General features: G+C 44.8%; 2 protein-coding genes across 19 annotated transcripts; one reads left to right on the forward strand and one right to left on the reverse strand.

The window, feature by feature from the left end:
• Positions 1–20,370: 20,370 nt before the first annotated feature.
• hs2st1b (heparan sulfate 2-O-sulfotransferase 1b) lies at positions 20,371–98,014 on the reverse strand. Of its 18 annotated transcripts, none has more exons than XM_029708243.1 (11): positions 97,334–98,014; positions 33,342–33,580; positions 31,766–31,851; positions 28,792–28,930; positions 28,428–28,525; positions 27,910–28,067; positions 23,942–24,210; positions 23,831–23,884; positions 23,549–23,790; positions 22,782–23,012; positions 20,371–22,744 (listed from the first exon to the last, which is right to left on the reverse strand). In XM_029708243.1, exons 1-7 carry the CDS (start codon positions 97,455–97,457, stop codon positions 23,984–23,986), a joined length of 1,071 nt encoding a protein of 356 aa, XP_029564103.1. In that variant the 5' UTR covers positions 97,458–98,014; the 3' UTR covers positions 20,371–22,744; positions 22,782–23,012; positions 23,549–23,790; positions 23,831–23,884; positions 23,942–23,983. The 18 variants fall into 18 exon arrangements, with proteins under 18 accessions (XP_029564103.1, XP_029564100.1, XP_029564109.1 ...); XM_029708240.1 differs by having other exon boundaries at positions 23,831–23,904; XM_029708249.1 differs by having other exon boundaries at positions 20,371–22,707; positions 22,839–22,864; positions 22,939–23,012; positions 23,831–24,210.
• A 23,805-nt stretch (positions 98,015–121,819) lies between these two features.
• On the forward strand, positions 121,820–127,714 carry dzip1l (DAZ interacting zinc finger protein 1-like). The gene is made up of 5 exons (XM_029708423.1): positions 121,820–122,023; positions 123,690–123,973; positions 124,166–124,458; positions 126,415–126,499; positions 127,465–127,714. Exons 2-5 carry the CDS (start codon positions 123,748–123,750, stop codon positions 127,623–127,625), a joined length of 765 nt encoding a protein of 254 aa, XP_029564283.1. The 5' UTR covers positions 121,820–122,023; positions 123,690–123,747; the 3' UTR covers positions 127,626–127,714.
• The last annotated feature ends 14,231 nt before the right edge of the window (positions 127,715–141,945 follow it).

Below are 141,945 nucleotides of genomic sequence, written 5' to 3' on the forward strand. Positions count from 1 at the left end.
GAGAGAGAGTTAGAGAGAGAGAGCTGTAGCTAGCCGTTTTCTTAAAGTTCAAACCCTGCTGCCAAATGTGAAGTAACAGGGTAACTTACAGTAGCCTACTTCAGACCAGTCATTTATGAAAACAGGACAACTTGCTCTACTCCTCTCTTCTCTCATGGTGATGATGACTCTACTTCAGCTGTCCAGACTGAATAAGGCAACAGCGCAACCTAGTGGTAGAAAACAAGAGGTACTTCAATTGAAAATCTTCCTACATCTTCTTATTCATATATTTACATTTTACATTTACGTCATTTAGCAGAGACGCTCTTACCCGGAGCGTGAGTCACTAATCTACTGTACGTACGGATCATTAGTAATAACTGTCCTTCTTTAGTCATCTAAAACATTCAACTTCGGAGGGAAGGTCCGAGTAAGCAATCGAAATAATATGGTATCTATGTTCTCATTCTGTGTGATCTGGTACTGGTCATCCACAGCAATAATATGCAGAGCAGCAGGTAGCCTAGTGGTTAAGAGAGTTGGACTAGTAACCGAAATGTCGCTGTTTCAAATCCCCGAGCTGACTAGGTGAAAAATCTGTCAATGTACCCTTGAGCAAGGCACTTAACCCCTAATTTCTCCAGTAAGTTGCTGTAGATAAGAGCATCTGCTAAATGACTAATATGTCAAAATGTAAAATAAACTGAGTGTATATAAAAGGCATTCAAAGACACTTCAAAGACGTTGTTTTGTCACACATCCTCATTTAACAAGGCCTTGATTGTTATTATCTGTTCATTATGGAATTCAATGAGAGAACAGGAGAGATAAGGAGGAGAGGAGAAGAGGAGGAGAGATGAGGAGGAGAGGAGATAAGGAGAGATGAGGAGGAGAGGAGAAGAGGAGGAGAGGAGAGGAGATAAGGAGAGAGGAGGAAAAGAGGAGAGGAGATAAGGAGAGAGGAGAAGAGGAGGAGAGGAGGAGGGATGGGAGGAGGAGAGGAGAGGAGATAAGGAGAGAGGAGAAGAGGAGGAGAGGAGAAGAGGGGGAGATATGAGGAGGGATGAGGATGGGAGGAGATGAGGAGAGATGAGGAGGGATGAGGATGGGAGGAGATGAGGAGGAGGAGAGGAGATAAGGAGAGATGAGGAGGGATGAGGAGGGATGAGGAGAGGAGGGGAAGGGAAGGGAGGAGATAATGGCGCTGGAGGGGATGGCTGCCGTTTTTACTGAAAATCTGTACTTAAGCAAAAGTACTGTTACTAAGACTGTAATTTATTCAAGTAAAAGTAACCCTCTTAAGAACCTACTCAAGTAAGTGTAAAAAGGTGTCCAGTCAGAAAACTACAGAAAGACAATTTTGTTTTTACACCTTATGGTACATTTTGACAGCAAACAAAAATAACAACTTAGTGCAATTGATTTTACTAATTTATTATTTAAGCCTGCCAGCATCATCTTGCAGATGTCCTCCAGCACAGGTAGGCTGTACAGTTTCAATCAGTCTTATTCAAAGTTGACTTAAAGTGACAACATTTTCACTTCGCAGATATGAAGCAGACAATCATAATATCAGTCAAACATATCAAATTCCCAGTTTATGTTACAAAAACAACTTGAAGGTTTTAAAAATAGGCTATATTTACCTCAACATTCCATGACGTACACTAAGGCGTTGTTGGCAGAATATATGGATGCATTTTAATGCACGACTAATATAATTCACCAGTACATTTCTTGGTAGTCCAAAAAATATTGCTATCAGGTTGTAAATCACAGATGGCCTGGTATATTTGTTTGCTGCCTCCATTCGGGATTCACTGTTTCAGTTCCAATGGCTCAATATTTTGGATAAAAACGGGACAAATATAATTAGGGCTGACAATGTCAATACAATCAAACTAGCAAAGGCAATGATCACAAGTCAGTCATAACGTGGCTAATAGGTTAGCGCATCTATTTATGTAGCAAGCTAATAACACGGAGCCTAACGTTAGCTAGCTAGCTGCTAGGAGGATGTCATGTCATTGGAGGAGTGGGTGACTGACTTTTTCCCCTCATATTGTTTTGATGGTAGCTATACTGTACACAGATAGAGATGCAGGTGGCATTTGGTTAGCTAGCAAGAACTTGAACGACTGTTGTCCAGTTAGCAAATAGCTTGAGTTGGCAAAATTCACTCTGGCTGTCTAAAAATGAATGGTGCTCCTAATCAACTGTGCTATTTAGTTCGTTTTTTTCACGTTGTTTGTAACTTATTTTTGTACATAATGTTGCTGCTACCGGGGCAAGGGGGTGTGTCTATATGTCAATAACAGCTGGTGTGCGATGTCTAAAATTAAAAGAGTCTCGAGGTTTTGCTCGCCTGAGGTAGAGTACCTCATGATAAGCTGTAGACCACACTATTTACCAAGAGAGTTCTCATCTAGGAGGGGAAGGGAGGAGTAGAGGAGGGGAAGGGAGGAAGTCTGTGTACTGCTGGAGCATCACAAAGAGACAACAATGAGTGTTGAGGAGGGGGAATTAATAAATTAATCCATTATCTGCTCTGAAAATCTCATCAGCACTGCTTCACAAGGGACACGGTTAAATTTCTCACTGCATCTCTCTCTGATACAGAGTGATGGGACAATTGATACTGGAGCTCCAATGCGGTTTTCAAAGCACTACTGATTCAACACAATGTTGCAATGCCTGTATTGCAATACAACATGATGACGCCATTGGAATGTTCGGACATCAGACTACTTGTACCATCTGACAGGTGTAGAGCCCTCTGTTGTAGTCTACCATCTGACAGGTGTAGAGCCCTCTGTTGTAGTCTACCATCTGGCAGGTGTAGAGCCCTCTGTTGTAGTCTACCATCTGACAGGTGTAGAGCCCTCTGTTGTAGTCTACCATCTGAGAGGTGTAGAGCCCTCTGGACATCAGTCTACCATCTGACAGATGTAGAGCCCTCTGTTGTAGTCTACCATCTGAGAGGTGTAGAGCCCTCTGTTGTAGTCTACCATCTGAGAGGTGTAGAGCCCTCTGTTGTAGTCTACCATCTGAGAGGTGTAGAGCCCTCTGTTGTAGTCTACCATCTGACAGGTGTAGAGCCCTCTGGACATCAGTCTACCATCTGACAGGTGTAGAGCCCTCTGGCCATCAGTCTACCATCTGAGAGGTGTAGAGGCCTCTGGCCATCAGTCTACCATCTGAGAGGTGTAGAGCCCTCTGGCCATCAGTCTACCATCTGAGAGGTGTAGAGCCCTCTGTTGTAGTCTACCATCTGAGAGGTGTAGAGCCCTCTGTTGTAGTCTACCATCTGAGAGGTGTAGAGCACTCTGGACATCAGTCTACCATCTGACAGGTGTAGAGCCCTCTGTTGTAGTCTACCATCTGACAGGTGTAGAGCCCTCTGTTGTAGTTTACCATCTGAGAGGTGTAGAGCCCTCTGTTGTAGTCTACCATCTGACAGGTGTAGAGCCCTCTGTTGTAGTCTACCATCTGATGACAGGTGTAGAGCCCTCAGGACATCAGTCTACCATCTGACAGGTGTAGAGCCCTCTGCTGTAGACTACCATCTGACAGGTGTAGAGCCCTCTGTTGTAGTCTACCATCTGACAGGTGTAGAGCCCTCTGTTGTAGTCTACCATCTGACAGGTGTAGAGCCCTCTGTTGTAGACTACCATCTGAGAGGTGTAGAGCCCTCTGGCCATCAGTCTACCATCTGACAGGTGTAGAGCCCTCTGTTGTAGTCTACCATCTGAGAGGTGTAGAGCCCTCTGGACATCAGTCTACCATCTGACAGGTGTAGAACCCTCTGGCCATCAGTCTACCATCTGGCAGGTGTAGAGCCCTCTGTTGTAGTCTACCATCTAACAGATGTAGAGCCCTCTGTTGTAGACTACCATCTGATAGGTGTAGAGCCCTCTGCTGTAGACTACCACCTAACAGATGTAGAGCCCTCTGTTGTAGTCTACCATCTGAGAGGTGTAGAGCCCTCTGTTGTAGACTACCATCTGACAGGTGTAGAGAAAAGTGGTCAGATGAAGCAGATGCTAAGCTACAGGACTGTTTTGCTAGCACAGACTGGAATATGTTCCGGGATTACTCCGATGTCATTGAGGAGTACACCACATCAGTCATTGGCTTCATCAATAAGTGCATCAATGACATCATCCCCACAGTGACCGTACGTACATACCCCAACCAGAAGCCATGGATTACAGGCAATATCCGCACAGAGCTAAAGGCTAGAGCTGCCGCTTTCAAGGAGCGGGACTCTAACCCGGAAGCTTATAAGAAATCTCACTATGCCCTCCGACAAACCATCAAACAGGCAAAGCATCAATACAGGACTAAGATCGAATTGTACTACACCGGCTCTGACGCTCGTCGGATGTGGCAGGGCTTGCAAACCATTACAGACTACAAAGGGAAGAACAGCCAAGAGCTGCCCAGTGACACGAGCCTATCAGACGAGCTAAACTACTTCTATGCTCGCTTTAAGGCAAATAACACTGAAACATGCATGAGAGCACCAGCTGTTCTGGAAGACTGTGTGATCACGCTCGCCGCAGCCGATGTGAGTAAGACCTTTGAACAGGTCAACATTCAGAAGGCCAGACGGATTATCAGGACGTGTACTGCAAACATGCTTTGACCAACTGGCAAGTGTCTTCACTGACATTTTCAACCTCTCCCTGTCCGAGTCTGTAATACCAACATGTTTTATGCAGACCACCATAGTGCCTGTGCCCAAGAATACTAAGGTAAACTGCCTAAGCGACTACCGAACCATAGCACTCACGTCTGTAGCCTTGAAGTGCTTTGAAAGGCTGGTCATGGCTCACATCAACACCATTATTCCAGAAACCCTAGACCCACTCCAATTTGCATACTGCCCCAACAGATCCGCAGATGATGCAATCTCTATTGCACTCCACACTGCCCTTTCCTACCTGGACAAAAGGAACACCTATGTGAGAATGCTATTCATTGACTACAGCTCAGCATTCAACACCATAGTGCCCTCAAAGCTCATCAATAAGCTAAGGACCCTGGGACTAAACACCTCCCTCTGCAACTGGATCCTGGACGGGCCGCCCCAAGGTGGTAAGGGTAGGTAACAACACATCCGCCACGCTGATCCTCAACACAGGGGCCCCTCAGGGGTCCGTGCTCAGTCCCCTCCTGTACTCCCTGTTCACTCATGACTGCACGGCCCAGGCACGACTCCAACGCCATCATTAAGTTTGCAGATGACACAACAGTGGTAGGCCTGATCACCGACAACGACGAGACAGCCAATAGGGAGGAGGTCAGAGACCTGTCCATGTGGTACCAGGACAACAACCTCTCCCTCAACGTGATCAAGACAAAGGAGATGATTGTGGACTACAGGAAAAAGACTGAGCACGCCCCCATTCTCATCGACGGGGCTGTAGTGGAGCAGGTTGAGAGCTTCAAGTTCCTTGGTGTCAACATCACCAACAAACTAACATGGTCCAAGCACACCAAGACAGTTGTGAAGAGGGCACGACAAAGCCTATTCCACCTCAGGAGACTGAAAAGATTTGGAATGGGTCCTCAGATCCTCAAAAGGTTCTACAGCTGCACCATCGAGAGCATCCTGACTGGTTGCATCACTGCCTGGTATGGCAACTGCTCGGCCTCCGACAGCAAGGCACTACAGAGGGTAGTGCGTACGGCCCAGTACATCACTGGGGCCAAGCTTCCTGCCATCCAGGACGTCTATACCAGGTGGTGTCAGAGGAAGGCCCTAAAAATTGTCAAAGATGCCAGCCAAAGCAAGAGATAGTGGAGCGCCAAGTCTACGTCCAAGAGGCTTCTAAACAGCTTCTACTCCCAATCCATAAGACTCCTGAACAGCAAATTAAATGGCTACCCAGACTATTTGCTTTGCCCCTCCTCCCACACACACACTTTTACACACACGCTGCTACTCTCTGTTGTTATCATCTATACATAGTCACTTTAATGACTGTACCTACATGTACATATTACCTCGACTAACCGGTGCCCCCGCACATTGACTCTGTTCCGGTACCCCCTGTATATAGCCCCCACATTGACTCTGTTCCGGTACCCCCTGTATATAGTCTCCACATTGACTCTGTTCCGGTACCCCGCTGTATATGGCCTCCACATTGACTCTATACCGGTACCCCCTGTATATAGCCTCCATATTGACTCTGTACCGGTACCCCCTGTATATAGCCTCCACATTGACTCTGTTCCGCTATCCCCTGTATATAGTCCCCACATTGACTCTGTACCGGTACCCCCTGTATATAGTCTCCACATTGACTCTGTTCCGGTACCCCGCTGTATATGGCCTCCACATTGACTCTATACCGGTACCCCCTGTATATAGCCTCCATATTGACTCTGTACCGGTACCCCCTGTATATAGCCTCCACATTGACTCTGTTCCGCTATCCCCTGTATATAGTCCCCACATTGACTCTGTACCGGTACCCCCTGTATATAGCCTCCACATTGACTCTGTACCGGTACCCCCTGTATATAGCCTCCACATTGACTCTGTACCGGTACCCCCTGTATTTAGCCTCCACATTGACTCTGTTCCGGTACCCCCTGTATATAGCCTCCACATTGACTCTGTACCGGTACCCCCTGTATATAGCCTCCACATTGACTCTGTACCGGTACCCCCTGTATATAGCCTCCACATTGACTCTGTACCGGTACCCCCTGTATATAGCCTCCACATTGACTCTGTACCAGTACCCCCTGTATATAGCCTCCACATTGACTCTGTACCGTAACACCCTGTATATAGCCTCCACATTGACTCTGTACCGTAACACCCTGTATATAGCCTCCACATTGACTCTGTACCGTAATACCCTGTATATAGCCTCCACATTGACTCTGTACCGTAATACCCTGTATATAGCCTCCACATTGACTCTGTACCGTAATACCCTGTATATAGCCTCCACATTGACTCTGTACCGTAATACCCTGTATATAGCCTCTACATTGACTCTGTACCGTAATACCCTGTATATAGCCTCCACATTGACTCTATACCGTAATACCCTGTATATAGCCTCCACATTGACTCTATACCGTAATACCCTGTATATAGCCTCACTATTGTTATTTTACTGCTCCTCTTTAATTACTTGTTACTTTTATTTCGTATTCTTAACCGTATTTTTTTTTTAACTGCATTGTTGGTTAGGGGCTCATAAGAAAGCATTTCACTGCAAGGTGTACTGTTGTACACCTGTTGTATTCAGCGCATGTGACTACTACAATTTGGATTTTATTTGATCCCTCAGTCAGCGGATCCCGCTGTGTCTTCCAAAACATCCACCTCTGCTGAACGACTTACAGACTTCGTCTAGCTATTTTTCTCATTTTCTCACCAGACAGGGTAGTTTAGCCTGTGGAGCAGTGGCTACTTTGTATTTATTCATAGCCGCAGGAAGTAGAGGGTACTGAGGGTGCTGCAGCACCCCCTCAAAAGTATTGCATTGGGCCTTTTCTAATCCTGTATTAGTGGACCGATTTAGTCGTCTGTAGTGTGGGCAAAATGTTTAATTAGTTTGAACCCATGTTTTTTTTTTAAACCCATGTGTTGCAAAATGCGAGATCCCTCTGATTTCGCTGTGGTGCCGGTGATTTTTCTTCGATGCTAAGTTTCCTTCATACGCCGACCTCCACTGAAACCTTATTTACCAGTTGACTTAGATTTGATTCAGATATAATCATGCTTATGGTTCAAACATTACTTTGTGAAACCACACCGTCTTCCCTATTGTTGTTCAATTTTATTTTATTGTAACCTATGATTATCTTTTGTCTTCAGCCATCCTACAAAATACCACTGATGCACATTTAAAAAAAATATTATAATTTAAACCTGGGGGCAAAAAAAGGATAGGTAGGATGTGGGATGTGAACCCCACATTCTAACAAAATGTAGCATACCAATGCTCACACCTATCCATTGCTTGACAAAATGTTGATGGATACAATGAGAAAACAAATGTAGTTTACGAAAGTTCAAATCAGGATAACAGGTCTGAATGTAATGGCTCGTCACTTTTTATTAATTTTGTAAACACATAATTCACATCGCTTCCTATCTCACTCATCAGCATAGCTGGTATTTATAGAGTAGCATCATTATGTAACCTCATTAGCATAGCAGGTATTTATAGGGTAGTATCATAATTTGACCTCATTAGCATAGAAGGTATTTATAGGGTAGCATCATAATTTTACCTCATTAGCATAGCAGGTATTTATAGGGTAGTATCATAATGTGACCTCATTAGCATAGTGTCACGTCTCTCCTCCTCTTTTACTGTTATAGCACGTGCTCGGAATGTCATTCGCCTATTAATTAACGATCAGCCTATGAGCATGACAAGCTGGTATTTATTCCTGACCAGCAGATGTCACTAATGTGCACTGGGTAATGAACCGTTTTTTCAGCACAAGTTGGTGAAAGCCCAAAAGGAGAACATGCCCAGGCTGACATTTGGCTATGTGCACTCAGCCCTGCCAGCTGATGGGAGAGAAGAGAGAGAAAGGGGGAGGGAGAGAGAAAGGGAGGGGGAGAGGTTGAGATAAAGAGGGGGAGGAGTGAGAGAAATGGAAAGAGAGAGAGAAAGAGGGGAAAAGAGAGAGGGGGAAAGAGAGAGGGGGAAAGAGAGAGGGGAAAAGAGAGAGGGGAAAAGAGAGAGGGGGAAAGAGAGAGGGGGAAAGAGAGAGGGGGAAAGAGAGAGGGGGAAGAGAAAAGAGAGAGGGGGAAAGAGAGAGGGGGAAAGAGAGAGGGGGAAAGAGAGAGGAGAAGAGAAAAGAGAGAGGGGAAAAGAGAGAGGGGGAAAGAGAGAGGGGGAAAGAGAGAGGAGAAGAGAAAAGAGAGAGGGGAAAAGAGAGAGGGGGAAAGAGAGAGGGGGAAAGAGAGAGGGGAAGAGAAAAGAGAGAGGGGGAAAAGAGAGAGGGGGAAAGAGAGAGGGGGAAGAGAAAAGAGAGAGGGGGAAAGAGAGAGGGGGAAAGAGAGAGGGGGGAAAAGAGAGAGGGGGAAAGAGAGAGGGGGAAAGAGAGAGGGGAAAAGAGAGAGGGGAAAAGAGAGAGGGGGAAAGAGAGAGGGGGAAAGAGAGAGGGGAAAAGAGAGAGGGGAAAAGAGAGAGGGGGAAAGAGAGAGGGGAAAAGAGAGAGGGGAAAAGAGAGAGGGGAAAAGAGAGAGGGGGAAAGAGAGAGGGGAAAAGAGAGAGGGGGAAAGAGAGAGGGGAAAAGAGAGAGGGGGAAAGAGAGAGGGGGAAAGAGAGAGGGGGAAGAGAGAGGAGAAGAGAGAGAGGGGAAAAGAGAGAGGGGAAGAGAGAGGGGGAAAGAGAGAGGGGAAGAGAGAGCTTCCCTTTTGTACTATGTGCACATAATATGACATTTGAAATGTCTTTAACCTTTAGGAACTTTGAGTGTAATGTTAACTTTTAATTTTTCTGTTTATTTCACTTTTGTTTATAATCACTTTAACTCACTTTGGCAATGTAAACATACGTTTCCCATGCCAATGAAGACCATTAAATTGAATTCAAATTGAATTGATAGATAGAGAGGGGGAGAGAGAGAGTGTCTTCTACCAAGGTCAAACTACAATACAGATCTAATTAGTGTCAGAGTGCTTCCTGATCAGGGTTAACCATCCTTTGTGTTGTATTCACAGTGATGTGATGACTATCGTGGTTGGACTATTGCAAGACACTGTACATTGTCATGAAAGCTATTGAAACATTTGGAGAAAAAAAAAAGAGTTTAACTGTGAACGAGTTGCACCTGTTCCTTCAAAATGTACTTCTGCAGTCACTAGACGTCTGTACGTATAAATGGAGATGTCCCGAATAATAACTCATTCCTTAAACAAAACCCTTTATTTTTCTTTCTGTTTTCCTTCCATGTTCATTTTGAATTTCTTGCCGCTATATTTATGCAGGATAGCATTGTTGTCCTGTTATTACAGCAAACGGCCCGATTCAATACCTTCATTCTGTTCGGAGTGTATTATTAGATTTGAACTTCTATTGAAAATAACCTTTTACATTTGTGAATGTATACCTTATGTATTGGGGGTGGACTATTGTACGTCATTGTAGAACGTTCACAATATTCTGCATCCTATCCCCGTCTTTCCCTCAGCTATGCTTTTTACAGTACTTGTAAGGTCCAATGCAGATATTTTTATCTCAATATCGAATACTTTTTTTAGGGGGGAACAATTAACTACATTCCAATTAAAATTGTCAATAAGAAACAAACATAGCTTCTTAGTTAAGAGCTAGAACTGTCTGGGTGTGGTCTGAGTGGGGAGGGGAAAACTGAAAACTAGCTGTTATTGGCAGAGAAGTTTGGAACTCTTTCTTGTTGGTCTATTGCTCAATTTATCACCTGGTGATGTCACCAGGCAGGTTAAAACACCAATCCCACCAAAACTGGTTGAAATTGCAGTCGGTCTTTTCAAACAGCTCTGACACTGAAAGGGCCTCATCATCATTCTCAACATTTCACAGTATTATTCCTCATAGTGTGGAGATATAGATAAAACACAGTTAAACCTCATAGTGTGGAGAAAAAAAAAACACAGTTAAACCTCATAGTTTGGAGATATAGATAAAACACAGTTAAACCTCATAATGTGGAGATATAGGTAAAACACAGTTAAACCTCATAGTGTGGAGATATAGATAAAACACAGTTAAACCTCAGTGTGGAGATATAGATAAAACACAGTTAAACCTCATAGTGTGGAGATAAAGATAAAACACAGTTAAACCTCATAGTTTGGAGATATAGATAAAACACAGTTAAACCTCATAGTTTGGAGATATAGATAAAACACAGTTAAACCTCAGTGTGGAGATCAATATAAAACACAGTTAAACCTCAGTGTGGAGATATAGATAAAACACAGTCAAACCTCATAGTGTGGAGATATAGATAAAACACAGTTAAACCACATTTGACTGCACTGGGCCTTTAATTACTGCCTTATGTGACCAGAATGTGTTCAAGTTCTGATTCCACAAAGGAAAATGTAATCAATCTCTATCAGTGCTGGTCAGAGCTGGTCGGGGAATCTGGGACAGACCTCAGGGCAAAGAGCATGTGGGTTTTCCTTGGCCCACTGCCTCGCTCAGACGTGTGGGCTACAGTTTTAGAGCACCACGTTTACATGACACAGTGTAAGGCAAGAAACAACCTAGACATAATGATCCCCTTTTTATTTTTTATTTCACCTTTATTTAACCAGGTAGGCAAGTTGAGAACAAGTTCTCATTTACAATTGCGACCTGGCCAAGATAAAGCAAAGCAGTTCGACACATTCAACAACACAGAGTTATACATGGAATAAAACAGTCATTAATACAGTAGAAAAATAAGTCTATATACAACGTGCGCAAATGAGGTGAGATAAGGGAGGTAAAGGCAAAATAGGCCATGGTGGCAAAGTAAATACAATATAGCAAGTAAAACACTGGAATGGTAGATTTGCAGTGGAAGAAAGTGCAAAGTAGAAATAGAAATAATGGTGTGCAAAGGAGCAAAATAAATAAATAAATACAGTAGGGGAAGAGGTAGTTGTATGGGCTAAATTATAGATGAGCTATGTACAGGTGCAGTGATCTGTGAGCTGCTCTGACAGCTGGTGCTTAAAGCTAGTGAAGGAGATAAGTGTTTCCAGTTTCAGAGATTTTTGTAGTTCGTTCCAGTCATTGGCAGCAGAGAACTGGAAGGAGAGACGGCCACCCCCGAATTGGCTTTGGGGGTGACCAGAGAGATATACATGCTGGAGCGCGTGCTACAGGTGGGTGCTGCTATGGTGACCAGTGAGCGGAGATAAGGGGGGACTTTACCTAGCAGGGTGTTGTAGATGACCTGGAGCCAGTGGGTTTGGCGACGAGTATGAAGCGAGGGCCAGCCAACGAGAGCGTACAGGTCGCAGTGGTGGGTAGTATATGGGGCTTTGGTGACAAAACGGATGGCACTGTGATAGACTGCATCCAGTTTATTGAGTAGGGTATTGGAGGCTATTTTGTAAATGACATCGCCGAAGTCGAGGATCGGTAGTATAGTCAGTTTTACGAGGGTGTGTTTGGCAGCATGAGTGAAGGATGCTTTGTTGCGAAATAGGAAGCCAATTCTAGATTCAACTTTGGATTGGAGATGTTTGATGTGAGTCTGGAAGGAGAGCTTACAGTCTAACCAGACACCTAGGTATTTGTAGTTGTCCACATATTCTAAGTCAGAACCGTCCAGAGTAGTGATGCTGGACGGGCGGGCAGGTGCAGGCAGTGATCGGTTGAAGAGCATGCATTTAGTTTTACTTGTATTTAAGAGCAGTTGGAGGCCACAGAAAGAGAGTTGTATGGCATTGAAGCTCGTCTGGAGGGTTGTTAACACAGTGTCCAAAGAAGGGCCAGAAGTATACAGAATAGTGTTGTCTGCATAGAGGTGGATCAGAGACTCACCAGCAGCAAGAGGGACATCATTGATGTATACAGAGAAAAGAGCTGGCCCAAGAATTGAACCCTGTGGCACCCCCATTGAGATCACCAGAGGCCCGGACAACAGGCCATCCGATTTGACACATTGAACTCTATCAGAGAAGTAGTTGGTGAACCAGGCGAGGCAATCATTTGAGAAACCAAGGCTATTGAGTCTGCCGATGAGGATGTGGTGATTGACAGAGTCGAAAGCCTTGGCCAGGGCAATGAATACGGCAGCACAGTATTGTTTCTTATCGATGGCGGACCTTAGAAAGGCAGGGTAGGATAGATATAAGTCTGTAGCAGTTTGGGTCAAGAGTGTCCCCTCCTTTGAAGAGGGGGATGACAGCAGCTACTTTCCAATCTTTTGGAATCTCAGACGACACGAAAGAGAGGTTGAACAGGCTAGTAATAGAGGTTGCAACAATTTCGGCAGATCATTTTAGAAAGAAAGGGTCCAGATTGTCTAGCCCGGTTGATTTGTAGGGATCCAGATTTTGCAGCTCTTTCAGAACATCAGCTGACTGGATTTGGGAGAAGGAGAAATGGGGAAGGCTTGGGCGAGTAGCTGTGGGGGGTGCAGTGCTGTTGACCGCGGTAGGGGTAGCCAGGTGGAAAGCATGGCCAGCCGTTGAAAAATGCTTAATGAAATTCTCAATTATATTGGATTTATCAGAGGTGACAGAGTTTCCTATCCTCAGTGCAGTGGGCAGCTGGGAGGAGGTGCTCTTATTCTCCATGGACTTTACAGTGTCCCAGAACTTTTTTGAGTTTGTGTTTAAGGAAGCAAATTTCTGCTTGAAAAAGCTAGCCTTGGCTTTTCTAACTGCCTGTGTATATTGGTTTCTAACTTCCCTGAAACGTTGCATATCACGGGGGCTGTTTGATGCTAATGCAGAACGCCACAGGATATTTTTGTGTTGGTTAAGGGCAGTCAGGTCTGGAGAGAACCAAGGGCTATATCTGTTCCTGGTTCTAAATTTCTTGAATGGGGGATGCTTATTTAAGATGGTGAGGAAGGCATTTAAAAAAAATAACCAGGCATCCTCTACTGACGGGATGAGGTCAATATCCTTCCAGGATACCCGGGCCAGGTCAATTAGAAAGGCTTGCTCACTGAAATGTTTCAGGGAGCGTTTGACAGTGATGAGTGGAGGTCGTTTGACCGCTGACCCATTACGGATGCAGGCAATGAGGCAGTGATCGCTGAGATCTTGGTTGAAAACAGCAGAGGTGTATTTAGAGGGCAAGTTGGTTAGGATGATACTTATGAGGGTGCCCGTGTTTACGGCTTTGGGGTGGTACCTGGTAGGTTCATTGATCATTTGTGTGAGATTGAGGGCATCAAGCTTAGATTGTAGGATGGCTGGGGTGTTAAGCATGTCCCAGTTTAGGTCACCTAGCAGCACAAGCTCTGAAGATAGATGGGGGGCAATCAGTTCACATATGGTGTCCAGAGCACCATATGGGTGGTCTATAGCAGGCGGCAACGGTGAGAGACTTGTTTTTAGAGAGATTAATTTTTAAAAGTAGAAGTTCAAATTGTTTGGGTACAGACCTGGATAGTAGGACAGAACTCTGCAGGCTATCTCTGCAGTAGATTGCAACACCGCCCCCTTTGGCCGTTCTATCTTGTCTGAAAATGTTGTAGTTAGGGATGAAGAATTCAGCTTTTTGGTGGACTTCCTAAGCCAGGATTCAGACACGGCTGGGGCATCCGGGTTGGCAGAGTGTGCTAAAGCAGTGAATAAAACAAACTTAGGGAGGAGGCTTCTAATGTTAACATGCATGAAACCAAGGCTATTACGGTTACAGAAGTCATCAAAAGAGAGCGCATGGGGAATAGGAGTGGAGCTAGGCACTGCAGGGCCTGGATTCACCTCTACATCACCAGAGGAACAGAGGAATAGTAGGATAAGGGTACGGCTAAAAGCTATGAGAATTGGTCGTTTATGACGTCCAGAATAGAGAGTAAAAGGAGCAGGTTACTGGGGACGATAAAATAGCTTCAAGGTATAATGTACAGACAAAGGTATGGTAGGATGTGAATACAGTGGAGGTAAACCTAGGCATTGAGTGATGATGAGAGAGATATTGTCTCTAGAAATATCATTGAAACCAGAAGATGTCATAGCATGTGTGGGTGGTGGAACTGAAAGGTTGGATAAGGTATAATGAGCAGGGCTAGAGGCTCTACAGTGAAATAAGCCAATAAACACTAACCAGAAGAGCAATGGACAAGGCATATTGACATTAAGGAGAGGCATGCTTAGCCGAGTGATCATAAATGTCCAAGTGGGATTCAGACAGCTAGCAGGGCCATAGGTAGCAAGTTGGCAGAAGATGGAGGGAGGTCTGTTTTTAGCCACCTTGTGCGTTTCCGTCTGTAGATTAGTGGGGTTCCGTGTGGTAGGGGGGACCAGTCCAATTGGCAAAATAGTTATAGTTATAGTGGCCCAAGAAAATTGTCCGATAGACCTGTTAAGATAGCAGCCGATAAGACAGATAACGATTAGCGGGCCGCAGATGGGCGTTCAGGTTATGTCGCGACGGAGGGGCCAGTTGGATAACTCCCTCGGGCAGATAACGTCGGTAGTCCAGTCGTGAAGGCCCGATGGTGCTCCGCACCGGCAGTAAAACAGGTCCGGATAGGTGATTGTAGCCCTTTGGCTACAGTGATTGTAGCCCTTTGGCCAAGCACGTTCAGGTCCTGTCCTGTCAGCCCCAGCCGGGAAGGTAGTCAAGTCAGGTCCTGTCCTGTCAGCCCCAGCCGGGAAGGTAGTCAAGTCAGGTCCTGTCCTGTCAGCCCCAGCCGGGAAGGCAGTCAAATCAGGTCCAGTCCTGTCAGCCCCAGCCGGGAAGGTAGTCAAATCAGGTCCTGTCCTGTCAGCCCCAGCCGGGAAGGTAGTCAAGTCAGGTCCTGTCCTGTCAGCCCCAGCCGAGAAGGTAGTCAAGTCAGGTCCTGTCCTGTCAGCCCCAGCCGGGAAGGTAGTCAAGTCAGGTCCTGTCCTGTCAGCCCCAGCCGGGAAGGCAGTCAAATCAGGTCCTGTCCTGTCAGCCCCAGCCGGGAAGGTAGTCAAATCAGGTCCTGTCCTGTCAGCCCCAGCCGGGAAGGTAGCCAATTCAGGTCCTGTCAGCCCCAGCCGAGAAGGTAGTCAAATCAGGTCCTGTCCTGTCAGCCCCAGCCGGGAAGGTAGTCAAATCAGGTCCTGTCCTGTCAGCCCCAGCCGGGAAGGTAGTCAATTCAGGTCCTGTCCTGTCAGCCCCAGCCGGGAAGGCAGTCAAATCAGGTCCTGTCTTGTTAGCTCCAGCCGGGAAGGTAGTCAAATCAGGTCCTGTCCTGTCAGCCCCAGCCGGGAAGGTAGTCAAATCAGGTCCTGTCCTGTCAGCCCCTGCCGGGAAGGTAGTCAAGTCAGGTCCTGTCCTGTCAGCCTCAGCCGGGAAGGTAGTCAATTCAGGTCCTGTCCTGTCAGCCCCAGCCGGGAAGGTAGTCAATTCAGGTCCTGTCAGCCACAGCCGAGAAGGTAGTCAATTCAGGTCCTGTCCTGTCAGCCCCAGCCGGGAAGGCAGTCAAATCAGGTCCTGTCCTGTCAGCCACAGCCGAGAAGGTAGTCAATTCAGGTCCTGTCCTGTCAACCCCAGCCGGGAAGGTAATCAGGTCCTGTCAGCCCCTGCCGGGAAGGTAGCCAAGTCAGGTCCTGTCCTGTCCTGTCAGCCCCAGCCGGGAAGGTAGTCAAATCAGGTCCTGTCCTGTCAGCCCCAGTCGGGAAGGTAGTCAATTCAGGTCCTGTCCTGTCAGCCCCTGCCGGGAAGGCAGTCAAATCAGGTCCTGTCCTGTCAGCCCCAGCCGGGAAGGTAGTCAATTCAGGTCCTGTCAGCCACAGCCGAGAAGGTAGTCAATTCAGGTCCTGTCCTGTCAGCCCCAGCCGGGAAGGCAGTCAATTCAGGTCCTGTCTTGTCAGCCCCAGCCGGGAAGGTAGTCATGTCAGGTCCTGTACTGTCAGCCCCAGCCGGGAAGGTAGTCAAGTCAGGTCCTATCAGCCCCAGCTGGGAAGGAAGTCAAGTAAGGTCCTGTCCTGTCAAATCCAGCCGGGAAGGTAGCCAAGTAAGGTCCTGTCCTGTCAGCCCCAGCCAGGAAGGTAGTCATGTCAGGTCCTGTCAGCCCCAGCCGGGAAGGTAGTCAAGTAAGGTCCTGTCCTGTCAAATCCAGCCGGGAAGGTTGTGATCATTAGCGTTTGTTATGGGATGAATTCAGGTACCTTCTGAACACAACCTGGCCCTGCACTATTTGTTTTATGAAGCACCAGTTAAAATCCCACTGAGGTCATATGAAGCACCAGTTAAAATCCCACTGAGGTCAATTAGCTCAGAGAGCTGGGTGGGTCTCCCTGGTCAAATAGCTGGGTGGGCCCCTCATGGTCAGCTAGCTGGGTGGGTCTCCCCTGGTCAACTAGCTGGGTGGGTCTCCCCTGGTCAGCTAGCTGGGTGGGCCCCTCATGGTCAGCTAGCTGGGTGGGCCCCTCATGGTCAACTAGCTGGGTGGGCCCCTCATGGTCAGCTAGCTGGGTGGGTCTCCCCTGGTCAACTAGCTGGGTGGGTCTCCCCTGGTCAACTAGCTGGGTGGGTCTCCCCTGGTCAACTAGCTGGGTGGGTCTCCCCTGGTCAACTAGGTGGGTGGGCCTCCCCTGGTCAACTAGCTGGGTGGGTCTCCCCTGGTCAGCTAGCTGGATGGGTCTCCCCTGGTCAACTAGCTGGGTGGGCCTCTCATGGTCAACTAGGTGGGTGGGTCTCCCCTGGTCAACTAGCTGGGTGGGTCTCCCCTGGTCAGCTAGCTGGATGGGTCTCCCCTGGTCAACTAGCTGGGTGGGCCCCTCATGGTCAGCTAGCTGGGTGGGTCTCCCCTGGTCAACTAGCCGGGTTGGTCTCCCCTTGTCAACTAGCCGGGTGGGTCTCCCCTGGTCAACTAGCTGGGTGGGCCCCTCATGGTCAACTAGCTGGGTGGGCCCCTCATGGTCAACTAGCTGGGTGGGTCCCTCATGGTCAGCTAGCTGGGTGGGCCCCTCATGGTCAGCTAGCTGGGTGGGCCCCTCATGGTCAGCTAGCTGGGTGGGCACCTCATGGTCAACTAGCTGGGTGGGCACCTCATGGTCAGCTAGCTGGGTGGGTCCCTCATGGTCAACTAGCTGGGTGGGTCCCTCATGGTCAACTAGCTGGGTGGGTCCCTCATGGTCAGCTAGCTGGATGGGCACCTCATGGTCAACTAGCTGGGTGGGCACCTCATGGTCAACTAGCTGGGTGGGCCCCTCATGGTCAAGAGCTTCATATTAAGATCCAAATATAAGGATCTGACACACTCCATTGAAGTCCAAAAATAGTCCAGAGTGTTCTGGCTACATAGCATGTGGCTACCAGTCAGGCCAACTGTCACTAGCTGAATGAGGTCACAGTTTAGGAGCTAATTAACTAAATAGGATCACGTATTCCATTAAGAGCAATGGAAGGTCTTTTCCAATCACAGTAAATCACTGTAATAGCAATCATGGTAGATTTCCCAGAGACGTAGCCTTGTTTTGTACCACTGGTTCAGTAAAGCTGTTTTTGAGAGGTGAGATGCTGCTGCTGCTTTGAGAAGGTCTTTAAAACTTCCTTTTTACAATAAGTAGCGAAATCATGGGAACAACCTATTTATGCCGTAAACCCTGGATTAAAACGGAGCCGTGTCATTACGCAATGCCCTCAGAGTGCAGCAGCACAAATTGTCCAAGACCAAGAAGATAACCTATTTATAGAGGTCTCCATTAGGGCCCAGAACCAATTGAGCTGTAATGGCTCAATCTGTATTCTTAATGGTGATACCCTATTCGCTTGTCCCATTTGGCTCTGCTCTGTACAGGTGCATTAATGAGGTCTGCTGGTTAACAGACCAGTGAACAGTTCCAGGGAAAGCAGACAAGCTTAGAGAATGAACAAGAGTTGTGTAGTGGTTCAGTGGTTTCTTACCGCCCTCTAGTGGCGATAAGACTAAAGTCAATAAAAGGCTGTTTAAAATGGAACAGTGCAAGCATTAAAATCTCAACACACAGAATCAAATCAACTACAATATCAAGTAACCAGAACAAATTGTGGCTATTTGCAGAATTCAGATTGATTAAATAAGAGAAGGCTGTCCAAGAAGGCTCCTACTCCTATTCATCTGTGACCGTTGAAGGGGGGGTTATTTTAGCATTATAGAAAACAAAACAAAGCAGTGTTTCTTATCAAACAAAAAAAAATAGCTAAATCTGGTAGATTAACATCACTATCATTAATTCACACAACAACAAAAAACAATTAGTCGTTAAAAAGGCTGAAATAATAAAAACACCCCAAAGAAAAATAAATCAGCAACGTAAAAAAAAAAAACACATAATGGAAACATTCCACTTGTGTAGTTTTCCGTTTCCTATTACCCTTCAGAGAACTCATCAGCTGACATCAATACACTGGAGAGAGAGAGAGACAGAGAGAGACAGAGAGAGAGAGAGAGAGAGAGAGACAGAGCGAGAGCGCGAGAGAGAGTTTAATTGAGAAGCAGTAATTATCCTACTGGTTCTAGTTAATGAACACAACCAACACTCCATGTTGCCTACAGCTGAACTGGTAATTGAGTTTTTATTTTCTGAGACGGCTGGTCTGCTCTCCTTGTGACTGTTCTACATCTATTCCTGATGTAGTGCACTACTTACCCATAGGGCCGTGGTCAAAAGTAGTGAACTACGTAGGGAAGAGAGAGCCATTTGGGATGCAAGTCTATGTTGCTGGCCACACAGTGAGAGTATCAGATTGGTTGGGGCCACTGTGTTGGACGGGGACTGTTGGATCGTAAAAGGCCTGAGGATTAGGGACCACTGGCATGTTTCCCAAAGCTGGGTGAAGTTAGGTAGTCCCCTAGGTACTGATCTACGATCAGCTTCCCCTCCCACAATCCAAACCTTAACCATTAGTGTGGAAAATGCAAAACTGACCCAAGATCAGTATCTAAGTGACAACTTCACCCTACACCTATCCCCTGGGGGTGGCACAGACGGTGCAAGAGGTGTCACCAATCCCATCTTCAGGAGACCATCTTACCCAGATCATATTAACAATAGCCTTGAATATTGTCAGTAAGAGCCGTATGGTTTGCCTGTTCTATAAACTGTTAAGTTCAGACTTGTTCAGCTTTATTTCCTATGACAATTGGTGTGAATTCATAGGAAGGCTACTGTTTCCATAGTGATCAAGGCTCCTTACGGTTGATGTTCCGTTACATTTCCAGTGCTTCATTCTCTCTTCAAGCCTATGATTTAGAGTTATTTGATTGGACAGCATCACTTCTACAGCACCACAGAGGAAGAGGCACTGACTGTCTTATTTACTAGCTAGCTTGCTGTTGGATTTTTTTTTAATGATGTCAATCTGTTTGAAACAACAGTGGTTTAAAAAAAAAAAGACAATGCCACTGTTTGACCGGGTGTTTTTCTGCACCTGGAGAAAAGCTAAAACAACAAGAATGTCTTACAGCTTTTAGCATATCCTTGTAAATTCAACAGGAAAGAGTCAATGTAAAGACAGTAAACATTTTAAGCAATATAAAGAGAAGTATCTCTCAGGTAAGTGAGCTAAAGTCAAACATGCATTACATATGTAAACATGATGGGAGGCATGCTAGGATGAACTCTTTTTCCAACACAATGGTTACAGCTGCATTTTATTTGTTTTACCCTTGTAGTTTAACATTTTTATTAGTGGGATATCGCTTTTCAACAGGAAAAGTTCAACAAAAAGGGATGTCTTTAAGTTTACACTCAAAACAGAAGACCAGCAGACAATGTGACACAGTTAAGTATTTATTTCAAATGTTTTAGGTTGTTGTTTACAATAAGAAATTCATATGAAAAAATGAAAAAGCGGTATACTGGCAGTTGAACAGATAATTGTGTCTAATGAAGGAGCACAACATTCAGATACAAAGTGAAGGGGAAGATGACATGGGATATCAAGAAGTGCCTTAGGGGGTCTTGTATAGATATACATCCCAAATAGCACCCTATTCCCTATGTAGTGCACTACTTTTGACCAGAGCCCATAGGGGTAGTGGTGAAGAGTAGTGCACTAAACAGGGAATAAGGTGTAATTTGGGAAACAACAAATAACGATATGATGAAGGCACTATCAAGCCTCTTGATGTGTTTCTCTTCTTAGTGCAGCTCGCTCCCTAACGAGCGTGACCCTGTTACTAAAAAACATTCTTAGGCATAAAACATGTGACTAGACAGTCCCGATTGGCACCTTTCCCCACAGGCCAAACACTTCCAGGTCTGTAGATTTGTAAGGTGTATGCAACACGGTGGAAGATATACCATTGCTTATACCTAACCAGACCTTTCTGATCTGCAAAACACTAAAAGGGTTTAGGGTCAAGGGAGAGGGGTAGAGAGCAAATTGGGACTGGCTGGGGTAAATAATAATAATAATAAAATTACCCCAAAAATATGTAATTTCTGGTAAACGTTGATCACACACACCCACTGTTGAGTCATAGCGACACACTGCTGTTGTTTTCACACACATTCGTTATCCAGACAACTCCAAGAAACTGATGAGTGAAACACATTTGGAATGTGTGGTGGTTAAAACGGGAGGAACTTCAGGTCGATAGTACAGAATGGACATTATCTCTAAAAATAAATAATCTGAGAATGTTTTCTCAGTCGGCTACAAATTACTAGATGTTATGTTAGAGACACACAAAAAAGGTACAATGCTCAGAGAAGTTTCCCCAAACATTTGGTCCAGTACATCACAGAAGTCTTCCCAAACATTTGGTCCAGTACATCAGATATGTAGTGTATAAATACACTGTGTACTGTCGTTTTCATGTGTTCACTCTGTAAACTGTTAACAATGGATCTAAATATACAGTCGTGGCCAAAAGTTTGGAGAATGACACAAATATAAAATTTTCACAAAGTTTGCTGCTTCAGTGTCTTTAGAACGCTGAAGTATAATTACAAGCATTTCATAAGTGCTAGCAGCATCACACTGAGCTGAAGCCACTCTGACAGTGCTAGCAGCATCACACTGAGCTGAAGCCACTCTGACAGTGCCAGCAGCATCACACTGAGCTGAAGCCACTCTGACAGTGCTAGCAGCATCACACTGAGCTGAAGCCACCCTGACAGTGCTAGCAGCATCACACTGAGCTGAAGCCACCCTGGCAGTGCTAGCAGCATCACTGAGCTGAAGCCACTCAGCATCACACTGAGCTGAAGCCACCCTGACAGTGCTAGCAGCATCACACTGAGCTGAAACCACCCTGACAGTGCTAGCAGCATCACACTGAGCTGAAACCACCCTTTCCTCCTTGTTAGTACAGTACTTCCCTTTCACAGCCACCCAGCTTAGGCATGAGCCAGCAAACTGTCCTTCTGACACTTTGATCTGAAGTTATTTACTACAGATCAAATGTCCGAATTTCTGACATACTCCTGTTTTCTTCTGAATTGACCTTCTCGTGTTTGATTAAAAAAAAGAAACGTAAAAAAGACAAAAGCTTTTGCTGGACGTCTTCCGATGTGGTTGTGGTTGAGCAGCCATTTTGAGTTGGAGCCTGAAGACCACAAGGCAGGTCCCCAGTGGAGGGGGGGGGGGCTTATTGACCTCTGACCTGCGTGTATATACGGGCCCTGATGAATCTGCCATGCCGGATCTGGTTTCAATAACCTGTAGAAGTGACCAGCTACAGAGAAGTACAGGACACCATGTTGGATCTGGATTAAATAACCTGCAGAAGTGACCAGCTACAGAGAAGTACAGGACACCATGTTAGATCTGGCTTAAATAACCTGTAGAAGTGACCAGCTACAGAGAAGAACAGGACACCATGGTGGATTTGAGACCTGTTCAAATACCTTGTAGAAGTCAACAACTACAGTGAAGAACAAGGAACCAATGAAACCAGCACAGTATCCCCCTTTCCCCCCAGACCCCAGTTACAGTACAGCTACACAGTAGGTCCCCGTTCACACGTCAGACAGAGTTATTGTTATGATGGCATTCTGCAACGTGTGTAACAGGGTGAATATTGGTCAGGCTCTGCCGTCTGAACTAACACAGAGAGTAGAGAGTAGAGTGTATGACCTCATCAACATCCCCCTGGCCTGCTGTTAACCTAGACCTCATCAACATCCCCCTGGCCTGCTGTTAACCTAGACCTAATCCTCATCCCCCTGGCCTGATGTTAACCCAGACCTCATCAACATCCCCCTGACCTCATCAACATCCCCCTGGCCTGATGTTAACCCAGACCTCATCAACATCCCCCAGACCTCATCAACATCCCCCTGACCTGATGTTAACCCAGACCTCGTCAACATCCCCCTGGCCTGCTGTTAACCCAGACCTCATCAACATCCCCCTGGCCTGATGTTAACCCAGACCTCATCAACATCCCCCTGGCCTGCTGTTAACCCAGACCTCATCAACATCCCCCTGACCTCATCAACATCCCCCTGGCCTGCTGTTAACCCAGACCTCATCAACATCCCCCTGGCCTCATCAACATCCCCCTGACCTCATCAACATCCCCCTGGCCTCATCAACATCCCCCTGGCCTGCTGTTAACCCAGACCTCATCAACATCCCCTGGCCTCATCAACATCCCCCTGACCTCATCAACATCCCCCTGGCCTCATCAACATCCCCCTGGCCTCATCAACATCCCCCTGGCCTCATCAACATCCCCCTGGCCTGCTGTTAACCCAGACCTCATCAACATCCCCCTGGCCTGCTGTTAACCGACCTCATCAACATCCCCCTGGCCTGATGTTAACCCAGGCCTCATCAACATCCCCCTGGCCTCATCAACATCCCCCTGGCCTCATCAACATCCCCCTGGCCTCATCAACATCCCCCTGGCCTCATCAACATCCCCCTGGCCTCATCAACATCCCCCTGGCCTGCTGTTAACCCAGACCTCATCAACATCCCCCTGGCCTGCTGTTAACCCAGACCTCATCAACATCCCCCTGGCCTGATGTTAACCCAGACCTCATCAACATACCCCTGGCCTGATGTTAACCCAGACCTCATCAACATCCCCCTGGCCTGCTGTTAACCCAGACCTCATCAACATCCCCCTGGCCTGCTGTTAACCCAGACCTCATCAACATCCCCCTGGCCTGCTGTTAACCCAGACCTCATCAACATCCCCCTGGCCTGCTGTTAACCCAGACCTCATCAACATCCCCCTGACCTCATCAACATCCCCCTGACCTCATCAACATCCCCCTGACCTGCTGTTAACCCAGACCTCATCAACATCCCCCTGGCCTGCTGTTAACCCAGACCTCATCAACATCCCCCTGGCCTGACGTTAACCCAGACCTCATCAACATCCCCCTGACCTCATCAACATCCCCCTGGCCTGATGTTAACCCAGTTCCACCCTAGTTCACTTTGGGGTATATTTTCTCATAGAAGAAGTTCTGGGCTAGCAGGTAGAGTTCCCCGTCCTTCTCCCGGACGGCGTGGGCTCTGACAAACTGGAACTGCTCCAGGGCAAACTCATAGAACTCATTCTCCATCTTCCAGATGTCGGACTGCTGCAGCTTGGCAACGGACTCCTTGGTGGGCGGCTTCTTCTCTGTGGTCTTACGCAGGTGGGACTTCTTACCTGGGAGCACACGGGGACAGGAGAGGATCGGTTAGGGTCTACAGTGGTTCGTCCTTTAAAAGTTGCAGCGTATTGCAGCACAGTACTTGTTTATTTTGATTCAAAGCCATGAATGAGCGAGTCACTCAGCTTTATATTAGGTGCCGGCTATATGACTGTGCAATCAACTTGACAATATATAACGATATTTGGAGATTATTCAGATTACAAATCGCTGACTTTTTTTTTTTTTTTAAAGTAAATAAAGGCCAAAACATTTATTTCTGTTTTTAGAGGGAGAGAAACGTGGGGCCAATTGTTCGCCGCCCTATGGGACTCCCAATCACGGTCAGATGTGATAAATAAACAACTTAGAACCTAACATTTGACGATCGAATTCTCCCCCTAACGTCCATCTAGGTAAGCCTACTGTCCAGCTACCTGCTAGAACAGAGGGAACATTTCCCTAGTCAGTGCCCTTATTTGTGCAATGCCCCTTAAAGTGTTGCTCTGTGCTACCCAGCGTGGCAGGGTTGGGGTCCACCCGCCCTTCCTCCCTTCCCCATGGGCTAGGTCCGTCTTCTGTGCGCAGCTCTGTGGCCCATCCCCGTGCCCCCTGCCCCTGTGCCTTGAACGCTTTCAGTGGATACAGCTGGAGAACGGCAAGGCAATCCCATCGTGCACCACTCCTGAGCCACGACCAATATGACCGATATACACTGGTCAAAAAATAAAGGGAACACTAAAATAACATATCCTAGATCTGAATAAATGAAATTATCGCATTAAATACTTTTTTCTTTACATAGTTGAATGTGCTGACAACAGAATCACCCAAAAATAATCAATGGAAATCCAATTTATCAACCCATGGAGGTCTGGATTTGGAGTCACACTCAAAATGAAAGTGGAAAACCACACTACAGGCTGATCCAACTTTGATGTAATGTCCTTAAAACAAGTAAAAATGAGGCTCAGTAGTGTGTGTGGCCTCCACGTGCCTGTATGACCTCCCTACAACGCCTGGGCATGCTCCTGATGAGGTGGCGGATGGTCTCCTGAGGGATCTCCTCCCAGACTTGGACTAAAGCATCCGCCAACTCCTAGACAGTCTGTGGTGCAACGTGGCGTTGGTGGATGGAGCGAGACGTGATGTCCCAGATGTGCTTAATTGGATTCAGGTCTGGGGAACGGGCGGACCAGTCCATAGCATCAATGCCTTCCTCTTGCAGGAACTGCTGACACACTCCAGCCACATGAGCTCTAGCATTGTCTTGCATTAGGAGGAACCCAGGGCCAACCGCACCAGCATATGGTCTCACAAGGGGTCTGAGGATCTCATCTCGGTACCTAATGGCAGTCTGGCGAGCCCATGGAGGGCTGTGCGGCCCCCCAAAGAAATGCCACCCCACACCATGACTGACCCATCGCCAAACCGGTCATGCTGGAGGATGTTGCAGGCAGCAGAACGTTCTCCACGGCGTCTCCAGACTCTGTCACGTCTGTCACATGTGCTCAGTGTGAACCTGCTTTCATCTGTGAAGAGCACAGGGCGCCAGTGGTGAATTTGCCAATCTTGGTGTTCTCTGGCAAATGCCAAACGTCCTGCACGGTGTTGGGCTGTAAGCACAACCCCCACCTGTGGACGTCGGGCCCTCATACCACCCTCATGGAGTCTGTTTCTGACCGTTTGAGCAGACACATGCACATTTGTGGCCTGCTGGAGGTCATTTTGCAGGGCTCTGGCAGTGCTCCTCCTGCTCCTCCTTGCACAAAGGCAGAGGTAGCAGTCCTGCTGCTGGGTTGTTGCCCTCCTATGGCCTCCTCCACGTCTCCTGATGTACTGGCCTGTCTCCTGGTAGCGCCTTCATGCTCTGGACACTACACTGACAGACACAGCAAACCTTCTTGCCACAGCTCGCATTGATGTGCCATCCTGGATGAGCTGCACTACCTGAGCCACTTGTGTGGGTTGTAGACTCCGTCTCATGCTACCACTAGAGTGAAAGCACCGCCAGCATTCAAAAGTGACCAAAACATCAGCCAGGAAGCATAGGAACTGAGAAGTGGTCTGTGGTCACCACCTGCAGAACCACTCCTTTATTGGGGGTGTCTTGCTAATTGCCTATAATTTCCACCTGTTGTCTATTCCATTTGCACAACAGCATGTGAAATTTATTGCCAATCAGTGTTGCTTCCTAAGTGGACAGTTTGATTTCACAGAAGTGTGATTGACTTGGAGTTACATTGTGTTGTTTATTAAGTGTTCCCTATATTTTTTTGAGCAGTGTATATTGTCCTGCTAATACCAGGGTTAATAATATGTCTGTGAGAATATCCAAGGGGCTTTTAAATGATTCTAAATCAATAATAATAAAACCGCTTTGTTTTAAAAAAATAATAAAAAATATTTTGGAGATTTTGTTTTCAAACAATGTAAAATGAGCGAGAATAAGGCCATTCTTGAACATGGGGTGAGACATTGTTACTAATTTGTAAATAAAGCCAGTTTGTTATTTATAATTATTTATTTCTGTTTTTAAAGGGAGAAAAACCAAAAAAACTACAGTCATCTCATGGGTCTCCCAGTCAAGGTCACCAAGGGTACTGAACCAGCACCTATAGCAACACAGCTACTACTATGCCAGCACCTATAGCAACACAGACACTACTATGCCGTCTCTTGACAGTTCGTCCACTTAGGCGCTGTGCAATGTGACAGGCCACTCCTGGACGACAGTACTACAGTAAGAGCAAAAAATTCCTAACAAAATAAAATAATAAAAACCTTAGTGTAACAACAGTTTTAGTAAGTAATACTGAAGTTCTGCACAATTATCAGTTTCTATTTAGGTTTATGTCACCCATTCATTGTCAGTTAGAGACACAGTAACGCCTTGGGACCCAAAACCATAACCAGTGAGCTAACTCCCCCTTGCGCTGGTCTGGAGCAATGAAGTAGTGATGCAGGGTACCGTTATAAACCACAAATTACCTCTAAGTACCGCAGCATAATCACAAAACTTCTAGTGGAGTAAACACTGTCTATCCAATAGGCTACTCCTTCATTTAGTCTGCCCAAGTGAAGGAGAGGGATGTTTTCACCAAAAGAGCAGGTTAATCTGCCCGAGTGTACTAAATAGTAGCTTAGTCTGCCCAAGTGTACTAAATAGTAGCTTAGTCTGCCCAAGTGTACTAAATAGTAGCTTAGTCTGCCCAAGTGTACTAAATAGTAGCTTAGTCTGCCCAAGTGTACTAAATAGTAGCTTAGTCTGCCCAAGTGTACTAAATAGTAGCTTAGTCTGCCCGAGTGTACTAAATAGTAGCTTAGTCTGCCCAAGTGTACTAAATAGTAGCTTAGTCTGCCCAAGTGTACTAAATAGTAGCTTAGTCTGCCCAAGTGTACTAAATAGTAGCTTAGTCTGCCCAAGTGTACTAAATAGTAGCTTAGTCTGCCCAAGTGTACTAAATAGTAGATTAGTCTGCCCAAGTGTACTAAATAGTAGATTAGTCTGCCCAAGTGTACTAAATAGTAGATTAGTCTGCCCAAGTGTACTAAATGCTGTTACCAGGAAAAGAGCAGAGCGGCAGAGTGGGGCTGCAGACCAGGGTCTGTCAGGAGAACATGGTACCACAGAGACAAGGCTAGAACACTGACAGGGGTTTATCTGCTGAGGTTAAGTGAGAGGAACCAGGATACATGATGTGCCAGTACAGTACCTGTTTTGTAGAGGCCTGTGGCACCCTTGAAGAAGCGTGGCAGGGCTGCCTCCAGCATCATGATAAAGTCCTCCAGCTCCTCTGTCACCCCTACTAGTAGATATTCATTCAGCAGGTTATACTTGGCTTGATCCAGGGCCCACCTGCTGCCCACGTTCCTACAGTACACATACACACACCATGGTAATAACATCTAGAAAACTCATTTAATAGGATACATCTGTGGTTTACACACTGTTTAATGACAACAAATGACTTCATCATTACGTCACCAATGTGTTCTGATTACTAACACATTGACCAAAATCCCCTAGGCTCCAGCCGGTGCAATGGGGATAAGTGGGTCAGCGCTGGCAGCCATGCTGGCACCCAGCCAGCGCTGGCAGCCATGCTGGCAGCCACCCAGCGCTGGCAGCCATGTTGGCACCCACCCAGCGCTGGCAGCCATGTTGGCACCCACCCAGCGCTGGCAGCCATGTTGGCACCCACCCAGCATTGGCAGCCATCTTGGTACCCACCAGCACTCTGAGTAGTGTCCGCAGAAGAATGGGATCTGGAGCCAAAGCTTCTCAGAGGCACAGTCAGAACCACCTGCTGACACACACTCATCAAAGGTCTAACACACACACACACACACACACACACACACACACACACACACACACACACACACACACACACACACACACACACACACACACACACACACACACACACACACACACACACACACACACACACACACACACACACACACACACACACACACACACGTCAGAAATAGAGATTCATATACACTCACTAGGGCGATAAGAAATCTTAAAACACCATTGAAAACCAGTATGTTACTGTGTAACTATGCGTATATGTATACAACAATACCTTTTTGTCGCCTTGTTTTCTCCGTCGAAGGCCAGGCCTGTAGTCATCTCCAAACCTCAGGAAGTAGTAGTATGATACTAGGCGTTGGATAGGGTCCCGGACCACGTTGATGTAAACGGGTTTACCTCTCACCCCATACCTAATCAGAGGGCAAAATATTTAGGAGTATACCTATCCCTAATCACAATATTTAGGAGTCTACCTGTCCCTAATCACAATATTTAGGAGTCTACCTGTCCCTAATCACAATAGTTAGGAATATACCTGTCCCAAACCACAATAGTTAGGAATATACAGTGTATTCGGAAAGTAATAAGATCCCTACACTTTTCCCACATTTTGTTACGTTATAGATTTATTCTAAAAATGATTAAATAGTTTTTCCCCCTCAATCTATACACAATACCCCATAATGACATCACAATACCCCATAATGACATCACAATACCCCATAATGACATCACAATACCCCATAATGACAAAGCAAATTAAATATTTGAAAATGTATTAAAAATAAAAACTGAAATGACATTTCCATAAGTATTCAGACCCTTTACTCAGTACTTTGTTGAAGCACCTTTGGCAGCGATTACAGCCTCAAGTCTTCTTGGGTATGACGCTACAAGCTTGGCACACCTGTATTTGGGGAGTTTCTCCCATTTTTCTCCGCAGATCCTCTCAAGCTCTGTCAGGTTGGATGGGGAGAGTTGCTGCACAGCTATTTTCTCCAGAGATGTTCGATCAGGTTCAAGTCCGGCCTCTGGCTGGGCCACTCAAGGATATTCAGAGACTTGTCACGAAGCCACTCCTGCATCGTCTTGGCTGTGTGCTTAGGGTCGTTGTTCTGTTAGAAGGTGAACCTTCGACCCAGTCTTGAGGACCTGAGCGCCCTGGAGCAGGTTTTCATCAAAGATCTCTCTGTATTTTGCTCCGTTCATCTTTCCCTCGATTGTGACTAGTCTCCCAGGCCCTGCCGCTGAAAAACATGCTGCCACCACCACGCTATACCGTAGAAATGGTGCCAGGTTTCCTCCAGACGTGACGCTTGGCATTCAGGCAAAATAGTTCAATCTTGGTTTCATCAGACCAGAAAATCTTGTTTCTCATGGTCTGAGAGTCTTTAGGTGCCCTTTGGCAAACTCCAAGTGGGCTGTCATGTGCCTTTTACTGAGGAGTGGCTTCCATCTGGCCACTACCATAAAGGCCTGATTGGTGGAGTGCTGCAGAGATGGTTGTCCTTCTGGAAGGTTCTCCCATCTCCACAGAGAAACTCTGGAGCTCTGTTAGAGTGACCATCGGGTTCTTGGTCACCTCTCTGATCAAGGCCACTCTGTAAATAAGGTCTGTTTTTTTAGATTTTATAACTTTGCAAAACATTCTAAAAACCTGTTTTCGCTTTGTCATTATGGGGTAGTGTGTGTAGACTGATGAGGACTTTATTTAATTCATTTTAGAATAAGGCTGTAACAAAATGTGGGAAAAGCCAAGGGGTCTGAATACTTTCCGAATGCACTGTACCTAATCACAACAATTAGGAATAAACACTACCGTTCAAAACTTTGGGGTAACTTAGAAATGTCAATTTTTTGTCCATTAAAATAACATCAAATTGATCAGAAATACAGTGTATACATTGTTAATGTTGTAAATGACCATTGCAGCTGGAAACGGCAGATTTTTTTATGGAATATCTACATAGGCGTACAGAGGCCCATTATCAGCAACCATCACTCCTGTGTTCCAATGGTACGTTGTGTTAGCTAATCCAAGTTTATCATTTTTAAAGGCTGATTGATCATTAGAAAACCCTTTTGCAATTATGTTAGCACAGCTGAAAACTGTGTCCTGATTAAAGAAGCATTAAAACTGGTCTTCTTTAGACTAGTTGAGTATCTGGAGCATCAGCATTTGTGGGTTCGATTTCAGGGTCAAAATGACTAGAATCAAATACTTTCTTCTGAAACTAGTCAGTCTATTCTTGTTCCATGCGAGAAATTGCCAAGAAACTGAAGATCTCGGCAGAGTTGCAAAGAAAAAGCCATATCTCAGATGGGCCAATAAAAATAAAAGATTAAGATGGGCAAAAGAACACAGACACTGGACAGAGGAACTCTGCCTAGAAGGTCAGCATCCCGGAGTCGCCTCTTCACTGTTGACGTTGAGACTGGTGTTTTGCGCGTACTATTTAATGAAGCTGCCAGTTGGGGACTTGAGGCGTCTGTTTCTCAAACTAGACACTAATGTACTTGTCCTCTTGCTCAGTTGTGCACCGGGGCCTCCCACTCCTCTTTCTATTCTGGTTAGAGCCAGTTTGTGCTGTTCTGTGAAGGGAGTAGTACACAGCGTTGTACCAGATCTTCAGTTTCTTGGCAATTTCTCACATGGAATAGCCTTCATTTCTCAGAACAATAATAAACTGACGAGTTTCAGAAGAAAGTCCTTTGTTTCTGGCCATTTTGAGCCTGTAATCGAACCCAGAAATGCTGATGCTCCAGATACTCAACTAGCCTAAAGAAGGCCAGTTTCATTGCTTCTTTAATCAGGACACAGTTTTCAGCTGTGCTAACATAATTGCAGAAGGGTTTTCAATGATCAATCAGCCTTTTAAAATGATAAACTTGGATTAGCTAACACAACGTGTCATTGGAACACAGGAGTGATGGTTGCTGATAATGGGCCTCTGTACGTCTATGTGCTTTGGTGCTTTTGATTCACGCCCAATGCATTTCACAAATACAGGACTAGTTCCACTTTCAGCCACATGGCGGCAGCAGCTGTTTTCATAAAAACGAAGAGCAAAGATAAATCACACAGTAGGAGAAGTATACAAGTGATAAGAACAGTAAAAATCTACATCAGTAATACAATAAATAATAAAACCACCAAGTCAAGACCTTCTTCATGTGTCCTATAAAATGTGTTTGTTACTCATCTGGATATGATTTTAGGTAAAGAATGTTGTGGAGGGTTTTACTTGGAGAAGTCGAGGAAAGCCACATGTCCGTGGTAAAACCCAGGCTTCATCTCTCTCCAGGACGTCACGTTACGGACAAAGCGCACCTGGAAGCACAAATCAAGAGTCCTAATCACACAAGCTGATTAGTTTGTCATCTATGTCGTCTATGCATGTCTGACACAGACATGAGGACAAGTACATTAGAGTGGCAGGTAGCCTAGTGGTTAGAGCATTGGACTTGTAACCGAAAAGGTTGCAAGATCGAATCCCCAAACTGACAAGTTAAAAATCTGTCGTTCTGCCCCTGAACAAGGCAGTTAATAACCCACTGTTCCTAGGCCATCATTGTAAATAAGAATTTGTTCTTAACTGACTTGCCTAGTTAAATAATGGTAAGGTTAAAAATAAAATAAAAAATAACATATACTTCTAAGAACTTCCCTCTTGTCCCCATTAACATCTTCTTCAAACTGAAAAGTTTTGTTAAACGTTCCCATTTTCCTATTCCTTATTTTGGGGTAACACTGTTATCCAAAGAGATAAGTTTAAAAGAACATCAAAGATCGAATTGGATTTATGTGCAATCCACACTACAGTCCCTTGTGGCTACGAGTTTCTCTCATCTATCTAGGTGACATTTACCACTGCTCAGATTCTCCCCACCCATGTCGTATCGTCTGCACAGGGAAGAGACCGCTGTGAGAACAGATAGGTTATTACCTTGGCATAGCAGAGGAGCGAACAGAACTAACACTATCATGGCTCTAGCCAGAGGCTCCAAGGCATTTCTCCTGCTCGCTCTCCCCGTGTTCTCAACAGGAGTCACAGTGACAGTCAGGAATACAAATGCACACAGCCAGACCAGTCTAAACACGTCAGGGCTGCGAGGACACAGCCAGACCAGTCTAAACACGTCAGGGCTGCGAGGACACAGCCAGACCAGTCTAAACACGTCAGGGCTGCGAGGACACAGCCAGACCAGTCTAAACACGACAGGGCTGCGAGGACACAGCCAGACCAGTCTAAACACGTCAGGGCTGCGAGGACACAGCCAGACCAGTCTAAACACGTCAGGGCTGCGAGGACACAGCCAGACCAGTCTAAACACGTCAGGGCTGCGAGGACACAGCCAGACCAGTCTAAACACGTCAGGGCTGCGAGGACACAGCCAGACCGGTCTAAACACGTCAGGGCTGCGAGGACACAGCCAGACCGGTCTAAACACGTCAGGGCTGCGAGGACACAGCCAGACCAGTCTAAACACGTCAGGGCTGCGAGGACACAGCCAGACCAGTCTAAACACGTCAGGGCTGCGAGGACACAGCCAGACCAGTCTAAACACGTCAGGGCTGCGAGGACACAGTCAGACCAGTCTAAACACATCTGGGCTGTGAGGACACAGCCAAAAATTCTCTTTTTGAAATTAATTCAAAAACACGTTTGTGAAGTACATGCCGAATTCCTTACCTTCCAAATCATGCTGACATTCTACTACATACGGCTCTGTTTAATTACCTCCTGTTACTAAATGCTTGTGGATGCTTCTCGTTGGGAGGATTGTTTATAAAGTGGCAGGTGTCAGCTATGTTCTCACCTGGTCTTGTAAGGACATGACAGGATTGTTCTTGGTGGTGTTGATGTGCAACACGTGGAAGTGGTTCTTTCCACAAAGGTCGTAGGCGATGTTGGTGAACGACGTGCTCGCCGTCTTGGGCACTCTATTATATATGATAACCACGTCCTCTGCCTCAGCCAGTGGCGGCGTGTCCCGTACGCCATCTTGGGTGTGGCGCTGCTCCACCTCCCTCACCTCGTGTCTGGCGATGGTACGCTCTTATAGAAGGGAGACAAGAGGAAGGTCAGGTTCACACTCAGAACATATTTATTGTGCCAACATTAGGCAATGGTCATTAGCAATACAATGATCTGGTTTCACAATAAATAGGGGTTTCTGGGGGAATAAATGATGAAGACAGAGCGTACTGCTGGATAGACTGGAGTGTCACAGTGTACCAGCAGAGGGAGCAGGGGGGGGCCTCAGGACGTGTACACAATAGCCTTCCATCTTCTATGACAAGTGCCTCCAGATAAACAGGCTATAGTCAATTACTTGGCCCAGTGTTTTTCGCTGAAGGTGTGATAGAGAGGGGGGGATAGAGAGGGTGAAGGACAGGCATGTTCTAACAACACAGACGGGCCTGTTCACACGTTCCGCTGGTGGCTAGCCCCTGTACAAACTAAACGGTGTAATTACACAAAGCTGGAAAATTGACCCATCCTTCCTCTACAGTAGATAGATACCCACTGGTGCATAAAATAACCAGGTTCCATTATTGATCACAGCTTCCCAAGGCACCATATATCAACCTGGAAGCCTCCTGGATGCGAAGCTAGTCTCTCTGTTAAGAGCTGTCTAAGACCAAGGTCTCCATCATCCTGTAACATAGTTTCAGTTCACACCACAGCCGTCTGAGACCGGAGGGTCTAAACTATTTCTGTATCACTAGCTGGTCATCCTACATCAAAATAACTGCTCTCTCTGTCTCTCTCTCTGTGTGTGTGTGTGTGTGTGTGTGTGTGTGTGTGTGTGTGTGTGTGTGTGTGTGTGTGTGTGTGTGTGTGTGTGTTAAATCATACTGGGTCATGACGCTAGCAGGCAGTCTGAATACACAGCAGAAAGCTCAGAAGTTCAGAAACTGCTACATCAAAACAGGGCTGCTGCTGCTGTCTAGTGTGTCTGTCCTCCACAGTCCCAAGTCCCCAGGCACCGTTCAGGCTCAACTCAGCTCCTGCCTCCCACTCTGCTTGTTTGCATACTCACTGATGCACTACTCAAACTACACCGTCTACACTCTGCACTGCTCTCTCCAAACTGCACTCTCTGCACTGCACTACACTCTGCACTGCTCTCTCCAACCTGCACTACACGATGCAGTGCACTACTCTCCAAACTGCACTACTCGATGCACTGCACTACTCTCTCCAATGCACTGCACCACTCTCGCCAAACTGCACTACTCTCGCCAAACTGCACACGCTGCACTACACGATGCACTGCACTCCAAACTGCACAACGCACTGCACTACTCTCTCCAAACTGCATAATGCACTGCATTACTCTCCAAACTGCACTACACGAATGCACTGCATTACTCTCCAAACTGTGCTACACCGCACCACACACACACACACACACACACCACACTCTGCAGGCAGGCATTTAGAAGACCTGCTCTGTTCTCTGAAAATCAAAAAGGAGGTGGTGGGGGGGTGGTCGTGAGGCTCATCAGGCCAGCGAGCCGAGCACTGCACGTCTTCGCTCGTTAGCGTGGCTTAATTATCTAAAACAACCTGCCCCTTCGCAACGCACAAACCTGTTTCCAGGTGATTAAGCCTTTGATGAAAACATTGAAGAGAGGAGGCGTAATTACAAGTGAAGTTTGTTTCTTTTGTCGCAGTCTGATGGAAGTTAATTACAGGTATGGCCTTGTCAGTGTGTGCACGCAGTGTTTCTACCTAGGATTTTTTTCAGCAGCGTTGGCAAGTGTGTTTGGGGTGCTTCTGTTGCTGCTGCAGTCTCAGAGGACAGGCACCCTGCCGGCATCCTGCCTTCTGCTGGCAGGCCTCTGTCAGGGTCATTTCACTAATTCAGTGCCTTTTTGAGAAGTGTAACTTGCTCCAAAAAATAAAAAAACGTTTGATTTGATCTAATTTTAACATTGTCATATAGAGCACATGTTCAACTTCATAAAAACATGGTTTCCCCATCTCAAGATGTTAAATAAAAATAGCATAGTAAGTGCCTATTAAAATAACCGGGTTAACCGTAACAGGGTGGACAACTTTTACTTAAATCAGCCATGAATGGCCTTGTAACAGGGGGAATGGAAGCTTGTTATGTGCATCAGGGAGTGGAAAGAGAACGCAAGCTGCACTAAAACATTAACAAAATCGTTCAAACATTTCTAGTCCGTCTATTTATGGGTAACACGGTTGATGTGTTATGCTCGACCCACTCTGTTTCCTCCCACCAAACACAGTAGAACCAGAACACCTGATTTTACTGTAGGATTTGACTATTTGGATGTTCAATGTTTCTTTGGAAAAACATATTTAAAAAAAAATATATATATATATAGTTTCACCATATTAAAAACGAGAATTCAGTTCATTTAACAGGGTTGACCTTAAAATGAGGGACAGACATAAAACGAATCGTTAATCTCATTAAATAAATGTATCATTAATGACATGAAAAAAATGAATCATTAAATCACATTAAATAAATAATCATCTTCTGGACGGACTGTCAAAGCAACAAAGATAACTAGGTCTTTACAAATGTTGGGGTTAAGTGGGTTACAATCTTCCAACAAGTCACAGAGGGTGGACGGAGGGAAATGTCAAATTGCTAAATTTTGGCACTTTAGCAAAGTCTTTATTCATATACAAATCTGATTTATTGAATTCTCCATGTGGTCTATATTAAAAAGGGGACATGATTTAATATAACTAGCTTTTAAAATTCTATAATTGGTGCAATTTCTACTTAAAATATAAAAAAATGTCCTCTTTTGTTGAAATGACCAATCTGTTCTACAAGCACCAGTATTCCGGGGACACAAGCACCAGTGCTCCAGGTACACAAGCACCAGTGCTCCAGGGACACAAGCACCAGTGTTCCGGGGACACAAGCACCTGTGTTCCAGGGAAACAATTTTATGCATTGCGCAAGTTAGAGTAGCAGTGGTCGAGGGTATTGCGCATGTTCGTAGCACAATTTATATGCTGGTAGAATTTAGGTAGACTTGTTCTCAAATTTGCTTTGTTAAAATCCCCAGCTACAATAAATGCAGCCTCAGGATGTATGGTTTCCAGTTTCCATATTGTCCAGTGAAGTTCCTTGATGGCCGTCTTGGTGTCTGCTTGAGGGGGAATGTACACAGCTGTGACTATAACTGCCGAGAATTCTCTTGGAATGTAAAAAATGGCCGGCACTTGAACGTAAGGAATTCTAGATCGGGTGTGCAGAAGGACTTGAGTTCCTCTATGCTGTTATGATTACACCATGAGTCGTTAAATCATAACGCATACACCCCCTTCCTTCCTTTTCCCAGAGAGGTGTTTATCTCTGTCGGAGCAATGCATGGAGAAGCCCGGTGGCTGAACCGATTCCGACAACATGTCCTGAGAGAGCCATGTTTCCATGAAACAGAGAATGTTACAATCTCTGATGTCTCTCTGGAAGGCAAGCCTTGCTCGAATTTTGTCTACCTTGTTGTCAAGAGACTGGACATTGGCTAGTAGTATACTCCGGAGCGGTGGGAGATGTGCACGTCTACGGAGCCTGGCCAGGTGGCCGCTTCTTCTGCCCCTCATGCGGCGTCGTTGTTTTGGGTCGGCTACTGGGATCAGATCCATTGTCCTGAGTAGTGTTCCGAACAGAGGATCCGCTTCGGGACAGTCGTAATTCCTGGTCGTAATGTTGACGTTGCTCTTATCTCCAATAGTTCTTCCCGGCTGTATGTAATAAGACTTAAGATTTCAATGTAAGAAATAATACATAAAAAAATACTGCATGTTTAATGTACTAGGGTGTGAGAGTGTGTTTAATCTACTTGGGTGTGAGAGTGTGTTTAATCTACTAGGGTGTGAGAGTGTGTTTAATCTACTAGGGTGTGAGAGCTGCTTTGGAATTAGTCTCTCAGTCTCCACACTAGAGGTCGATCGATTATGATTTTTCAACACCGATACCGATAATTGGAGGACCAAAAAAAAAAGCTGATACCGATTTTTTTTTTTTTTAAACAAACATATATATATATTAAAAAAAATAATCGGCCAATTGTTTTATTTCTTTCTAATAATGACAATTACAACAATACTGAATGAACATTTATTTTAAGTTAATATAATACATCAATTTAGCCTCAAATCAATAATAAAACATGTTCAATTTGGTTTAAATAATGCAAAAACAAAGTGTGAGAGAAGAAAGTAAAAGTGCAATATGTGCCATGTAAGAAAGCTAACGTTTAAGTTCCTTGCTCAGAACATATGAAAGCTGGTGGTTCCTTTTAACATGAGTCTTCAATATTCCCAGGTAAGAAGTTTTAGGTTGTAGTTATTATAGGAATTATAGGACTATTTCTCTCTATACCATTTGTATTTCATATACCTTTGACTATTGGATGTTCTTATAGACACTTTAGTATTGCCAGTGTAACAGTATAGCTTCCGTCCCTCTCCTCGCCACTACCTGGGCTCGAACAAGGGACACATCGAAAACAGCCACCCTCAAAGCATCGTTACCCACTGCGTCACAAAAGCCGCGGTCCTTGCAGAGCAAGGGGAACAACTACTTCAAGGTCTCAGAGCGAGTGCCGTCACCGATTGAAATGCTATTAGCGCGCACCCCGCTAACTAGCTAGCCATTTCACATTGGTTACACCAGCCTAATCTCGGGAGTTGATAGGCTTGAAGTCATAAAAGATTTCAATGCTTGAAGCACAGCGAAGAGCTGCTGGCAAACGCATGAAAGTGCTGTTGGAATGAATGCTTACGAGCCTGCTGCTGCTTACCACCGCTCAGTCAGACTGCTCTATCAAATATCAAATCAGACTTAATTATAATATAATAACACACAGAAATACGAGCCTTAGGTCATTAATATGGTCAAATCCGGAAACGATCATTTCGAAAACAAAATGGTTTATTCTTTCAGTGAAATACGGAACCGTTCCGTATTTTATCTAACGGGTGGCATCCCTAAGTCTAAATATTGCTGTTACATTGTACAACCTTCAATGTTATGTCATAATTATGTACAATTCTGGCAAATTAATTACGGTCTTTGTTAGGAATAAATGGCCTTCACACAGTTTGCAACGAGCCAGGCGGCCCAAACTACTACATATACCCTGACTGCTTGCACGGAACGCAAGAGAAGTGACACAATTTCCCTAGTTCCCAAGAAATTCATGTTAGCAGGCAATATTAACTAAATATTCAGGTTTAAAAATATATACTTGTGTATTGATTTTAAAGAAAGGCATTGGCGTTTATGGTTAGGTACACATTGGTGAAACGACAGCACTTTTTTCGTGAATGCGCTTGTTAATTCATCACCCGTTTGTCAAAGTAGGCTGTGATTCGATGAGAAATTAACAGGCACCACATCGATTATATGCAACGTAGGACACGCTAGATAAACTAGTAATATCATCAACCATGTGTAGTTAACTAGTGATTATGTTAAGATTGATTGTTTTTTTATAAGATAAGTTTAATGCTAACTAGCAACTTACCTTGGCTTCTTACTACACTCGCGTAACAGGTAGTCAGCCTGCTACGCAGGCTCCTCGTGGAGTGCAATGTAAGGCAGGTGGTTATAGCGTTGGACTAGTAACCGGAAGGTTGCAAGATCGAATCCCCGAGCTGACAAGGTAAAACTCTGTCGTTCTGCCCCTGAACAAGGCAGTGTTCCTAGGCCGTCATTGAAAATAAGAATGTGTTCTTAACTGACTTGCCTAGTTAAATAAGGTAAAATACACAAATCGTCTAAAATTGACGATTGTTATGAAAACTTGAAAATCGGCCCTAATTAAATCGGCCATTCCGATTAATCAGTCGACCTCTACTCCACACCACTCCCCCTTTATCTAGGCTGAGACAGTGTAAATGTGCCCCGCCAGGCCGCATGCTTTTGCTCTTAACGTCTAAAGTAAATCAAGAAAGTAGCAAAGCATTCCAGGATCATGAGTGGGGTACATCTGACACTGAGAACAGATGTGAAGGAAGGAACATTGCTTTACTGTTACAGTAATGGAGAATCCTGGTTAAACCAGTCTGAGCTCTAAGTGAAGCCAAATAATAGTGACTATCATGTAGTGCAAATTAGTAAAACATAATCCAAGAACAGTAGGTTTTAGGGGAAGCTTCTCCTCAACCATTCTAAACCCTGTATGAAGACAGTGACAACAAGGTAAGCATCTCAGGCCTACCTAGGGTGGAGCAATAGCATCTAGCCTGACAAACGCTGACACTGATATACGACCACCTATTCCAGAGATGGTTTCTCTTATCATATTGTTACATCATCTCACCTCCGCAGTACAGAGATCCCCCCCCCAGTCCCAAAATGCCGCCATACAGGGCTCTGGTCAACAATAGTGCACTATATAGGAAATAGGGGGTCATTTGTACTGCAGCCCATAGTGATGGCCACACTGTCTGTCACTGTCACTGTCAGTCAGCTTCCCAGCAGACACTGCACACATCTTCCCCTAGGCAAAGCTTGTGGTACCCTGCTGTGGAGTCCAGCTATCGATCCACCTCTTTTTCCACTTATTTAAGTAAAAAGAAAAAAATTCAACTTTATCCACAACACTGGGTTATACAACATCATTTCAGATGTCATACATTTTTCTCTAGCTTTTTGAACATGGAGTATTGTACTTGCAAGTACAGAACAAGTCTCATATCAAAAGTCTAGCCTATATCATCCTGCTTTAAAAAATCAAACTCTAGGAAAACATGAACTGTTACAAGGGAGAAAACATAAGGTAGATGTTCGTATAGGTACTCTGCCTGGGCCTTAGTCACGATGCTGTATAATTCATGTTTCTGTCTTAACTGTGAGCAAAAAGTGGCATACATAAAGCCAAAATATTCCAGTGTCTTCAACGTTGTTGACGGAAGACTATCAAGTGTTCCTCTGCAGTAAGTTACTGAATCTACAGTTAGGGACTTCATTTCAATGTGGCACCCAGGGAGGAAGGGAGGGAAAGGAGAGAGGACAAGAGAGACAGTCCCCTTCATATAGTGTTCCAGTCAGCCTCGGTGAAACACGAAGTCAACCAATTATGTGTGTTTATTCAAGAGGCCTGGGCTACACTTTAACCTGACAAACAACAATCGACCGACCCGGGAGTAGAAGTCTGTGTCAGCAGATATGCAAAGAAACGATGAAAATCTAAATTTGGAAGAGCTGAGCCGGGCTTCTCCTTTATCAAGAATACAGAAGTGGCAAATCTATTGCAGATGAGCTCGTAGAATAGCCTCCATTAGCCTACTCCTTACACGTCAACGCTTACAAAAGGCAAACATTTGAGTTTCAGGGAAATCTGGACCATTCAAATTGTAAAATTGATATTCAAAAATATGATTAAAACAAGCTCTAAAACATCAATTTGTGCCGAAGACAGCGAGAAAGAGAGAGGCAGAGAGAGAGCGAGAGAGAACATCCCAAAGACCACTGTACACCTCCACCATATTCTATGCTAAGTTGAACTGATTTATGAGTATAAACAACCCTGTGGACAGCCGTAATGGACCTGGCCACCTATAAACATTCTGTTGACAGTGTAGAATTTAAAAGAGACTAAGACCAGTCATCATCAGGAAGAGATGAAAGACAGAGCAGGAAGGTCAAACAGCTTCCTCTCTCCCTCTCCTTCTCCTTCTCTGCATGAGTAGCTTCATGTTGCCCTGAACCGTGTCTTGTAATGGCCTCCATGGGGTGTCAGATAAAACATTTCAAAAAAGGTACCCTACGCCCAGAAATACCCGACCTCTGTCGAGCTGGATAAGTCCCAAATGGTACCCCAGTCAAAATCCCTTCTTACATCAGCTGATGTCACAAAGTGCTGTACAGAAACTCAGTTTCTCCCATTCTTCTCTGCAGATCATATCAAGCTCTGTCGGTTAGATGGGGTTCAAGTCTGGGCTCTGGCTGGGCCACTCAAGGACATTCAGAGACACTCCTGCTTTGTCTTGGCTGTGTGCTTAGGGTCGTCGTCCTGTTGGAAGGTGAACCTTCGCCCAGTCTGAGGTCCTAAGCGCTATGGAGCAGGTTTTCATCAAGGCTCTCTGTACTTTGCTCCGTTCATCTTTCCCTCAATCCTGACTAGTCTCCCAGTCCCTGCCACTGAAAAACATCCCCACAGCATGCTGCTGCCACCACCATGCTTCACTGTAGATCTGTGCCTCAACACAATCCTGTCTCGGAGCTCTACGGACAATTCCTTCGACCTCATAGCTTGGTTTCTGCTCTGACATGCACTGTCAACTGTGGGACCTTATATAGACAGGTGTGTGCCTTTCCAAATCATGTCCAATCAATTGAATTTACCACAGGTGGACTCCAATCAAGTTGTAGAGACAGCTCAAGGATGATCAATGGAAACAGGATGCACCTGAGTTCAATTTTGAGTCTTATAGCAAAGGGTCTGAATACTTATGTAAATAAGGTATTTCTGGTTTTTATTTGTAAAAAAACCTGCAAACATTTCTAAAAACCAATTTTTGTCTTTTCATTATGGGCTATTGCGTGTAAATTGATGAGGAAAATGTGGAAAAAGTCAAGGGGTCTGAATACTTTCTGAATGCCCTGTATATGTGTATTAAAATAGTCAAAAGTTTAGTATTTAGTCCCATATTCCTAGCATGCAATGATTAAATCAAAGCTTGTATTATTTCAAATCCAAAGTGCCGGAGTACAGAGCCAAAACAACAGAACATGTGTCACTGTCCCAATAGTGTTGGAGCGCACTATAGCGCACTACCTTTACCAGACCCTTACATTTGGGACACAACCTCTACCCCAGGACACGAAGCATTCTGGGAGGAGGTGGACAGGCAACGATGAATAAACGGTGAAAATCGTTTTGTCCTTTTGATTGACTCGCTGACTGGCGAACACAGTGACTCTAAAGCTGATTTGGGACAGACCACAGCTGCTTAGGAAAATAATAAACTTCAGAACTAACTGCATTTGGACATATTTATTGGTTTATTCAGACTTAATTTGTTTGGTTCCATGGAGAGATATTTTAGCGCTTTTCATTAAGTTAATGTTTCTAGAGCTGGTAAACGGTCACAATTCACCAGTCAAATCCAACATGTCAGCAAGGTGAATTTGGGACAAATTCTGATGAGATTTTGATCCATGGGCCATGTTAGTCCCAAATCTGGAGCTGCTGCACAGTGGGACGCCACCCGTTCTCCCTGTGGTCATCTAGCCACCTGGTCCATCCCTCAGCATGACCTAATCCAGGAGTCCCCAACTAGATTTAGCCACAGGACAATTTTTTTTCTTGGTTGGATGGTCGGGGGGGGGGGGGGGGGGGCAGGAACATAATAATAAATCATTTTTATGCTACAAATTAATGCAAGAAGCCCAAACAGATATTGTATTTGACAAAAACAATCATATCAAATCTTGATTACATTGGGACATCACATTTCTATGAGTGGAAATACATTTCTTATGTTACAATTATTTTGAGCTGAATTCCTAGTGATTTTACATTCTTTGATGATCAAAAAGTTACAACACACAAAAAAATAAATAATCTACCGCCAAATTATACTTTAGTTAATAAAATAAATACATACTGATTTTTTGCTCCGAAAACTTTAGGGGGTCAAATAAAATTGTCCGTGGGCCGCCAGTTGATGATCCCTGACCTAGTCGAACCACAGTCAATGTCACCAACATAAAGACTGGTGAACCACAACCACCGTGCTGAAACAGGAAACCAAAATTGTGCTTTTGGGGAAATTAGGAATTAGGAGTCAGTTTAGCATTTTGAGCCAACAGATCTGTGCATTTGTCAGTTTTCAGTGAAAACATCTCCCTCTCATCACGATATCCAGCTGACTGACTCAAAACACCACCAGCCTGCATGATGACGCACGTTGTTTACGCTTAAAAGCATCTTTAACTAAAGCAGGAACCTCTTCCTGATCCTTCTCCCTCCCAGAGGCAGATCTCAAAAAGAGCCTTAGCGAATGAGTCTTTGACTCAACACTGTCAGAAATCCTCATCCCAATTAAGAAGCTTCCTCTCTGATGAAACCTCATCTCACAGCCCACCGAACACTAGTGTAGGGCTAACCCCCATCTCACCCCCTTCCTCCCTCAACCTCACCCCTTCAACCCCGTACTCACCCCCTCAACCCCTCCTCCCAGTCTCCTCTCCTCACCGCCTCCTCCCTCAACCCCCTCCTCCTAGTCTCCTCTCCTCACCGCCTCCTCCCTCAACCCCCTCCTCCTAGTCTCCTCTCCTCACCGCCTCCTCCCTCAACCCCCTCCTCCTAGTCTCCTCTCCTCACCGCCTCCTCCCTCAACCCCCTCCTCCTAGTCTCCTCTCCTCACCGTCTCCTCCCTCAACCCCCTCCTCCTAGTCTCCTCTCCTCACCGCCTCCTCCCTCAACCCCCTCCTCCTAGTCTCCTCTCCTCACCGTCTCCTCCCTCAACCCCCTCCTCCTAGTCTCCTCACCCCCGTCTTCACCCCATCCTCACCCTCTCCTCCCTCAATCCCTGCCAGCCTGCCCTGAACCCTGTCAAATCACCAGACAAGACAAGCCCTCTCTAATACTTGTTCCCAATTAGAGAGTGTTACACTTCCCATCGTATAGCATGGTGGGGGGAGAACAGACAGCTTAATGAATTTACAGAAGACTACTGGGAGCAGAGAACAAGAGGGAGAGAAAAAAAAATCCCTTACATATTGTGCTCTGGCCTAATTATTCGGTTTCCTGTATCCAGCCGTAGGGGCTCTGTACTTTCCTCCCTTCTGCAATGAGCAAAAGACTAATGATTTGGCAGAAATCTAGGAATCTTCAAAAATGCTTTGATAATGGAGTGAAAACGTGTTCACATATTATCATGGCCTGAAACACATCAGGATGCAGACCAACGTCACTGGTGAAACGTGGGCGTAGCAGTAACAGGAGTCCCAAAATTAACAAAGCTTTGACCAAAACAACTACCCCTTTTCAAAATGGATCAACCTATGGTGACTCATCTTTCCAGAACATTGTCTTGTTTCGCTCTCCTCCCGTTGTGATGTGAAATTGTTCTCAACTTGCCTACCTGGTTAAATAAAGGTGAAATAAATAAAAAAAAGTCCAGTTCTTCGGAGACCAAATCACCGGGGATACAGAGGTAGCCCAAACTTGTCCATTTCACTTAAATGTCACCTTTGGCTGTCTGTAAATGCCTGCCCCAGACGTGAGGCTAACGTGTCCCTGAAGCCTGCAACTGTGGATCAGGTGAGGGGTTGACAGTGTCACTCAGGGGAGGGCTTCGTCCCGACGAGCATCCTACTATAGTGCACTACACTTGACCAGAGACCTATAGGCCCAGCATATAGGGAATAGGGTGCTATTTGGGTCATCGATTCAGATATGAAGAAGAGGAAGATCACAGCTGACAGCTGGAAACAAGGGATGTAAGCAGTTCTCTGAAGACACTTCTTCAGGACTAGACTGAAGATGCTGTTGCAGCAACAGACAGACAGTTCATGGTTTAAAAACAGGGTCTCCGAGAGCCTGAGATCAGAGGGAGAAATCTGGGATTGGTAAATAATTGTTTTTTACTTTTAGTGGCAGGGTGACCGCTTTGTTGTTGTCTGAATCCCAGCTTGCCCCTTTAAAAAAGGAGACATGTTGTTTATCTTGTCCTCTGGGGTAGTCTGACATGATCCATGTCTTACTGAGCCGCGGTGCCACCGACCAGCCGGCCCAATTAACAAGCACCTGGTGGAGGGTGTTAAGACACCAGGCTGGAGTCACAGGGTCAAACACATCGAGGTGTGGTTCTCATGTCCTCAGGCTGTGTTGTGTTAGAAGAGAGTATTCATTCAATACTGCTTGATCAAAACATAATCTGGTTGGAAAATGGTGTTCCTCAGGGTTCTATTGGGGAGCCTATGCTTTTTAAGATATGTTTTAAAATTATAAATGGCAGGGGTTTAAATGTACACTGAACAAAAAAAATATATAAACGCATCATGTAAAGTGTTGGTCCCATGTTTCATGAGCTGAAATAAAAAAGATGCCAGAAATTTCAGGACACAAATAGCTTATTTCTCAAAAAGAAAATTGCACTAATTTGTTTACATCCCTGTTAGAAAGCATTTCTCTTTTGTCAAGATAATCCCTCCACCAAAAAGGTGTGGCATATCAAGAAGTTGATTAAATAGCATGATTACACAGGTGCACCTTGTGCTGGGGACAATAAAAGGCCCCACTCTAAAATGTGCACTTTTTTCACAACACAATGCCATAGATGTCTCAAGTTGAGGGAGCATGCAATTGGCATGCTGACTGCAGGAATGTCCACCAGAGCTGTTGCCAGAGAATTGAATGTTAATTTTTCTACCATAATCTGCCTCCAGCGTTATTTTAGAGAATTTGGCAATACATCCAACGGTGTCTTGTGGGCGAGCGGTTTGCTGTTGTGAACAGAGTGCTGCATGGTGGCTGAGGGGTTATGGTATGGGCAGGCATAAGCTACAGACAACGAATACAGTTGCATTTTATTGATGGCAATTTGAATGCACAGAGATACCGTGACGAGATCTTGAGGCCCATTTATTTTAAAGGTACAGTATCTGTGACTAGGGTTGCAAAGGGTCGGAAACCGGGAAATTTCCGGAAAGTTTCCATGGGGAGTTAAGCCCAGGAATTTGGGAAATTTTGCTTAAATTCATGAAAAAAAAAAGTTTGCTTACAAACAGTGAACCTTTTTTGTGGGATACACAAGGCAATTCTAGGTCTTGTAGCATATTTTGGTTAAACTATCCCCAATTCAATGGAATGACAACCCTCTGCATGCACAGTGCATTCTTCCATCACATGTACAGCTGATTCTCAAGAGCTTGCACACTAATGAGATACTATTGAGCTCACACTACTACACTGTCTTAGCCAAGGACTACATGCTTTCGGGTAAGTTTTGATTACATTACTGGGTGGGGTGAATATATTTTATATGTCATACATTATTTTTTGTTAACTAGTAAACAGTAGCCAACAGCAAAGTGTGTTTAAATCACTTCTAAATTGTTAATTTCTGCTAGTTTGTTTTTGCTACCATGTGGGTTTTAGCTTGCTTGAGCCTGCTAACTGAGTGTTAATTCACCTATTTCCATAAATGTTTGATTTTTAAAACATTTCTTACAAAGGCATTGTTAATCTAACTGCTAAACTATTTATCTGTGCATGGAATAGTATTTTTTATTTTTTTACTCATTTTGTTTCTAATCTTTACAGGAAAATGCCATGGGCATTATCTGATGTGTGGAGACATTTCACTGCAGCTAATGTAGAAGGAAAAGCTGTGTACATTTGCAAATACTGTGTCAAATTATATGTGAAGAATGCAACAAAGATGCAGAATCATCTGGCCAAGTGCATAAAGTTCCCTCAGCGCTCACAACAAGCAACCTCTGACAAAAGTCCCTCTACTTCTATTTGAGGTGAAAATGATGAATCAGACACCTTATCGATAGCAACAGATCATGGTCCTCCTGGAATCAGAAGTTTTTTTTTTTAACTCAATGGAGGAACGTAGTCAGAGAAATGCAGATAAATGTCTCGCTTGAGCTGTGTATGTAACTGGTTCACCTCTGATGCTCACAGGCAATGTGTATTGGAAGAGATTTCTGAATGTTCTTCGCCCAGCATACACCCCTCCAACCAGACATGCTTTATCTACTAATTTGCTGGATGCAGAGTTCAACAGAGTTCAAGTGAAGGTCAAGCAACTCATAGAGAAAGCAGACTGTCTTGCAATTATTTCTGATTTGTGTTTGAATGTTCGTGGGCAAGGAATAATTAACTACATCTCTACCCCCTCAACCAGTATTCTACAAGAGCACAGACAAGGGACAACAGACACACCGGTCTCTACATTGCAGATGAGCTGAAGGCAGTCATCAATGACCTTGGACCACAGAAGGTATTTGCACTGGTGACAGACAATGCTGCGAACATGAAGGCTGCTTGGTGTAAAGTGGAGGAGTCCTACCCTCACATCACACTCATTGGCCGTGCTGCTCATGCATTGAATCTGCTCCTCAAGGACATCATGGCACTGAAAACAATAGATAGACTCTACAAGAGAGCCAAGGAAATGGTTAGGTATGTGGTTAGGGTCATCAAGTTATAGCAGCAATCTACCTCACCAAGCAAAGTGAGAAGAATAAGAGCACCACATTGAAGCTGCACAGCAACACCTGTTGGGGTGGTGTTGTCATCATGTTTGACAGTCTCCTGGAAGGGAAGGAGTCTCTCCAAGAAATGGCCAGATCACAGTCTGCCGATATGGACAGCCCCATCAAGAGGATCTTCCTGGATGATGTATTTTGGGAGAGAGTGGTAAGCAGCCTGCAACTCCTGAAACCTATAGCAGTAGCCATTGCACGGTTTGAGGGAGACAATGCCATCCTGTCTGATGTTAAGACTCTGCTTGCAGATGTAAGAGAATAATTCAGTACTGCCCTTCCCACTTCACTGTTGCTCCAAGCAGAGGAAACTGCAGTTCTGAAATACATCAAAAAGCGTGAAGACTTCTGCCTAAAGCCTGTACACGCCACAGCGTTGGACCATGTTGGACCCCAAGTATGGGATGGAGATGCAATATGGCAGTCGTGCCAACATATCTCATCCGCCACCTGGTGGAAGGGACTTTGTGGATCTGAGGCTCTTTCCCCTGTTGCCTCCATCATCCTCCAAATCCCACCAACATCAGCCGCCTGAGAGCGCAACTGGTTCAACAAGGGTTGAAAAATTGGTTTGCCATCTGGGCAAATTTGAGGCTTTTTGAGCCTGACAACGAGCCGTCCTCAACAAGGTTGGAAAGTGACAGTGACGATGAGGCCTCGGAGTCTGATGTTCAAGAGGTGGACATTGAGGAGGTCCAGGAAGAAGACATGGAAGCCTGAGAGGAAGACAACCAAAGCTTTAGTTTCTAGATTATCATTTTACACATGTATGTTGAAAACGTTTTTTGGGAGATGCGATGGATCATTGAATATTCCCTTTTGTTGTTCTGTGAAATCATCCCATGTGAAAAGTCAAGTTCAATTCGTAACTAAATTGTTTTTTTATTGGAAGGATTTAATAAATTTGCAATTATGTCTACTTATGATAAGGTAAAAGGTTTATGTTTGTCTCCATATGATATGGTAAATATATCTAATGCAAAAAAACATATACATTTAAATGGTATTAATATTAATTCCCATATATTCCCGTTAATTCCCACAGAAAGTTTCCATCTCTTAATATTCCCCAAAATGTGCAACCCTATCTGTGATTTATTCCCAGTCATGTGAAATCCATAGATCAAGGCCTAACGAATTTATTGCAATTGACTGATTTCCTTATATGAACTCAGTAACATTTTTGAAATTGTTGCGTTTATATTTTTGTTCAGTACAATAAAATTGAGCAACACGCAAATCCAGTCTACGTCTGACATACAGGCGAGGTGTATGAGAAGCCATACGAAAGCCCAGACTGAGAATAGGCCTAGGTGTATGAGAAGCCATACGAAAGCCCAGACTGAGAATAGGCCTAGCTGTATGAGAAGCCATAGGAAAGCCCAAACTGCTAATAGGCCTAGGTGTATGAGAAGCCATACGAAAGCCCAGACTGCTAATAGGCCTAGGTGTATGAGAAGCCATAGGAAAGCCCAGACTGAGAATAGGCCTAGGTGTATGAGAAGCCATAGGAAAGTCCAAACTGAGAATAGGCCTAGGTGTATGAGAAGCCATAGGAAAGCCCAGACTGAGAATAGGCCTAGGTGTATGAGAAGCCATAGGAAAGCCCAAACTGAGAATAGGCCTAGGTGTATGAGAAGCCATACGAAAGCCCAGACTGAGAATAGGCCTAGGTGTATGAGAAGCCATAGGAAAGCCCAGACTGAGAATAGGCCTAGGTGTATGAGAAGCCATAGGAAAGCCCAAACTGAGAATATGCCTAGGTGTATGAGAAGCCATAGGAAAGCCCAGACTGAGAATATGCCTAGGTGTATGAGAAGCCATACGAAAGCCCAGACAGAGAATAGGCCTAGGTGTGTGAGAAACCATAGGAAAGCCCAGTCTGAGCATAGGCTTAGAGGCTATTGCATCTGGTGGCTATGTGACTGTGCGTTTCGCTTCAACAACAGCGGATTGAGAGATCAATGGAGGATGAAGGAGAGAAGAGGTTGTCGATGGTAGAAATGGGAGACATGGCCAGTGGACACACGCACGCACTCACAAACACACGCCAGGAGCCTCCTCTCCGCTGAGACTAATTACAGGGCTGGCATTTAGCTCTCGCTCCACTACAATCCCCCTCGGCTCACCCTCTCTCATCCCTTTCCTCTGTTTATTCATCTTTACATCAAATGGCAGAGAGAGGCGCTGCTGCTGATTCAGAAAGCCTTTTTACTCAATTTGTATTTCCTCGATCCTTTGCGTCCTCAAACTTTTGTTTTTAAAACACATTGGAGGAGATGCACACTTCCTGATTTGGGCCTAGCCTATCTTCTAAACCAATCCATCAGGAAGTTATTACTCACATGCACATGGTTGCAAAAAAACAATCCCAGGGTACATTGCAGGTCAAAATATTATAAGTGAATTGTGTGGCTGTTGAACAAGTGGAGGAGACTAAATTACTTGGCGTTACCTTAGATTGTAAACTGTCACGGTTAAAACATATAGATTCAAATAGTTGTAAAGATGGAAGAGAGGTCTGTCTGTAATAAAGAGATTCTCTGCTTTTTTGATACCACACTCCAAAAAGCAAGTTCTGCAGGCTCTAGTTTTGTCTAATCGTGTAGTCCAGTGCTGCAAGGAAAGACCTATTGAAGCTGCAGCTGGCCCAGAACAGAGTGGCACGTCTTGCTCTTCATTGTAATCAGAGGGCTGATATAAATACTATGCATGCCAGTCTCTCTTGGCTAAGAGTCAAGGAGAGGCTGACAGCATAACTTATTTTTATAAGAAACGTTAATGTGTTGAAAATTCCGAATTGTTTACATAGTGAATTTACACAACACACACTTATCCCACCAGACATGCCACCAGGGATCTTTTCACAGTCCCCAAATCCAGAACAAATTCAAGAAAGCGTACAGTATTACATAGAGCCCTTATTGCTTGGAACTTCCATCTCATATTGCTCAAATGAACAGCAAACCTGTTTTCAAAAACCAGATCAAGCAACACCTCATGCCTCTCCCCTATTGGACCTAGATAGTTTGTGTGTATGCATTGATATGTAGGCTGTGTGCCTTTTTTTTTTTAAATGTATGTAGTTCTGTCCTTGAGCTGTTATTGTCTATTGATGTTCTGTATCATGTTTCCTGTTCTGTGTGGACCCCAGGAAGAGTAGCTGCTGCTTTTGCAACAGCTAATGGGGATCCTAATAAAATACCAAATTGGGGGGGGGGGGGTAGTTGTCCATTGGGCAGGAGGGGAAAGGTTTGTTGGGGTCCTGATGGCCTGGGATAGAAGATATTGGTTTTGCCATCATACTCCTACACGGCCCGCGTCTGAGTGATGGAAGCGGGGAGAAAAGGTTGCGGCTCGGGTTGCTGAGGTCCTTGATATAGACCTAACCTACCTTCTCCTCTGAATGGTTTAGGAAAAAAGATAACTTCCTGACATACAATGCATTCGGAAAGCATTCAGACCCCTTGACTTTTTCCACAATTTGTTGTGTGACAGCCTTATTATGAAATGGTTAAAAAAAAAAGTTTGTTTCCCCCATCAATTTACACACAATACCCCGCAACGACAAAGCAAAAAACAGGTTTTTAGAAATGTTTGCAAATGTATTAAAAATTAAAAAACTTAAATATTACATTTACATAGGTATTCAGACCCTTCACTCAGTATTTTTTGAAGTATCTTTGGCAGCGATTACAGCCTAGTATTTTGGGGTATGACGCTACAAGCTTGGCACACCTGTACTTGGAGAGTTTCTCCCATTCTTCTCTGCAGATCCTCTCAAGCTCTGTCAGGTTGGATGGGGAGCGTCACTGCACAGCTATTTTAAGGTCTCTCCAGAGATGTTCGATCAGGTTCAATTCCAGGCTCTGGCTTGGCCACTCAAGGACATTCAGAGACTTGTGCCGAAGCCACTCCTGCATTGTATTGACTGTGTGCTTAGGGTCGTTGTCCTGTTGGAAGGTGAACCTTCGCCCCAGTCTGAGGTCCTGAGTGCTCTGGAGCGGGTTTTTATCAAGGATCTCTTTGTACTTTGCTCTGTTCATCTTTCCCTCGATCCTGACTAGTCTCCCAGTCCCTGCCGCTGAAAAACATCCACACAACATGATGCTGCTGCCACCACCATGCTTTACCGTAGAGATGGTGCAAGGTTTCCTCCAAACGTGACGCTTGGAATTCACGGCAAAGAGCTCAATCTTGGTTTCAACAGACCAGATAATCTTGTTTCTCATGGTCTGAGAGTCCTTTAGGTGCCTTTTGGCAAACTCCAAGCAGGCTGTCATGTGCCTTTTACTGAAGCGTGGTTTCCGTCTGGCCACTGTACCATAAAGGCCTGATTGGTGGAGTGCTGCAGAGATGTTTGTCCTGCTGGAAGGTTCTCCCATCTCCACAGAGGAACTCTGGAACGCTGTCAGAGTGACCACTGGGTTCTTGGTCACCTCCCTGACCAAGGACCTTCTCCCCTGATTGCTCAGTTTGGCTGGGTAGCCAACTCTAGGAAGAGTTGGTGGTTCCAAACTTCTTCCCATTTAATAATGGAGGCCACTGTGTTCTTGGGGACCTTCAATGCTGCAAAAATGTATTGGTACACTTCCCCAGATCTGTGCCTCAACACAATCCTGTCTCGGAGCTCTACGGACAATTCCTTTGACATCATGGCTTGGTTTTTGCTCTGACATGCACTGTCAACTGTGGGACCTTATATAGACAGGTGTGTGCCTTTCCAAATCATGTACAATCAATTGAATTTACCACAGGTGGACTCCAATCAAGTTGTAGAAACATCAAGGATGATCAATGGAAACAGGATGCACTTGAGATCAATTGAGTCTCATCGCAAAGGGTCTGAATACTTATGTCGTCATGATGGGATATTGTTTGTAGATTAAATACATAATCAAAAATCCTCAAATTTCAGAGTAAGGATGTAACGCAAGAAAATGTGGAAAAAGTCAAGGGGTCTGAATACTTTCCGAATGCACTGTATGCCTAGCCTACAGCACAGTACAGCACACCTCCCTGTACAGCAGTACCAAAGACTTGGCTGGTAAAAAAAAGCATCAATACCATTCATGAGCAGATTTACCCAGCCAAGAGAATAATCACAACAAACACCTTTTCAAACTAATTTAGTTCATACAGTTTGCCAGAGAATGACCACTGCCACTCCAACATTGAGTCAATCAACCATCAAACAGTGAGGAAAACTGATCAAACAAGCCCACACTGTGGTCCGTCACCCTACTCACTGTCCGTCCGTCCGTCACCCTACTCACTGTCCGTCCGTCCGTCACCCTACTCACTGTCCGTCCGTCCGTCACCCTACTCACTGTCCGTCCGTCCGTCACCCTACTCACTGTCCGTCCGTCCGTCACCCTACTCACTGTCCGTCCGTCCGTCCCCCTACTCACTGTCCGTCCGTCACCCTACTCACTGTCCGTGTGTCTGTCACCTTACTGTGTCACCTTACTGTCTCCCCATCTGCCAGTCACCCTACTAACTGTGTCTGTCACCTTATTAACTGTCCGTATGTCTGTCTGTCACCCTACTCACCATCTCCCGGTCTGCCAGACTGTCTGTCACCCTACTAACTGCTATAATCAGTGGGCTCTACAGATGAAGGTCCTAACTCTATGTAGTCACAGTGCAGGTCCCAGATGGCACTAAATGCACAACACAATGACATAAAAATCGAGCTGGAATTGGCTGATGACCAATCGGGTTCTCTGAACCTGATCCACTGACAACCCTGCAGTCTAATTGGTCTATTGATTTCCTGAAGTGTGATGAGCTTTCTGTCTCTCTGAAGAGAGTGCCATCATTGCTTGAGTCCCAAATGGCACCCTATTCAGTACACTACTTTAGACACATGGGGCTCTCTGGGTCAACTGTAGTTCACCATGTAGGGAATAGGATGCCATTTGGGATGCACCCTGTACCATGTATCATCAGAAGTGGGCATTAGATGCCCTGTAAAGTGAACAACCTCTTAGTCCCTCAGTGAAGGACAAACGTTAAACAGTGATATGTGATCACAGAGTAACAAATAAAGAGAGAGTGTGGGAGATTATACTGTGTCACTGCCATCAATCAGCTCACTGAGGGTTCTTTTTCCTTACCCCAGTGTTTTCCATTAGCGCCGACTTGTTGGCTAATCAGCCGGTTACAGACTCATTTTCAGCCGGCTACTTTTTCTAATCGAACCATACTACTTTTCATTGAAGTTTCAATCCGCTAGTCTGTCAAGCCCTCTCCCACTAGAATGGACGATATGCATCTTCTAGCGATCTATTGATAGGCGCCTGTCAGTCACAAAGTGAGCGATGACACAGTAAAGCAGCAGAGCGGAAGAGACGAAACGAGCGGTTTCACTCTCGCCAAAATATGCCTACCCTTGGAACAACAAGTCCCATTGTTAGGGTAGAGACATGAGCATCTCATCATTATATACAGATCTGTGGTTGCAGTCAAAATGTCTTTACACGGAAAGAGAGAGAGCATGATGCTCGTGAATTTGCACGTCCCATGTCATGTAAGCGGTAACGATGAGGCAAATTCCACGACTTAGTCTAATTACTATTTTCTGACAAATTCATTTATTTTCTTTTGCGTGTTTCACATAGCCAGCCACACGGAGACCTGGCGCGTAGTGTACTATTTACTGTGCGTTGATTGACAACTGAACAGCAAGTGTTGACTAGTTTATAAAAGGTGTCAAATTGACTGAAATAAAGTCGATATATATCCCTTTGCCATTCATAAATCATGCAACGTGGTTATTTTTTATTTTTTCATTTCACCTTTATTTAACCAGGTAGGCCAGTTGAGAATAAGTTCTTATTTACAACTGCGACCTGGCCAAGATAAAGCAAAGCAGTGCGACACAAACAACAGAGTTACACATGGGATAAACAATCGTACAGTCAATAACGCAATAGAAAAATCGGTATACAGTGTGTGCAAATGAAGTAAGGAGGTAAGGCAATAAATAGGCCATAGTGGCGAAGTAATTACAAGTTAGCAATTAACACTGGAGTGCGATGTGCAAGTTGAAATACTGGTGTGCAAAAGAGCAGAAAAAATAACAAATATGGGGATGCGGTAGGTAGTTGGTTGGATGGGCTGTCTACAGATGGGCTATTTACAGATGGGCTGTGTAGAGCTGCAGCGATCGGTAAGCTGCTCTGACAGCTGACACTTAAAGTTAGTTAGGGAGATTAATTAAGTTAATTGCAGTCATTAGCAGCAGAGAACTGGAAGGAAAGGCGGCCAAAGGAGGTGTTGGCTTTGGGGATGACCAGTGAGATATACCTGTTGGAGCAGGTGCTACGGGTGGGTGTTGTTATCGTGACCAGTGAGCTGAGATAAGGCGGGGCTTTAACTAGCAAAGACTTATAGTTGACCTGGAGACTGTGTTTGGCGACGAATATTGAGCGAGGACCAGCGAACGAGAGCATACAGGTCGCAATGGTGGGTAGTATATGGGGCTTTGGTGACAAAATGGATGGCACTGTGATAGACTGTATCCAATTTTCTGAGTAGAGTGTTGGAGGCTATTTTGTAAATGACATCGCCAAAGTCAAGGATCGGTAGGATAGTCAGTTTTACGAGGGTATGTTTGGCAGCATGAGTGAAGGAGGCTTTGTTGTGAAATAGGAAGCCGATTCTAGATTTAATTTTGGATGGGAGATGTTTAATATGAGTCTGGGAGGAGAGTTTACAGTCTAGCCAGACACCTAGGTATGTATAGTTGTCCACATATTCTAAGTCATAAGCGTTCAGAGTAAGAAGCGTCCAGAGTAGTGATGCTAGGCGGGCGGGCGAGCGGAGAGCGATCGGTTGAAGAGCATGCATTTAGTTTTACTAGCGTTTAAGAGCACTAGGAGTGTTGCATGGCATTGAAGCTCGTTTGGAGGTTATATGTCCATGGTATTGCATCGGGACAAGTAAACCCAATGATTTCCTTGGCTTCCTTTCCTCGGATGTCGGGGCTTGCCAAACAGTGAGTGATTCGTCAGTCAACGTAGCCTACCGAATTGCATCAATGAAATAACAGTTCACTTGGCTCCTTAATTTGCAAAGGCTACTGGTAGGCCTACGCTTTTTGGCAATTATCTGCAGATAAATTACTAAAACAATTTGATGACGATGGTGAATCATCACTGTAGGAACAATAGGTAGCGGAGAGCCTCATTCTGGTTCAAATATGATCATTGGGGCCCTCACGGAATCCAGGCATTAAAACAGGATAACATTTTTTTTTTATGTATTGACCTTAGTAGAATCAACTAAATGTATTTATTATTTGCCAATGTTTATCATAAGACACGAACAGAATGCATCAGTCATTTATATTTCCTGCAACTTTATGTAGATGCAATGAGAATGCCCACTGTTCTGATAGATGGACAGGCTTCCCCAAAAACCTTCTCAATGAAATGTTAACTACAAAGTAACCTATGCTGACCTGGCAGAATAGATTTCATGATTATTTTTTATCAATCCAGTCCTTGTCAGAGGTGGGTAGTAACACGTTACAGTACTTAGGTACATTTCTGGAGGAACTAGGACTGTTCTAGTTACTGTCTGTGGGCTGTACTGTCTGGAGGAACTAGGACTGTTCTAGTTACCGTCTGTGGGCTGTACCGTCTGGAGGAACTAGGACTGTCTGGAGGAACTAGGACTGTTATTGTTACTGTCTGTGGGCTGTACCGTCTGGAGAAACTAGGACCGTCTGGAGGACCTAGGACCGTCTGGAGGAACTAGGACCGTCTGGAGGAACTAGGACCGTCTGGAGGAACTAGGACCGTCTGGAGGAACTAGGACTGTTCTAGATACTGTCTGTGGGCTGTACTGTCTGGAGGAACTAGGACTGTTATAGTTACTGTCTGTGGGCTGTACCGTCTGGAGGAACTAGGACCGTCTGGAGGAACTAGGACTGTTCTAGTTACTGTCTGTGGGCTGTACCGTCTGGAGGAACTAGGACCGTCTGGAGGAACTAGGACTGTTCTAGTTACTGTCTGTGGGCTGTACCGTCTGGAGGAACTAGGACCGTCTGGAGGAACTAGGACCGTCTTAGTTACTGTCTGTGGGCTGTACTGTCTGGAGGAACTAGGACTGTCTGGAGGAACAAGGACTGTTCTAGTTACTGTCTGTGGGCTGTACCGTCTGGAGGAACTAGGACTGTTCTAGTTACTGTCTGTGGGCTGTACCGTCTGGAGGAACTAGTACCGTCTGGAGGAACTAGTACCGTCTGGAGGAACGAGTACCGTCTGGAGGAACGAGTACCGTCTGGAGGAACGAGTACCGTCTGGAGGAACGAGTACCGTTCTAGTTACTGTCTGTGGGCTGTACCGTCTGGAGGAACTAGGAGCGTCTGGAGGAACTAGGACCATCTGGAGGAACTAGTACTGTTCTAGTTACTGTCTGTGTGCTGTACTGTCTGGAGGAACTAGTACTGTTATAGTTACTGTCTATGGGCTGTACTTGTACTCAAGTCATTTCTGAAAGAAGTAACTTCCTTTTTACTCCGTTACATTTGACCAAATCACTTCAGTTATTTTGTTTAAATCATGAAATCGATACTATCGTTTCCCTTTGTTTTTAAGAATATTTAACGACCCCTTGACCAATGAAATGTATTCAAAATAGCTTGTCATCAAAACTCTTAAGCCCACTGGCTTTCAAAGTTGTCTGTCAAACCCTGCATCTCCACCATGGTTCTTGAAGTGAAGCGCACGTCTTCACTCCTAATAAAGATTATTGTCCGTGGGTTCATAACAAGGATTGGAACAGAAATTATTTCCCAAATCGTTTCGTTCTGAACAGAACCATGATTTTTGTTTGTTCCATTCCACTGTTTCGACCAGAAAAATACATTTCTAAACCAAAAAAAGTACCGCTTTATATCATTCCTTACTGTTACTTTTTAAACCTTTTAAATCGAAATGTTTTATAGAGATAGATAAGCTTGCTATGGAGCGAGTAAGCAATTTAAATGTGTGTAGGAAAGACGCTAAGGGCAAATTGTATTTTTCCATAACAGCATAGTTTAATCATAACGAAAGACAACACACACACACACACACACACACACAACTGCTGCCAGTCACAATTGACAGACCAGTGTAGGGCACGAGATGCAATTCAAGTTTTGCGGGTGAGGAGTGAGCAAGAGAGGGTGAAGAAAGCTTGCCTTGAAGCGCTGGGCATCTTGTTATGACATGCATTATCTATATGAATTAGGCCCACAGAATTATACCTACAGAGGAGTGGCTTCAATGAAGGATTTTTGAATGTCTTTTAACTTCCGAGTTGGCTTAATCCCCTAGAATCGATTGACGCAAAAGACTCTCACAAATGGTGTGGTCTCCGTTTTGCTCTACGACCCGCCACAACTGTCTGAAGAAGTCAGTACCGTTGATGTGCCAACATTCTGTTTCTAGCATCCAAACCATTTGGGCTACAAACTAAAGTGAACCTACTGTGGAAAGGGGAGATTCTCACGAACATGATGCTGTTCTGTTTTGCTCTACGACTGGTTTAAAAAAATGAATAGAAGAACGAAGGTAGTGTTGTGCCTACCCCAAAAAAATGGGTTAAATTTGTATAAAAAAAATATACAGTTGAAGTCAGAAGTTTACATACACCTTAGCCAAATACATTTAAACTACATTTTTCACAAATCCTGACATTTAAACCTAGTAAAAATTCCCCGTTTTAGGTCAGTTAGGATCACCACTTTATTTTAAGAATGTGAAATGTCCGAATAGTAGTAGAGATAATGATTTATTTCAGCTTTAATTTCTTTCATCACATTCCCAGTGGGGTCAGCAGTTTACATACACTCACTTAGTATTTGGTAGCATTGCCTTTAAATTGTTTAACTTGGGTCAAACTTTTCAGGTAGCCTTCCACAAGCTTCCCAAAATAAGTTGGGTGAATTTTGGCCCATTCCTCCTGACAGAGCTGGTGTAACGGAGTCAGGTTTGTAGGCCTCCTTGCTCGCACACACTTTCAGTTCTGCCCACAACTTTTCTATAGGATTGAGGTCAGGGCTTTGTGATGTCCACTCCAATACCTTGACTTCGTTGTCCTTAAGCCATTTTGCCACAACTTTGGAAGAGTGCTTGGGGTCATTGTCCAAGACCCATTTGCGACCAAGCTTTAACTTCCTGACTGATGTCTTGAGATGTTGCTTCATTATATCCACATAATTCTCTAAAAAAACAAAACAATCTTTGTCCCCATGTGCAGTTGCAAACCGTAGTCTGGCTTTTTTATGGTGGTTTTGGAGCAGTGGCTTCTTCCTTGGTGAGTGGCCTTTCAGGTTATGTCAATCGAAGACTCATTTTGCTGTGGATATAGATACTTTTGTACCCATTTCCTCCAGCATCTTCACAAGGTCCTTTGCTGTTGTTCTGGGATTGATTTGCACTTTTCGCACCAAAGTACGTTCATCTCTAGGAGACAGAATGAGTCTCCTTCCTGAGCGGTATGACGGCTGCGCGGTCCCATGGCGTTTATACTTGCGTACTATTGTTTGTACAGATGAACGTGGTACCTTCAGGCGTTTGGAAATTGCTCCCAAGGATGAACCAGACTTGGGAGGGCGACAATTTGTTTTCTGAGGTCTTGGCTGATTTCTTTTGATTTTCCCATGATGTCAAGCAAAGAGGCACTGAGTTTGAAGGTAGGCCTTGAAATACATCCACAGGTACACCTCTAATTGACTCAAATTATGTCAATTAGCCTATCAGAAGCTTCTAAAGCCATGAGAATTATGTATACTAAGACATTTGTGAAAATTCTATAGCAATATAGAGTGGGAAAACGACCGTGCGTTTGGACAATTAACTGCAGTAAATAAAACCGAATAAAAATACCTGTCTCGTCCAACACCAGAGTCCACGCAGACCGGTGCGTCATAGCCAATCAGAGCTACAGTAGGACTTTATTTGCCACACGGGCCTGCCATCATTCACTTTGAACTGGACTGTGTGTTTACTGGCAGTTGAAACAGCATGACTTTAGATCATTAGAACACATTAGCCAAAAGCCACAAAATACACCTGAATGGATTTCATGCAAATATCCCTGGAGTCCTCTTACATTTGGGAACTATACAGTCCTATTGATCAAACAACCATGAAAAAAGGTATGCCCTCTCTCCCTTAGTTATGCAACAAAAAGATCAATAACTAATGCTAGCCAAAGAAAGATGAGCTAAAACCTAACGAAGGAACATTAGATAAAATTGCACTGATAAACGATGGGGAATTGTAGCCTACCCATCCTTCCACAGCTTGCCTGACAACAATGCATTCATGTCCCAACTAAGCACCTAAAACTAACTGGCTAAAATTGGCTAGCTTGCCAGAGAGAACACCTTACTCTGACCATTTTACTCACCATAGCAGAGCTGGTTAGGCTTTTTACATGTAATGTCGTTAACTATTACCTTCTTCACCTACGTTTACTGACACCGGTCATATTCAGTGGGTGTGGTGCGTTCGTCAATTCATCAGTTATTCTGTGCTCTGGCACACTCAAAACAGCGTGCTCTGAAATCGGAGTAGATAGCATATAGTTTGCGTTTGCAAATTCACTCTGGCTGACTGGATTAACAGTCATTCAAGTTCTTGTTAGCTAACCAAATTCCACCTGCATCTCTATCTGTGTACAGTATAGCTACCATCAAAACAATATGAGGGGAAAAAGTCAGTCACCCACTCCTCCAATGACATGACATCCTCCTAGCAGCTAGCTAGCTAACGTTAGGCTCCGTGTTATTAGCTTGCTACATAAATAGATGCGCTAACCTATTAGCCACGTTATGACTGACTTGTGATCATTGCCTTTGCTAGTTTGATTGTATTGACATTGCCAGCCCTAATTATATTTGTCCCATTTTTATCCAAAATATTGAGCCATTGGAACTGAAACAGTGAATCCCGAATGGAGGCAGCAAACAAATATACCAGGCCATCTGTGATTTACAACCTGATAGCAATATTTTTTGGACTACCAAGAAATGTACTGGTGAATTATATTAGTCGTGCATTAAAATGCATCCATATATTCTGCCAACAACGCCTTAGTGTACGTCATGGAATGTTGAGGCAAATATAACCTATTTTTAAAACCTTCAAGTTGTTTTTGTAACAAACTGGGAATTTGATATGTTTGACTGATATTATGATTGTCTGTTTCATATCTGCGAAGTGAAAATGTTGTCACTTTAAGTCAACTTTGAATAAGACTGTAATTGAAACTGTACAGCCTACCTGTGCTGGAGGACATCTGCAAGATGGTGCTGGCAGGCTTAAATAATACACATAAATTGCACTAAATTGTTATTGTTTGCTGTCAAAATAATAGCATAAGGTTTAAAAAACAAAATTGGTTCTGTAGTTTTCTGACTGGATACCTTTTTTTTAATTTTTTTTTTTAAATAATACTCTTGAGTAAGAGGGTTACTTCCACAAATCATTCTAAGTAACAGTACTTTTACTTAAGTACAGATTTCACTATTCAGCCCACCTCTGGTATTTGTTATGCAAACTCTACCATCGCATGTTCACTACAAAAACACCCTAGATGCACACTTTAATTAAAAGGGTAAGTACACCCACATTTTTCCCAGACTACAAAGGTGGTCGCCTGATGTGGTTTATTAAGCGTTGTTGTGGACTTAAATGTTTTTTTATTTCTAAATAACAAAAAAAAGGTGATTTTGAGAGTGAAACTCAAAGAAACAGGGAAAACCAAAATCTTCAAATTCATTTTTCAAGATAAATGTGGGCTATTTACCTAATTTCAGTTTTTTTTCATAAAACACATAATTTGAAGAACAAACATTACTGTGGCAATTCATATCCTCGCAGTAAAACAGTAAATAAGACTAATCTCAAGAGAAGAGGTTAAATGTTTAAAAAAAAAAAAAGGTTTCATGTTCTCTTAATTAGAAAATAGTGCTGATCATATTGGCCTAGAGACTTAAACAATACACTGAATTCATACCATTTTTCAGTCATTTCAATTATAAAGTAATGTCTTTCTACACAATACCACAACAAATTGTTCCAATCTGGGAGGTAAACAGAGTGAGTCAAGTCTTTAGAATGTATCAGAGGACACCAAAATAGAGCTGCTTCTTCTGCAAAAGCTATTTGACTGGTTACTCTATGTTCTTGTGGAAAACACTGTTAGCCAACATCAAAAGTTACACTTTACTAGAAATGGTCTTTCTCTACGAACAGCATAAAAGGCAGGTTTGACAGAACGGTCAATAGTTTGTCTAGTTCTGCCAGAACTGTATAGTAAATGCATGCAGGTTTTTTTAACCTTGAAAGGCTTGGGGGTGGGGTATAAGACACGCTATGCAAGCAAGTAACTTTTACAATGATGAAGATACGACTATCAAGGGAGCAGTCATTCAGATCAATTTAAAAACAGCAGGTTATCGTATTACTCTTTTGATATTCTCTTACTGGAATATTGGAGTCTTTTACATAAACCAAAATGAAAGATATTCATTGCTAACAAGTGAGTGTTTTTTTTATTTATTTTTTATTCTGAGACAAGACATAGCAGTCTGCTGGACTGAACACTATCTTCAGGTCCTCACAGCTACTGAAAATACACTGGGCTGTTTCTCATCTGGTCCACTGAGCAACCATAGCCCTCATCAGCACTGACCACAGGGGGGGGGGGGGGTTCGGCCTCATCATGCTTCAACAGCAGCAAGGTTGGAACAGCAATGCTGGTGGGCCCATCCCTCTTAAAAAGTTACCATCACCACTTTGTTGAACGCCTATGCATTTCTGAAAACGTGCAAAAACGCAAACCAATTCAAGTCTGATCACATTTACTTTCATTCATAATATTTCATTGCGTTACTATTGGCCACATTTCACCAAGTCTATTTAACTTTCTCGTTCATGAATTACGCATGAATAAAGCTTTAGCTACACAAGCGCGTCTTTGTCTATTAGTGTGGAAACGGGCCAAAAGTTTCACTTCAACTCACTTGGAAGGGAGAGGTCTGCCACCCATGTGGAGAGAGACACAGAGACCAAGAGAGGAGAGGTTTTTATAAATCTACATTTTATTTTACCTTTATTTAACGAGGCAAGTCAGTTAAGTTCTTATTTACAATGACAGCCTACACAGGTCAAACCCGGACGACACTGGGCCAATTGTGCGCCGCCCTATGGGTACTCCCAATCACGGCCGGTTGTGATACAGCCTGGATTCAAACCAGGGTGTCTGTAGTGACGCCTCTAGCACTGAGATGCAGTTCCTTAGACCGCTGCACCATCATAATAATCATCTCACATGATAATAGTGAGCTAATGTAAACAGCATCTGCACAGATGGCATTTAGACCATTGCGGCCAATGCTTAGCTTACATGACCATTATTCAAGATCATCTTTTGTGTTGCCGATTAAGATTGTCAATATCCGATAAGGCGAGCTAAAAATTTTGTTATTACACTTGAAATGCTCTCCGTTTTATCATAAAATCATTCAGGTGGACTCACCACCCATTCATTCCTCTGATACCCGATAGCGTTCAAGGACAGGCAGGAATCAAAAACAGCAGCAGACATGCAAATTCAGTCAGTGAAAGTGAGAGGTTTGATAATGGAATCTCAGAGAGAATAGCTCAGCAAAGACACCTCCCTCCCTCTCTCTCCTGCAGACAGGGTCTATTTTCACTCGATGAAAAGATCTGTTTCTTGGTCTAAACTCTGTTAGCATTGTATGGCTGTGTTGTGCTACACCACACTGATTCTCTAACAGTCTCATCAACGTGTTCATTAGGTCACACTGCAACCAAATGTTTTAAAACACTTTGCAACTGAAAAAGACAAAGCCCAGGTTATCCCTCCCAGTTTCAGTCCCATTTCAACCAGGATTTTGGAACCACCTATGGACAATTCCAGCGTGATGGATGTTACATTTCGACACAAAATCACAACTTTAATAAAAATTTAACTTGTGTGTGTGTGTGTACATATACACACACATATATATTAGTTCCCATTGAGGGGAGTGCATAGCTAAAAAGGCAGATTTCTAAACATTGGCATCTTGGAAAAATAAAATTATTATTATTTATGAAGGTTACTTGAAATGGACCAGCTGTGTGGGGAGACTGGCTAGCCAGTTAGATATACTTTTGCTAATATGTTCAGTTGGCTGAGTTTGTAAGACTTAGGTCAAAATGAGGCGGCAGGTAGCCTAGTGGTTAGAGCATTAGGCCAGTAACCAAAAGGTTGCTAGATCGAATCCCCGAGCTGACAAGGTAAAAATGTCATTCTGAACAAGGCAGTTAGCCTAGAAACAGTGGGTTGTCATTGTAAATAAGAATTTGTTCTTAACTGACTTGACTAGTTACATAAAAATAAAATATTGTGGATAAAGAGTTAACTGTCTAACAGCACAGGGAGGGTGTTCTTTAATGGAAGACCCTCCAACATAATCCAGGTAGAATCAGGAATTCCCCAGGGTAGCGGTCTAGGCCCCTTACTTTTTTTCAATCTTTACTAACGACATGCCACTGGCTTTGAGTATGCTCAATACTATACAAGTCAGCTGCTACAGCTGTTTCAGAATGGGTGGCAAAGAATAAGTGAGTCCTAAATATTTCAAAAACTAAAAGCATTGTACTTGGGACAAATCGTTCACTAAACCCTAACCCTTAAATAAAAATATGAATGAATAATGTGTAAATTGAGCACGTTGAGGTGTCTAAACTGTTTGGACTAACCCTGGATTGTACACTGTCATGGTCAAAACATACTGATACAACAGTAGCTAAGATGGGGAGAAGTCTGCCCATAATAAAGCGCTGCTCTACCTTCTTAAAAAGGCAGGTCCTACAGGCCCTAGTTTTGTTGCACCTGGACTACTGTTCAGTTGTGTGGTCAGGTGCCACAAAGAGGGACTTTTTGGCTCAGAACAGGGCAGCACAGCTGGCCTTGGATATACACAGAAAGCTAACATTAATAATATGCATGTGAATGTCTCCTGGCTCAAATTGAAGAAGAGATTGACTTCATCACTACTTGTATTTGTGAGACGTATTGACAATTTGAATGCACCAAGCTGTCTGTTTAAACTTCTAGCACACAGTTCAGACACCCATCCATACCCCACAAGACATGCCACAAGAGGTCTGTTTAAACTACTGGCACACAGCTCAGACACCCATCCATACCCCACAAGACATGCCACCAGAGGTCTGTTTAAACTACTGGCACACAGCTCAGACACCCATTCATACCCCACAAGACATGCCACCAGAGGTCTGTTTAAACTACTGGCACACAGCTCAGACACCCATCCATACCCCACAAGACATGCCACAAGAGGTCTCTTCACAGTCCAAGTCCAGAACAGACTATGGGAGGCGCACAGTACTACATAGAGCCATGACTACATGGAACTCTATTCCACATCAGGAAACTGATGCAAGCAGTAGAATCAGATTTAAGGTATACACAAACAATGGTATTGTTGTATGGTGGTATCGTGCATTTTTAATAGTAGATCTGTAGTGGCGTAGCAAAGTTATATGATGTACTGTTTTATTTTTTATGTACAGTAAGTGTCTTGATGTGTTTGGACCCCAGGAAGAGTAACTGCTGGGGATTCCTAATAAAATACAAAAACACACACACCACTGGCTAGCTAGCAAATATGCTAACATTAGCTAGCTAGCTAGCCAAACATTTGGCTATGGGCGATATGGGATTACGGAGAGTGAATTAAATAGATTTTTCGTTATCTTGCTAGGTAGTTATCTAGCTGTGGCCATCTAGCTAGTATCAACCATGGCTTTCTACAAAATAGCAAGAAAGCTAGCATTGGAATCTAGACCAAAAGCTAAACACCACACACGGACATGCATTGCCAAACACTACTACCACCTTCTGGTTTGGGGTATTTTAACAAGGCTGAGGTGGCTGACGACAAGGACTTTACGGTGTGATACACAAAAGAGAATGACTACCAGCACTGTTCAGAGGTGCTAAGTACTGTCGGCAGGCATAAAGTTTGACTATCCTACCGGTGTGTCTGAGCTATTAAAGCTACATTTTAGACAATGTTTTGGTTCTTTGCTAGCTTGTCAGCTGTCTAACTGGCTAGCTAGCTCATAATTACCAGAACATATTCAATTTAACTATAGCCAACTTTCTATTCGCCATATGTGGAAAATGAACACATTACAAGTTAATTATAAGTACAGCGAGCAAAACAATTCTGAATGAAGAAATGAAAGCAGTGCATTCTGTCGGTGGAATTTAAATCTTGATCAACGTCACGGTCAGGTTACCATGACCAAGATCACAACAACGGGGTCAAAGTTGAATGTCTATTCAAGGGGAAAATGGCTCCAGGTGATAATCAGATGGCAGGTTCACCTGGGAGAGATGGAGAGCCATCTTGGGGAGGTACGGAATGTACGGACAGCGAACAGATTGGAGAAATCCTGCATGGAAGGCAGATTTTACTCACCTGCTCCACATTCCACACAGAGACTGAGGGACAGCTGGCGGAAAAGATGCCTTCCATACACTCAAATAGTGTGATTTAAAAAATAAAAAAAACATAGGAGGGTTTTAAATACCTTTTTTTAAGAAAATGTACTGATCTGATCCAGCCTAGTTGAAATTAATAGTATTATTGCAGATATTACAGCCCAAGAGTGTAAACACTTAGCCAAAAAGTGATTGGGGGGGATGATCAATCGTTATTTTTTGACGATATTATATCGATTTCATCTTCTCGCTTGTTCTTCATCATCATCATCTTTTCAGACCTTATTTCCTGGAATGATCAAAGCTCGTTTTGTCATGCTCTCTCGTCTCTCTACAGCAGCCATATATAGGGAGCAATATATAATTGGAACATCAAATAATCCAAATCGCAATACACACAGAATCGTGAAAATCGTAATACATAATCATATTGGCACTGAAGTATCGTGATAATATCGCATCGTGAGGTCCTATAGCCTATACCTCTGCTTACTGTAGGCTACATCAACATAGGGAACTGTATCTTATTGTCAGAGATGAGTTCACTTTTATCAGCGTCCCCATGGACTTCTCCCTGAATTATTTATCACTACAAGGCGCTGCTAAAGAAAGAAAGTATTTGATTTCATTTTCTCCCTCCCTCCTTACCTCGCTCTCTCTCTCCCCCCGTTAAATATCTGCAGCATAGCATATGAATCACAGGCCAACAAGGCATTGGCAAGTGAAACAAGTAGACCTGCATGTATCCCAAATGGCACCCTAATCCCTATATAGTGCACTACTTTTCACCAGAACCCCATGGGCCTCGTGCACTACAACAGGAATAGGGCAAATAGGGTGTCATTTGGGACACTGGCTAGGACACATTGTATTGATATAATGATGATTAATAGGCCTAATCAATTCAAGCCACGTGCTTCAAATTATAAATCAATCGCAGCCAAATCTATAACTAAAACAGGTGTTTTAACTAATGATGTTGTCAGTCTCATAACATTGACCTACAGTTTGATATTTTCCTGGAGCTAGGCTACTGTGTGTGCGTACGCTAATTGAATACACATCTATTGCTGCGGACTGTTGATGCCAATGGGAGATTTGTGCAAAAGATTCGAGGCACACCCACGGATCTTATGTTAATTGTTTAAGAAAAACGCTCATATTTCCCTAGTTCATTGGAGAGTCAGTCTTTGCACCACTCACACAGTGACATTACAATTTGGATAATGTGGTGTATGCAGGCTCCCATGGTGTTCTACAGACAGACAGAGCAGATGGGATAATGTGGTATATGCAGGCTCCCATGCTGTTCTATAGACAGAGCATATGGGATAATGTGGTGTATTTAGGCCATGCTCCCATGCTGTTCTACAGACAGACAGGGCAGATGGCATAAATAGAGGTAAGGCCAATCACAACCTCGTAAATCATTTGAGCAGCTGTCACAGACACATTTTCTGCTGCGTCCCAGATAGAACACTTTCAATAACCACCTCAGTAGTTCCCCATAGCAGATGTGTGTTCAATCCAATAGACTTTGGCTTAGTGGTGCTACTGCCCAAGCTTTAAGAAAGTAGAATCTACTGTACAACTCACTGGCTCACTCAATTGGTAAGAAAAACTGGGATGGTCAACAACAGACATCACTTTCTACGCTAATTTGAGTAACCTAGCCTCAATGACAAAAATCCATTGCGGCTTTGTTCTTCCTAAAAAAAAATTTTTTTTTAAATTAAAAAAGTAAAACATTGTAATTCTTAGTCAAATCAAATCCCCCAAAAAAGGTGTGCATTTTTTAAGTTTAGCAAAGAGTGTATTGGTTCTGTATCACTAGGCCGCCCACCCCAGTAGGAGACAAAGGACAAATCATCCGGCAGCAGCTGATGTTACGCCTGAAACAAAGCGACAGGTACAAACAGTAATATTACAGTGGGTAAAATAAGCATGGAGAGAGAGAGCGCGCGCGCGCGAGGCGAAATGCGTCCTTGGCTTAACAACACGATTTACATTTGGTCTAATCCTTTGCAGGAAAAATCATCAGTTATAGAGAGACGTGCCCGCAATGCAATGCTTTGGGGAAATGGGCTTTGGACAACAACAGGTTGGTGCTACAGCACATGCCCACTACTATGTCTTCAACTGAAAAATTCAAATAGACTTTCCCCTATGAGGCTACATCATGACATGAACCAAGACTTTCCCCTATGAGGCTACATCCCACCATCTGTTTAGTCTAGCACAGTAGGCCCCTAACACAAGAACAGCAGAAGTGAATCAAATCAAGTTGTATTCGTCACATGCTTCATAAACAGGTGTAGACTAACAGTGAGAAAGGCTTATTTTACAGGTCCTTTTACAACAATGCAAAGTTAAAATATAAAACATTTAAATACAAATAGTGCCATGAGGAATAACTACAGTGAAAAACAATTACAATTTAAAAATAACATGTCTATATATACAGGGAGTAGCAGTACCGAGTCGATGTGCAGGGGTACGAGGTAATAACATGTCTATATATACAGGGAGTAGCAGTACCGAGTCGATGTGCAGGGGTACGAGGTAATAACATGTCTATATATACAGGGAGTAGCAGTACCGAGTCGATGTGCAGGGGTACGAGGTAATAACATGTCGTATATATACAGGGAGTAGCAGTACCGAGTCGATGTGCAGGGGTACGAGGTAATAACATGTCTATATATACAGGGAGTAGCAGTACCGAGTCGATGTGCAGGGGTACGAGGTAATAACATGTCTATATATACAGGGAGTAGCAGTACCGAGTCGATGTGCAGGGGTACGAGGTAATAACATGTCTATATATACAGGGAGTAGCAGTACCGAGTCGATGTGCAGGGGTACGAGGTAATAACATGTCGTATATATACAGGGAGTAGCAGTACCGAGTCGATGTGCAGGGGTACGAGGTAATAACATGTCTATATATACAGGGAGTAGCAGTACCGAGTCGATGTGCAGGGGTACGAGGTAATAACATGTCTATATATACAGGGAGTAGCAGTACCGAGTCGATGTGCAGGGGTACGAGGTAATAACATGTCTATATATACAGGGAGTAGCAGTACCGAGTCGATGTGCAGGGGTACGAGGTAATAACATGTCTATATATACAGGGAGTAGCAGTACCGAGTCGATGTGCAGGGGTACGAGGTAATAACATGTCTATATATACAGGGAGTAGCAGTACCGAGTCGATGTGCAGGGGTACGAGGTAATAACATGTCGTATATATACACAGGGAGTAGCAGTACCGAGTCGATGTGCAGGGGTACCAGGTAATAACATGTCTATATATACAGGGAGTAGCAGTACCGAGTCGATGTGCAGGGGTACGAGGTAATAACATGTCTATATATACAGGGAGTAGCAGTACCGAGTCGAGGGGTACCAGGTAATTTAGGTAGCTACAGTATGTTTGTTTATCTGGATCCCCATTAGCTTTTGCAGAAGCTACACTTCTAGGGGTCCACAAAAAAAACATGTACGAAAACATTGATTTATACTAATTTACACTGAACAAAAATATAAAAAACGCAACATGCGAAGATTATACTGAGATACGGCTCATAGGGAAATCAGTCAATTGAAATAAATTCATTAGACCCTAATCTATGGATTTCACATGACAATACAAATATGCATCTGCATCCTGTCGGTCACAAATACCCAAACCCGTTCAGTGTCATTTACTTATTCACAACATTTCTCTAAACAGGGGCTCTAACAGTTCTCACAGTTTCTTAATTAAAACAGGTGCATGCTTGTCAACAATTGGTCTGAATAATTTTACAAATACTTCCAGTGCTGCATCTGGATTCACTTCCTCATACACATCAGACCAACATAAATGTTTTACATCTTCAACAAAAGAGTTGAGAAAACATTTTGTATGGATCTCTTATAAAATTACTTTAGGCCCAAACTGTGCCTCTCCTTGATATTGCCACAATGTTATGGTCACTACAACCAATGGAAACTGATATTGCTTTGGAATAAAGCTCTGCATCAAAGGGTGAAGATATGATCAATACAAGTGGGTGTCACAGATCCAACACTACTGGTATGCACTCTAGTTGGTTGAGTGATAACCTGGATCATGTTACAGGCATTAGTCACAGTTATAAGCTTCCTCTTGAGAGGACAGCTAGTTGCTAACCAGTCAATGTTCAGGTCACCCAGAAAATAGACCTCTTACCATCAGAAACATTATCAAGCATTGCACACATATTATCCAAATACTGACTTAGCACTTGGTTGCCTATAGCAGCACCCCAAACAAAGAGGCTTTAGATGAGGCAGGTGAACTTGCAACCACAACACTTCAACATTTGACATGAGATCCTCTAAGCTTTACAGGAATATGTCTCTGAAAATATACAGCAACACCACCCCCATAGGTATTCCTGTCTTTTCTGTAGATGTTAAATCCCTGTATAGCTAATGCTGTATCAAGTGCGTTTCAGAGATGGCCAGTATATAAATGGTATCCAATGTTAGAAATAAGGTTTATGAAATCAATAACTTTCTAAGGCTACATATATCACTATGGACTACTCTCAGCCCTTTCCTCGGTAACGTATCATAAATATTTATGATATTTCCATCTCCATATTATGACTGTGTGTGTTGGGCTGAAGCTACTGACCCGAAGGCTGGCCCTCTCATTCCTCCCAAGCATTTGGTTAGGAGGATGGAAAATGAGTCTGTCGCAGCAGATGTAAGCAATGTTCCCATACTCTCTGGCAGCTTTCATAGCTGGGATGAGTTCTGTCCGCCTCTTGCGCACAGCTTCAGAGAATTCCCTGTTGAGGAAGATGTTGGTTATTCTCAAGTTCCTGGCTCTCTCCAGAACAGCCATCTTGTCCTTAAACCTCAGGAACTTGATCACTAATCAGCCTGGGTCTGTCACCTGGGCTGGTTACACATTTTCCAGACCTGTGGGCACGCTCCACCTCAAATCTTCGTATGATCCAACTGCAGCTTTTCAGTGATAATTTTTCTTACTTTCTCCTCAGGACTCAGCTCAGTTCTCATGTGAAGACTCTGGTATGCCAGATTTGTGGCATTCCTCTGACACCGCCTGGTATAGAGGTCCTGGATGGCAGGGAGCTCGGCCCCAGTGATGTACTGGGCCGTGCTCACCAACCTCTGTAGCGCCTTGCAGTCGGGTGCCTTGCAGTTGCCGTACCAAGAGGTGATGCAGCCAGTCAAGATGCTCTCATTGGTGCAGCTGTATAACGTTTAATATCTGAGGGCCCATGAATATCTGAAGGAGAAAGAGTCGCTGTCGTCCCCATTTCACAACTGTGTGGGTGTGTGTGGACCCCGTGGTGATGGTCAGCGTGGCGGATATGTTGTTGCCTACCTTCACCGCCTGTGGTAAGCCCGTCAGGAAGTCCAGGATTATCTTATAGTATGAAGAATACAACTGAACAAAGCTGAATAAAATAGAAAGGATATTTTCTCCAAAACGATGGTGTGCGCACATGAGTGCGCACACTATAGAGTGTTGAGCGGTTAACAAAGAAATAGGTCGTCCTATATGCTCCTTTAGCGTTATTAAAGCTGCATGATGCGACTAATGATGATTTGAAAAAAAGTTGCTTGAAAAGGCATGAGCTCTGGTTTATTTTTTTTGCGCAGGCCGTACACACTTTGTCAGACTATCACAATTTGAAAAGCAATCCATACCTTTTGCAGCCCTTCTCCGAGTGCTGCCTGCTCCGAAGCACCTCATCTCATTCACACGGCTCTCCATCATGTAAATCGTGCGTCTTTCTCACATGCTCCAAGTGAAGGCAGACATCAAGGATGCAACTGCGTGTGTCCTTATCCAATTCCCGAGGTACATATTGAAGATATTGGACATTTACTTTGTCAGCCAACAAGAGTAGGCCTAACAAACAGCAAAAGCACTAGTCTATGTCAATCTACTATCCCCCATAGTACAAATGTTGACCTATTCTTTTCTGTGCGAGAAATCAATATTCCAAACATAGTCTGGGACAGTTGTGGGATGCTCTAGATCCCAAATTAATACCACTACTAGCATCAAAAAAGCTTTTTCAAGCAATGCGGCTGATGCAACAGATCAGAACGTTTAGCTTAAAATAAAACTAAATCAGGCTATTTCTTCACATTATAAGCACAGCAATGCACAAACAGCAGTTCAGGAGGCTGAAGAAATTCAGCTTGTCACCAAAAACACAAACTTTTACAGATGCACAAACGAGAGCATCCTGTCGGGCTGTATCACCGCCTGGTACGGCAACTGCTCCGCCCATAACCGGAAGGCTCTCCAGTGGGTAGTGAGGTCTGCCCAACACATCACCGGGTGCAAACTACCTGCCCTCCAGGACACCTACACCACCCGATGTCACAGAAAGGCCAAAAACATCATCAAGGACATCAACCACCCGAGCCACTGCCTGTTCACCCTGCTACCATCCAGAAGGCGAGATCAGTACAGGTGCATCAAAGCTGGAACCGAGAGACTGAAAAACAGCTTCTATCATAAGGCCATCAGACTGTTAAACAGCCATCACTAACATTGAGTGGCTGCTGCCAACATACTGACTCAACTCAAGCCACTTTAATAATGGGAAAATTGATGTAATCAATTTATCACTTGCCACTTTATATTAGATAATGTTTACATAACCTACATTATTCACCTCATATGTATATACTGTACGCTATACCATCTACTGCATCTTGCCATCTTGATGTAATCAGATGTATCACTAGCCACTTTAAACAATGCCACTTTATATAATGTTTTCATAACCTACATTACTCATCTCATATGTATATACTGTACGCTATACCATCTACTGCATCTTGCCATCTTGATGTAATCAGATGTATCACTAGCCACTTTAAACAATGCCACTTTATATAATGTTTTCATACCCTACAATACTCATCTCATATGTATATACTGTACTCTTTACCATCTACTGCATCTTGCCTATGCCGTTCGGCCATCACTCGTTTATATATTTTTATGTACATATTCGTATTCATTCCTTTATACACACAAGTGTAAGGTAGTTGTTGTGGAATTGGTAGATTACTTGTTAGATATTACTGCACGGTCGGAACTAGAAGCACAAGCATTTCGCGACACTTGCATTAACACCTGCTAACCATGTGTATGTGACAAATACATTTGATAATGAGAGCAGTATGTACCGGTATGTTAGCTAGCTACCTAACGTTACTTGGCTACTTGTACATCAAACTTGCCAGTATGTTAACTATAGTCTAAACTAACTACCCAACGTTTATTAACTCGATTATTCCCGTCATTCTTAGCTTAGCTAAATGGTATAGTCGTTGTGTGTTCTCAAATGGACATTCGGTGCTTTCATAAATTCGCTCTGGCTATTTACTCTGATTTCAGAGCACTCTCGTCTGTGTATCCATAGTGCAGAATTATTAATTTACGAGCGCTCAACACCGGTTAAATATGGACGGTGTCAGTTAACGTCGGCAAAAAAAGTGTAATTAAGAAACTGCATAACCAGCTCTGCTAGGGTGAGTAAAATGGTCAGTGGTCACTCGTTTGTGACTGGAAGTAGCTAGCAAGCTAGCCAACGTTAGCTTGGGTGCTTGACTGCCGTTGTAAGGTCAGAACGCTCAAAAATCAACCCTACTCCTCGGCCCAGGCGTCCAGAGTGCGCTCCGAGAGCGAAACGCTCTGAATTTACGAGCGCACTCTGGCACTACAGATTGAATTTAAGAACACACCCAAAGTCGTAAAATGTCTTAACTAGTAATTTGTTATGCTAACTAACTAGCAAGAGGTTGCATAGCAACAGCATCAACTTCCGGTAAACCGGCGAAGAGCTATTACACTCAACTGAAAGGATAGTGTTCAGTTAACAGTATACTAAAATGAAGTAATTCGTATATACACTCATTAACTATGTAGTTTACAGTATGTTAGTATGGGTATTCAAACACAGCTCTGTAGTTCAGCATCCGCTTGAACGGACCAAATATTGAGCGGGTCACTGGTACTTCCTGTTTGAGTTGCTCATAAGTAGGAGGATAGAGTTATGGACTGATTTGCCATAGATAGGGCCTTGTATGCGTTTCTGTGTGTGGAGTAAAGGTGTTCTAAGAGTTGTCGGCTCTAGTTGCACAGGTGCCATGCTGGTAAAAATGAGGTGAAACGGATTTCAGTTTCCCTGCATTAAAATCACCAGCCACGAGAAACACCCCCTGAATGTGCATTTTCTTGTTTGCTTACGACGCTCAGGGATGCAAACTGGTGAGTGCCCAAAAAGGTGATATTTTATTTGGGGGGGGGCCTGAAACATGCAAAAAAAAATATATATATTTTTTTTTCATTAGCTTTAAAATGCTAATTTCTAGTGACTTCAGATAACCTGCATTTCAAGAAGGTTTAACTATGTACTAATTAAACAACAAAGACTAAATCTACATGATCAGTCTGTGTGTAAATAAATAGTGGTTAATGTGAACCTAACTCGTAGCAAAACAATTTAAGGAAAGCAATCTAATGTTATTTGTTGCCAAGACATTACTGCAAATGACAAGTCCACAAAATAAACAATACATTAAATATTGCAGTTAGCCATGACAGCCTTTATAATAGGATGATTGTGACCACACACACACACACACACACACACACACACCTAAATATTGCACTTGGGGAAGAAAAAAAACAAAAAAACAATCTTAAAGTAGAAATGGAATTAAAACAAAAACAGGCATTCTATTTTTTGATCTATTATTAGTGGCCACTATAGTAGACGTCGATCAAGTGCACAAGGTTACATGTGTGCAAAAATAACATGCAGTAACACCTGTGAATGTTAAGTTCAACACAACACCAATATTGTTGGGCTACACTGCACGTTATTACATTGTACACTTTATGCCTGTGGATCTGTTCTACAATGTGCCAGCAGAGCATGATATCAATTTTATGCCCACAAAGGGTCTCTTTCAGGCATAGAATACACCTGGCATAACCCCTTTTTTTATACACCGTATTGAAAAAGTGAGAAAGAGGGAAAGAGTGTTGTTCCTTTCATCTTTAGTGGCATCCAGTTTAAGCCAGGTTCAGCTCCAGCTACACTTAATCCCCGAATCCATTTGTTTAACAAGCAATGCCTCCTTTTCACCTAATTCTCTCATTCTGAAAATTAACCACATAGTGTAGAGGGAAAATATTAGTTCGTTAGCTAGTTAACATTTCACACAGATTGCCAGGGTCCAGTGAGCAACTAACGATATAGCTTGAGGAACGGCAAGGACTTGTATACCGAATGAAAATTTTATTTACGTGTCAAATCGCCAATCAATCCCTTATGGAATTAACTGGCACATTAACAATCATTACAATAATTCACTATGGTAATTAAATGTTCATTCTTCTTCCGGCATTTTCTGTATTGTCCATCACATAAAGAGTGAAAAAAAAATACAAAGATCTGAATGAAATAAATAATCTTATTAAATACTTTTTTCTTTACATAGTTGAATGTGCTGACAACAAAATCACACAAAAATAATCAATGGAAATCCAATTTATCAACCCATGGAGGTCTGGATTTGGAGTCACACTCAACATTAAAGTGGAAAACCACACTACAGGCTGATCCAACTTTGATGTAATGTCCTTAAAACAAGTCAAAATGAGGCTCAGTAGTGTGTGGCCTCCACGTGCCTGTATGACCTCCCTACAACGCCTGGGCATGCTCCTGATGGTGTGGCGGATGGTCTCCTGAGGGATCTCCTCCCAGACCTGGACTAAAGCATCCGCCAACTCCTGGACAGTCTGTGGTGCAACGTGGCATTGGTGGATGGAGCGAGACATGTTCCAAATGTGCTCAATTGGATTCAGGTCTGGGGAACGGGCGGGCCAGTCCATAGCATCAATGCCTTCCTCTTGCAGGAACTGCTGACACACTCCAGCCACATGAGGTCTAGCATTGTCTTGCATTAGGAGGAACCCAGGGCCAACCGCACCAGCATATGGTCTCACAAGGGGTCTGAGGATCTCATCACGGTACCTAATGGCAGTCAGGCTACCTCTGGCGAGCACATGGAGGGCTGTGCGGCCCCCCAAAGAAATGCCACCCCACACCATGACTGACCCACCGCCAAACCGGTCATGCTGGAGGATGTTGCAGGCAGCAGAACGTTCTCCACAGCGTCTCCAGACTCTGTCACATGTGCTCAGTGTGAACCTGCTTTCATCTGTGAAGAGCACAGGGCGCCAGTGGCGAATTTGCCAATCTTGGTGTTCTCTGGCAAATGTCAAACGTCCTGCACGGTGTTGGGCTGTAAGCACAACCCCCACCTGTGGACGTCGGGCCCTCATACCACCCTCATGGAGTCTGTTTCTGACCGTTTGAGCAGACACATGCACAATTGTGGCCTGCTGGAGGTCATTGTGCAGGGCTCTGGCAGTGCTCCTCCTTGCACAAAGGCGGAGGTAGCGGTCCTGCTGCTGGGTTGTTGCCCTCCTACGGCCTCCTCCACGTCTCCTGATGTACTGGCCTGTCTCCTGGTAGCGCCTCCATGCTCTGGACACTACGCTGACAGACACAGCAAACCTTCTTGCCACAGCTCGCATTGATGTGCCATCCTGGATGAGCTGCACTACCTGAGCCACTTGTGTGGGTTGTAGACTCCGTCTCATGCTACCACTAGAGTGAAAGCACCGCCAGCATTCAAAAGTGACCAAAACATCAGCCAGGAAGCATAGGAACTGAGAAGTGGTCTGTGGTCTCCACCTACAGAACCACTCCTTTATTGGGGGTGTCTTGCTTATTGCCTATAATTTCCACCTGTTGTCTATTCCATTTGCACAACAGCATGTGAAAGTTATTGTCAATCAGTGTTGCTTCCTAAGTGGACAGTTTGATTTCACAGAAGTGTGATTGACTTGATTGTGTCGTTTAAGTGTTCCCTTTATTTTTTTGAGCAGTATATTTTTAAGCCTGCATATTTAGTTAATATTGCCTGCTAACATGACTTTCTTTTAACAAGGGGAATTGTGTCACTTCTCTTGCGTTCCGTGCAAGCAGTCAGGGTATATGCAGCAGTTTGGGCCGCCTGTCTCATTGCGAACTGTGTGATTTTCATTTATTTCTGACAAAGACCGTAATTAATTTGCCAGAATTGTACATAATTATGACATAACATTGAAGGTTGTACAATGTAACAGCAATAATTAGACTTAGGGATGCCTCCCGTTAGATAAAATACGGACCGGTTCCGTACTTCACTGAAAGAATAAACGTTGTTTTCGAAATTATAGTTTCCGGATTTGACCAGATTAATGACCTAAGGCTCGTATTTCTGTGTGTTATTATGTTATAATTAAGTCTATAATTTAATAGAACAGTCTGACTGAGCGGTGGTAGGCAGCAGCAGGCTCGTAAGCATTCATTCAAAACAGCACTTTTGTGCATTTGCCAGCAGCTCTTCGTTGTGCTTCAAGCATTGAGACGTTTATGACTTCAAGCCTGTCAAGTCCCAAGATTAGGCTGGTGTAACCGATGTGAAATGGCTAGCTAGTTAGCGGGGTGCGCGCTAATAGCGTTTCAATCGGTGACGGCAGTCGCTCTGAGACCTTGAAGTAGTTGTTCCCCTGCTCCGCGGCATTTGTGGAGCAATGGATAACGATGCTTCGAGGGTGGCTGTTTGAGATGTGTTCCTGTTTCGAGCAGCGGGTAGGAGCGAGTAGAGGGACGGAAGCGGTTACATTACATTACATTTACATTTAAGTCATTTAGCAGAGCGACTTACAAATTGGTGCATTCACCTTATGATATCCAGTGGAACAACCACTTTACAAAAGTGCATCTAAATCTTTTAAGGGGGGGGGTTAGAAGGATTACTTTATCCTATCCCAGGTATTCCTTAAAGAGGTGGGGTTTCAGGTGTCTCCGGAAGGTGGTGATTGACTCCGCTGTCCTGGCGTCGTGAGGGAGCTTGTTCCACCATTGGGGTGCCAGAGCAGCGAACAGTTTTGACTGGGCTGAGCGGGAACTGTGCTTCCTCAGAGGTAGGGAGGCGAGCAGGCCAGAGGTGGATGAACGCAGTGCCCTTGTTTGGGTGTAGGGCCTGATCAGAGCCTGAAGGTACGGAGGTGCCGTTCCCCTCACAGCTCCGTAAGCAAGCACCATGGTCTTGTAGCGGATGCGAGCTTCAACTGGAAGCCAGTGGAGAGAGCGGAGGAGCGGGGTGACGTGAGAGAACTTGGGAAGGTTGAACACCAGACGGGCTGCGGCGTTCTGGATGAGTTGTAGGGGTTTAATGGCACAGGCAGGGAGCCCAGCCAACAGCGAGTTGCAGTAGTCCAGACGGGAGATGACAAGTGCCTGGATTAGGACCTGCGCCGCTTCCTGTGTGAGGCAGGGTCGTACTCTGCGAATGTTGCAATACTAAAGTGTCTATAAGAACATCCAATAGTCAAAGGTATATGAAATACAAATCGTATAGAGAAATAGTCCTATAATTCCTATAATAACTACAACCTAAAACTTCTTACCTGGGAATATTGAAGACTCATGTTAAAAGGAACCACCAGCTTTCATATGTTCTCATGTTCTGAGCAAGGAACTTTAACGTTAGCTTTTTTACATGGCACATATTGCACTTTTACTTTCTTCTCCAACACTTTGTTTTTGCATTATTTAAACCATATTAAACATGTTTCATTCTTTATTTGAGGCCAAATTGATTTTATTGATGTATTATATTAGGTTAAAATGTGTTCATTTAGTATTGTTGTAAATAAAATAAAAATTAAAAGTGAAATAAGAATAAAAAAATATACAAAATATAAAACAAAAAAAGATTAAATTATTCGAAATCTGCTTTTTTGGGCCTCCAATAAAATTGGTACCGGCGTTGAAAAATTATTTAAAAATAAAAAAATTAAATATATAAATTAAATAAAAAAAATTAAAAAAAATTAATTAATTTAAAATCGGTCGACCTCTAGTCTGATATCCACTACAGTATCATATCGTCAGCCATATCGATTTCGCTAAGACCCAGATTTTTCACTTTAATGATGCCAAACAAAAACCATTGATTTCAAAAAGTTAAACAAACCATACAACTCTATGCACAAGGACAACTTAACAATTTTACAAAAAAAAAACATTTACTGGGAGAACTGTGCAGATGCTACGTTTGGTACTTGAGAATTTCTGTAAAATTTCCCCTTTGTGACCATGTTTTCCAAAATATCCATTCCGAATTAAGATTCAAAGACATGACCAGCTAGACATGACCAGTCATGACACCTTGACTTTGAAAAAAAATATTTTACACATGGTGACAGCATGGGTGCCTGATCTGTACTTCACAGAAATACATAATTAAGGATATGAACATTCTCTTCATGGTGATGCATCCTAAAAAGGTACAAAAAATAAAAACTAGGAACATGCAATATCCTTCTTCGCATATTTGGTTATTATTCTGTACATGCTATTTTAAAATAGCAAGACCACATTTGGTTGGTCAGAACTAAATCTGAACCAATCATAAATGTCTATGGTTCACAAGTTTGGACATCAAAGTACAGAACATTAGAGTACAGTACTATATATATATATATGTGTGTGTACGCAACTCATGTGGTACTGTACTGCGCTCTCCTGTAATGTACTGTGCTCTCAAAAATGTCTATGATTTGTTCAGATCTGGACGTCTATGTTTGGGCCAAATTAAGGCCGGTCCGAACCGGACCAAAATGGTTGCCAGGGGTCTTTACTTCAACATGGTGTGTTGATGCATTTCCAATACCTTAAGACTTTTTCTGGTAGATGTTTTCTAAAAAGACCCCTTTTCCAGTAGTTTGACCCAAGAATCAAAGATTTATTACTCACATTTAGGATAGAACATTTTATTTTTAATTTTTTTTATTTTTAAATAGACTCTTTGGTTTCATTTGACACCAGTGTTGACTTCACATGTTGATGTTCATGGGTCTTTTTACATGGATCTGCCCATATCTAAAATACCATCCTCCAAAGCTCAGAAAAGACCTAAGGATTTCTTTGAAGGATTTTCTGAGAGTATTTTAGTGAAGTAAACCGAAATAAAGAATTGAAGCTCAAGGCAGCACAGAAAACTAGGCAGACAGACACAGTAGCTCTGTAGAAGCGATGCAATCAGGTGTCAGCCGGTGAAAGAGAAGGCCACAGTAATCCCTAGGAATCTTCCTCTCCTCTCCCAGTCCTTATCCCCACCATCACTTCCCTCTTCTCTGGATCAATATAGCTGTCCTGGGTTATGTTGGAGCACAAACAGTTTGTCATTCACCACCAGAAGTTGGGTCAGTTTTCCAGTGAACTTGTGTAATAGCAGGAAGTGGAACAAGTTCAGAATTAGAGTCGTGGTGCTCCTAGTAGAATCCTGATCGTGAATTGGACTGTGTGGAATGTGATAGGTCATTAATTCAGTATGGTAGCCTGGCTGCGAGGGCATGACCAATCACGGATAACATTTGACAAATTACTACAAAAAACAAATTTCATCTTTGTTTTTTTTTTTTGAAGGCCCAAACTATAAAGGAATTCACCAGAGGAAATTCTAATCCATTCAGAGAAACATACACTCCGAGATCCAGGCCTAAGCATTATCAAGCAGGACTAAACATGCAGCCTTCCCCGTAGCTCAGTTGGTAGAGCATGGTGTTTGCAACACCAGGGTTGTGGGTTCCAAAAAAAAAAAAAAAAAACAGGTTAGAAGGATATCTTAGATTAAACGCCTGCAGAATCTGCCACGTAGCCTGTTTTACCACTCAATGACTAGTCTATTACACAACATTAAAATCGGTCAAGTTGCTGATGACGTAATGGAATGTCGACACCCAGCTGAGATTGAGGGATAGTGAATGGGGATACCGAGCTGGAATTGAGATGGAGGGTAGGGGTGTGAACGTTTAAACTAAATTGGGATCCTTAACATCAAGAAGAAAAAATAAAAATAAAAAAAATAAAAAAAATCTTTTTTTTTTTTTTTTGCCCCCACAAAATTAAAATCACTGTGCAAAATCACAAAACATAACTTTGTTATAGATAGGCTATAAAGGCCTGGGCTGTGTAATTTAAAACGGTATAATCAGCGATAGAAAGTACACAGCATAGTGAGTCAAATGGTAGTACTGGTGCAATGCACCATGAGACCCAAAATGTTGCTAGCAGCAGCATTGTGAATTCATGTGGAATGCAATCATTTATCATTTTAAAAGAAACCCCGATTTAAAAAATAAATAAATAGTTTAAACGTTAAGAAAAAAATTCATTTGTCACATTACTAATTGAGGGATAGTGAATGTGTACATGGGAGTGTGACAGGGGCATTCTGGGAAATACAGAGTTAGACAGGAAGCAGTCAGCTGAGACAGAGAGAGGAGGCATTCAGGGCCATACGGAGTGTTAGAGACAGGAATCAGCATGCCTTCAGCTGAGACAGGAAGAGACATTCACTCTTCCTTTCTTTTCCGTCGGGGACTCATTTAGGCTACCATGTCTTCCATAGTGCCCGATGCACACACTTCCACTCTAGTTTAATTACTCATATCTGCCTAGAAAGAGGAAGTTTGTTAGCCTTTGTTACTTGACTAAACACCCAAAATCTACAATAAGACCGAAGCCATTTGTTTCTAAAAAGAGAATGATGACCATCCTCCACTTGCTGCTGTCTGTCTCGGTCAGTCTCTGCCTGTCCGTCCAGTCTAAACTGCACAAGGCTGAGAGGAAGATGACAAAACCGGTGGAAATCAAACCTGAACACTCATCGTGGCGTGCCAGTTTGGTAGTTTGCCCACAGCAGCAGAATAAGAAAGTCCTGGTCGGGAGTAGAATGTGCGGTCTGGCCTGGCATCGCTCTCCTCACCGCTACATTTGCAGTTTGACCCGGCAGCTCGTTTATCAAAGCACTGCTGATTAACACAAAAGCCAGGCTCCTGATAAAAGATTAATATTGACAGTCAGAAAAAGCGATAGTACTGCTGCAGACGTATTAGTCACACACACACACACACACACACCTCCATTCATCACTCAACTAACCCGTATCATAATGGATGTGCTGCCAATCACCAACTCAACCAAACTTACTCCAGTGGACTCGGACGATTGGTTACAGTGAGCAAAAACATGAATAATTAAAATCAGTTACACAGAAACAAAACCTTATTTTGGGGCTGGCAAGATATGTGGGACAACAGATAAGGTTTGTAAAATTATTATTTTATTTCCAGTTGACATCCCATCCCTTACAGGATTAATTGACACAAACATTAATGATTCGCAGAGAACTTCGTAGTGCAGCAATAATAACCTAACCCTAGAACAGTAAAACAATTCAAATACAGAAAAATTCGATATTTTTAATATATGGAACCAAAGCATGAAAGTTAACTCTGTCTCTGCACCATTTAAAACAAGAAATCAGAGAGCATTTTGCTGGGATTCCGACCTTCCATGACAATACAAAATGGCTCCAGCACGTTCAACTGAAAAGCTGCAGTCTTCGTGATAAGGCTGCTGAGCAGAGATCCAGATTGAACAGACATGAAAACCAGGCCCAGAAAAGAACAGGGCTTCACTGAACCGTGTGAGGAGTGTCTGTCAAAATCGCTCCACCTTCTCCCTCCTTTCTTCCCCGCCATGAAGCCCACTTTGCCAAGGAGACATGCCGGGGTACCAAGAAAATCCACTCCACAACGAGAGCCCTGCTAATGTTGCAGTGGAAAGAAGTAGGGAAACGATCCATTGAGGGCACCCTTGGGAGGACACGAAGGAAACAGCCCTATTAGGTTCAGTTTCACAATGAAATGTAGAATTTAAAAAAAAGTTACATTACCAAGTATAAAACCCATTGCAGCTCACATACCAGACTTAAGACGTATACAAATATAAGCACAGGACTTGTTGTGAATTCAGCCATGTAACCTAGGTAATGGCCACTGTCATCTGTGTGCATTCAAAAAGCCGTTAAGACCACAACAAAGAAGGGCTAATGATCCATCATGTACATGGCAAAATGCACTCTACAAAAATCACAGGGCAGAGGAATCCTGTTCAGAGGGGATAGTCACATCTGGTCAAAAGGGTTGACCCATTGGCATGATGGGTAATGCCACTGTAATTGTCTACTCAAACACAAAAATGGACATCCCTCTCCTCTTTTTTCTCCCTCCAAATAGCCTAGGACCCCCCGGTCGTCAGAGCAAAAACTCGGCCTAGGACCCGTCGTCGTCGTCTAAGCAAAAACTCGGCCTAGGACCCCCCGTCGTCAGAGCAAAAACTCGGCCTAGGACCCCCCCCCCCCGTCGTCTAAGCAAAAACTCGGCCTAGGACCCCCCCCGTCGTCTAAGCAAAAACTCGGCCTAGGACCCCCCGTCGTCAGAGCAAAAACTCGGCCTAGGACCCCCCGTCGTCAGAGCAAAAACTCGGCCTAGGACCCCCCGTCGTCAGAGCAAAAACTCGGCCTAGGACCCCCCGTCGTCAGAGCAAAAACTCGGCCTAGGACCCCCCGGTCGTCAGAGCAAAAACTCGGCCTAGGACCCCCCGGTCGTCAGAGCAAAAACTCGGCCTAGGACCCCCCCGTCGTCAGAGCAAAAACTCGGCCTAGGACCCCCCCCCCGACGTCGTCTAAGCAAAAACTCAGCCTATGACCCCCCGGTCGTCAGAGCAAAAACTCGGCCTAGGACCCCCCCCCCGTCGTCGTCTGAGCAAAAACTCGGCCTAGGACCCCCCCCCGTCGTCTAAGCAAAAACTCGGCCTAGGACCCCCCGTCGTCAGAGCAAAAACTCGGCCTAGGACCCCCCGTCGTCAGAGCAAAAACTCGGCCTAGGACCCCCCGTCGTCAGAGCAAAAACTCGGCCTAGGACCCCCCCCCCGACGTCGTCTAAGCAAAAACTCGGCCTAGGACCCCCCCCCCGTCGTCAGAGCAAAAACTCGGCCTAGGACCCCCCCCCCGTCGTCAGAGCAAAAACTCGGCCTAGGACCCCCCCCCCCGTCGTCTAAGCAAAAACTCGGCCTAGGACCCCCCCCCCCGTCGTCTAAGCAAAAACTCGGCCTAGGACCCCCCCCGTCGTCAGAGCAAAAACTCGGCCTAGGACCCCCCGTCGTCAGAGCAAAAACTCGGCCTAGGACCCCCCGTCGTCAGAGCAAAAACTCGGCCTAGGACCCCCCGTCGTCAGAGCAAAAACTCGGCCTAGGACCCCCCGGTCGTCAGAGCAAAAACTCGGCCTAGGACCCCCCCCGTCGTCAGAGCAAAAACTCGGCCTAGGACCCCCCCCCCCGACGTCGTCTAAGCAAAAACTCAGCCTAGGACCCCCCCGTCGTCAGAGCAAAAACTTGAGGTATCGTCCTGGCCCTACTTACTACCATCTATTAATATAGAGCCCTCCCACTCAAACTTCATATATAGAGCCCTCCCACTCAAACTTCAATCCTTGGACACTGCCCTCAACCAATCCCTGGGGAAAGAACAACCCCCCCCCTATGAAGTACTGCTACTGTCTAGATGCATAATCCCAACGTCAATCTGATGTTCTTCTGTTGCACGATCAGCAGGGACGTGGACAACAGAGGATAATGGTCTGGCTAAGCTTCTTCTTCTTCTTCTTCTTCTTCTTCTTGTCTACCTAGTAATTATTATAATCCTCTTTGTTTCCAGGGTTATGTCAGCAGCTTCCTGGTGTTGTGGGCCTTGACAATAGCAATGGCAATGTCCAGAAGGAAGCTCCTCAAACTAGATCCAATGCTTTTCACACAATGACCTAGCCTGACCTACTTGTCACTGTGCAGCGAATCATAAACGGAAAATGCATATAAAATTATAGATTTTTTATTTTTTTTTAAACATCCATTTGTATTGGTAGCCTGCATAATATAATTAATTATATGTAAAGCATCTGTACAGTTGACCTCTATTCAGAGTTTGAAATACCTAGGGGGGGTCCCTGGTCAAAAGTAGTACACAATATTAGGGAATAAGGTGTGATTTGGGACACATCCGTAGCCATTGATGTGTCAGAGATTGGCCCATAGTGACAGGCTGGCAGCATGATAGGGAATAATCCCCATTGCTGCTCATTCATCACCTTTCACCTCTCCAGATACAGCAGCCGTCCATATTTAATCCCATTTAAAATCACAGTATTATTGGATTTCAGATCCCCCCTCCCCAAAATCATCCATAATGAGAACATGACTGAAAGCTGTGTACTTATTCCTCGGGTCACAATTTCTATTATTGTATCTTTAACCCTGCATTGTTGGAAAAGTTAAAACATTTCACTGTTGTTAAGTCTACACCTGTTGTTTAGGAAGCTTGTGACAATTAGATTTGAATAAAACGGGAATAAAAACATGCTTTGTGCTCATTAGTCATGAAATACTCCATTGATTGTTATATTTACAGACAGACAGACAGACAGACAGACAGACAGACAGACACACAGACACACAGACACACAGACACACAGACACACAGACACACAGACACACACACACACAAACCAACCCATCCACACACCCTCCCTTATTTAAAAAAAGAAAAAAGGTAACTTACACCATTAAATAATGCCAAAGGGGAACATGATGGCTAGTCTAGACTAGCAGCTCCGTCTCCACCCCGCTTCAGCGGAACAGGAAAGATATTTCCTTTGGGAATAGGTTGGTTATGGCTTAGCCTATGCAGACAACTGACGGACATTATCAAAACAAATAGTTTACTGGTCGCGTACACAGGTTAGCAGATGTTATAGAGGATGCAGTGAGATGTTATGTTACTAACTCCTAACGATACAGCAAATGTCAAGTAAACAAAATAAATCAACCGAGAAATGTCTGACCTAATCCGATGAACAACCCAAATACAGTTTAAGTCAGAAGTTTACATACACCTTAGCCAAATACATTTAAACTCAGTTTCACAAACTTCATTTTAAGAATGTGAAATGTCAGAATAATAGTAGAGAGTGATTTATTTCAGCTTTTATTTCTTTCATCTCATTCCCAGTGGGTCAGAAGTTTACAGACTCAATTTGTATTTGGTAGCATTGCCTTTAAAAATTGTTTAACTTGGGTCAAACATTTCAGGTAGCCTGCCACAATAAGTTGGGTGAATTTTGGCCTATTCTTCCTGACAGAGCTGGTGTAACTGAGTCAGGTTTGTAAGCCTCCTTGCGTGCGCTTTTTCAGTTCTGCCCACAAATTTTCTATAGGATTAAGGTCAGGGCTTTGTGATGGCCACACCAATATCTTGACTTCGTAGTCCTTAAACCATTTTGCCACAACTTTGGAAGTATGCTTGGGGTCCATTTGGAAGACCCATTTGCGACCAAGCTTTAACTTCCTGACTGATGTCTTGAGATGTTGCTTCAATATATCCACATAATTTTCCTCCCTCGTGATGCCATCTATTTTGTGAAGTGCACTAGTCCCTCCTGCAGCAAAGCACCCCCACAACATGATGCTGCCACCCCCGTGCTTCACGGTTGGGACGGTGTTCTTCGGCTTGCAAGCCTCCCCCTTTTTCCTTCAAACATAACGATGGTCATTATGGCCAAACAGTTCTATTTTTGTTTCAACAGACCAGCGGACATTTCTCCAAAAAGTATGATCTTTGTCCCCATGTGCAGTTGTAAACTGTCGTATGGCTTTTTTATGGCGGTTTTGGAGCAGTAGATTCTTCCTTGCTGAGCGGCCTTTCAGGTTGTCGATATAGGACTCGATTTACTGTGGATATAGATACTTTTGTACCCGTTTCCTCCAGCATCTTCACAGGGTCCTTTGCTGTTGTTCTGGGATTGATATGCACCAAAGTACGTTCATCTCTAGGAGACAGAACGTGTCTCCTTCCTGAGCGGTATGACGGCTGCGTGGTCCCATGGTGTTTATACTTGCGTACTATTGTTTGTACAGATGAACGTGGTACCTTCAAGCGTTTGGAAATTGCTCCCAATGATGAACCAGACTTGTGGAGGTCTAAAATTATTTTTCCTGAGGTCTTAGCTGGTTTCATATGATTTTCCCATGATGTCAAGCAAGGAGGCACTGAGTTTGAAGGCCTTGAAATACATCCACAAGTACACCTCCAATAGCTTTATGCACATTCCATGATCGAATGTGCTAAACACACTTCCTATTGGTGTGGCAATTTCCGGTCAGTATAGTTATCAACGATATAACGTTACCACCACTATGTCGCAGTTGTTTACTAGGTGTCTTCAGGACTTGCCTCAAATTAATATTAATGTTGTAAGTTACATCGAATTGTTAAATCGGCCTCCGAGACTCCAGCTAGCAAGAATGAAAAGGGGTTGAAGATGTATATAGGAAGCTACATAGACAACTATGAAGGTGAGTACCAAGTCAGTGACCGATATAACGTTAGCTAGCTAATTTAACTATTAACTGTAGCTAGCTAGCTAATTTAACTATTAACTGTAGCTAGCTAGCTAATTTAACTATTAACTGTAGCTAGCTAGTTACTTCGTAAATGGATGTAACGTTGACAGAATCTACCTGAGTGTGTGTATTTTCATTAGCTTGGTTAATTTATGCTTGCTAGCTAAAAATCATTGTTATTCATGTCTTCTACACAGTATCTAACAAAGAGACATTGACAGGGGAGATCACCGTGAGTGCTGCCTGTCACAGGTCCATGAGGAAGAGTGAAAAGCCGCACAGCATGAGAGCAGGGAAAGGTTATAGATAGCTACTAGGGACCTTGTTAAACATCTCCTGTGAGACACTGTCATCATAGTGTGTTGGAGACAGTGTCAACATTTAATCTTATCAGTAGATAGATTTTAATGATGGGTCCCAGTTTAGAATTGCCCACTTAACAGGTTATTTGGTAAAGATCTGTTAATGCAGTGTTTGGTAATTGTGTTACTGAGACAATGTGTTCCGGTATAGTTAAATGATCCCCTAGTTCAGACTAGACACTATGTTTATTGTTATTTATGGGCCGCATCATTCTTGTTTCTCACTTCAGTCTTTCATCACACTTATCTTCACAGATGGTGTTAAAGCACTCCGTATCAGTGATGGTGGTCCAATGCTCCTGTGTTGCAGGAAGTGCTCTGTGCAATCATCTGGTGGCCCTTTACCAGACAGCGTACTACTCTCAACTAAAACATTCCTGCTGCACCACCAGTTCACAGCTGCACAGACACAGAACAGCGTTGAAAAGTATTCAGCCTTTGTAACAGTAAATCCTTGTTAATTAGGGTGTGGAACCAGGTCAGGTTGATGGGATAGAGTTCCGTAAACCTACTAACTCGTGTGCTGATGGAATAAGGTAAATTGGAGGTTCCTAGAATGGAAACATTTTAGAAAACATTTTCTTGTGATTGTTTTTGTATCCAGATGAAAAGCCAAAAACAGTGACGTCTTTACGATGTAATGACAAATGTTTGGGACAAAGACTGGGTGGAAATATATATATCATCTATAAATCTGTATATTTTTAATTCATTTTATTTGAACTTTCGGGCTTGTGCCGTTTCTGGAAAAGTTACGTGAGTCTTTGTCATAGTAATCTCTCCAACCTGATGTTAAGGTTTTAAAATGTTTTGCACAAGTTCTCTACAAAGCACTCAATGGCCTGACATGGACCTTCTCCATGTCTCAGAAACGTATGCCAACTTTTCTCCACTTACTGCCCCTCTTGTGACAATGGAAATGTCAGCTGACGTGCCCCTGGTTGAGTCTGCCTTTGGGTCAGTGCAAGCCGGCAGTGTTCTGTCCTATCAGCTTCCATAGCCAAAGACCAGTGAAATAGTGAAGATTGCCAATGCCCCTTCTCCACCAATACCTCCATTAGATGGCTACAGGCTTCAGGCTTCCCAGTGTGCTTACGTCCTTAGCCATCAGGAGCAGTTCCACCTCAAGGCATTAGAGACAACCTACGAGATGTCACACAAAGTCGAGGTTGCTACAAGGGAGCAGAGTAGCAGCCCGGAATGGCATCAGCTCAGGAAAATGAGAAAAACATCCTCTCGTTTCCGAGAGGGTTGCCATGTCCGGGGAGAGACCTCAGCTGACCGCCTAGCTGAGCGGATGTTCAAGGGATCTGGGATGCAGACCGTGGAGATGAAGAGGGGGCTAGCCATGGAGCCAGTGGCTGTACAGGAGTACTGCGGGGGCTAGCCATGAAGCCAGTGGCTGTACAGGAGTACTGCGGAGGGCTAGCCATGGAGCCAGTGGCTGTACAGGAGTACTGCGGGGGGCTAGCCATGGAGCCAGTGGCTGTACAGGAGTACTGCGGGGGGCTAGCCATGGAGCCAGTGGCTGTACAGGAGTACTGCGGGGGGCTAGCCATGGAGCCAGTGGCTGTACAGGAGTACTGCGGGGGGCTAGCCATGGAGCCAGTGGCTGTACAGGAGTACTGCTGGGGGGCTAGCCATGGAGCCAGTGGCTGTACAGGAGTACTGCTGGGGGGCTAGCCATGGAGCCAGTGGCTGTACAGGAGTACTGCTGGGGGGCTAGCCATGGAGCCAGTGGCTGTACAGGAGTACTGCTGGGGGGCTAGCCATGGAGCCAGTGGCTGTACAGGAGTACTGCGGGGGGCTAGCCATGGAGCCAGTGTCTGTACAGGAGTACTGCGGGGGGCTAGCCATGGAGCCAGGGGCTGTACAGGAGTACTGCGGGGGGCTAGCCATGGAGCCAGTGGCTGTACAGGAGTACTGCGGGGGGCTAGCCATGGAGCCAGTGGCTGTACAGGAGTACTGCGGGGGGCTAGCCATGGAGCCAGTGGCTGTACAGGAGTACTGCGGGGGGCTAGCCATGGAGCCAGTGGCTGTACAGGAGTACTGCGGGGGGCTAGCCATGGAGCCAGTGGCTGTACAGGAGTACTGCGGGGGGCTAGCCATGGAGCCAGTGGCTGTACAGGAGTACTGCGGGGGGCTAGCCATGGAGCCAGTGTCTGTACAGGAGTACTGCGGGGGGCTAGCCATGGAGCCAGTGTCTGTACAGGAGTACTGCGGGGGGCTAGCCATGGAGCCAGTGTCTGTACAGGAGTACTGCGGGGGGCTAGCCATGGAGCCAGTGTCTGTACAGGAGTACTGCGGGGGGCTAGCCATGGAGCCAGTGTCTGTACAGGAGTACTGCGGGGGGCTAGCCATGGAGCCAGTGTCTGTACAGGAGTACTGCGGGGGGCTAGCCATGGAGCCAGTGGCTGTACAGGAGTACTGCGGGGGGCTAGCCATGGAGCCAGTGGCTGTACAGGAGTACTGCGGGGGGCTAGCCATGGAGCCAGTGGCTGTACAGGAGTACTGCGGGGGGCTAGCCATGGAGCCAGTGTCTGTACAGGAGTACTGCGGGGGGCTAGCCATGGAGCCAGTGTCTGTACAGGAGTACTGCGGGGGGCTAGCCATGGAGCCAGTGTCTGTACAGGAGTACTGCGGGGGGCTAGCCATGGAGCCAGTGTCTGTACAGGAGTACTGCGGGGGGCTAGCCATGGAGCCAGTGGCTGTACAGGAGTACTGCGGGGGGCTAGCCATGGAGCCAGTGGCTGTACAGGAGTACTGCGGGGGGCTAGCCATGGAGCCAGTGGCTGTACAGGAGTACTGCGGGGGGCTAGCCATGGAGCCAGTGGCTGTACAGGAGTACTGCGGGGGGCTAGCCATGGAGCCAGTGGCTGTACAGGAGTACTGCGGGGGGCTAGCCATGGAGCCAGTGGCTGTACAGGAGTACTGCGGGGGGCTAGCCATGGAGCCAGTGTCTGTACAGGAGTACTGCGGGGGGCTAGCCATGGAGCCAGTGTCTGTACAGGAGTACTGCGGGGGGCTAGCCATGGAGCCAGTGTCTGTACAGGAGTACTGCGGGGGGCTAGCCATGGAGCCAGTGGCTGTACAGGAGTACTGCGGGGGGCTAGCCATGGAGCCAGTGTCTGTACAGGAGTACTGCGGGGGGCTAGCCATGGAGCCAGTGGCTGTACAGGAGTACTGCGGGGGGCTAGCCATGGAGCCAGTGGCTGTACAGGAGTACTGCGGGGGGCTAGCCATGGAGCCAGTGTCTGTACAGGAGTACTGCGGGGGGCTAGCCATGGAGCCAGTGTCTGTACAGGAGTACTGCGGGGGGCTAGCCATGGAGCCAGTGGCTGTACAGGAGTACTGCGGGGGGCTAGCCATGGAGCCAGTGGCTGTACAGGAGTACTGCGGGGGGCTAGCCATGGAGCCAGTGTCTGTACAGGAGTACTGCGGGGGGCTAGCCATGGAGCCAGTGGCTGTACAGGAGTACTGCACACTGAATGTTAACTTCTTTCCGTGTGGCTTCGTAGTGCACCCAGACGCTCCGTGGTTAGGATCCTCTCCAGATGGCATCATATTTGATCCCAGTGTGAGACCACACATTGGACTCTTAGAGGTCAAGTGGCCAAATGTACCAAGTTATGTTGACTGCCCTTACCTGAAGATACAGAATGGAGAGCTGAAGTCGAAGAGATCTCATGCTTACTACTGGCAGGTGCAAAGGTCAAATCCTTCTCCCAGGTTGTAGCTGGTGTGACTTTGTCATCTGTGCACCGGAGGAACATCCTAGTTGAAAGGATATTATAAAGATCTACAGGTTTCAAAAACTATAAGAGAGAAGGTTGACCACTACTTGCAGAAGTGTCTCTCGCACCTCAATGATCCCCTGCATGGGTGCCAAGTTTAGTGGTTTTATGAAAAAAATAAGTATTGATGTTCTTGTGAGGAAATCTACAGAATAGATTTGTATTTCAGCAAATGTTCAACAGTTCAGTTATTGTATTGTTGTTATTGTATTAAATCTTGCATTCTGGCTATTCTGTGTTTACTTGATTTCTTCCCCCACCCCTGTTACTCATTGTCTAATTAAAGCCAATACAAGCTCCACACAAACTGATATTCACTACAACACAAATGATTGATACATGTCGTAGATAAATTATTATTTTGTTGCTAGCAAATAAACGCATGTACATTTACACTGGCTTGGCCCATGCTCTGGACCGGATCAAGAGACGGCACAGTCCACAGGCAACGCACCTTGTTCTCCATCCTCCTCAGTCGGAGCAGGAGGTTTCAGTCTTCTTTCCCAAACACCAGGTCTCTTTTGAATGTGCCAGTTCTACGTGAAGACAGTAGGAACAACACCTCTTTTTTAGGTATTGTAGCCCCCCCAATTTTTCCCTCAACAAAGTCACTTTCGACGAAATGTGTACCTTCACACCTTTGTGTGTTTGATGACAGTAAAGTTGTCATGACGTACTGCCACCAACCACCTTTTTCTGAGCTCTACATCGACCGGGAAACGACAGAAGCTCCCAATACCATTACATTTGGAAGAAACTGAACAGAGGCACTGAACCATGTTCATTAGCACATCCTTTGCGGGGCTGTAATTTAAACGTAGTCATTGCGAACTATTTCAGTCAGAAATGCATTGACGATATCTAGTAAGCGAATGATAAAAACAATAGCAGAAATCGCTCCGGAAGTCATCAACCCGGTAGGAAGTAAATTAGAACGTTGGAGGCGGTATAATGCATAGAGACTATTGGCTCAAATTATGTCAATTAGCCTAATCAGAAGCTTCTAAAGCCATGACATTTTCTGGAATTTTCCAAGCTGTTTAAAGGCACAGTCAACTTAGTGTATGTAAACTTCTGACCCACTGGAATTGTGATACAGTGAATTATAAGTGAAATAATCTGTCTGTAAACAATTATTGGAAAAATGACTTGTGTCATGCACAAAGTAGATGTCCTAACCGACTTGCCAAAACTATAGTTTGTTAAAACGAAATGTGTGGAGTGGTTGAAAAACGAGTTTTAATGATACACTTAGGTTGTATGTATACTTCCGATTTCAACTGTAGCACTAACAGTAATCCAAATGAACAACCCAAATGGCACTAACAGTAATCCAAATGAACAACCCAAATGGCACTAACAGTAATCCAAATGAACAACCCAAATGGCACTAACAGTAATCCAAATGCAATCGATACGTACAGCGCCTTCAGAAAGTATTCACACTCCTTGACATTTTGTTGTGTTACAACCTGAATTTAAAATTGATTAAATTTAGATTTGTTTTGTCACTGGCCTACACACAATACCCCATAATGTCAAAGTGAAAATGTTTAGAAATTAATTTTAAAAAATGTTAAACTGAAATGTCTTTGAGTCAATAAGTATTCAACCCCTTTGTTATGGCAAGCCCAAATAAGTTTGGGAGTAAAAAATGTGCTTAAACAAGTCACATACTAAGTCGCATGGACTCACTGTGTCCAATAATAGTGTTTAACATGACTGTTGAATGATTACCTCATCTCAGCACCTCACACATACAGATAATTGTAAGCCCTCAGTTGAGCAGTGAATTTCAAACAAAGACCAGGGATGTTTTCCAACGCCTCGCAAAGAAGGGCACCTATTGGTAGATGGGTAAAAAATGTAAAGCAGACATTGAATATACCTTTGAGCATGGTGAGGTTATTAATTATACTTTGGACGGTGTATCAATACACCCAGTCACTACAAAGATACAGGCGTCCTTCCTAACGCAGTTGCCAAACAAGGAAACTGCTCAGAGATTTTACCACGAGGCCAATGGTAACTTTAAAAACAGTTAAGAGTTTAATGGACGGATCAACATTGTAGTTACTCCACAATACTAACTTAATTGACAGAGTGAAAAGTAGTAAGCCTGTACAGAATTTAAAAAATATTCCACAACATGCATCCCGTTTGCAACAAGGCACTAAAGTAACACTGCAGAAAATGTGTCAAAGAAATAAACGTTATGTCTTGAACACAAAGCATTATGTTTGGGGCAAATCCAATACATTACCGAGTACCACTACCCATATTTTCAAGCATAGTGGTGGTGACAGCATCATGTTATGGGTATGCTTGTAATCATTAAGGACTGGGGAGTTTTTCAGGATAAAAAAAGAAAGGAATGGAGCTAAACACAGGCAAAAAACCCAGAGGAAAACCTGGTTCAGTCTGCTTCCCACCAGACACTGGGAGATAAATTCCCCTTTCAGCAGGACAATAACCTAAAACACAAAGCCAAATCTACACTGGAGTTGCTTACCAAGAAGACAATGAATGTTCCTGAGTGGGCGAGTTACAGTTTTGGCTTAAATCCATTTTAAAATATATGGCAAGTCCGGAAAATTGTTTCTCTAGCAATGATCAACAACCAATTTGAAAGGAATAAAGGACAAATGTTGAACAATCCTGGTGTGGGAAGCACTTAAGAGATTTACCCAGAAAGACTCACAGCTGGAGTCAATGTTAGAAGTGCTTTTACAAAACGTCTATAAACATGTTTTCACTTGGTCATTATGGGGTATTGTGTGTAGCTGGGAGAAAGAGAAAAATGTATTTAATCAATTTTGAATCAGGCTGTAACACAACAAGATATGGAATACGTCAATGGGTATGAATACATTCTGAAGGCGCCATATCAACACTGGATGAATTTACATATACTAAGAATGGTATGTACAGCAGTAGAGATATTACGGAGCTATGTCAAGAATATAGTATTTAAATACACAGTATAAAACCCCATGGAAGATGGATAGAATTGCAGGAAATTATCTTCCGGACCAGAGTCCGGAATATATATATATAAATAAATAAATAAATAAATAAATAAATAAACAGTATGTGAATAGAAAAGGTGTGTATAGCAAGCAGTAGTTATACAGGATGAGCCATGAGTCGAACACAGTATATAGATATAAAGTGTGTAAAACAGTGTAAACATTATTAAAAAAAGTGATCAGTGTTCAATGATTTTATGTACATAGGGCAGCAGTCTAAAGAGCAAGGTAGAGTACCGGGTGGTAGCCGGCTAGTGTCTAAGGTTCTGGGCTCCCGAATGGCGCAACGGTATAAGGGAATGTATATCAGTGCTAGAGACGTCACTACAGACCCTGGTTCGATTCCAGGGCTGTATCACAACCGGCCGTGATTTGGAGTCCCATAGGGCGTCGCACAATTGGCCCAGCATCGTCTGGGTTTGGCCGTAATTGTAAATAATAATTTGTTCTTAACTGACAAGCTCAATATAAGGTTCATGGCAGGGTACTGGGCGGAGGCCTGGCTAGTGGTGACTGTTCAACAGCCTGGAGATAGATGTTTCTGTCTCTCGATCCTGGATTTGATGCACCAGTACTGTCTCCACCTTCTAGATGGTAGCAGGGTGAACAGGCCGTGATTCGGGGTGGCTGAGGTCCTTGATGATCTTCTGGATGGTAGCGGGGTGAACAGGTCGTGGCTCGGGGTGGCTGAGGTCCTTGATGATCTTCTAGATGGTAGAGGGGGTGAACAGGCCGTGGCTCGGGGTGACTGAGGTCCTTGATGATCTTCTTGGCATGACACTGGCTGCTTTAGATGTCCTGGAGGGCAGGCATTGTGCCCCCGATGATGAGTCTTGCTGAACCGCACCACCCTCTGGCGAGCCCTGCGGTTTCAGGCGGTACCATGCGGTAATACAGCCGAACAGGATGCTCTCAACGGCGCCTCTAAGTTTGTGAGGGTATTAGGGGGGGCTAAGACTAATTTCTTCAACAAGGCTCTGTTGCACATTCATCACCACGCTGTCAGTGTGAAGGGGACCATTACAGGTCCTCAGTGATGTCCAACCTTTTGACCATCTCCACGGCGGCCCTGTCGATGTGGATAGGGGTGTGTTCTCTCTGCAGCAGTATCATACCCAGGTGAAATGATAACCTGACATTCTATTTGTTGGAAGGGGGAAATATTTTGGATCAGACCTAGGTGGGGACAACTGCATGATGCAGAATTGCCTCTTAAGGGACTTTGATACAACATAGCAAGACAGCTATAGCTGTGACAACTGGCTTCTTCAAATCAAAACTCTTCACACATAGATATGAGAGCCATTCCTGCTCTATCATCAGCTTGATTTGAACAAGATGACCCAGATTTCCAGCCAACTGAGTTACAATGCAGCTGTAACGAGAAGATTGAAATACTGCATATTTTTACCCAGGAAACTGTCATTTTCATGCCAGCTTGCAGTAGCCACCTCATGCTAGCTAGCAGTAGCCAATCTACAAAAATGGATTTTTTTTCCAGGAAAACTAGCAGTATTTCAATCTTGTCTATATATCAATGTGGATAAAGTTACAATTTGGAGTACAGTGGCATATAACATCCCTGCATTGAGGTATGTTTTCCGATCCATATCTCACGCTGACTCCATTGTGTCCGAAGGCCGAGATCCTTTTCCACATAAATTTGGATAGCCACGCTTGTGTCACCCTCATGTTGGTGCAAGCAACAGCTAGGTAGTGCTATGTATCAACAGTCAATCCAGTATGGGCTGGAAACTATAGTTACTGAAAACTAGTGAGCTTCAAATGGTCAATAGCAACACAATTTTTATAAAGTTAATGTTTCCCCAACTTTGGTCCTGTCATGTTCCTTGCACATATTAGCATCACCCACCCCTCCTCGCTTCTGTCATTGAAATGGAATGGTATTCCATTGTTTCAGCACTCCCAATTAGCTATGTTGATCTCTTGTGTTAACGTAATCTTGTTTGCGTTCCGACCCCAGTGCAGCTCAGTGTAAAAAAAAGCGTTACGGTAGGGTCGGTATCTTCTGGTAAATACTAAATGTATTAAGTTAGTTAGCTTGTTTGTTGTTGGAAAAAAGATAAAAATAATCAGCTAAATTTGAAAACACCGGATACATTGTAGCCAGCCAACTAGCTACCGAGTTACCCTTAGGTAACTAACTGCTAGGTAGCTCGATTAAAATGCAAAACTGCACTCTTGGCTGGAAAGCTATCTTGCTAGTTAAAACGTTAGTTAACGTTACCCAAGATAGCTTTCCGATCTAAAGTCGATGATTGTAATTCTCCAATACAATGTTTACAAACACTTAGCACGTAACTACTGTTGATATTTTACAAATATCGTGCAGAACAACGTTCAAATGCTTACCCAGTTTTGTTCGCGACTCCTCCAGTTTCTGGATTTGGTTTTCAATGAAGAGCATCGACAGTCCAAAAGCCAAAATAGACAAAAGCTGTAACTTAGGCGGCATCATAATCCTTAAAAGCCCCATCAAACTATCAGATGCAAACAATTCATACCGCGAATTCAATATGCATAAGAGAGAGGGTGAAGTCAAGTCCTGTGTTCATCAATGAACGCGAACGATGGGAATGTCCGAGACTAGCGTTCACTTATTAACAAGGGATTGAATAGCTAGCTAATGCTACCCACTAATTTAGTATCTGACACTTATCAAATCAGTTCAACGCTGGGTCTTGTTCTCTTCGCGGTCCAAATTCTCTCTGCTCCCGTCCGTAGTTTCATCCGTGCTCCCGTGAAAAGCAGCCAGCTACACAGACAGCGCGCTTTCAAGTAGGGTTGCCAGGTCAAGTAAAATTCTAAACCCAATGATCACTTAAAACCCGCCCCGCCAAAATGTTTGAAAACGAGCAAAACATGTTTTTCACAGCAGGAGATGAGTTGCCATATCTATACAATAAACCATGTTCCATAACGTTACCAAGCCAATTAAGAAGGAATATCATAATAACAGACTGACTACACCGCTCGCGTTACAAAATAAATTTAGAAATCTATGTTATTCAATTATTGCACTCACACTGCTCGCTCATGCCAACTAGCGTCTGTGTTGCCAAGGGCTAAAATAGAAGTCCTTTCTATATTTAACACAGATCGAGCTGCAAGTCCTGCCTCTCCCATCTCCTCATTGGTTTATAGAAGCAGGTACCCAAGTGCCATCTCCTCATTGGTTTATAGAAGCAGGTACCCAAGTGCCATCTCCTCATTGGTTATACCCACATGGGTGACTGAAAGACAAACGAGGTCAGTAGCTGTAATGCACCTAATTTATGAAAGTTGCTAATCGCAATATAAAGTCAAGAGAAGAAAAGGCCTGGAAGGAAGAGAGATGACTAGAAACGATTCGGTTGACCGTTTTATGTGTGGATTAATTGGCAGAGTAGAGGACCTTGAGCATTTCAGATAAAATAACAACTCAATGTTTATATCCCAGGACAAATTAGCTAGCAACAGCAAGCTTGCTAAATAGGACAAATTAGCTAGCAAGTGCATGCTAACTAGCTAAATTGCCATAAATGTTTAATGCTTTTCGACCTGTCCCGAAATTAATATAATTAATTCAGAGTTTGTTTTGATATTTTAACCTGCGTGTCGTGATCGCGTTTTGTGTGGGGGGACAAAATACATTTATGCACGATGGCCCACGCGCCAGTTTGGGTTCCGTGTAACTTGTAACGACGTTAGAAGCAAAATGTGAGATTCCTCAAAATAAGAATTATTGCAAGCTATGTCATTACTTAGCAAATGAATTTAAATATGTGGCAAGAGAAAAGATAATTCACTCTTGTTAAACTCGCCAGATCATTTTCCATCAATGGATGTCGATTTAACTTGTTTGACTGCTATGATTAACCAATAAGGCACAAGGGGTATGGTATATGGCCAAAATACAGTGCCTTCGGAAAGTATTCAGACCCCTTGACTTTTTGCACATTCTGTTACGTTACAGCCTTATTCTAAAATGGATTTAAAAATAATTCAATCCTCAGCAATCTACACACAATTCCCCATACTGACAAAGCGAAAACAGGTTTTTAGAAATGTTTGCAAATGTATTAAAAATAAAACCAGAAATCCACCTGTGGTAAATTCAATTGATTGGACATGATTTGGAAAGGCACATACACACCTGTCTATATAAAGTCCCACAGTTGACAGATCATGTTGGAGCAAAAACCATAAGATCGAAGGAATTGTCCGTAGAGCTCCGAGACAGGATTGTGTTGAGGCACACATCTGGGGAAGGGTACCAAACAATATCTGCAGCATTGTGATCCCCAAGAACACAGTGGCCTCCATCATTCTTAAATGGAAGAAGTTTGGAACCACCAAGACTCTTCCTAGAGCTGGCCGCCTGGCCAAACTGAGCAATCCTTGGTCAGGGAGGTGACCAAGAAACCCATAGTCACTCTGACAGAGCTCTAAAGTTCCTCTGTGGAGATGGGAGAACCTTCCAGAAGGACAACCATCTCTGCAGCACTCCACTAATCAGGCCTTTATGGTAGAGTGGCCAGATGGAAGCCACTCCTCAGTAAAATGTGCATGACAGCCCGCTTGGAGTTTGCCAGAAGGCACCTAAAGGACTCTCAGACAATGAGAAACAAGATTCTCTGGTCTGATGAAACCAAGATTGAACTCTTTGGCCTGAATGCCAAGTGTCACGTCTGCAGGAAACCTGGCACTATCTCTACGGTGAAGCATGGTGGTGGCGGCATCATGCTGTGAGGATGTTTTTCAGCGGCAGGAACTGGGAAACTAGTCAGGATCGAGGCAAAGATGAACGGAGCAAAGTATAGAGAGATCCTTGATGAAAACCTGCTCCAGATCGCTCAGGACCAAAGACTGGGGCGAAGGTTCACCTTCCAACAGGACAACGACCCTAATTACACAGTCAAGACAACGCAGGAGTGGCTTCAGGACAAGTCTCCGAATGTCCTTGAGTGGCCCAGCCAGAGCGCTGACTTGAACCTGATTGAACATCTCTGGAGGGATCTGAAAATAGTTGCTTAGCAGTGCTCCCCATCCTACCTGACAGAACTTGAGAGGATCTGCAGAGAAGAATGGGAGAAACTCCCAAAATACAGGTGTGCCAAGCTTGTAGCGTCATACCCAAGACCCAAGGCTGTAATCACTGCCAAAAGAGCTTCAACAAAGTACTGAGTAAAGTGTCTGAATACTTTTGTAAATGTGATATTTAGTTTTGTAAATGTGATATTTAGTTTATGTATATATATATATATATATATATATATATATACATAAACTGTGTGTGTATGTTTGTGTATGTGTGTATACATACATAACATACATACATACATACATGTGTGTGTGTATACACATTCGCTAAGATTTCTAAAAACCTGTTTTTGCTTTGTCATTATGGGGTATTGTGTGTAGATTGATGAAGGAAAAATACAATTTATTCAATTTTAGAATAAGGCTGTAACCTAACAAAATGTGGAAAACGTCAAGTGGTCTGAATACTTTCCGAAGGCATTGTATATCAGTACACTCAAAACTTAAGCACTACGAAACTTATATTCGATCAAATGAACCTTAGGTAGCAAGTAGGCCAGAATTTAGCATTTTATTCAATGGTAAACGGCCTGAGTAAACTGTAATCATTTATCCACCATCTTTGATATAACATTAGCGCTTGGCTTGTTCTCATGCCGCATTCAAGACAACTCGGAACTCTGCCATTTTCATATTGGAAACTTGTTGCAAAAAGTTTCACACTTGGAAAGTATCAGCAAAGATTTTTTTATAACTAAACCAAGATAGACCACAGCCTGTCGTTTCCAATGTGAATAAATGAGTCATAGTGTGCAGAACAAGCAAGGAGGTGGGCAGAGCCAAGCACGAGCTAGCAAGATCCTATTGGTGCATCTGCATATTTCCGTTAGGGAACGCCTACTCTGTGAGGTGTGCATGTGCAATTCCATCTTCTCCTACTGCCGGCCACTGGGCTTCCTTTCACCACCATATTTGGTAGTGAGTGGAAAAGCCAAGCGGATGCTTCACATTTATACGTCCAGTGAAATATCTGTCTCATTGTTCTATCTGTGGTATCAGAATCAATCAATAGGAACCTCTACGCAAAAATGTAGCTACGCAAATGTTTTAACTCCTGAGGTTTCGAGTTTCGAATAGTCTTGAAAGCATTGTTGCCATGTTCACGGTTTTCCCGCAACATATTGGGATACTTTGAAAATGATGTCGTGGGTGAAAATGTATTGGTTGCGGGTTTTTGGGCTATTTCTAAGTTGCACCTCCACCGTCATGGCATTTCTCTTAAAAAAAGATATACAGTAGATATCACTGTGATCTGCTGCTTACTGCCAGGCTATCACGACCCAGGATAAGACCCAGATACAGACAGGAGGCGGACAGTTTGATTCTCAGATTACTTATTATACACACGGAGCAGGTTGAGGGCAGTCAGAGGTTCGTAACCAGGTCAGATTCAGGCAGGTTCAGGACAGGCAGAAAGGTCAGAAGACTAGAAACAAAAACTTGAGAACAGGAAGAAAAAAAAAATGGGAAGCATGCTGGTATGACCTGACAATACAAGACGAACAGGCAACAGACAAACAGAAACAGCAGGTATAAATACACAGGGGATAATGGTGAAAAATGAGAGACACCTGGTGGCGGTTGGAGACAAGCACAAGCCCGGTGAAACAGATCAGGGTGTGACACAGGCGGTGAGGCAGGCTGTTGCTGACCTAAGAGGTATGTATCAGATGTTCAACATGCTCTGCTCACACCTACTGTGATGGTCCAGGGGCCTAAACCACTAGATACTATCTGACACATTAACACATTTGAGTTAACAGCAGTGAATGGATGGCGAGCAGCAAATCGTTTGAACTTTCTCATGCTGATGCTGAGAGGAAATACTCTGAGATTATGTAATACTTTACCTCGGGATACAAACAACGATTACAACAGCATTCACTTTCACTGCTAACTCAAATTGTTCAATCCAAACAGTCCATTCGCCTTCTTTCCCCTCAAAAGATTCTGGCATGAGCACCCGGCTGGTCAATCCGCCTGTCCATGGCACCCGGCTGATCCACCACCAGCTGTTGTTCGGTTGGTGGTTGTTTGATTGCTGTTCCCAGGTTGTTCGACTTCTCCCTCCATTTTCCCACCAAAGTGGTTTTGCAGTGCCATTTTGAGCCACCGGAACATGCTGACTGGAATCGTGCATTTTTTTTTTCAGGACAGAAAACATAAAGTGGGTGAGTGCATTCATAACTTTGGGCATGATTTAAGCAGGCTAGCTTCAAAGGTTTATCCAGATTATAGTGCGAGCACACCTGATTCACTGGCACGAGACCATTTTATTACACACATTGGGTGCAGGGACCTTTGTATGCACCTGCGCAAAGGAGTACCAAAAACATTGGAAGAGGCAATTAGTATTGCTACAGAGCTTGATCAGATACAGACCGAACCAGGGGAGAGGGAGCTCTAGCTTCCCTGGGAGCGACAGAGGACGACCTATGTCGACCAATAACAGGGTCTGCTGGCACTGTGGTTGCACATGAAGACATGAAGAAAAGAAAAAAAGTCCTTACATGGAAAAGGATGACGAAGCATCGGTTTCAACTACTTGCACAGCTGACCAGTCCACAGCAAGGATTACTTCATGTGTTGTGGGGAGTGGGGTTTACCTGGAGAACAAAATTGCTGATTTCGAGTGTGAGGTCATGGTGTACTCAGGGGCCCAGGTTTCCATGGGTACATGAACAGGTATGGAGAAATGCTACTGGAGGTAAGGGTGGTAAACTGCAACCACACCACAGCAGGTTTAAAGTGGACAGGTTCTCTCAGTCCTGAGGAGCTGGATCACAGTCATGAACACGGACGGTTTGAATCTGACCTGGGGAGCTGGTCCACAGTCATGAACACGGACGGTTTGAATCTGACCTGGGGGAGCTGGTCCACAGTCATGAACACGGACGGTTTGAATCTGACCTGAGGAGCTGGTCTTCAGTCATGAACACGGACGGTTTGAATCTGACCCGGGGAGCTGGTCCACAGTCATGAACACGGACGGTTTGAATCTGACCCGGGGAGCTGGTCCACAGTCATGAACACGGACGGTTTGAATCTGACCTGGGATGTTGTAGTCGCTAGCGACGCAGACCAGTGTGTAATGATAGAGACAGACTTCCTGGTCAAATACGGGGCTGTAATGTACTTGATTTGAGGAAAGAATACACGTTGTGTTTTGGACAAGCAGATTCCATTGATTTTTCTGGGTAGGGGAAGGAGGAGTGTGTAAAGTGGTGGTGAAGAATGACATGATTATCCCTTTCCGGGAAGTGAAATATTTATAACTGGTAAAGTTGATTGTACAGTAAACAATAACAAAACTGAGGGTCACCTTGAACCCTTTTGTTAAAGTCACTGATACAAGTAACCTGTTGGTAGCATGCAACGCTGTGCAGCTCAGTGATAGAGGAAACTGCCAGTGTGTATGATGAATGTAACTCTGGAATCACAGTTACCGAGGGAGGGCCCTGAACTGGGTGGGGGGGGGTTCTCTATCTCGGAGAAGGGTAGTGAAGACATTATCGTTGCTAGGCTACAGGATTCTAACCAGCTGCCGTACTCTCCCACCACAGCAAAGTGGGACGTAAAAACAGTTCATCCAAAAGCTGGACATAGATTTCAGCCAGCTAACTGAGGTGCAGCTGAGAGCTGTATAGGAATTGGTGGGAAGGTATATGGAAGTGTTTAACACTGGTGATTTTTTTTTTTACTTAACAGCGGGTGCCTGTTCATCTGTAAGCAGTTTCACAAGCATTTGCAGGACAGGTTAGAAAGGGGAAGCAGTAACAGTGGCCAAGAAACTGGTAGAGGAATTTGTGTTGAAGCTAGGCGTTCCTCGCTCTATCCATAGCAACCAGGGGTGACATTTTAAATCAACTCTTTTTAGAGAGAGAGGTGCAATTTTTTACAAATGAACAAAGCACAAACCACTCTGAACAACACACAATCAGATGGTTTTAGTGGAAAGAATGAACAGAACTCTGATCAAAAAACTGGCACTTTTTTGTTAATGACAATCAAAGAAATTGGGATGAGATAGTCCCATATGTGATGATGTCATACAGGAGTAGTGTTGAATCTTACGCGGGGTTCACACCATACAGGGTGCTGTTTGGTACCCAAATGACTTTACCGGTTGATGTGGTTATGGGAACACAACAAAATGAAGGGAAACATTTATGTTTCTCAGTGGCTGCGTTTCAAACTCATACAAGACACTCCCTCGTTCACTTACCCTCGCATTATGACCTTGGGGGAATCCCTGCGGCTATATTTGTTGTCGGTCCAAATGATTAGCCAAGCAAGGGACGTTTGCCCCTCAGCCCTCGTTTTTAATTGAGTTTGTGAGTGTACATTTATGTTCAGTTTGGGTCCTGAAACACCCCATAATTCAATTTGCGATGATTGTACATCTAAGAAAAGCCTCAACGTCAATATGGAGTCAACATACAAGTCTAAGTAAAAACAAACGTAAATAAGTTCGAAATTGTGCTACAAATGCACAAACACATCTCATAAAAGTAATGATGTTTTTTTGTTTGGTTATCTTTTGGAAATTGTAGAAATAAAACATTTTCCTCCTCTAGAAGTTCCAGCTAGGCAGGCTCACGCTAGTTAGCTAATTAATTTGTTAGCTATCATACAGTCGCCGTATATTAATAATTATATAGTTAATATAAGTAGATATGCAATCATAATTGACTGTAGCACCTATAAAGCACCCACAAGCTACCGGTGGCTGAAAACACAATCGTCGCTGATAAATTTCCTGGCAAGGGCGGTCCATTTAAAATGAATTCCTTCCTCCCTCGCCCCCTCGCCCTGCAAGTGTACACTCGTCAGATGTCATGATACGTCATCAGAAGTGTCCACTTCATTTGAGGGCTGAGGGCAGACGGTGTGTTTGTTAAGTGTTTGGACCGCAGCCTGTATGTGCGAAAGGTGCAAAGGTATTTTAAGCACTGTGAAGGGAAGCTGTGAAGAGAAATCACCTAAAAGCCACAGGCAAACAAAAGCAATACTTTCATCTAAAGGGTGACACCCCCAGAGATATGAGGGAAATGAATGTGTGGCTTAGAGACTACCAGAGGAAAAAGGGGTTGTCACTCAAACTGATAAAGAAATTCAAGGGTCCTCTCAAAATTGCGAAAAGAAACTGTCAGAGGTGCTGTATGAAGTAGTACAGTGTAATGGACCATATCATGCCGTGGTACACTACAACAGGCTCAAACCTTACTTTGGGGTTGTTTCAGAGCATGAGGTCACTGACACGGGACAAGAGACTGAGTTGAGTTGAGCACTGACTCATTTGTGCCTAGTCAGACATACTACCCCTCAAGGAAACACGGTACTCCTGAGGAAAAAGCAACCAAAGTTGCCTAGGTTACCCTTCAGGAGAAGGGTGGGGGACATTGTGAGACTGTGGGTTCCAAGGGATGTTAATGCCTTAGTGTAATGAGAACTGGACACGGTCAGGACTGAAAGCTCAGTCGAAGACACAGAGACTCGTACCACGCAAACGGATGTGGGAAGAGCCCGCAAGTCTGCATTGTTGGGAAGAGCCTGTCAGTCTACATTGTTGGGAAGAGCCCGCAAGTCTGCATTGTTGGGAAGAGCCCGCAAGTCTGCATTGTTGGGAAGAGCCCGTTTACAGTCTGCATTGTTGGGAAGAGCCCGTTTATAGTCTGCATTGTTGAGGAAGAGCCCGCAAGTCTGCATTGTTGGGAAGAGCCCGTTTATAGTCTGCATTGTTGGGAAGAGCCCACAAGTCTGCATTGTTGGGAAGAGCCCGCAAGTCTGCATTGTTGGGAAGAGCCCGCAAGTCTGCATTGTTGAGGAAGAGCCCGCAAGTCTGCATTGTTGGGAAGAGCCCGTTTATAGTCTGCATTGTTGAGGAAGAGCCCGTTTATAGTCTGCATTGTTGGGAAGAGCCCGTTTATAGTCTGCATTGTTGAGGAAGAGCCCGTTTATAGTCTGCATTGTTGGGAAGAGCCCGTTTATAGTCTGCATTGTTGAGGAAGAGCCCGCAAGTCTGCATTGTTGGGAAGAGCCCGTTTATAGTCTGCATTGTTGAGGAAGAGCCCGCAAGTCTGCATTGTTGGGAAGAGCCCGCAAGTCTGCATTGTTGAGGAAGAGCCCGCAAGTCTGCATTGTTGGGAAGAGCCCGTTTATAGTCTGCATTGTTGAGGAAGAGCCCGCAAGTCTGCATTGTTGAGGAAGAGCCCGTTTATAGTCTGCATTGTTGAGGAAGAGCCTGTCAGTCTACATTGTTGAGGAAGAGCCCATAAGTCTGCATTGTTGGGAAGAGCCCGTTTATAGTCTGCATTGTTGAGGAAGAGCCCGCAAGTCTGCATTGTTGAGGAAGAGCCCGTTTATAGTCTGCATTGTTGAGGAAGAGCCCGCAAGTCTGCATTGTTGGGAAGAGCCCGCAAGTCTGCATTGTTGAGGAAGAGCCCGCAAGTCTGCATTGTTGGGAAGAGCCCGTTTATAGTCTGCATTGTTGAGGAAGAGCCCGTTTATAGTCTGCATTGTTGAGGAAGAGCCCGTTTATAGTCTGCATTGTTGAGGAAGAGCCTGTCAGTCTGCATTGTTGAGGAAGGACCCATAAGTCTGCATTTCTTTGTTTGTCTACACCTCTTGTTTACGAAAAACATGTGACAAATAAAATGTGATTTGATCAGAACTTTTTACTCCTCCGTGGGTGGCCTTGTGAGTCCCAATGATCCTAACAGCTGATTCTAATTGACCCTGTCGTCTCACGGAAAGGTCGAGGGGGCGGTTCCAGACTAAGAGCGATCCAAAACGAGTCCCTCCCACTGTAGCTCAGTTGGTAGAGCATGGCGCTTGCAAAGCCAGGGTTGTGGGTTCGATTCCCACGGGGGGCCAGTATGTAAAAATGTAATAAAAATATATGCACTCTAATGTAAGTCGCTCTGGATAAGAGTGTCTGCTAAATGACTAAAATGTAAAAAAATTCATAACCAGAAGGAATGGGACACACCCCTAGCCCCTCCACCTCCTCCCCCCTGTTGATCTGCCCCTCCACCTCCTTACCCCCTGTAGATCTGCTCCTCACCCCCTGTAGATCTGCCCCTCCACCTCCTTACCCCCTGTAGATCTGCACCTCCACCTCCTTACCCCCTGTAGATCTGCACCTCCTCACCCCCTGTAGATCTGCACCTCCACCTCCTTACCCCCTGTAGATCTGCACCTCCTCACCCCCTGTAGATCTGCACCTCCACCTCCTTACCCCCTGTAGATCTGCACCTCCTCACCCCCTGTAGATCTGCACCTCCACCTCCTTACCCCCTGTAGATCTGCACCTCCTCACCCCCCGTAGATCTGCCCCTCCACCTCCTTACCCCCTGTAGATCTGCACCTCCACCTCCTTACCCCCTGTAGATCTGCACCTCCACCTCCTTACTCCCTGTAGATCTGCACCTCCACCTCCTTACCCCCTGTAGATCTGCACCTCCACCTCCTTACCCCCTGTAGATCTGCCCCTCCACCTCCTCACCCCCTGTAGATCTCCACCTCCTTACCCCCTGTAGATCTGCACCTCCACCTCCTTACCCCCTGTAGATCTGCACCTCCACCTCTTTATCACCTGTAGATCTCCACCTCCTTACCCCCTGTAGATCTCTACCTCCACCTCCTTACCCCCTGTAGATCTGCTCCTCACCCCCTGTAGATCTGCACCTCCACCTCCTTACCCCCTGTAGATCTGCACCTCCACCTCCTCACCCCCTGTAGATCTGCCCCTCCACCTCCTTACCCCCTGTAGATCTGCCCCTCCACCTCCTCACCCCCTGTAGATCTGCCCCTCCACCTCCTTACCCCCTGTAGATCTGCACCTCCACCTCCTTACTCCCTGTAGATCTGCACCTCCACCTCCTCACCCCTGTAGATCTCCACCTCCTTACCCCCTGTAGATCTGCCCCTCCACCTCCTTACTCCCTGTAGATCTGCCCCTCCACCTCCTTACCACCTGTAGATCTCCACCTCCTTACCCCCTGTAGATCTGCCCCTCCACCTCCTCACCCCTTGTAGATCTCCACCTCCTTACCCCCTGTAGATCTGCCCCTCCACCTCCTCACCCCCTGTAGATCTCCACCTCCTTACCCCCTGTAGATCTGCCCCTCCACCTCCTTACCCCCTGTAGATCTGCACCTCCACCTCCTTACCCCCTGTAGATCTGCCCCTCCACCTCCTTACTCCCTGTAGATCTGCCCCTTGTGCAAATATCATCATCATTCACTTCCCCTTGTTAAAAGGCTATTCATGTATTTTATGAGAACCACTGTCTAACACTGTAGCTCTGTGTGGGACAGTATTAGAGTTGAGTGAAGGATACCTAAATGGTGGTGAGTTGCTTCATGTAGTGCAACTTGCAAGCAGCCCATTGAACAGATAGTGAAAGACAGGCCCTCTCCTCAGCATTGGAGGAGGCAATGAGGAAGAGAACAGCCCATTGGAGGAGGCAGTGAGGAAGAGAACAGCCCATTGGAGGAGGCAGTGAGGAAGAGAACAGCCCATTGGAGGAGGCAGTGAGGAAGAGAACAGCCCATTGGAGGAGGCAGTGAGGAAGAGAACATGCATATATATCACTGCTAGGTTTATTCAGAAGGGAAAGTGTTTCAAATATGTTCAAATTCATCTGCAAGTCCTCGCAATGCAAATATTGTTTAAAGTAAGATGTAATTAACTGAACTAAAATGGTGATTGTGAAACTATGAATTATGCTATTTCTGTCTACACAGCAAGAATTTATTCAGAGGAAAAAAACGATTTGGCGCCACCAGCTGTTCGTTATCCTAAACCAGGGGTTCCCAAACGTTTTGGCCCACGACCCCATTTTGATATAAAAAAAAAAAATTGCGACCCCCACCATGTTAAAAAAAAGGTGATGTAATCAACAGACAATGTTTACTTTTTAATTGGGGGTATTACAGTCTATTACAAATCAGTATGACAGTACTTTTGACAGTATTTCAGTCTGAAGGAAGTATGGTTTGAAGCAGCGACATAGGCACACAAGGCCCACCCACTCAGATTTTTATACTCTTTACTTGTCAGTGTTCCAAACGGGACATTATTTGTCTTTTTACCTAAACATGCAAACACCATCAGATATAATGAATTGCAGGCAGTGCAGTGGGTTAGTCAGATTTGATTAAATATAGCAGAACAGATGACCTGGAATGACATTCACTCTCACGGGATGCCAAAAATAACTAACTGAAAGCCCCACCCCCAATAAGCCACGAATATGACTGCATTGAGGCATATAGTGGCAAGAAGCAGTATGTGAACCCTTTGGAATTACCTGGATTTCTGCATAAATTAGTCATATAATTTTATCTGATCTTCATCTTAGTCACAACAATAGACAAACATAGTGTGCTTAAACTAATAACACACAAATGATTGTATTTTTCTTGTCTATATTGAATACATCATTTAAACATTCACAGTGTAGGTTGGAAAAAGTATGTGAACCCCCTAGGCTAATGACTTTTACAAAAGCTAATTGGAGTCAGGAGTCAACTAACCTGGGGTCCAATCAATGAGATGAGATTGGAGATGTTGGTTAGAGCTGCCTTGCCATATAAAAAACACTCACAAAATGTTAGTTTGCTATTCACAAGAAGCATTGCCTGATGTGAACCGTGCTTTGAACAAAAGAGATCTCAGAAGACCTAAGATTAAGAATTGTTGACTTGCATAAAGCTGGAAAGGGTTACAGAAGTATCTATAAAAGCCTTGATGTTCATCAGTCCACAGTAAGACAAATTGTCTATAAATGGAGAAAGTTCAGTACTGTTACCACTCTCCCTAGGAGTGGCCGTCCTGCAAAGATGACTGCAAGAGCACATTGCAGAATGCTCAATGAGGTTAAGAAGAATCCGACTTCTGGAGTGGCCCAGTCAGAGTCCTGACCTAAACCCTATTTAAAATGCTGTGGCATGACCTCGAGAGCGGTTCACACCAGACATCCTAAGAATATTGTTGAACTGAAACAGTTTTGTAAAGATGAATGGTCCAAAATTCCTCCTGACCGTTGTACAGGTCTGATCCACAACTGCAGAAAACATTTGGTTGAGTTTATTGCTGCCAAAGGAGGGTCAACCAGTTATTAAATGCAAGAGTTCACATACTTTTTCCACCCTGCACTGTGAATGTTTACATGGTGTGTTCAATAAAGACATGAAAACGTATAATTGTTTGTGTGTTATTAGTTTAAGCAGACTGTGTTTGTCTATTGTGACTTAGATGAAGATCAGATCAAATTTTATGACCAATTTATGCAGAAATCCAGGTAATTCCAAAGAGTTCACATACTTCTTCTTGCCGCTGTATGTAACTGTGTTTCTATGGCTATATGCACCATGCCACTGCCGATTTTCATTTGTTCATGTATCAAACAAGATGGCTCATAATCCAGTGTCTTTACACAGTCAACGCACCCCCTCCCAAATTTCAGCAGGCCCCACCCACGAATGAATTTATGGCCACGCCATTGGTTTGAAGTGACTGAAATGCATCAGAACGGTATTAGTTCAGAAGATCATCAGGCAATACTTTTGTATCACCATCTGTGTAGAAAGGAACATCATCATTGATAATGTTCTTTACCCCCCCCCCTCCAGTCTGATTTAGTGCCTGGTCTTGTCCACTTTGTTCTAATGAGGATCGGAGGCATCATAGAGGGAAACAGAGAGTCTCGTCTTTCAGTGATTGGGTCAAAATAATTTGTAGTTTAAATGTTCGAAAGATAGAGACACATTTGTAAGAAGAAAACAACAGAAAATTGTCCTGTTTTCACTGCATGTGTATAGGAATACAGTTTATATCATGCAATACTGTGTATAAAACCACCATGTATGAAGGGTTCGGAAGTAATGGATGACATGTAATCCGTTACATGTAAGGGATTACACAAATACGGTAAATGTAATCCGTTACCAGCTAAAATATTGTAATCAGATTACAGATTACTTTTGAAAAACGGATGTTTGCCGAAGAAAAATCTTTGACACTATTCTCTGTTTTCTCATTGACCTTCAAATCAGCATTGAAAAAAAGTGGCAAGTTTTTAAGTGTGTTCCACCTGAGCGAGTCTGACCACAGAGAACTCTATGATGTCAGAGACCTCTATGATGTCAGAGACCTCTATGATGTCAGAGACCTCTATGATGTCAGAGACCTCTAAGATGTCAGAGACCTCTATGATGACACACCAAATGTGTTTGATGGATCGCGGGGAAAGAGCAGGAATAGGCTTTTGTAGGCTACAGTCCAAACGATGTCTTCCAATTGTTCGACTGCTGTCGGCATCCAAAGATAAGATGGATGGCTGTTCACAAATGTAAATGTGTATTTGAACCCAATAATGGTTCAATTAAAGAAGTTTAAGCTGCCTATCAATCATTGTTTTTGAAACCAGTGGACAGCCAGTGAAAATGTTGCTCTTGCAACAGTTGCATAGTGCAGATCCCAGCCTATAGAATACACGTGGGGCTTTCATTGCTCAATCTAATTCATGCTGATAAATTTGTTTTAAATCCATAGGCCTAATGGACACATGCTCAAACTCGCACACTTTGGATAGACTTAAAGGGGTAATCTGTATTTGCTACATCCATTTTTAGACTTGTAAATTATATCCATTGATTCTTGAAGAATATAACTTATGAGTTTAGTTAAACTGTCACACTCCATAATAACCCAAAATATAAGCTTGTTTTTCTCCAATGTTTGTAAACATTGTAAATGTAAACAAACACTGTATAGCCTCATAACATGGTTAAAACAATAATGTTGATATCATGGATGGTCTGTCCTTGCATCCATATCTCTGTCTATTAATCTGTGAGTTTTCAACTCTAATCAATGAGCCAAATCAGTCCTCTATGACAACAAAATCTAAAGTTTATAAATCCTTAGTTTTGGGATTATACTCAGGTAAAACAATTTGGCTAATCTATGCTTCCATATTATTTTTTATTTTTTTATTGTTGGTAACTTTTATTTTTAAACGTATTTTGTACATTATGTTGCTGCTACCGTTTCTTATGACCGAAAATAACTTCTGGACATCAGAACAGCGATTACTCACCATGAACTGGCAGAAGCTTTTTTTCCTTTAACGAGTCCGACGAGCCCGACGTGAAGGACATACTGCTTTCCCGGGAACAGGCCCAAATCCCTGTCATTTTCATGAAGAGTGTAAGGCTCGGGCGTAGTGGAGGAGGAAACAGACGCAGGAAGCAGCGAGAAGGGTTATAGCTTTTAATGCTCGAAAAGCAAAACACCTGCCAACCCAACATGCGAACTTAGCGCACACAAAATGAAAGTGCCCCAAACACAGGGGACAAAATACACTGAACGCAACACGATGTACTAGCGCAAAATACAGACAGCGGTTGCCCAAGCAACACACAGAGGAAACAATCCCACACAAAGAGCAGGCGGGCCAGCTAGCTCATATAGCCCCGCTAATCAACCCAACTACGGACAGGTGCGAACAATAACAGAAAGGGGGAAAACAAAAAAGTAAATCAGTGGCAGCTAGTAGGCCGGTGACGACGACCGCCAAGCGCCACCCGAGCAGGAGGGGGCGCCACCTTCAGTGGGAGTCGTGACAAAGAGAAGATGGAGAAAAAGAGGGCGGAGGTCGGGCTGCCTTCTGAGAATTCGTAGACGATCGAATAAACCCCCACTACCTTCCATTCTACTAGCTAACGTGCAATTATTGGAAAATAATATCGACGACCTACAAGGAAGATTAAACTACCAACGGGACATTTAAAAACTGTAACATCTTATGCTTCACGGAGTCGTGGCTGAACGATGACATTATCAACATACAACTGGCTGGTTATACGCTGTATCGGCAAGATAGAACAGAGGCCTCTGGTAAGACAAGGGGTAGGGGACTATGTATATTTGTTAACAACAGGTGGTGCACGATATCTAAGGAATTTTTCGTAGCTGTCTACATACCACCACAGACCGATGCTGGCACTAAGACCGCATTCAATGAGCTGTATACCGCCATAAACAAACAGGAAGACGCTCATCCAGAGAAGGTGCTCCTAGTGGCCGGGGACTTTAATGCAGGAATATCAAATCAAATCAAATCAAATTTATTTATATAGCCCTTCGTACATCAGCTGAAATCTCAAAGTGCTGTACAGAAACCCAGCCTAAAACCCCAAACAGCAAGCAATGCATGTGAAAGAAGCACGGTGGCTGGGAAAAACTCCCTAGGAAAAACTCCTGAGAAAGGCCAAAAACCTAGGAAGAAACCTAGAGAGGAACCAGGCTATGAGGGGTGGCCAGTCCTCTTCTGGCTGTGCCGGGTGGATATTATAACAGAACATGGTCAAGATGTTAAAATGTTCGTAAATGACCAGCATGGTCAAATAATAATAATCATAGTAATTGTCGAGGGTGCAACAAGCACGTCCGGTGAACAGGTCAGGGTTCCGTAGCCGCAGGCAGAACAGTTGAAACTGGAGCAGCAGCATGGCCAGGTGGACTGGGGACAGCAAGGAGTCATCATGCCAGGTAGTCCTAGGGCTCAGGTCCTCCGAGAGAAAGAAAGAAAGAAAGAAAGAGAGAATTAGAGAGAGCATATTTACATTCACACAGGACACCGGATAAGACAAGAGAATACTCCAGATGTAACAGACTGACCCTAGCCCCCCAACACATAAACTACTGCAGCATAAATACTGGAGGCTGAGACAGGAGGGATCAGAAGACACTGTGGCCCCATCCGATGATACCCCCGGACAGGGCCAAACAGGCAGGATATAACCCCACCCACTTTGCCAAAGCACAGCCCCCACACCACTAGAGGGATATCTACAACCACCAACTTACCGTCCGAAGACAAGGCCGAGTATAGCCCACAAAGATGTCCGCCACGGCACAACCCAAGGGGGGGGCGCCAACCCAGACAGGAAGACCACGTCAGTGGCTCAACCTACTCAAGTGACGCACCCCTCCCATGGACGGCATGGAAGAACACCAGTAAGTCAGTGACTCAGCCCCTGTAAAAGGGTTAGAGGCAGAGAATCCCAGTGGGAAGAGGGGAACCGACAAGGCAGAGACAGCAAGGAATACTTAAATCCATTTTAACAAATTTCTATCAGCATGTTAAATGTGCAACCAGAGGGGAAAAAACTCTAGACCACCTGTACCCCCACACACCTCACCCTCCATTTGGCAAATCTGACCATAATTCTATCCTCCTCGACTCCAACACCATCTTTAAGTTTGCTGACGACACAACAGTGGTCAGCTTGATCACCGACAACGATGAGACAGCCTATAGGGTAAAGGTCAGAGGACTGGCAGTGCGGCTACTCGCTGTTTATAATCTATGCATAGTCACTTTACCCCTACCTATAGTGGGGGAAAAAAGTATTTGATTCCCTGCTGATTTTGTATGTTTGCCCACTGATAAAGAAAGGATCAGTCTATAATTTTAATGGTAGGTTTATTTGAACAGTGAGAGACAGAATAACAACAAAAATATCCAGAAAAACGCATGTCAAAAATGTTATAAATTGATTTGCATTTTAATGAGGGAAATAAGTATTTGACCCCCTCTCAATCAGAAAGATTTCTGGCTCCCAGGTGTCTTTTATACAGGTAACGAGCTGAGATTAGGAGCACACTTAAAGGGAGTGCTCCTAACCGCAGCTTGTTACCTGTAAAAAAGACACATGTCCACAGAAGCAATCAATCAATCAGATTCCAAACTCTCCACCATGGCCAAGACCAAAGAGCTCTCCAAGGATGTCAGGGACAAGATTGTAGACCTACACAAGGCTGTAATGGGCTACAAGACCATCGCCAAGCAGCTTGGTGAGAAGGTGACAACAGTTGGTGCGATTATTCGCAAATGGAAGAAACACAAAAGAACTGTCAATATCCCTCGGCCTGGGGCTCCATGCAAGATCTCACCTCGTGGGATTGCAATGATCATGAGAACGGTGAGGAATCAGCCCAGAACTACACAGGAGGATCTTGTCAATGATCTCAAGGTAGCTGGGACCATTGTCACCAAGAAAACAATTGGTAACACACTGCGCCGTGAAGGACTGAAATCCTGCAGCGCCCGCAAGGTCCCCCTGCTCAAGAATACATATACATGCCCGTCTGAAGTTTGCCAATGAACATCTGAATGATTCTGAGGACAACTGGTGAAAGTGTTGTGGTCATGAGACCACAATGGAGCTCTTTGGCATCAACTCAACTCGCTGTGTTTGGAGGAGGAGGAATGCTGCCTATGACCCCAAGAACACCATCTCCACCATCAAACATGGAAGTGGAAACATTATGCTTTGGGGGTGTTTTTCTGCTAAGGGGACAGGACAACTTCACCGCATCATTTGACGGGGCCATGTACTGTCAAATCTTGGGTGAGAACCTCCTTCCCTCAGCCAGGGCATTCAAAATGGGTCGTGGATGGGTATTCCAGCATGACAATGACCCAAAACACACAGCCAAGGCAACAAAGGAGTAGCTCAAGAAGAAGCACATTAAGGTCCTGGAGTGGCCTTGCCAGTCTCCAGACCTTAATCCCATAGAAAATCTGTGGAGGGAGCTGAAGGTTCGAGTTGCCAAAAGTCAGCCTCGAAACCTTAATGACTTGGAGAAGATCTGCAAAGAGGAGTGGGACAAATCCCTCCTGAGATGTGTGCAAACCTGGTGGCCAACTACAAGAAACGTCTGACCTCTGTGATTGCCAACAAGGGTTTTGCCACCAAGTACTAAATCATGTTTTGCAGAGGGGTCAAATACTTATTTCCCTCATTAAAATGGAAATAATTTTATAACATTTTTGACATGCGTTTTTCTGGATTTTTTTGTTGTTATTCTGTCTCTCACTGTTCATATAAACCTACCATTAAACTTATAGACTGATAATTTATTTGTAAGTGGGCAAACGTACAAAATCTGCAGGGGATCAAATACTTTTTCCCCCACTGTAGATGTAGAAATGACCTCTAACCTGTACCCCCACACACTGACTCAGTACCCCCTGTATATAGCCTCGTTATTGTTATGTTATTGTGTTCTTTTTTTACTTTCGGTTATTTGGTAAATATTTTCTTAACACTTCTTGAACTGCACTGTTGGTTAAGGGCTTGTAAGTGAGCATTTCACGGTAAGGCCTACACTTGTTGTATTCGGCGCATGTGACAAATAATGTTTGATTTGATTTGAAAATAGCTGTGCAGCAATGCTCCCCATCCAACCTGACAGAGCTTGAGAGGATCTGCAGAGAAGAATGGGAGAAACTCCCCAAATACAGGCGTGCCAAGCTTGTAGCATCATACCCAAGAAGACTCAAAGCTGTAATCACTTATCATTCGCGCTAGCTAGGGGCTCCTTTGAATGATAAATTATAAGATTGTGTGAATCCAAGCAAAGTGGTGGCAACCGTTCTTGTATACATCAATGGTGGCATCAGTGAGAAGTAGGGTCTATCAGCTGACCGCAGACTGGGGAGCGCAGTGTGAAGATCATGCCCACATTGCACCCACCAACTTGTGCCGTGCGCGAGTTGGGTTCAATAGGGTCTGGCTCCAGCAGATATCATGCGTACTAGCTAGCTAGATAGTGTGTGTTCTAACTAGTGTGGACTAACTAGCTCTGTCGATGTGATCTTGAGCAAGATACTTAACCCTAATTTACACCAGGGGTGCTGTATTGCTACGGCTGACCCTATAAAACAACACATTTCACTACGACTATCTCGTGTATGTGACAATAAAACTTTTTTTTTGCTAGCCAGTGTGTACTAGATGGTGTGTACTAGCTAGCTAATGTACTAGCCAGTGTGTACTAGATGGTGTGTACTAGCTAGCTAATGTACTAGCCAGTGTGTACTAGATGGTGTGTACTAGCTAGCTAATGTACTAGCCAGTGTGTACTAGATGGTGTGTACTAGCTAGCTAATGTACTAGCCAGTGTGTACTAGATGGTGTGTACTAGCTAGCTAATGTACTAGCCAGTGTGTACTAGATGGTGTGTACTAGCTAGCTAATGTACTAGCCAGTGTGTACTAACTAGTAATGGGGGGAGGGACATACTGTATGCATTGACTGCAAGTCGGACAACTTCTGCTGTTTCTAGGAAACGCAACAATGGCATATTCACCTTTTGTTTTTACTGATGAAGTGGATACCTTCGAAATTTCCCTTCTCCTACACGAAGCTGAACATGATCAACATGGTCCAAGAAATAAATATCCTGATGATGAGGACATTACATACCAGCCCAAGCTATGTCTGATGATTAGCTAGTGAGTGCATAGGCAACTCGAATGAGAACATATACTGTAAGTGTTTTTTTTGCAGCATATAGGATATGCTCTGTTGTGTGTCATTACTTCATGCCCTTGTACCTTACTCATTATTATTTGTGATTGTGTAACATGGAATTGTACCAGATGTGATTAAAATGGAGTCCACAAAGATTCTTACTGTGTGGTCATTGATCGCATGTCAACATCACTAGAGTCTGCAGTGTTATTTTATTACATTCTCAACCTTTTTATGTTGCTTTTTGGTCAGTAAGCATGTAAAGAAACAGAATATGAATCAATCACATGAAGGACAAAACACTCACTGTACAGAAAATTATTAGACTAGATGTACATCAGTTCACATACTGGGTAAACAATATGAACAGAATTAGACTACATCAGTCAAGTACTGGGTAAACAATATGAACAGGATTAGACTACATCAGTTCACATACATTACTGCGTAACCAATATGAACAGGATTAGACTACACCAGTTCACATACATTACTGGGTAAACAATATGAACAGAATTAGACTACATCAGTCAAGTACTGGATAAACAATATGAACAGGATTAGACTACATCAGTTCACGTACTGGGTAAACAATATGAACAGGATTAGACTACATAAATTCACATGAATTACTGGGTAAACAATATGAACAGGATTAGACTACATGTACAATCGCCATCGCACTGCGCACTGCCCTATCCCATCTGGACAAGAGGAATACCTATGTAAGAATGCTGTTCATTGACTATAGCTCAGCCTTCAACACCATTGTACCCTCCAAGCTCATCATTGTACTCGGGACCCTCGGTCTGAACCCCGCCATGTACAATTGGGTCCTGGACTTCCTGACGGGCCGCCCCCAGGTGGTGAAGGTAGGAAACAACACCTTCACTACGCTGATGCTCAACACAGGGGCCCCACAAGGGTGCGTGCTCAGCCCCCTCCAGTACTCTCTGTTCACCCATGACTGCGTGGCCATGCATGCCTCCAACTCAATCATCAAGTTTGCAGACAACACAACAGTAGTAGGCCTGATTACCTACAAAGGCGAGACAGCCTACAGGCAGGAGGTGAGTGCCCTGGTGGAGAGGTACCAGGAAAATAACCTCTCCCTCAACGTCAACAAAACAAAGGAGCTGATCATGGACTTTTGGAGACAGCAGAGGGAGCACAGCCCTATCCATACCGATGGGACAGCAGTGGAGAAGGTGAACAGCTTCAAGTTCCACTGTGTACACATCACTGACAATCTGAAATGGTCCACCCACACAGACAGTCTGGTGAAGAAGGCGCAACAGCGGCTGAAGAAATTAGGCTTGGCCCCTAAGACCCTCACAAACTTTTACAAATGCACAATTGAGAGCATCCTGTCAGGCTGTATCACCACCTGGTACGGCAACTGCACCGTCCACAACCGCAGGGCTCTCCAGAGGGTTGTGCGGTTTTCCCAACGGATCACCGGGGGCACACTGCCTTCCCTCCAGGACACCTACAGCACCCAATGTCACAGGAAGGCCAAAAAGATCATCAAGGATATCAACTAACCAGGCCACAGCCTGTTCACCCCACTATCATCCAGAAGGCGAGGTCAGTACAGGTGCATAAAAGCAGGGACCGAGAGACTGAAAAACAGCTTCTATCCATCAGACTGCTAAATAGCCATCACTAGCCGGCTACCAACCAGTTACTCAACCCTGCACCTTAGAGGCTGCTGCCCTATGTACATAGACATGGAATCACTGGTCACTTTAATAATGGAACACTAGTCACTTTAATAATGGAACACTAGTCACTTTAATAATGAAACACCGGTCACTTTAATAATGGAACACTAGTCACTCTAATAATGGAACACTAGTCACTTTAATAATGGAATCACTGATCACTTTAATAATGGAATCACTGGTCACTTTAATAATGGAATCGCTGGTCACTTTAATAATGGAACACTGGTCACTCTAATAATGGAACACTAGTCACTTTAATAATGGAACACTAGTCACTCTAATAATGGAACACTAGTCACTTTAATAATGGAACACTAGTCACTCTATTAATGGAACACCAGTCACTTTGAGGTCCTTGATGATCTTCTAGATGGTAGCAGGGTGAACAGGCCGTGGCTCGGGGTGGCTGAGGTCCTTGATGATCTTCTAGATGGTAGGGGGGTGAACAGGCCGTGGCTCGGGTGGCTGAGGTCCTTGATGATCTTCTAGATGGTAGGGGGGTGAACAGGCCGTGGCTCGGGGTGGCTGAGGTCCTTGATGATCTTCTTGGCATGACAGTGGCTGCTTTAGATGTCCTGGAGGGCAGGCATTGTGCCCCCGATGATGAGCCTGGCTGAACCGCACCACCCTCTGGCGAGCCCTGCGGTTTCAGGTGGTGCAATTGCCGTACCATGCGGTAATACAGCCCGACAGGATGCTCGCAACGGTGCATCTGTGTAAGTTTGTGAGGGTATTAGGGGGGCTAAGACTAATTTCTTCAACAAGGCTCTGTTGCGCATTCATCACCACGCTGTCGGTGTGAAGGGGACCATTACAGGTCCTCAGTGATGTCCAACCTTTTGACCATCTCCACGGCGGCCCTGTCGATGTGGATAGGGGCGTGTTCTCTCTGCAGCAGTATCATACCCAGGTGAAACGATAACCTGACATTCTATTTGTTGGAAGGGGGAAACCTTTTGGATCAAATTAAATAAAAAAATAAAAAATCTTATCAGTATTGACACATGTTCTCTCTGCATGTTGTTTTGGGAAACGTACACTATATATACAAAAGTATGTGGACACCCCTTCAAATTAGTGGATTCGGCTACTTCAGCCACACCCGTTGCTGACAGGTGTATAAAATCGAGCACACAGCCATGCAATCTCCAATCTCTGCTGTTATTGTGAAGAGGAAACATCTAGGAGCCGAGTGTTGAAGCGCATACCGCCTAAAAATCGTCTGTCCTCGGTTGCAACACTCACTACTGCCTCTTGAAGCAACTTCAGCACAATAACTGTTCGTCAGGAGCTTCATGAAATGGGTTTCCATGGCCGAGCAGCCGCACACAAGCCTAAGAGCACCATGGGCAATGCCAAGTGTCGGCTAGAGTAGTGTAAAGCTTGCGCCAGTGGAAACGCTACTCTGGAGTGATGAATTATGCTTCACCCTCTGGCAGACCAACGGATTAATCTGTGGTGGAGAACTCTAACTGCCCGAATGTATAGTGTCAACTGTAAAGTTCGGTGGAGGGGAATAATGGGCTGGGGCTGTTTTCATGGTTTGGTCTAGGCCCCTTAGTTCCAGTGAAGGGAAATCTTATCGTGACAGCATATAATGACATTCTAGACGATTCTGTGCTTCCAACTTTGTGGCAACAGTTTGGGGAAGGCACTTTCCTGTTTCAGCATGACAATACCCCCGTGCACAAAGCGAGGTCCATACAGAAATGGTTTGTCGAGATCGGTGTGGAAGAACTTGACTGGCCTGCACAGAGCCCTGACCTAAACCCCATCGAGGACCTTTGGGATGAATTGGAACGCCGACTGTGAGCCAGGCCTAATCCCCCAACATCAGTGCACGACCTCACTAATTCTCTTGTGGCTGAATGGAAGCAAGTCTCCGCAGCAATGATCCAACATCTATATATTTTTAATTGTATTTATTTAACCTCTATTTAACTAGGCAAGTCAGTTAATAACAAAATCTTATTTACAATGACGGCCTGCCAAAAGGCCTTCTGCGAGGTTGGGGGCTGGGATTAAAAATCAAATAAATCAAATATAAATATAGGACAAAACACACATCATGACAAGTGGTGGAAAGCCTTCCCAGTAGAGTGGAGGCTGTTATAGCAGCAAAGGGACCAACTCCATATTAATGCTGCCCATGACTTTGGAGTGAGATGTTTGACGAGCAGGTATCCACATACTTTTGGTCATGTAGTATGTATATTACATCTTCGGCCGTTGTCAGAAAGAGATGTGTGTTAAAAAGCCTAATGCCACATTCATATACTATTCGGGAACTAGCAAACTCGAAGAAATGTCAGACTTGCTAACAGGTTGTAGTTATACACGTGCTGCATTCAATCAGTTAACAAGTCAAACATTTCTGAGTTTCAGAATTCCGACTAGTACTTGAACGCGGCACAATGGTGTTTTTCAAGACAACTGGGAACTCAAAAGGGTCGGAAAATCGGAGCTTTAGTACCCGAGTTGGAATTCCCGAGCTGGATGACTGGTTGTAAATATTTTTTTCCCAGTTGGAGCTCGTTTAATCCCGAGTTCCCCACGCACTGAAATCAGACTCATTAGGGACGAACGTCACGTAGGAGCGACGTCATTTGACGCAAGACAACGGCGCAAAGGGGCGTTTCGTTTCCTAGGTAACAGTCGGAGCGTGCCTTGTTGCTGCACCTTAACCCCTTGTAGAAGGCAGCTCTCCACCCATCACACAGTTTTTCTGTGCAAACTAGCGAACACCACATGCATTATTCGTGCAAATTACTTTTTTTTTTTGTAAAGTTGTACCTCTAGAAACCTTTAACTGAAATATTGCAAATTTGAGAAAAGTGACAATAAATTCACTTCGCAGGAGCAAGCAAGAGCACAAAACAGGGCTACGCCAAGGACAGGTAAGCAAGCAAGCTAGCTACGTAACTTTGAAACTTTCGATATGCTATGATGCATTTTCCGGTAACTCTTTGCTGTCAGATCTAGGTAGCTAGTTACGTCTCGTTCCATTTAGTCCCGTGAGTTTAGCTAGCCACAATCCTAGTTGTGTGTACGTGATCCATGCGGGAAATTGAACTCACGACCCCTAATAATCTTGATTATTGTCCAGTCGTGTTGTCCAGTGCTGCAAGGAAAGACCTATTGAAGCTGCAGCTGGCCCAGAACAGAGTGGGACGTCTTGCTCTTCATTGTAATCAGAGGGCTGATATAAATACTATGAATGCCAGTCTCTCTTGGCTAAGAGTCGAGGAGAGGCTGACAGCATAACTTCTTTTTATAAGAAACATTAATGTGTTGAAAATCCCGAATTGTTTCCATAGTGAATTTACACAACACACACACACTTATCCCACCAGACATGCCACCAGGGGTCTTTTCACAGTCCCCAAATCCAGAACAAATTCAAGAAAGCGTACACTATTACATAGAGCCCTTATTGCTTGGAACTTCCATCTCATATTGCTCAAATGAAGAGCAAACCTGTTTTCAAAAACCAGATCAAGCAACACCTCACACCTCTCCCCTATTTGACCTAGACAGTTTGTGTATATGCATTGATATGTAGGCTGTGTGCCTTTAAAAAAAATGTATGTATTTAGTTCTGTCCTTGAGCTGTTATTGTCTATTGATGTTCTGTATTATGTCTCATGTTTTGGAAGAGTAGCTGCTGATTTTGCAACAGCTAATGGGGATCCTAATAAAATACACCCCCAAAAAATACCCTTGGCGTTGCTAGCTAGCGCCTCCCTCATATCAACTGCCACACATGACCAGTGAAATCCCTCATGAAATGAAGGCGGTGAGCTGTTGTTCTCTCACCTGTTGAAAGGATAGCAACAAGGATGCAGCAACGATCCTGTTTGTTTGTGTTTTGTAAGGCCGGCTACATTGGAACAATGGATTCTTATGAGCTGATCTGTTTACTTCATTAACTCCAAGGAGACAAGTCTATTAAGCTGCACTTAACACCAGTGCTGTGCCACGTGCAGTCATTCTTCTCCAGGTGTTTATTGAAAACAAGATGAGTTATTACCACCAGTTAATGTTTGAGTTCAAGGTGAAGAAGCCCGGATGTGGAGGTCCTGGGCTGGTGCGGTTGTGAGGCTGTGTTGGACGTACTGCCAAATTTTCGAAAATGACCTTGGAGGCGGCTTATGGTAGACAAATGAACATTAAATTCTCTGGCAACAGCTCTGGTGGATATTCCTGCAGTCAGCATTCCAATTGCACACTCCCTCAAAACTTGAGACATCTGTGGCATTGTGTTGTGTGACAAAACTGCACATTTTAGAGTGACGACTATTTTCCCCAGCACAAGGTGCACCTGTGTAATGATCATGTTGTTTAATCAGCTTCTTGATATGTAACACCTGTCAGATGGATGGATTATCTTGGCAAATGGGAAATGCGCACTAACAGGGGATGCAAATACATTTGTGCACAAAATTTGAGAAATCTGCTTTTTATGCGCATGGGAAATGTCTGGGATCTTTTTATTTCAGCTCATGAAACATGGGACCAACACTTTACATGTTCAGTGTAAATAGGGTTCTCTTTCTTTCACAGCAACATCTCCTCCAAGGCCCACTACCCCACCTCCTTCCCTGCCAGAGCCTACACCACCATGCCTGGCCAGTTCAGAACCTCCAGTGACCCTCCTGTGTCCAGCCTCCTCTCTTTCCCCTCCTCCTGGAGCCCTGGCCACCTGCACCCCCTACGTTTCCGAGTCCGAACTGAATCCATGGACTGGCGGCGCCTCTCTGCCCTGGATGTGGATCACGTGGCCAGGGAGATGGACGTGGTCGTACTGCAGGAGTACATATCTGCTGTCACCTTCTGTGATGTCACAGGTAACAGAGGCAGGGTTGGTCCTGGGGTCAATTCCATTTCACTTCAGTCAATTGAAAAGCAATGACTTCAATTGGAACTGACCTGACTTTTGTCCATTTTTGTGTGTAAACCTCCCATTTTTTTATTTGCTTATTGGTTTAATGTACCAAACTGTTTTAGATTTAAAATTGACACCAACTCCATCCCTGAAGGTGAGAGGTGTCCCCACTGCCGTAGTCCTGCTGACCCGGCCCTTGTCAAGCTCCTACGTATGTCCCAGCTCAGCACAGAGTACCTGCTGCACTGTCAGGACTACCTGAGCTCCCAGGTGTCTGTGCTGGAGGACCGTCTACAGGGGGCCCTCTCTAAGGCAGACAGAGAGGGAGAGGAGAGGGCCAGGCAGGACTCTGAGCTACAGGCCACTAAACAAGAGAGCAAACTCAGGAAGAAAATGCTAGCCACACAGCAGCTTCTACTACAGGCTAGCTTCAACAACTACCACAAGGTAAACGTTATCTTTGGGCCGTTCCTCCTTTTACCATCCGGATGGACCATCAAATGATATTTTTTTTTATTTCTACCCATCTCCAGAAGTGTCAACTCACTTCTGCGCTTTAATGCTGTCTTGAATTTATTCTTTCAAATTGGCTTGTATACTTGGGTTTAGTATCAAGTGAGCATATTTGTAAATGTCAGTTTGATGAGCTCACAATGTTGTTAAACCCATTTGTCCTCTTGACCAAATAATTTAATTACTGTTACAGTTGTAGTCGGAAGTTTACATACACTTAGGTTGGAGTCATTAAAACTCATTTTTCAACCACTCCACAAATTTCTTGTTAACAAACTATAGTTTTGGCAAGTCGGTCAGGACGTCTACTTTGTGGATGACACAAGTCATTTTTCCAACAATTGTTTACAGACGGATTATTTCACTTATAATTCACTGTATCACAATTCCAGTGGGTCAGAAGTTTACATACACTAAGTTGACTGTGCCTTTAAACAGCTTGGAAAATTCCAGAAAATTATGTCATCGCTTTAGAAGCTTCTGATCGGCTAATTGACATAATTTCAGTCAATTGTAGGTGTACCTGTGGATGTATTTCAAGGCCCACCTTCAAACTCAGTGCCTCTTTGCTTGACATCATGGGAAAATCAAAAGAAATCAGCCAAGACCTCAGAAAAATAATGGTAGACCTCTACAAGTCTGGTTCATCCTTGGGAGCAATTTCCAAAAGCCTGAAGGTACCACGTTCATCTGTACAAACAATAGTACGCAAGTATAAACACCATGGGACCACGCAGCCGTCATACCGCTCAGGAAGGAGACACGTTCTGTCTCCTAGAGATGAACGTACTTTGGTGCGAAAAGTGCAAATCAATCCCAGAACAACAGCAAAGGACCTTGTGGAGATGCTGGAGGAAACAGGTACAAAAGTATCTATATCCACAGTAAAACGAGTCCTATATCGACATAACCTGAAAGGCTGCTCAGCAAGGAAGAAGCCACTGCTCCAAAACCGCCATAAAACAGCCAGACTACGCTTTGCAACTACACATGAGGACAAAGATCATACTTTTTGGAGAAATGTCCTCTGGTCTGATGAAACAAAAATAGAAATGTTTGGCCATAATGACCATCATTATGTTGGAGGAAAAAGGTGGAGGCTTGCAAGCCGAAGAACACCATCCCAACCGTGAAGCATAGGGGTGGCAGCATCATGTTGTGGGGGTGCTTTGCTGCAGGAGGGACTGGTGCACTTCACAAAATAGATGGCATCATGAGGCAGGAAAATTATGTGGATATATTGAAGCAACATCTCAAGACATCAGTCAGGAAGTTAAAGCTTGGTCGCAAATGGATCTTCCAAATGGACAATGACCCCAAGCACACTTCCAAAGTTGTGGCAAAATGGCTTAAGGACAACAAAGTCAAGGTATTGGAGTGGCCATCACAAAGCCCTGACCTCAATCCTATAGAAAATTTGTGGGCAGAACTGAAAAAGCGTGTGCGAGCAAGGAGGCCTACAAACCTGACTCAGTTACACCAGCTCTGTCAAGAGGAATGGGCCAAAATTTACCCAACTTATTGTGGGAAGCTTGTGGAAGGCTACCCGAAACGTTTGACCCAAGATAAACAATTTAAAGGCAATGCTACCAAATACTAATTGAGTGTATGTAAACTTCTGACCCACTGGGAATGTGATGAAATAAATAGAAGCTGAAATAAATCATTCTCACTACTATTATTCTGACATTTCACATTCTTAAAATAAAGTGGTGATCCTAACTGACCTAAGACAGCGGAATATTTACTAGGATTAAATGTCAGGAATTGTGAAAAACTGAGTTTAAATGTATTTGGCTAAGGTGTATGTAAACTTCTGACTTCAATGTAAACGCCCTGACTATCTCTGTACTGTTCCCTCCACCCTGACCGAACTATGATATTTTTCAGTGCCAATGCTGTGAGAAGTCCTTCATCAACTATTCCTACTTACAAGCCCACCTACAGCGCAGGCATCCAGAGCTGACAGACACAGGTTGGTTTGATAACTACACTCCTCAGACTTTTTTTTAGTACCTGATTTACTCTCTTCCCCGTGGCTCAGTTGGTAGAGTGTGGTGTTTGCAACGCCAGGGTTGTGGGTTCGATTTCCACGGGGGGCCAGCACAGAAAAAAAAAAAAAATTGTATGAAATGTATGCATTCACTACTGTAAGTCGCTCTGGATAAGAGCGTCTGCTAAATGACTAAAAATGTAAATGTAAAAAAAATTGTAAGTAGTCAGTCAACACAATGGCTATCATTAAACACACAATGCATTATAAACCACGATTATCTGGTTAGGTTTGAACAGTACTATGTTATGTGATTTAGAGTACATTTTTCAATAATGATATGTTCATTTAGTAGCCACTTAACTCTTTTATCAAAGTTACTTACAGAACTGTGACCATTGAAAGTGGCGCATATGCCCCGTGCAGGAATTTAACCTTCGACCTCATGTTGCCTACCTACATCGTGCTCTAATAGTCACTGAGTGGTTGCATTCCCTACTGTCTGTTGTCCTCTCAGAGTGGCAGATCACTACTGTCTGTTGTCCTCTCCTCTGAGTGGCAGATCACTACTGTCTGTTGTCCTCTCAGAGTGGCAGATCACTACTGTCTGTTGTCCTCTGAGTGGCAGATCACTACTGTCTGTTGTCCTCTCAGAGTGGCAGATCACTACTGTCTGTTGTCCTCTCAGAGTGGCAGATCACTACTGTCTGTTGTCCTCTCCTCAGAGAGGCAGATCACTGTTGTCTGTTGTCCTCTCCTCAGAGAGGCAGATCACTGTTGTCTGTTGTCCTCTCCTCAGAGAGGCAGATCACTGTTGTCTGTTGTCCTCTCCTCAGAGAGGCAGATCACTGCTGTCTGTTGTCCTCTCCTCAGAGAGGCAGATCACTGCTGTCTGTTGTCCTCTCCTCAGAGAGGCAGATCACTGCTGTCTGTTGTCCTCTCCTCAGAGCGGCAGAAGAAGAGGCAGGTGGAACAGATGGAGGATGGGATAGAGGAGCTGAGAGAGAGGCTGAAACTGTCCCAGACTAGACTGGACATCGAGAGGGAAGCAGAGGCCCTTAGAAAACAGCAGGTAACACCATACACAAGCGTATTGCCTACCTTGTGAGTGGGAGGGGAAAGGGTGAAGTCAAGGAGGGGAAAGAAATTAATGGAAGGCAGATGTCAGGAGGTTGAAGCCACTCAGTACGATGAGCCATCGTCAGGAAATGAGCTTATCGAGGTGTCAAGCTCATTGAGGAACTCTCCAAGGGCACCTGGTGGAAGATAGATTACAACAATGTTAAGCTTGAATGGACAAGTGATAGTGACAGCATGGAATTGAAATGAGGAGATGGACAGGTGAGAGAGGGAGAAAAGAAAATCTCCACATAGGATACATTAGTAGTCCTGTTCCACCACCGCGACGACCAGATGCTCTCGGACTATGAGAGGAAACGTAGTCAGATGAAGAGAGAGCAGCTGGAGTAACAGTGTTCTCTGAGGTTGATCCATGTCTCCGTCAGGGACAAAAGATATAGGGATCGAGATGAACTTGGCATTCTTGACCGCAGACAGGCATTTCCAAAATACTGCCGGAGACCAGGAATTCCTCATGGGTTGTGCACATGGGGAGACCAGGAATTCCTCATGGGTTGTGCACATGGGGAGACCAGGAATTCCTCATGGGTTGTGCACATGGGGTGCACTAAAAGGGTTGCAGCTAAGGGGTAGGGTGCGTCTGTAAAGCCTACAGGGAGAGGTGCGAACAGGTATAGAAAACACACACATAGTTGACAAAGCTTCAAAATGAGAATCTGAAAATAACCACGTTAGATACTCAAGTGAGATCGTGGGTTGGCGCCTTCCTCGAACAACTCTGTAGAACCGTCTTAGTTTTGGCGACAAGATTGCTGCTTACAGCTGCCTCTGAGAAAACAGGGGAGACTGAAGTACCAACAGTAATTGCTAATTGCCTAGCAGAAGACAAACCACTTCCCCTCTAATACAGGCACCGATTACCAAAACGACAATAGTCCCAAATTGTCCTGTCCCTTGATCCTGGTTGATGTGTCAACAATCATCTGCAAGTTATGAGCAGTCAGCACTTCCCACACCAAGTAGGCTACTGGGAAGACAGGAAGCAGTTCAGTTCACATACCAAGTAGGCTGCTGGGAAGACAGGAAGCAGTTCACACACCAAGTAGACTATAGGGAAGACAGGAAGCAGTTTAGTTCACACACCAAGTAGACTGCAGGGAAGACAGGAAGCAGTTCAGTTCACACACCAAGTAGACTACTGGGAAGACAGGAAGCAGTTCAGTTCCCACCAAGTAGACTGCTGGGAAGACAGGAAGCACTTCACACACCAAGTAGTCTACAGGGAAGACAGGAAGCAGTTCAGTTCACACACCAAGTAGTCTACAGGGAAGACAGGAAGCACTTCACACACCAAGTAGACTGCTGGGAAGACAGGAAGCAGTTTAGTTCACACACCAAGTAGACTGCAGGGAAGACAGGAAGCAGTTCAGTTCACACACCAAGTAGACTACTGGGAAGACAGGAAGCAGTTCAGTTCCCACCAAGTAGACTGCTGGGAAGACAGGAAGCACTTCACACACCAAGTAGTCTACAGGGAAGACAGGAAGCAGTTCAGTTCACACACCAAGTAGTCTACAGGGAAGACAGGAAGCACTTCACACACCAAGTAGACTGCTGGGAAGACAGGAAGCACTTCACACACCAAGTAGGCTACTGGGAAGACAGGAGGCACTTAATATAGATGGCCCTAGCTAGCAAAAAGACAGTAGTAGACAGCAGATAAAGACAATAATTATACTTAGCACTCCTGGAGATATCAGGAATCCTCTAACTATAGGATGAAGCACACTGAGATGGATCCTGAGAAGCTGGTTATGTTCTCAGAAAAGAGGTGAAAACCACTCCCCCTCCAATACAGGCAGATTCAGGACAGTACTCCCCCTCCAATACAGGCAGATTCAGGACATTACTCCCCCTCCAATACAGGCAGATTCAGGACAGTTCTCCCCCTCCAATACAGGCAGATTCAGGACAGTACTCCCCCTCCAATACAGACAGATTCAGGACAGTACTCCCCCTCCAATACAGACAGATTCAGGACAGTACTCCTCCTCCAATACAGGCAGACTCAGGACAGTACTCCCCCTCCAATACAGGCAGACTCAGGACAGTACTCCCCCTCCAATACAGGCAGACTCAGGACAGTACTCCCCCTCCAATACAGGCAGATTCAGGACAGTACTCTCTTTAGTACAGGCAGATTCAGGACAGTATTCCCCCTCCAGTACAGGCAGATTCAGGACAGTACTCCTGCTCCAGTACAGGCAGATTCAGGACAGTACTCCCCCTCCAATACAGGCAGATTCAGGACAGTACTCCTGCTCCAGTACAGGCAGATTCAGGACAGTACTCCCCCTCCAATACAGGTAGATTCAGGACAGGACTCCTGCTCCAGTACAGGAAGATTCAGGACAGTACACCCCCTCCATTACAGGCAGATTCAGGACAGTACTCCCCCTCCAATACAGCCAGATTCAGGACAGTACTCCCCCTCCAATACAGGCAGATTCAGGACAGTACTCTTTAGTACAGGTAGATTCAGGACAGTACTCCCACTCCAATACAGGCAGATTCAGGACAGTACTCCCCCTCCAATACAGGCAGATTCAGGACAATACTCTCTCCAATACAGGCAGATTCAGGACAGTACTCTCGCTTCAATACAGGCAGATTCAGGACAGTACTCTCGCTTCAATACAGTTAGATTCCGGACAGTACTCTCTCCAATACAGGCAGATTCAGGACAGTACTCCCCCTCCAATACAGGTAGAATCAAGACAGTACTCCCCCTCCAATACAGGCAGATTCAGGACAGCACTCCCCCTCCAATACAGGCAGATTCAGGACAGTACTCCCCCTCAAATACATACATATTCAGGACAGTAATCCCCCTCCAATACAGGCAGATTCAGGACAGTACTCTTTAGTACAGGTAGATTCAGGACAGTACTCCCCCTCCAATACAGGCAGATTCAGGACAATACTCTCTCCAATACAGGCAGATTCAGGACAGGACTCTCGCTTCAATACAGGCAGATTCAGGACAGTACTCTCGCTTCAATACAGTTAGATTCCGGACAGTACTCTCTCCAATACAGGCAGATTCAGGACAGTACTCCCCCTCCAATACAGGTAGATTCAGGACAGTACTCCCCCTCCAATACAGGCAGATTCAGGACAGCACTCCCCCTCCAATACAGGCAGATTCAGGACAGTACTCCCCCTCAAATACATACAGATTCAGGACAGTACTCCCCCTCCAATACAGGCAGATTCAGGACAGTACTCCCCCTCCAATACAGGCAGATTCAGGACAGTACTCCCCCTCCAATACAGGCAGATTCAGGACAGTACTCCCCCTCCAATACAGGAAGATTCAGGACAGTACTCCCCCTCCAATACAGGCAGATTCAGGACAGTACTCCCCCTCCAATACAGGCAGATTCAGGACAGTACTCCCACTCCAATACAGGCAGATTCAGGACAGTACTCTCTTTAGTACAGGCAGATTCAGGACAGTACTCCCCCTCCAATACAGGTAGATTCAGGACAGTACTCCTGCTCCAGTACAGGCAGATTCAGGACAGTACTCCCCCTCCAATACAGGCAGATTCAGGACAGTACTCCTGCTCCAGTACAGGCAGATTCAGGACAGTACTCCCCCTCCAATACAGGCAGATTCAGGACAGTACTCCTGCTCCAGTACAGGAAGATTCAGGACAGTACTCCCCCTCCAATACAGGCAGATTCAGGACAGTACTCCCCCTCCAATACAGGCAGATTCAGGACAGTACTCCCCCTCCAATACAGGCAGATCCAGGACAGTACTCTTTACTACAGGTAGATTCAGGACAGTACTCCCCCTCCAATACAGGCAGATTCAGGACAATACTCTCTCCAATACAGGCAGATTCAGGACAGGACTCTCTTTAGTACAGGTAGATTCAGGACAGTACTCTCTTTAGTACAGGCAGGTTCAGGACAGTACTCCCGCGCCAATACAGGCAGATTCAGGACAGTACTCCCCCTCCAATACAGGCAGATTCAGGACAGTACTCTCGCTTCAATACAGTTAGATTCAGGACAGTACTCTCTTTAGTACAGGCAGGTTCAGGACAGTACTCCCACTCCAATACAGGCAGATTCAGGACAGTACTCTCGCTTCAATACAGTTAGATTCAGGACAGTTCTCTCGCTTCAATACAGTTAGATTCAGGGCAGTACTCTCGCTTCAATACAGTTATATTCCGGACAGTACTCTCTCCAATACAGGCAGATTCAGGACAGTACTCCCCCTCCAATACAGGTAGATTCAGGACAGTATTCCCTCTCCAATACAGGCAGATTCAGGACAGTACTCCTGCTCCAGTACAGGCAGATTCAGGACAGTACTCCCCCTCCAATACAGGTAGATTCAGGACAGTACTCCTTCTCCAGTACAGGCAGATTCAGGGCAATACTCTCTCCAATACAGGCAGATTCAGGACAGTACTCTCGCTTCAATACAGGCAGATTCAGGACAGTACTCTCGCTTCAATACAGTTAGATTCCGGACAGTACTCTCTCCAATACAGGCAGATTCAGGACAGTACTCCCCCTCCAATACAGGTAGATTCAGAACAGTACTCCCCCTCCAATACACGCAGATTCAGGACAGCACTCCCCCTCCAATACAGGCAGATTCAGGACAGTACTCCCCCTCAAATACATACAGATTCAGGACAGTACTCCCCCTCCAATACAGGCAGATTCAGGACAGTACTCCCCCTCCAATACAGGCAGATTCAGGACAGTACTCCCCCTCCAATACAGCAAGATTCAGGACAGTACTCCCCCTCCAATACAGGCAGATTCAGGACAGTACTCCCCCTCCAATACAGGCAGATTCAGGACAGTACTCTCTTTAGTACAGGCAGATTCAGGACAGTACTCCCCCTCCAATACAGGTAGATTCAGGACAGTACTCCTGCTCCAATAAAGGCAGATTCAGGACAGTACTCCCACTCCAATACAGGCAGATTCAGGACAGTACTCCCCCTCCAATACTGGTAGATTCAGGACAGTACTCCCCCTCCAATACAGGCTTATTCAGGACAGTACTCTCTTTAGTACAGGCAGATTCAGGACAGTACTCCCCCTCCAATACAGGCAGATTCAGGACAGTACTCCTGCTCCAGTACAGGGAAATTCAGGACAGTACTCCCCCTCCAATACAGGCAGATTCAGGACAGTACTCCTGCTCCAGTACAGGAAGATTCAGGACAGTACTCCCCCTCCAATACAGGCAGATTCATGACAGTACTCCCCCTCCAATACAGGCAGATTCAGGACAGTATTCCTGCTCCAATACATACAGATTCAGGACAGTACTCCCCCTCCAATACAGGCAGATTCAGGACAGTACTCTTTACTACAGGTAGATTCAGGACAATACTCCCCCTCCAATACAGGCAGATTCAGGACAATACTCTCTCCAATACGGGCAGATTCAGGACAGTACTCTCTCCAATACAGGCAGATTCAGGACAGGACTCTCGCTTCAATACAGGCAGATTCAGGACAGTACTCTCGCTTCAATACAGTTAGATTCCGGACAGTACTCTCTCCAATACAGGCAGATTCAGGACAGTACTCCCCCTCCAATACAGGTAGATTCAGGACAGTACTCCCCCTCCAATACAGGCAGATTCAGGACAGCACTCACATTCCAATACAGGCAGATTCAGGACAGTAGTCCCCCTCAAATACATACAGATTCAGGACAGTACTCCCCCTCCAATACAGGCAGATTCAGGACAGTACTCCCCCTCCAATACATGCAGATTCAGGACAATACTCTCTCCAATACAGGCAGATTCAGGACAGGACTCTCTTCAGTACAGGTAGATTCAGGACAGTACTCTCTTTAGTACAGGCAGGTTCAGGACAGTACTCCCGCGCCAATACAGGCAGATTCAGGACAATACTCTCTCCAATACAGGCAGATTCAGGACAGGACTCTCTTTAGTACAGGTAGATTCAGGACAGTACTCTCTTTAGTACAGGCAGGTTCAGGACAGTACTCCCGCGCCAATACAGGCAGATTCAGGACAATACTCTCTCCAATACAGGCAGATTCAGGACAGTACTCTCGCTTCAATACAGTTAGATTCAGGACAGTACTCCCCCTTCAATATAGTTAGATTCAGGACAGTACTCTCTTTAGTACAGGCAGGTTCAGGACAGTACTCCCACTCCAATACAGGCAGATTCAGGACAGTACTCTCGCTTCAATACAGTTAGATTCAGGACAGTACTCTCGCTTCAATACAGTTAGATTCAGGGCAGTACTCTCGCTTCAATACAGTTATATTCCGGACAGTACTCTCTCCAATACAGGCAGATTCAGGACAGTACTCCCCCTCCAATACAGGTAGATTCAGGACAGTATTCCCTCTCCACTACAGTCAGATTCAGGACAGTACTCCTGCTCCAGTACAAGCAGATTCAGGACAGTACTCCCCTTCCAATACAGGTAGATTCAGGACAGTACTCCTGCTCCAGTACAGGCAGATTCAGGACAATACTCTCTCCAATACAGGCAGATTCAGGACAGTACTCTCGCTTCAATACAGGCAGATTCAGGACAGTACTCTCGCTTCAATACAGTTAGATTCCGGACAGTACTCTCTCCAATACAGGCAGATTCAGGACAGTACTCCCCCTCCAATACAGGTAGATTCAGAACAGTACTCCCCCTCCAATACACGCAGATTCAGGACAGCACTCCCCCTCCAATACAGGCAGATTCAGGACAGTACTCCCCCTCAAATACATACAGATTCAGGACAGTACTCCCCCTCCAATACAGGCAGATTCAGGACAGTACTCCCCCTCCAATACAGGCAGATTCAGGACAGTACTCCCCCTCCAATACAGCAAGATTCAGGACAGTACTCCCCCTCCAATACAGGCAGATTCAGGACAGTACTCCCCCTCCAATACAGGCAGAATCAGGACAGTACTCTCTTTAGTACAGGCAGATTCAGGACAGTACTCCCCCTCCAATACAGGTAGATTCAGGACAGTACTCCTGCTCCAATAAAGGCAGATTCAGGACAGTACTCCCACTCCAATACAGGCAGATTCAGGACAGTACTCCCCCTCCAATACTGGTAGATTCAGGACAGTACTCCCCCTCCAATACAGGCTGATTCAGGACAGTACTCTCTTTCGTACAGGCAGATTCAGGACAGTACTCCCCCTCCAATACAGGCAGATTCAGGACAGTACTCCTGCTCCAGTACAGGCAGATTCAGGACAGTACTCCCCCTCCAATACAGGCAGATTCAGGACAGTACTCCTGCTCCAGTACAGGAAGATTCAGGACAGTACTCCCCCTCCAATACAGGCAGATTCATGACAGTACTCCCCTCCAATACAGGCAGATTCAGGACAGTACTCCTGCTCCAATACATACAGATTCAGGACAGTACTCCCCCTCCAATACAGGCAGATTCAGGACAGTACTCTTTACTACAGGTAGATTCAGGACAATACTCCCCCTCCAATACAGGCAGATTCAGGACAATACTCTCTCCAATACGGGCAGATTCAGGACAGTACTCTCTCCAATACAGGCAGATTCAGGACAGGACTCTCGCTTCAATACAGGCAGATTCAGGACAGTACTCTCGCTTCAATACAGTTAGATTCCGGACAGTACTCTCTCCAATACAGGCAGATTCAGGACAGTACTCCCCCTCCAATACAGGTAGATTCAGGACAGTACTCCCCCTCCAATACAGGCAGATTCAGGACAGCACTCACATTCCAATACAGGCAGATTCAGGACAGTAGTCCCCCTCAAATACATACAGATTCAGGACAGTACTCCCCCTCCAATACAGGCAGATTCAGGACAGTACTCCCCCTCCAATACAGGCAGATTCAGGACAGTACTACCCCTCCAATACAGGCAGATTCAGGACAGTACTCCCCCTCCAATACAGGAAGATTCAGGACAGTACACCCCCTCGAATACAGGCAGATTCAGGACAGTACTCCCCCTCCAATACAGGTAGATTCAGGACAGTACTCCTGCTCCAGTACAGGCAGATTCAGGACAGTACTCCCCCTCCAATACAGGCAGATTCAGGACAGTACTCCTGCTCCAGTACAGGCAGATTCAGGACAGTACTCCCCCTCCAATACAGGCAGATTCAGGACAGTACTCCCCCTCCAATACAGGCAGATTCAGGACAGTACTCCCCCTCCAATACAGGTAGATTCAGGACAGTACTCCCCCTCCAATACAGTCAGATTCAGGACAGTACTCTCTTTTGTACAGGCAGATTCAGGACAGTACTCCCCCTCCAATACAGGTAGATTCAGGAGTGTACTCTTGCTCCAGTACAGGCAGATTCAGGACAGTACTCCCCCTCCAATACAGGCAGATTCAGGACAGTACTCCTGCTCCAGTACTGGCAGATCCAGGACAGTACTCCCCCTCCAATACAGGTAGATTCAGGACAGTGCTCCAGTACAGGAAGATTCAGGACAGTACTCCCCCTCCAATACAGGCAGATCCAGGACAGTACTCCCCCTCCAATACAGGTAGATTCAGGACAGTGCTCCAGTACAGGAAGATTCAGGACAGTACTCCCCCTCCAATACAGGTAGATTCAGGAGTGTACTCTTGCTCCAGTACAGGCAGATTCAGGACAGTACTCTTTACTACAGGTAGATTCAGGACAATACTCCCCCTCCAATACAGGCAGATTCAGGACAATACTCTCTCCAATACGGGCAGATTCAGGACAGTACTCTCTCCAATACAGGCAGATTCAGGACAGGACTCTCGCTTCAATACAGGCAGATTCAGGACAGTACTCTCGCTTCAATACAGTTAGATTCCGGACAGTACTCTCTCCAATACAGGCAGATTCAGGACAGTACTCCCCCTCCAATACAGGTAGATTCAGGACAGTACTCCCCCTCCAATACAGGCAGATTCAGGACAGCACTCACATTCCAATACAGGCAGATTCAGGACAGTAGTCCCCCTCAAATACATACAGATTCAGGACAGTACTCCCCCTCCAATACAGGCAGATTCAGGACAGTACTCCCCCTCCAATACAGGCAGATTCAGGACAGTACTCCCCCTCCAATACAGGCAGATTCAGGACAGTACTCCCCCTCCAATACAGGAAGATTCAGGACAGTACACCCCCTCGAATACAGGCAGATTCAGGACAGTACTCCCCCTCCAATACAGGTAGATTCAGGACAGTACTCCTGCTCCAGTACAGGCAGATTCAGGACAGTACTCCCCCTCCAATACAGGCAGATTCAGGACAGTACTCCTGCTCCAGTACAGGCAGATTCAGGACAGTACTCCCCCTCCAATACAGGCAGATTCAGGACAGTACTCCTGCTCCAGTACAGGCAGATTCAGGACAGTACTCCCCCTCCAATACAGGCAGATTCAGGACAGTACTCCCCCTCCAATACAGGCAGATTCAGGACAGTACTCCCCCTCCAATACAGGTAGATTCAGGACAGTACTCCCCCTCCAATACAGGCAGATTCAGGACAGTACTCTCTTTTGTACAGGCAGATTCAGGACAGTACTCCCCCTCCAATACAGGTAGATTCAGGAGTGTACTCTTGCTCCAGTACAGGCAGATTCAGGACAGTACTCCCCCTCCAATACAGGCAGATTCAGGACAGTACTCCTGCTCCAGTACAGGCAGATCCAGGACAGTACTCCCCCTCCAATACAGGTAGATTCAGGACAGTGCTCCAGTACAGGAAGATTCAGGACAGTACTCCCCCTCCAATACAGGCAGATCCAGGACAGTACTCCCCCTCCAATACAGGTAGATTCAGGACAGTGCTCCAGTACAGGAAGATTCAGGACAGTACTCCCCCTCCAATACAGGTAGATTCAGGAGTGTACTCTTGCTCCAGTACAGGCAGATTCAGGACAGTACTCTTTACTACAGGTAGATTCAGGACAATACTCCCCCTCCAATACAGGCAGATTCAGGACAATACTCTCTCCAATACGGGCAGATTCAGGACAGTACTCTCTCCAATACAGGCAGATTCAGGACAGGACTCTCGCTTCAATACAGGCAGATTCAGGACAGTACTCTCGCTTCAATACAGTTAGATTCCGGACAGTACTCTCTCCAATACAGGCAGATTCAGGACAGTACTCCCCCTCCAATACAGGTAGATTCAGGACAGTACTCCCCCTCCAATACAGGCAGATTCAGGACAGCACTCACATTCCAATACAGGCAGATTCAGGACAGTAGTCCCCCTCAAATACATACAGATTCAGGACAGTACTCCCCCTCCAATACAGGCAGATTCAGGACAGTACTCCCCCTCCAATACAGGCAGATTCAGGACAGTACTATCCCTCCAATACAGGCAGATTCAGGACAGTACTCCCCCTCCAATACAGGAAGATTCAGGACAGTACTCCCCCTCGAATACAGGCAGATTCAGGACAGTACTCCCCCTCCAATACAGGTAGATTCAGGACAGTACTCCCCCTCCAATACAGGCAGATTCAGCACAGTAGTCCCCCTCAAATACATACAGATTCAGGACAGTACTCCCCCTCCAATACAGGTAGATTCAGGACAGTACTCCTGCTCCAGTACAGGCAGATTCAGGACAGTACTCCCCCTCCAATACAGGCAGATTCAGGACAGTACTCCTGCTCCAGTACAGGCAGATTCAGGACAGTACTCCCCCTCCAATACAGGCAGATTCAGGACAGTACTCCTGCTCCAGTACAGGCAGATTCAGGACAGTACTCCCCCTCCAATACAGGCAGATTCAGGACAGTACTCCCCCTCCAATACAGGCAGATTCAGGACAGTACTCCCCCTCCAATACAGGTAGATTCAGGACAGTACTCCCCCTCCAATACAGGCAGATTCAGGACAGTACTCTCTTTTGTACAGGCAGATTCAGGACAGTACTCCCCCTCCAATACAGGTAGATTCAGGAGTGTACTCTTGCTCCAGTACAGGCAGATTCAGGACAGTACTCCCCCTCCAATACAGGCAGATTCAGGACAGTACTCCTGCTCCAGTACAGGCAGATCCAGGACAGTACTCCCCCTCCAATACAGGTAGATTCAGGACAGTGCTCCAGTACAGGAAGATTCAGGACAGTACTCCCTCTCCAATACAGGCAGATCCAGGACAGTACTCCCCCTCCAATACAGGTAGATTCAGGACAGTGCTCCAGTACAGGAAGATTCAGGACAGTACTCCCCCTCCAATACAGGTAGATTCAGGAGTGTACTCTTGCTCCAGTACAGGCAGATTCAGGACAGTACTCCCCTCCAATTCAGGCAGATTCAGGACAGTACTCCCCCTCCATTACAGGTAGATTCAGGACAGTACTCCCCCTCCAATACAGGCAGATTCAGGACAGTACTCTCTTTAGTACAGGCAGATTCAGGACAGTACTCCCCCTCCAGTACAGGCAGATTCAGGACAGTACTCCTGCTCCAGTACAGGCAGATTCAGGACAGTACTCCCCCTCCAATACAGGCAGATTCAGGACAGTACTCCTGCTCCAGTACAGGCAGATTCAGGACAGTACTCCCCCTCCAATACAGGTAGATTCAGGACAGTACTCCTGCTCCAGTACAGGAAGATTCAGGACAGTACTCCCCCTCCATTACAGGCAGATTCAGGACAGTACTCCCCCTCCAATACAGCCAGATTCAGGACAGTACTCCCCCTCCAATACAGGCAGATTCAGGACAGTACTCTTTAGTACAGGTAGATTCAGGACAGTACTCCCCCTCCAATACAGGCAGATTCAGGACAATACTCTCTCCAATACAGGCAGATTCAGGACAGTACTCTCTTTAGTACAGGCAGATTCAGGACAGCACTCACATTCCAATACAGGCAGATTCAGGACAGTAGTCCCCCTCAAATACATACAGATTCAGGACAGTACTCCCCCTCCAATACAGGCAGATTCAGGACAGTACTCCCCCTCCAATACAGGCAGATTCAGGACAGTACTCCCCCTCCAATAAAGGCAGATTCAGGACAGTACTCCCCCTCCAATACAGGTAGATTCAGGACAGTACTCCCCCTCCAATACAGGCAGATTCAGGACAGTAGTCCCCCTCAAATACATACAGATTCAGGACAGTACTCCCCCTCCAATACAGGTAGATTCAGGACAGTACTCCTGCTCCAGTACAGGCAAATTCAGGACAGTACTCCCCCTCCAATACAGGCAGATTCAGGACAGTACTCCTGCTCCAGTACAGGCAGATTCAGGACAGTACTCCCCCTCCAATACAGGCAGATTCAGGACAGTACTCCTGCTCCAGTACAGGCAGATTCAGGACAGTACTCCCCTCCAATACAGACAGATTCAGGACAGTACTCCCCCTCCAATACAGGCAGATTCAGGACAGTACTCCCCCTCCAATACAGGTAGATTCAGGACAGTACTCCCCCTCCAATACAGGCAGATTCAGGACAGTACTCCCCCTCCAATACAGGCAGATTCAGGACAGTACTCTCTTTTGTACAGGCAGATTCAGGACAGTACTCCCCCTCCAATACAGGTAGATTCAGGAGTGTACTCTTGCTCCAGTACAGGCAGATTCAGGACAGTACTCCCCCTCCAATACAGGCAGATTCAGGACAGTACTCCTGCTCCAGTACAGGCAGATCCAGGACAGTACTCCCCCTCCAATACAGGTAGATTCAGGACAGTGCTCCAGTACAGGAAGATTCAGGACAGTACTCCCCCTCCAATACAGGCAGATCCAGGACAGTACTCCCCCTCCAATACAGGTAGATTCAGGACAGTGCTCCAGTACAGGAAGTTACAGGACAGTACTCCCCCTCCATTACAGGTAGATTCAGGAGTGTACTCTTGCTTCAGTACAGGCAGATTCAGGACAGTACTCCCCCTCCAATTCAGGCAGATTCAGGACAGTACTCCCCCTCCATTACAGGTAGATTCAGGACAGTACTCCCCCTCCAGTACAGGCAGATTCAGGACAGTACTCCTGCTCCAGTACAGGCAGATTCAGGACAGTACTCCCCCTCCAATACAGGCAGATTCAGGAAAGTACTCCTGCTCCAGTACAGGCAGATTCAGGACAGTACTCCCCCTCCAATACAGGTAGATTCAGGACAGTACTCCTGCTCCAGTACAGGAAGATTCAGGACAGTACTCCCCCTCCATTACAGGCAGATTCAGGACAGTACTCCCCCTCCAATACAGCCAGATTCAGGACAGTACTCCCCCTCCAATACAGGCAGATTCAGGACAGTACTCTTTAGTACAGGTAGATTCAGGACAGTACTCCCACTCCAATACAGGCAGATTCAGGACAGTACTCCCCCTCCAATACAGGCAGATTCAGGACAATACTCTCTCCAATACAGGCAGATTCAGGACAGTACTCTCTTTAGTACAGGCAGATTCAGGACAGTACTCCCCCTCCAATACAGGTAGATTCAGGACAGTACTCCTGCTCCAGTACAGGCAGATTCAGGACAGTACTCCCCCTCCAATACAGGCAGATTCAGGACAGTACTCCTGCTCCAGTACAGGCAGATTCAGGACAGTACTCCCCCTCCAATACAGGCAGATTCAGGACAGTACTCCTGCTCCAGTACAGGAAGATTCAGGACAGTACTCCCCCTCCAATACAGGCAGATTCAGGACAGTACTCCCCCTCCAATACAGGCAGATTCAGGACAGTACTCCCCCTCCAATACAGGCAGATCCAGGACAGTACTCTTTACTACAGGTAGATTCAGGACAGTACTCCCCCTCCAATACAGGCAGATTCAGGACAGTACTCCTGCTCCAGTACAGGCAAATTCAGGACAGTACTCCCCCTCCAATACAGGCAGATTCAGGACAGTACTCCTGCTCCAGTACAGGCAGATTCAGGACAGTACTCCCCCTCCAATACAGGCAGATTCAGGACAGTACTCCTGCTCCAGTACAGGCAGATTCAGGACAGTACTCCCCTCCAATACAGACAGATTCAGGACAGTACTCCCCCTCCAATACAGGTAGATTCAGGACAGTACTCCCCCTCCAATACAGGTAGATTCAGGACAGTACTCCCCCTCCAATACAGGCAGATTCAGACAGTATCCCCCTCCAATACAGGCAGATTCAGGACAGTACTCTCTTTTGTACAGGCAGATTCAGGACAGTACTCCCCCTCCAATACAGGTAGATTCAGGAGTGTACTCTTGCTCCAGTACAGGCAGATTCAGGACAGTACTTCCCCCTCCAATACAGGCAGATTCAGGACAGTACTCTCTTTGTACAGGCAG

The sequence above is a fragment of the Salmo trutta genome, chromosome 22 (assembly GCF_901001165.1).
Source record: "Salmo trutta chromosome 22, fSalTru1.1, whole genome shotgun sequence".
Lineage (NCBI taxonomy): Eukaryota > Metazoa > Chordata > Actinopteri > Salmoniformes > Salmonidae > Salmo > Salmo trutta.

Excerpts from the sequence above, each read along its gene's own strand:
- hs2st1b (XM_029708245.1), bottom strand. The coding sequence starts at position 97,457 with ATGGGGCTTTTAAGGATTATGATGCCGCCTAAGTTACAGCTTTTGTCT. Across the intron at positions 28,931-31,765 it reads GCTTTCCTCGACTTCTCCAA|GTATGGGGTGAGAGGTAAAC; the intron begins GTAAAACCCTCC and ends CCCTCTGATTAG. Across the intron at positions 28,068-28,427 it reads GGACACTACTCAGAGTGCTG|GAACGTGGGCAGCAGGTGGG; the intron begins GTGGGTACCAAG and ends TGTGTACTGTAG.
- dzip1l (XM_029708423.1), top strand. The coding sequence starts at position 123,748 with ATGCCTGGCCAGTTCAGAACCTCCAGTGACCCTCCTGTGTCCAGCCTC. Across the intron at positions 123,974-124,165 it reads CACCTTCTGTGATGTCACAG|GTGAGAGGTGTCCCCACTGC; the intron begins GTAACAGAGGCA and ends CCATCCCTGAAG. Across the intron at positions 124,459-126,414 it reads GCTTCAACAACTACCACAAG|TGCCAATGCTGTGAGAAGTC; the intron begins GTAAACGTTATC and ends GATATTTTTCAG.